Here is a 103,488-nt window from a genome sequence, read left to right as displayed (position 1 = left end):
TTCACCGCAGGGCAAAGTGCTGTGTCATTCCATTCCATAAAATAATAAAAACAGTGTTATAAGCATTTACTGTATGTACAGTATATGCCTTGGATAAAAGTTTAATTCAACAGCAAAAACTTTTTTGTGAGGAATAGTCTCATCAATATTTGTAAATGAATTGGACATAATTTTACGCTTACTTATTTTTCAAATGAAATAATATTTAAACACTCTTTTTTCCAGATAATTACCAGTTCAGAGACTACAATAAAAACAAACCAGCAAAAACAAAAAAACACGACTGGTTGGTCCTATTGAAGTCTACGAATGTAGCAAGTCATTCAGATTACTTTTATGATGCTCTGTGAAGCTTGACAGACACTATTAACATTTGTTAACAGAAAAGGCTACAAAACAACTCTTCAGAATATTCCTGTTGTGCTCAAAAGAAATAACAGCAGACACAACGACATGAGGTTGAGTAAATAATGGCAGAACTAAGGCATTCGCACATAATGACTTCAACCCATCAACGATCTGCAGAAAACAAGTCGAGAAACAGAAATGTTGCAGTTTTGTAAACAGAAGAGCTCGGGGAGTAGATAGCGGCGCTCGCTGTGCCCTCTGAACACCAACGACAGCGCTCATTAGAAAGAAATAATGACGCTCCTTACATGCATTGGCCTTTATTAATATGCCTTAGCTCTGGGATGTCACAGGCTAACTACTATTTAATTTCACCTTGGACGACCTCCAGCGAAACATACCTAATAACGCTGTCAGCTCCCCTGCTGACAATAGCAATTTAGCGCACCCGGGCTCACTGCGAGGATAGCCGTGATTTTAAAACACCTTGAGAGTTCTGCTGAAGTGACAAACACAATGACCCTCATCACACACTCGTGTGATCTATCGCCACATACTTTTCGGGGCTCTCCTGGGCCTGTGCCTGTGGGCTTTCGTCAACACCACAGGGGCTAGCAAGCGCAGCTAGCGACAAAGGCCGGAATTATTAAGATGACACCTAGTGCCTGAGATCAATACGAGGGCATGGGTGGGAAATTAAGACGGAAATAAAGCAGGAGCCCGGAGCAAAGAAGCACGTAATTGAGCTCTTTGTTTACGGCAGGAGGAATGCAGCCACAAAGGCAAATTAGACAAAAGAGACAAAAGAGCTGGAAGATAATTGCGAGATAAGATGAATCACGCAGGTTATCAGGGCTATAAGTTGCGCGTAATGGTGTACTGTATAGAGGAATAGTCCAGAGAGAATATACAGTATGTTGTTATTTAAAGCCTAGAGCTAATTTGCGTGATATAAAGGTGGACAGACCTTTAAGTGATGGTTTAAAACACATATTAGGCATATATATATCGCCATATTAGGATTTTTTTTATTTATGTTTGCAGATAAATATGTCCAAAGCAATTAAAAGTGCAATGGTAAGATTTTATCTTGAAGTCGAGGAAAAATTTAATAAAAAACAAAAAAATGTCCTAGTTGTTTCAAGTTTGTGAAAAGATTCATGCATTTATTTATTTTGTATTAAGCTTAACAAGTCATGATAATACAAAAGTGATAATGTATAATTAAAAAGGATAAAGGTTAAAGATTATTAATAAATAAAAAAAGGAGAACAAGTTTTTCACAAAGAAAAGCTTTTGAAGGTCATGCGGTGAGTAAATGGCAGAATTTTCATTTTTTGGTAACCCAAAAGCTTAAAAATATTTAAAGACATTAAAGAATTCTATTGTGTAGACATTACTCAAATTACAGTAAACAGACAGATGTAATATAAAAGCCTTTAGAGAGCAGATGAGATGATACAAAGAGTGTTAAAAAGACCATTTTAAAGAAAAATGTAATATGAACCCCCACTCTGGGTGGACCAAAGACGTTCTGATGAAGGTCATTGATTATAATTAAAATCCAAATGATTCAGAAATGACTCCTGGGATTGTGCGGGTCCAGTGGCACCTCAATACATGAAAATTGCATTACCAGTCAAAGGCACTGTCCTGGGACACACACCTTCAGCATTAGCACAGACAGCGTGTGCCCGCAAGCAATGGGCCATCAAAAGAACAATCAAATCTGACGTTAGGCAAGGCAGCACTGGCAGATAAATGAAACGAGGGCTTTCTTGTATTGCTGATATGAAATTTTGGCCATTTCGATATTTGATATATGATGTTGCCCTTGAGGTTGAAAAAGGTGGATTGATAATTAAGACCCAGGGTGATGTTTGGCGATGTAATTTCCCAAAGGACTGAGATGGTTAGAAGAGATTTTGCCTAGTTACAAACAACTGCACAGTTGTGAAATCTACCATATAGAAGGTGATATTAACATACACTTATGGCCACTGCAAGTGTTTCTTTACATCTAGTTGTCTTCACAACTGCCTTATTTCTTCATGTTTTGGATCTGACAAAAAAATCCTATTTTGATCCATATCACATCGCACAGTTGCTGCAGATTTGTCAGTTGCTCATTTATGATGGCGACCTCTCAACCCTCTACTTTACACTAAGGTGCTTAAAAGGTTCTTCACAGCAATGACATAGAAAAAATTTTTTGGTTCCACAAAGAACTATTCAGTCAAAGGTTGTTGAAATAACCATGTCTTTCTTACCTTTTTATAATATGAAGAAATGTTTTTTCCCCACAAAGAACATTTTGTGAAAAAAAGGTTCTTAGAATAATAAGAGACAGCGCTCTACATACCCACCACACCCCCCCAGGGCCAGGGCGGGGGTAGGGACAGCCGAGACGAGAGAGAAGGAGACGGAAGGACACGACACAGGCGAGAGAGGTGAGAGGAAAAAAAATCCTGGTCCGGTTCCCCAACACACTGTCACTCAGTCCTAGAAGCTCTTCCTTGCGGTGCCATGCAATGGTACTGGACGCTCGGTGGACGGCTCAATGATAGGTTACAGATAAGTAGCATATATGAATCTTTGGTGTAGGCCCCGTCCATGGCTCATATCCAGAGGCCTGCACTTCCTGTCTGGAGATTATGTCAGGGGCGCAAACAACCCCTGAGATGTAGAGGCTTGCCTCTGGTGCGGGGCCTACCCCCAAAGATTAGGCCACAATATTGAGACGGAGCCTCGATAGGCCACAGCCTTGAGACGGAGGCCTCGATAGGACACAACATTGATACGTAGGCCTCGATAGGCCACGACATTGAGACGGGGGCCACGATAGGCCGTACATGAAGACGGGGCTTCAATAGGACACAACAGGGTGATGAAAGCCTCGATAGGCCGCATGTGAACTATGATCCGTGATGTAACATCGAAGGCCTCGGTATGCCATAACAGTGAGAAAATTATAAAATGCGTCGGTGGCTGAAACATTGTGAAGAGGGCTCAATCTGCCGTTACGTGGGGATGAGGCCTCGATAGGACGTGTAGTGAGGTGAAATCCTTTATAAGCCATAAAAGTACTCAGGTGCGTGGCCGTGTGCTGAAAAGTATGGAAACAAGTTGTGAACGTAATCGAAGGGTATGAATTATAAGCGAAACACCAACACCAGTAAATGCACGAGAAATATACCTTGATTGAGATTTGATATAGCTTGCTGGGCGTCGAGGATGGTTTTGAGGTTTGAAAGAAATGCTATTCCAGTTATTTAATAAGTGAGTCGAGAAACTGAGATTGGACTGGCATCCTCTGTCTAGATGAACTGGATCTCTTAAATTGGGTAAGGAGTGAGCCAGTGTTAGGAGGCGAGAAATTATTGGTCTGCCTTGGGGAATTATGCCCGAGCAGAGAGAGCATGTCACATTTGGAAACGACTTTTCGCAAGATGAAATTTTCCATAAACGACAGAATTATGGCGAGCTTGTCGTTTGGGAGAGAAGCTTGCATGTTCACTTGTGTCGAGCCGGATGCCTAGCTATTTTAGCGAGGTAGAGGGACCCAGCCATTTCTTTCGAGAGAGGGGGACCCGATGTCGCTAAAAGTCCATTTAAGCGTGTCGAGAATTGAGGTTTGGGTCGATTTAGCAAGAAGCCGTCGGGTAAATGTAGAACGTGCGAGAGTTTACACACGTTCAGTAGGATCCAGCACATTGCTTCAGAAAGGCAATTGAAAATGTGCGGGCTGCTTCTGCAGCCAAACATGAGCCTCACTGTGAAAAATTTTACTCCGAAAAGGGCCCACTCTGAAGGGTGAAGCAGTATGTTTTTGAAAGCATCTGTGATGTCTGCCTTAGCTAACCAGGCGCCTTGGCCGGCTTGTTTGATTTGATTAATGAATGGCGTTATCTACAGATGCGTAGTACAGTGAGAAAGGTTCTAAAGGAATGTTTTCGTTAACGCTTCCTGTGGTATTTGAGTGGGGAGAAGACATGTCGAAAATTTGGCGTTTCTTACCTGAGTATTTGCGAGTTGTGACGGCAAGTGAATTGACCCGGAAAGGAAAAAAGGGAGGAGAGTCGAAGGGGCCGATAACATATCCTTTATTAACATCTTTTTCCAGCAGGGAAGACACTACCTCGGGTTCTGAGATGGCAGATTGTAATTTTTTTGCGATGAAAGAGGTAGTGAGATCGGACAGGACCCCGGCCCTAAACCCTTGAGACAGGCCGGTGATTAAATAATCCCCAAAAAGCAGATCGGGATGAGACGAAAGGTAATTTGAGAGCACTGGGACATTGATGGGTGTAGATGGTTGTGTAATTAGAATGTTTTCAAAGCTTTCTCTGTGGTTGTGGGTCCTTGCAAAAACTACAAATATGGGCGGATTTGCATTGAGGGAAAGAACACACAGATATGTAAAAATTGTTGCAAAATGAAACACCATTAAAATCCTTGATAGGGCGACCTCTAACGTTGAGTTGCTGTCTTACTTGTTCAGCTCCACGGGCATTGATCGGAACTTTGATATCGACTGCTTTAGGGCAGAACGAGGGCGAATGTCAGTGAGGGCTGCATAGAACGCAAGTCAAGATCTTTTGACCCCCGAAATGGCGGACGAGAAGTTCGGTATCGGTAACGGACCAGTCTAGTCTTGAATTGAAGAGAGTGATCAGAGAGGCGGATTTTGCTGAAAGTGATTTGTGGTACTCGTAGAGCAGTGTACCTCTGTAACGTTGATTGAAGTCTGCTATCATGGCTAGGTAGATATCTAACTCTTCCCTGAGTTCTGAGGCAGAACTTGTGCTGAAGCCTACATTTATATTCAAAACTTGCTAGTCTCAGGATTTGGCCAAGCTTTTCAATGTCAAAAGAATTGAGTTTAACTTGTCTGTTTAACTTATCAGAAGTCAATAAATTTGGCTGGAATACATCAATGGGCACATATTTTAAATTGAAAGCAATATTTAGTTTTTCAATGTTTTATTTTATATGTTTTTGATGAACTATTTAAATCAACAGCATTTTCTCATATTTGATATCAGCACCATACTGTCCAATGCACTATTACTTCGCAAAATAGAATAAATTATATAGGATATGTTCAAACTCATTTTTGTCTAGTAAGGGTATGATATAAAGCAGTTTGTAGGCAGTTAATTTACTATGTGATTTTAATAGTTATATTTTATAAAGTTTTATTTTGGTACGTTCTGTATACATTTTGTATGTACCTTGTGGAGTTTTTAAAATTGATGAAAGAAATAAAAATACACCTTGTCTTTCTTTTTGAACATTAATAAAAATTTTTGATAAACAGTAAGTAATATTCAAATAAATGACAACTAACCATTTAGAATGAGGAATGTGCTTATTCTTGCACAAAGTCACCTTTCACATTCAGCTAGGCTTTTTGTTTCACAGGTGAACTGTGTTAGAGATAATTAGTCATTCACTTAATCACATGAGCTGACTGAACTCCTTGCAACCTATAAAATACATCTACTTCAGCTGATATGTGTATGTGTATTTGTGGTTGTCTGGGTGTGAAGGAAAAGCTGACTAAAAAGATTGTTTGGTAACACACACACACAGTTTTCCTGTCATGGATCAAGGGCTGAAATGGTGAGTTATCATATTTGCTTTTAAATGGTTCACTATTTGTTTCTGCGATTGTTTAATGAATAATCCTAAGGTTTTGTTTTGCTTTTAGGCTCCCTTTACTAGCTGTTCTACTAATATTTTGGAGATGTGCTTTTGGGTTTCCAGGTACTATATTCTACATCTGATTTTGGCAAGTAGTTATAATTCTGTTTTAATAAAACGTTGTTATTTTTCAAGGTGGGCTGTACTCAAAAACCCATCTCCAGTGGGATCAGGCTTCAGGCCGTGCTTTTGCACCCCGTGCAGTCCATTCATCTCAGTCAGAATCTCCAGTGACCGGGATCTCTGACAAAAGCCAGAAAAGCAGGTTCAGGTTTTCTAATCTACGCCAATATGTCAAGGGTGGTATTTCCAGCAGCCATGAGACATCTCATACCCAAACTGCCTCTCTTTCTGGAGCTTTGGCAGTGCCCCAAGATGAACGCCAAACAAGCAGTTTGACATCTCTTCAACCCCAGGCTTCCTCCAGTTCAATTGTTCGAAATATGGCAAGCCAACTAGCTAGTGGACAGAGTTTGCAAAACCAGACTTCCTCATCTCAAAGCGGTTCTGGGCTACAGTCAGCAGGTGGTTTCAGCCAAATAGTTTATCACCAGCGTGAAGGCAGTACCAGTGGTCTTCTGTCATCTCCAGGTGTCCCTAGTCTAAATACTCAAGAGTCTTACGTCAAGCTCAGTTCTTCACCACTAATGGTTTCCATCCAGGCCACCACTGATCAAAGTTCCCCCAGCCTACATATTTCTAGCACTGTGGAGAGTCCTTTATTGGGAGTTTCAGGTTCTGCCTCTAGCTCTTCTGGTGACGTGTTGCTACTATCTCAAAGCACTTCTAGTCAGAAAGCCACCGGAGCCTCTACAGAGCATGTGTCCTCAACCTCTGCTGGTGACAAAGGATCAGGTAGCATCTATGCTTCAGGTAATGAGAGCAGCTTTCCCCTTCAGTCGTCAGGAGCTGCTGTACATGTGTACTCTCCAGAAAGTTTGTCTTCTCGTCCGTCTATTAAGAATAAAGGCTCAACTTTTACTTCAAAGGGCACCCCTATAACAGAACAAGTGATAAGCTCTGGGCCAGTAATCATAATCACACAGGAAGGGAGCAGCGGTTCCATTGGCTCCCCATCTCAAAGTGTATCTAGCCAGTATTCACCTGGTTCCCTGACACCAAGCAAGCGTGGTTCCTTGTCTCTGGGGGTTTCTAGCAAGTCCACAAGTGATCGAAGCCTGTATATGTCCAGCACTCCCACCAGGTCTGTTATGCCACTAGCAAGTTCTAGTCACTATGTCCCAATGCAGACAGGAAGCAGCTCTAGGAACCTCTCTTCTCCCAAGCCTCAAGGCACCTCAGCTCTGTATGTCCCTTCATCTCCCAAGTATCTAAATGTTGCCGCTTCATCACCCCAAAGGGTTTCTATCCAATCTGGAAGAAATCAGAATTTCCGTTGGCCGGTTGCACAGGTTGCGACTCAAGCAGGAGCATCCAGTCAGTTTATGTCTTCCCAGGGAGAAAGCAGCTCTTACATTGGTGCACTTTCCCAGCCTCAATCTAGCCCAAGTAAATATTCAACTGGAGCTCTTAAACCCACCTCAACACAAACTGTTTCCAGACCATTAACAAGTGTAGCAAGCTCGCGCAACAGTTCTGGTGCTCCTTTTGGTGCATCAAGCCAATCGGCCTCACAGGGAAGTGGCTCTGCTCCGGGTGTATTTAGTCAGCCGGCCCACAGTTCCCCTACATTTTCCAAGTTTAGTTCCTCACGCCAAGTATACAGTCAGTCAACAAGTGGTGTGGATTTGTATGGTAAACTGTCAGCGACCTCACAGTTTGGCTCTTGGCCTCAAAAGGGAACTTCACCACAACTTTCACAAGCAGCAAGTGGCTCATTACCCCAGTCTCAAGGATCTTTGGGTCAATATTACCCTGCATCCCCCTCCAAATATGTAAACGCTCCCCTGGCATCACAAGGTTTGGCCTCACAGGGAAGTGGTAGCAGTTTCAGAGGATCTTCTCAGGGTACATTTAGTCAGCCGGCTCACAGTTCACCTACATTTTCCAAGTTTGCTTCCTCACGGGAAGTAGACAGTCTGTCAACAAGTGATGCAGATTTGTATGGTAAACTGTCAGCGACCTCACAGTTTAGCTCTCGGCCTCAAAAGGGAACTTCACCACAACTTTCACAAGCAGCAAGTGGCTCACTACCCCAGTCTCAAGGATCTTTGGGTCAATATTACCCTGCATCCCCCTCCAAATATGTAAACGCTCCCCTGGCATCACAAGGTTTGGCCTCACAGGGAAGTGGTAGCAGTTTCAGAGGATCTTCTCAGGGTACATTTAGTCAGCCGGCTCACAGTTCACCTACATTTTCCAAGTTTGCTTCCTCACGAGAAGTAGACAGTCTGTCAACAAGTGATGCAGATTTGTATGGTAAACTGTCAGCGACCTCACAGTTTAGCTCTCGGCCTCAAAAGGGAACTTCACCACAACTTTCACAAGCAGCAAGTGGCTCATTACCCCAGTCTCAAGGATCTTTGGGTCAATATTTCCCTGCATCCCCCTCCAAATATGTAAACGCTCCCCTGGCATCACAAGGTTTGGCCTCACAGGGAAGTGGTAGCAGTTTCAGAGGATCTTCTCAGGGTACATTTAGTCAGCTGGCTCACAGTTCCCCTACATTTTCCAAGTTTGCTTCCTCACGAGAAGTAGACAGTCTGTCAACAAGTGATGCAGATTTGTATGGTAAACTGTCAGCGACCTCACAGTTTAGCTCTCGGCCTCAAAAGGGAACTTCACCACAACTTTCACAAGCAGCAAGTGGCTCACTACCCCAGTCTCAAGGATCTTTGGGTCAATATTACCCTGCATCCCCCTCCAAATATGTAAACGCTCCCCTGGCATCACAAGGTTTGGCCTCACAGGGAAGTGGTAGCAGTTTCAGAGGATCTTCTTGGGGTACATTTAGTCAGCCGGCTCACAGTTCACCTACATTTTCCAAGTTTGCTTCCTCACGGGAAGTAGACAGTCTGTCAACAAGTGATGCAGATTTGTATGGTAAACTGTCAGCGACCTCACAGTTTAGCTCTCGGCCTCAAAAGGGAACTTCACCACAACTTTCACAAGCAGCAAGTGGCTCACTACCCCAGTCTCAAGGATCTTTGGGTCAATATTACCCTTCATCCCCCTCCAAATATGTAAACGCTCCCCTGGCATCACAAGGTTTGGCCTCACAGGGAAGTGGTAGCAGTTTCAGAGGATCTTCTCAGGGTACATTTAGTCAGCCGGCTCACAGTTCACCTACATTTTCCAAGTTTGCTTCCTCACGAGAAGTAGACAGTCTGTCAACAAGTGATGCAGATTTGTATGGTAAACTGTCAGCGACCTCACAGTTTAGCTCTCGGCCTCAAAAGGGAACTTCACCACAACTTTCACAAGCAGCAAGTGGCTCATTACCCCAGTCTCAAGGATCTTTGGGTCAATATTTCCCTGCATCCCCCTCCAAATATGTAAACGCTCCCCTGGCATCACAAGGTTTGGCCTCACAGGGAAGTGGTAGCAGTTTCAGAGGATCTTCTCAGGGTACATTTAGTCAGCTGGCTCACAGTTCACCTACATTTTCCAAGTTTGCTTCCTCACGAGAAGTAGACAGTCTGTCAACAAGTGATGCAGATTTGTATGGTAAACTGTCAGCGACCTCACAGTTTAGCTCTCGGCCTCAAAAGGGAACTTCACCACAACTTTCACAAGCAGCAAGTGGCTCACTACCCCAGTCTCAAGGATCTTTGGGTCAATATTACCCTGCATCCCCCTCCAAATATGTAAACGCTCCCCTGGCATCACAAGGTTTGGCCTCACAGGGAAGTGGTAGCAGTTTCAGAGGATCTTCTCAGGGTACATTTAGTCAGCCGGCTCACAGTTCACCTACATTTTCCAAGTTTGCTTCCTCACGAGAAGTAGACAGTCTGTCAAAAAGTGATGCAGATTTGTATGGTAAACTGTCAGCGACCTCACAGTTTAGCTCTCGGCCTCAAAAGGGAACTTCACCACAACTTTCACAAGCAGCAAGTGGCTCATTACCCCCGTCTCAAGGATCTTTGGGTCAATATTTCCCTGCATCCCCCTCCAAATATGTAAACGCTCCCCTGGCATCACAAGGTTTGGCCTCACAGGGAAGTGGTAGCAGTTTCAGAGGATCTTCTCAGGGTACATTTAGTCAGCCGGCTCACAGTTCACCTACATTTTCCAAGTTTGCTTCCTCACGAGAAGTAGACAGTCTGTCAACAAGTGATGCAGATTTGTATAGTCAATTGTCAGCGACATCACAGTTTGGTTTTCGGCCTCAAAAGGGAACTTCACCACTACTTTCACAAGCGGCAAGTGACTTTAACAGTGGCTCATTACCCCAGTCTCAAGGATCTTTGGGTCAGTGTGACCCTGCATCCCCCTCCAAATATGTAAACGCACCGCTGGCATCACAAGGTTTAACTACCCAGTCTGCTGTGGAGAGTTCACGTAGAGGGCTTACTTCTACCCTCCTAGGTGTAAGTCAGTCAGGATCTTCACTCGCCTTGCAAGGAAGTGGCTACTCGTCCATGCCTCAAGGTGCTAGAAGTCAGTTTGTCTCTGGGTCTCCTTCCCAATATTCAAGCACGTCCTTGTCCTCAACCCAGAGCATGGCTGGCCAGTATAGCCCATCATCTCAAAAGGTGTTCTCCATGTCCCAGAGTCCACAAAGACTGGAACCATCAACATCTAGCTGGACCCAAGGAATTCAGTCCTCGGGTGCAGCTTTGTCACAGGGCAACTACCAATCTCAAAGCTCTCAGGTGCACAGCAGGTACTCGTCCCCATTGTCAGCCGGAGACTCTGCTTACCAAGGTAATCCTCAGGCACTTTCTGGAGGATCTGGCCGGTTGGTTTCATCACAGGGGGGCAGTGGCAGCTATAGTGGAATCTCTCTCCAGTCTCCAAGCACCTCAAGTCTGTATACCATGGGTTCCCCTGGATATGCCGGTCTCGGTTCCAGCCAGTCTGCCAAAGGTCAGAGCTCAAGCCTGTATGGCTCAACTCCCCAGACTGGGTCTGGTGCTCAACTTTCATCCAATCGTTATTCATCTCTGAAGGGAGGAAGCAGTGCTGTTGGTGGCTCAAGCCAACATACCTCTCTGGTTTCACCCCTGGATACAAAAGCTGCTTTGTATTCAAGCCGACTTTCTGCTGCTAGTTTGTCCCAAGGCATCCAGACTTCTGATACAGCTTCATTGCAGAGCCCCTCAAGTGCCCAGATGTCTACTGGGTTCTCTTCATCTCTGTCTGCCTTGAGCCAGATTGTAGCACCTGTTAGGCAGAGTGGTTCGACGTCTGAGGTTTGGCAAAGCCAGAGTCCTCTAGGTGGAGTCCGGAGACCGTCAAGGCTATCTTTTCAAGCTCCCTCTGACTCAACGATCAGTGGCCAAATGTCTGAACGCTTCACTTCACACCATGCTGCAGATTCCAGTTTGCCTTCCTCTTCAGGCTTGAGTGCCCATCTGTCTTCAATGGGTATGTTCTCTGGTTCATCTCTGACTCGAACTGCTCAGACCCTCCGTGAATATGGGTCCCAGTCACATAACCAAGAGAGCACTGCTTCAGTGGCTCATTATGCTCCTTTCCAGATGGTTTCTAGTAACTATGGCCAGGATGCTTCAGTTTCCAGTCAAAAAATCTACAGATCGTCTGGATGAGCTTATGGTCAAGGGCTGAAGGACATTGCAACAATTTAACATGTTTTCAGAAGAGCTAAATGTGTTTTTAAAATAAATATTTTTGCAACAATGCTGTTCTTGTGGGGTTTCCTTAAAAGATTTTCCTTCCCATTTATGTAACTCTTGCCTCCCTGAACATGGTCATTGTTTTATTTGAAGCATTTGTATTCAAAGTTGTTCCTTCTGAGACTAAATTCCAACATGGAATTTACATGCACTTTGGTGCCAATAGCATGGTTCAATGCTAAAGTTAAACTTAAAGCAGTGACAAGCTGGCACATGTGGTCACAACAGTTGTTTTAATACCAAAGCATTGGCAAAATAAGGTTCAATATGTGGTGACTGCCTGGCAATGTTTTCTCTGGAACATGTTTCTTTTGATTTGTTCATCTGAATTTTTGTGGTAAAATATTAATTCAGTGCTTTTTAACCGGTTTCTGTTGGGTGAGCAACACCATGGTTTGAGGCCCTAATCAAAAGACGAACTGTGATCCTAGTCTAATACAAAGTGTTTAATTCTGTTTTTACCACATGCTAAATGCTACCTTCTATAAAACTTATGTTTAGGTTCAACCAGAAAGCGGCAAGATTATGGAACCATGAATATTTTAGACTGCTGATTGGTGATGTTACAGATTAGTAGCATATATGAATCTTTGGTCATAAAATCCTGCACATCCTGCCTGGAGATGAAAGCAGGGGGCAGCAAACCCACCTGGTGTTAATAGACTGGGCCAAAGGGTGAAATCCTCAGGCTTCAACTGCGACACAGACAGAGGATAAGTGACGATCTTATATACTACATATATTTAAGTAATGATTGGTAAGGTCTCTGTGGCGTGATATTGAGTCTTCCTGGCAGACCTTGCGCTGAAGCTTATATTTCCTTTAGGGAAGGTTCTGCATTGGGCAGCCATGTTTGTAATGTCTCCAGGCAGCTGTCTCAATCACCCAAGACCGAGTCATATCTATATGAATAGGGGAAGACTGCAATAGATTATTGGCTCTTTTACTGAGCATTGCATTTTCCACTATTCAAAGTGACAACTGTGGCATTTTGTTAATATCTGTTATCCTTTGGATCCTAGTCTTCCTGACACTCACAACATTAAAGCGAGCTTATCTGCCAAGGTTTGATATTGTGCATTCAGATATGTTCTTCTGAACGTCTTGGTTGTAGCAAGGGATTGTTAGAGGTACTGTTTACTTCTATTAGCTTTTTCCCATGAAGTATACCATTCACAAGACTAGAGCTGGTGTTGGATTTTATTCCTCAAACCATTCCCTGTAAACATTTTAGATGGTTGCAAATGCAAAAATCTCTTACAACAACCAATTACAAGTCTCAAGTACAGTTTAAAAGCAACACTTAATTTCCCACAATGGCCTAATTCACCACAGGTCTTTAAAGGGATAGTTTCTGATTCTGTCATGAATTACTCACTCTCTAGTTGTTCCAAACCTGTATTTCTTTGTTTGGTTGAACACAGAGAAAGATATTTGGACGAATGCTTGTAATCAAACAGTTCTTGGACCCCATTGCCTACCATAGTAGGAAAAATTACAATGGTAGTCAAATGTACTACCTGTACTACATTCTAAAAAACATATTTTGTGTTCAACAGAACACAAAAGAACACTTTTTATTTTATCCTTTTGTAGTGCATCTCTCATGAACATTTCACAGATTTTGCCCAGCACTGTGTTACTCAACTAACTCACTTGTCTTTCCAAATTATAAAAAATATATACAATTTTATATATTACACTACAGAAGACATATGCACAATAAAACACACATAAGTAGAAGATACCACCAAGTATCACATATAAACTCCAAATTCTGTGCTTTCTACCAAATATATATTCGACCAGAATGTTGATTGTAAGATATTAATTTAACCGTAAATGCAGATACAATGTACTTTTAGTACACTGTCCATCAACACCATACATATTTGTCTTTTTCATTGTTGTAAATGTAAAATTCACAGATCCCAGGAATTTTACACCACAAACTATGTGTGGGTGACTCCCATTTAGTTTGGGACCTTTGGCCCGTTTTGTCACATGGCAGAGGGAAAATCCTGATCGGCTTTCCAGATGACCAGATGATGGTCCTGGACGTGCCGTGGAAGTTAGTTGATGCACTAATGCAATATTTTGACCATATAATTTGCCCCCATAGTGGTTTGTAGGCTGTTTTGTGGGACTGTAGGAGAGGTGGACTAATAATTGAACGACCAAATTATCAATTAGCAAAATTAGCAAAAAACATTTGTTAAGTTGTGCTTGACTTGAACCCCCTCTTAATTCATAAGCCCTCAAAATTGCACAAACCAGAAAATGGCTTCATTTTGGTTAAATGTGACATTTTTCTGAGTAAGTTAGAACTTTGTGTAACCACATTTTTACATTTTAGCTTCAAACTGTTTTGTGTTTGAGTAAAACTGGAAATTATGCAGAGTAAAAATATCAGGCAATCATCCTGATAATAGAGAGAACATGCTTACAAAACATTTCTGGACGTTTTTCTGGCTCAGATGATCAATGGTTATCAAGAAATATTACTATAATATATATATTGTAAATATTATTATATTATTATTATACGTTTTGAAAGCAGGATTGGTTGTAGAATCAGTCTACAGTAAGATATAATAAAACTTTTACATAATTTTATGAGATCAAATGAGGTAAAAACATGTATTGGTTTAAACTCACATTATACTTAACACAAAAAATATCAGCATATCAATAGTCCATAAGTAATCCAACAGGTACTATTTATCATTGCTGTGTGTTGAATTAAACAACAATATCAATAGCTGCTCATAACACAAGCTGTGACCACCATTATATAGGGATACAATATTTCACTCAGTATATTCATACAGGCTTGTGGCTTACACTAAACCTTTTTTTACACTTTACACTTAGTTCCAAATCAGTACAACAGAATACTAAATGTTTTCTGAATTTTCTATACTGCGTGTAACAAATCTATTTCCAAGTTATACATTATAGTTTTTGTTGTATATGTTTATCAAATGTTTAAAGTTTATTTACTGTATACACTAAGGGATGAGTCAAAATTATTGTGGTGACTGACATGCCACACATTCGTTACAAATAATTAGGTCGAAAAAATACTGTTTGTCACCATTATTTCTCAGAGTTATAGAGATTTTTGAATATTGATTTCATCATTTCTTATATTGTAATTTCTGATATACAATTTAGCCAACATGACAAGACATCTGCAACCCATTTTACTTTTGTAATGTGATTAAAAAGGAAATGTGAATTTTTTAAATCTTTTTCAATTTATTTATCAGAAATCTTGGACAGTAAAAAGTGCACATCTTAATCCAGAACTGAATGCATGTTAGCAGTGGATTGTGACTGATGCCCTCCTGAAACATAACATGCCCCACTTTTGAGGATTTTAAAAAACGTTTTTTAGAGATGGTGCAATTTAGTTCATACATTTTAAATAAAGATAGGGAAAATAGCACGACATGCACTAATAAACTGTGCACAATAAATAAACTGTATCTGTTTTTTTGACTGTTAACTTTACTACCCACCTAGTCTGTAATAAACTGTAAACAATTGCACAAGGCAAAATTATGGGTGTGAATGTGAATCAGAAATTCAGTATTAGTTCACACATGAATGGAAAAACACTGGTGTATATGCACACAGAGCAATGACGTATGTCTGGCTGAGATTTAATCGGAAGAACGTCATCCCCCTCTATGCTTATACCCCATTTTTCTACCTAACAAAGCACATAGTCAATATAAACATTTATTGACTGGACTGAATATACATAGTATGTTAGCCCACCCAGACACTAAATTATCAACCCCACATGAACATGGATGCATTGAGCTCCACTCTTTCTACGCAACTGTACACTATTTACAAAACATTAAAACAGTAAACTAAAATAAATCAGTGGTTCTGGAACATCACATTTTCAAATACAAACACATTTCCCCTGCTCTCCACAACAAGTTTGTGCAAAAGGAAAATTATCTTGTTCATTTCTTTGTCCTTTCAATGAAACCAGGAAGGAATTCCGATTAAAAGAAAATGAACATCAATCTTGAATGCTGCTATTGCTTTGTTAACACTGCCATTTGTTCCCTCATCGCGTGATATGAATTCCGTCGTACTGCATGAACATTGCCCCAGGCGAACTTGGTGTAAGAAAAACATCCACGAGCTAAAACTGACCGCAGAGTCTGGTGGCATTCTGGAGGTAATAATATTGTTGAATGAGGTCATGGAAAAATGCTATACATTCAGCCCAGAGACACCTGATCCCAGGTCAGTAGTCCTACCTGGAGATGTGCCACACTTTTCCAAGCGCCGACTCAACATTCATTCAAGGTCCTCCTCAAATAAGTCACTCTTAGTTTGGGAGCTTCGCGCCAATGAAACGGCAAACCGTTTGTCCTTCTAAATGATGGTTCAGTAGTTCCATTTAGTAGATAGGTGTCCATGGTAAAAAGTGCTGGCTAGTTCCTTAGAGCTGAGGCAGGCCTCAGATGGGTATAGTTGCGTTCATCATCTGGACGCGCATCTCTTGAATGCTGTTGAGGATCTTTTTCTGATGGCCGGCCAGACTGATTCCAACTCTCCTTAGATCTCTGCAAAAGAACGACAAATCAGGGATTTTTATATCTGGAAAAAACACTTAAGCAAACCGAGCTAATCTCTGTCCTCGTTGCGTGGGAATCTAACATCTTCTTGATGAATTTGTGTGATTTAACAATTAGCAGAAGTCAAATAAGCCAAATTACAGTTCTTTATTATCAACCTCCTAAACGTTGTGTAACTAACAGTCAACAATAAGAAAGTGCATCTAAAGACCCCGATCTAAACATGCAGTTTTTAAATTTGGGTCAAACTCTTCATACATTCCTCTCTACATTCTATAAACAGTAAACAGGCTCAATGACTTACTCCAAGGTCATCTGAGTGACTACTTCCAAAGAAGTGTATCCGCTTTCTATGAAAAGCTCTGTGTATCGACCCATTTTTATGGCCTCTAACCATTCCTCCACCGATCCAAATACACAGCCCTCAGGGCTCCCGTGCTCCACTAATAAATTGGACACCCTGTGGGAAAGACACATACAGTGGTGAGCATAAACGTGATCTTAAAGATCAACTGTATGTAGAGACTGGATTCAAAGAGCATTTATTGATCTGAGCTGACTCGAGCACAGTATTGTACTTTTAATGTGTATCTAATGGTCTACACAAAAAAAGGTATCAACAATGTATTTTTCTTCCTTTACGACTACAATAGCTGCACACCTAGTTACAAACGTCTAGGGCACATTGAAAACACAAATTGAAATTACAGAAGTGCACATAATGTTTGGCTGTGATTTAAATAGGATTTTGGATGAGTGATTTTAGATCACCAATATGTGGCGACGCTTAACTTTTTTGTACGAAAAGGTCAGATTTCTTAGCTTTCATTAAAGCATGCCAAGCTGCTGCTTGGAACGTTGTCAAATCATGCTGGGATAACATGGATCATCAGGTTTTGCAAAAAATGTGGGGGCAATACAAGTGGGAGGCCATGCTATCTTTTAGCAAAGCAAAACAGGAACATACTGTATCAAATCCCAAATAATTATGAAAATCATAAACGTGGTACATTTTAACCTTTTAAATTAAATTACAAAAGGAATACAAAATAACATAAAATGTAAAAATAACATATTTTCAGTAGGGGTCACAGACCAAAATGTGTATTTGAAACTGGTTATATAATCGTAGTGTCTATGTACACTGAGTACAAATAGCTTCACCCACCAATACGTGATTAGAATAGAGAAACTATAAGAACTGTTAAGAACAGTGACTCTAGTGGTGTAAAATGTAGAGTCTGAATAGCTTGGCATTGGAGACCTGGAATCTAATCCTCCTTTTGGTGAAAACGCTCTCTAACCTTTTCTATTCATTTTAAATGATTCAAGACTTAAAATTAAAAATAAGTTTAGATTTAGGGTAAGGTTAGGAGGTTAGGGGTAGGTGAAGAGCCTTAAATGTCAATATGTTGCCATCTTTTTATAAATATAATGATTTACACTCTGTTATCATTGCATAATGTTTAATTCACAAAAACACTAAAGTGCAAATAGTAATGTTATCTGCCACTATTTATAAGTAAATAGAATATAACTACTATTTATACAGCTATTCTACAGAAAATACAGCTATTTTCGGTTAGTGTAAATAGCATATCGCTAAGCAATGCTGCTATTTTCACTTAGTGTTAACAGAACCTACTGCTATTTAAACTTGCTATTACACTTTACACTTAGTTCCAAATATTTATGGCAGCGGCTAAGATTTTTATTAAGCCCTGTTCATAATTCTGTTTTAATGGCCTTGTTAAATTAAATCTTAAGACTATAAATATTGATGCAGTCATAGATTTTTTGTCCTGTTTTAAATATTACCATGCAAAGACAAATAAAGCAAATTACGGTGCAACAACATGGCTACCGAAACATTCCTAGTCTCCAAATCAATTTCATATTAAACCTGAGAATAATTGCATAACCCAATTACAGATAATAAATGATTCCACCACGTAGGAATACAGACCACTTCACATGCAGCAAATGTATTTGATACCGTATAATCACCGTAATTGGAAGTCATTTGCACACTGCCACTTCTGTTTAACTCAACATTAAATCATGAAATGTGAGTGCTTCTTTGTTACAAGTGTCATTAAATGTTGATTTCCTGTGACAACCGTGTACTGGGGTGGTTAACCCTCTCTTATCAACATTTCACAGATGTGACATCATTTGAGCGCATAGTCTGCCATAATCATATGCCATAAATAACAACATAATTAGAATATAAACGACTGGGAGAGAGAGAGAGAGAGAGAGAGAGAGATGCAGGATTTCTTATTTTAACATTCACAATTGTATATCTATTGTATATTTATGTATTTATCCCTAGTAGTGATCTTACAGAGAACAGATACTTTTCTTTATAGATTAATAATTTAAAATATGTTACACTCATATACAGTACATATACATTCACATACATAATCAACTATGCGTTTGACATGAATCGTACAGAAATTACCCACTGATCAAAGTAAACGATTATTAGTTCACCTGTTTGATGGGTTGACAAGACTCTTCAGGCTACTGGGATTGCGAATCAGTTTGTCCAGTAAACTGACGATTTCCTCAAATTTGGGTCGGCTGTTTCTGTCCTTCTGCCAGCAGTCCATCATGAGATGATAGAGGGCAGTTGGGCAGTCCATGGGACCTGGGAGTCTGTAGTTCTCTTCTACTGCCTTTATCACCTGAGACAACAACAAATGTTACAGTGTCCATATAGATATATATATATATATAGTTCCACTATAAATAAATGCCACGCATGCCATGTCTATTGAATCACAAATGGTTGGCTTGTTTTCATTCAGGTAGAGCCAATTGGTCCAGCTGTGTTTAAAAATAACATATATTACTCTAAGTACTGTTAAAGTTGCACTTTTTGTTTGAAATAATAAGCAAGTACATCAATAATCCATCTTCTTGTTTTCCCCCTTTTTGGCTATGGTAAGCGAGTAATAATAATATGTTTATATTTTGAAGTTGTATGGACCCCCGCCCCTAAAAAGTGTGCGGGCCCTAAGAATGATCATAACCACATAAACAATGAACAAGAAATTGACCATGGTTCATGACAATGGCAAATCTCATCATCTGTTGTAAAAAATCTAAATTTCTTCATTTTTGTCTTAAAAAGCCTAAATGTTTATATGAACTATACGTGCGTTCTCTGGTGGGCCTTTATTTGTAGTTTTACAAAAACTTTGAATGTAGCACATCCAATCAGAAATTAGAGTTACCACCATCTATTATTGTTAGTGTTACTATTAATTAAATAATGAATATACAATATATAACACCTTGGATAGCATTTATCGTGCTAATCATATGATAACTTCATTATCAATATCAATATACAATATATATTGGGATTTTCAGTCATACAACCCAATGTTTTCACAGAACAGTCCTAGCATAGCCTTTTATTGTATAGTATTTAATATACGTACTTATTATTAAACTATCCAGTTGTTCGCATCAACTGATGTAAGGCTGTTTACCGATTAGCACAGAGAAATTGTATTTACAGTAAATAGTGTTTTAACAGGGTTCATTTGAGAGGTATATTAGTGTAGTTCAACTTTTACGGGATCCTTTATAAGCCAAACCCGAAGCAAACAAAGATTCTGCTTCTCTCGAAGCTAAAATAAAACCTCTTCACTTCCACATGTGAAGACACACACAAAACAAAACCAAAAAAGCAACACAAGCTCAGAAAGCAATCCCTAATGGTACAGACTCACAGAGAGAAGAGAGAGATACGAGACAGACAGAGAGAGAGAGAGAGCATGTGTCTAGCTGAGCAGAGGAAGCCGAGATCTGAGGGGAACTTCTCAAGATTCTGTTAAATAAAACATCAAATAACTTTTCCTTCCCAAGTGTGTGTGGAACAGATTAATGATGGAGCAGAGAACGCCATGTGAGGAGCAGATGAAGCCATCACTGGTAAATTGAAAAGGAGGAAAAAAGGTCAGCTGTGCTTGATAAAACCATGACTGGGAAGTGCACCTCCCTCTGGGACACCCCGGGAAAACTTGAGCAGTGCCTTCTTTTATCGTTGCCTGCAAATATACTTGTCATCTCATGCTTTGACATATGACAAAAGACACAGAGGTGGCTGTTTAAACATGCACTTGAATTTTTCAATATCTAAAATACCAACAAAAGTACCCTCCATACCAAATAACAGTGAATCGATTTAGTCACGACAAGGCTCTGGAAGAATTTGAGCACGTTGGGGGTGATGTCATGTCATTGCCTTATGTCTTGGCATTGGTCTTTGAATGTGTGCGTTCAAAACATGATGTAACACATGTTAATTCTATGCAGAAAACCTTTTCGTATTTGATCTATTCTGGTCTGTATTTTGGTCTGTAGACAATACAGAAAATATAAAGAAAATACAGGAAATACGGAAAAATAGATGTAATGAGATCACATTTATATTTACGAGAAACCCATAGAGGAAAGCATGATGTAAGCTACTAATGTATTTTAACGAAACATTAACCCACAACCAAACTTCAATAAGCCAGGCATCTTTTTGTTAGAAGACAGATGATGCCCTTTTTGTGTAGTACAGCAAAGAGAGTGGATTGTGGTCAAAACCTGAAACTCTCGGTTTCAGCTAGAAGCCATTACCCAGCATCCCGTGTGTCCCTGTTCTGGAGTTTGTAAGCATGTGACCTTTGACTCGACCGCCGGAAGATTTACTGCAGTGGGAGAAAACGTTTTCTATCCCAGCAAATCGGCACAAATATCTCCCCCACTTATAGTACTCGCTGAAAATGTAGTCTACAGTTCAACCTTACGTCTATATATAAACATCAGCATTCTATCGCTCTCATTTCCCCTACAGCGATCTGATATCACATGCCAGTTTCTAAAATGGCCATGGGAGGCAATTATTGTGGTGTAGTGTTAAAAGACCGCAAGGTAAAATTCCAGTATGACCATAATGTATACTATTTCATAAAGAAAGTAATATAGAGAGTCATTTTATTATATGTAGTTAATAAAGCTTTGCTAGGTGGTTGTTTGGTGTTTCCTTACTGGCTTCGGTCAAAAAAGCCCATTCCAAGGTCTCTGTTATATCCCGGTTTCTATAAACTGTATGACCTTATTTAATATAATGGACGGGATGGGGGATTTTTTAGCACATTCTATGATCTGCAAGATAAAAAGCCTTTACACTAGAGGTAACAGCACATTGAATCTTATGTTAACTTACATCTTGATTGCTCATCTCCCAGTATGGCCTCTCGCCATACGACATCACTTCCCACATAAGAATGCCATAGCTCCATACATCACTGGCCGATGTGAATTTCCTGTAGGCAATGGCCTCAGGGGCCGTCCAACGGATTGGAATCTTACCACCCTGCAAGACAAACAGCACACTTGAATTCACGTCTCATATTCTCAGAATAGAAACATGTCACGTCAAACCATGCTAAAAGGTGATTAACACTGCTCTCAGGCTGTGAAAACAGTGACAGGAAGCATGAGATCTGTAGAAAGTTCTTACATGCTAATCGCTAATTGACTGTCCTAGCGTTGGCGGTCTCCATCTCTGTGAGTGTGTCTCACGCACAAGATGTCTTCATTTTACTCTGTTGACAGTTCACATACAGCCACACACAAACGCTCTCTTCAGTGCTCCTTTGACACGCTAAATTTAGAAATGGGGGAAACGCTATTCTAATTATGACCAAACTTCTAATTATCTTCTCTCAAACCAAAATTATGCAGCTCCATGTTCAGGGATCAGTCATAATTATTAGTTGTACAGTTTTTTTATTTCCCTCACAATATTTTCATAACCCTGAAAAAAATGAAATATAATTTCTTTAATCAACATACATTTTTATAAAAGATTATAAAAATTTGAGATATAAAACATTGCTATTTATATATTATATTTATTATTTAGACATTAAATCAATAACTTAGCTTGTTCACACCTTATTACGATCATAATACCAATAATAATAATAGATTTTTTTAAACGTGGCTTCGCGATACACAAACACAACTGCATCATTGTGTCTTTATTATGTGTACGCTAACATGTGTTATAATAAAAGTAATGTTTCTGGACTGTTTCATCAGCCGCACGTGCTGGGCCAAAGTTAACTTCCGGTCTGTGTTTGGTCAAAATATCACAATTTATTTACATTGAATTGATATTAATTACTAATACTAGTAATCTCATTCTAATTGTATTAAATTACATTAAAACTACTCAACAGTTATAGATTCTTCGTGGAGGTCTACTGGAAGTCTGTTATAATTTTGTTGAGTAAACAGGCCTTTAAACACAAAAAAATAACCACTTGACAGTCATTCGCAAATCATTCTGCCTTCAACAGTAGCGCTTTAAGATCATCATTCATATTGCGTATTATTAAATGGGTGGTGCAACAGTGTGTCATGCATTCTGACTTCTTCACATGTTAAGAGTCTCATGCTTAACATGGTCAAACGTAGTTGGACGTATGAAGTGGTATTTCTGTGCTCGATACACTCACCCAGTGTTCGTACAGGTTTCGGAAAGTTTTTTCTAACATGAAAAATCGCTACGCAACAAATTTTCTTCCCTTATTGGACAATTCTCCCAGAAAAGCATGCGGCACGCCCACGCATCAACCATGGAGAGTGGGAAAAGTCACTTTCACATTTGTGCAGGAGAGAGAGGACTATGTTCGCGAAGTTCAGCTGTGTTGTTTGTTAGCTGCATTTGGGTGATGAATGTTAGATAAACGGTGGATATAACGCTGGATTCGGAGATCGTTGGAAACTGAGAGATGGTGCAGCGGTCCCAGCCGTGTGATCAATAAATGCGTTAAATGTGATCAAACTAAAGACTCTGCAGATATTTGAAGGGTGTAATACTTGTCTGTAAGTACTCAAGATTAACATGAAATACTCAGAAACTGTGGGAGTTAGCGCCACTTTTATGCTTTTTTCCAAAAACTTTAAAGTTAATTTTACCACCTTCAGCTCCATACAATCATCAGAACGAGATTGAAAATTATTAAACATGAGGATGCTATAGGCACTGAGGTTGAATTGAAAGTTAAAACAGAGGCCTGCTAAGAGGAAGTTAATAGACATGAGGGCTAAGATGTTAGCCAGTTAGCGTGACTCATCATTTCATTGTGAAGTACATACACGAGTGGTGTAGGCCGCCTCCGGGTCGTCCTCTAGCACTCTTGACAAGCCAAAGTCGGACACCTTACACACCAGGTTGCTGTTGACCAGGATGTTGCGGGCAGCTAGGTCACGATGCACATATCCCATCTCAGATAGGTAGCGCATCCCTGAAGCCATGCCACGCAGCATGCCAACCAGTTGGATGACTGTGAACTGGCCATCGTTCTTCTGTTGGAGCAGAAAAGACATAAAACATCCACACATCTGAGTTTAATGGAAAATACGAACAAGAGCAGGAACATGAGCAGAGCTAATACTTGAGGAAAACTAACTACACAATACAACACAAAATGTATTTAGCCTGGTAATGTTTTTAAGAATACACTATCATTGTGTTATATTTTAATGACTGTATCTTCAAGAAGAGAAATGTACCTTCAAAAAGGTGTCGAGGGATCCATTTTCCATATATTCTGTTATTATCATCACTGGTTTGCCTTGCAGAAAGCAGAAGAAATAAATCATACGTGACTGGATGTATATAAACAGCCATTGTATTTTGAAATGGAACTGCGAGCAGATTGACAGCCCAAGCCCTCTAACTTGCATCATTTGATCACGGATAGTCACGGAAGTGCATTTTCAGATTTTTAATGAATATTATCAGGGTACATGCATTTTTAAAAGAGAATGACCCACATTAGTAAGCAACTTACAATAAACGCTGATTTTTGCCACTTGTCACCAGGCAAAGAAATAGCTAACCCAACTAAAGACCAGCTTCACCAGACTGGGACAACAGCCAAACCATCATTGATAAGAACATTGGGGTCCTATTTTTTATTAATATATTTTTTATTCATACATTTATTTTATTTAATTAATTGATCTGTTTAATTTAATCAGCAGAGTATTGGTCATTTTTATAGGGCCAGTCCTCATAAAGAACAATTACTGCTTTGTTAAGTGTTTCAGAACTGTGCATAACTAGTTAAATAACACTTTTCAAATGAAGCTGCTGTAATCATAAGCTTGTTTGCTGGATTTAGTAGGTCTCCCAACCTATTGTCAAGCCAATCTGTTTTGATGGTTTAAGAGAGATTAAGTGCACTTGTGATCTTGTTACCAGCATTCCAGCTTGGTCAGGCTTGGGGACCAGCTAGATTATGTTTTATGTTCAAGCTATTTTACCTTCATATATCCAGGTTAGGCCAAAAATGATGTTTCACACTTGAATAATGAATGATACAGGTGAATTCAAGGTGACAAATATACTTAATTATAAGACTAGAATTATATAAAAATATATTTGGGCACTCACTCTTGGTGACCACCCCATTCAGGTGGATGATATTGGGATGATCAAACTGGCCCATGATGCTTGCCTCGCCCAAGAAGTCCCTCCTCTGTTTCTCACTGTAACCAGCTTTCAGAGTTTTAATGGCCACTGGGATCTCTCTCTTCCCTGGCAGCCGCAGTAGACCGCTGCACACCTCACCGAACTCCCCTGCAACCGAGAGGCAGAGCCATCAATGACCCGCGGCAGGAAGGAGGCAGACAATGAAACGCCTCATTGTGTTCGGGCAGATTTCCCCCGTGAAGCGACAAAGTGCAAAGCTACTGAGGTATGAACTTGCTTCCTACTGAATGAATAAAGTCTTGCGGGGCACACCAGGTATTTATAGTGCAGCAGTTCCAGGGAAACATTTTAAACAAAATCCAACTTATATAAATCTGTTAGACACTAGTGTATGGAAATATTTGTTTTACTGTGGTTTTTGTTAAACGTTTTTAAAAATAAGTATACTACAACTATATCTAACTATAACGACTATGCTATATTAAAATCTAGTATAGTACATTCTAATGAATGAACTATGGTGCAAAAAAACTATATATTTTCTTAATATCGTTATTGCTTTTTTGGATAAAGCATTTAAACATCCTTAAAACACGATAACACAAGCCAAACTGTGAAGCACTGTATTTTACAGTCCTGTCTCCCATGTACACACTGTGTACTTATTACAGTAAATATAATAACTGGGTAATAACTAGGTAATAACCCTGAACCTACCCCTAAACATAAAACGTATATCATGTAGTTACCTTACACGTACCAGTAATTTCTTAGGTAAGTACACTGTAAGTACACATTAGGTACAAGTACTGTAAAATAAAGTGCGACCGATACTTTTGTCACTAAAGATCTCATGACTCATGAGTAAGACATTTCTATAGAAGTGACAATAGCATGGACAAAACAAATAAACCAAGAGTGTTTAAAAAACTATTTACATAGAGAATTGTGCATTCAATGTTATACAAATGAAGCTCATTGACTGCAATGTCTGAACAAATGTAAATTAATTAATTGCAATATGAAAATGCGATGACGCCAAAAGATCAAACTGGAAAATAAATCAGAATACTGTTGCAATGTAAACAAAGCCCAAGCCATTCCAAACCATTTCACTTTTCTGAAGCCTGTTTTGTTTTACTTGCGTGTAACTCACTCACCAGCTCCAATAACCCTCTCGATAGTGATACAGGAGACATCAATCTCCTTGGCGAACTCATGGACAGCCTGGTTGGGATCTTCATAGGTGTGGGGATCAATATACGTGCGGACAGCTGGGAATTTCACTGTGAAAAAGAAAGTGAGGGCAAGAAGCGAGAAAGCAATGAGAGATTGTTGTTTTCTCGTACTTCATGGTTATTGTAGGCATTGGGTTGTGTGATGTAATCTAAGATGCAGGGCCGGGTCGAGATGTTGTTTGTGATTTCCTCTCTTGAGACTTTTTGTTCTCTGCTGTGCTGAACAACATTGATATATTACTTTTGCAATACATAATAACAGAACTCTGACTCTAAAATAAGCCACATTTGTTTATGTCACTTTTATTCTATGGAAAATGCCAGGGTTGGTGTGTTTGTAGGTTTGTATGTGTCTACTAAACAAGACAGGTGACACAGATATTGCAGATATAAGCACATGTATTGATAGTTTACTGGATGATTACATTCTAGGCAAGAACTTCTCTGACAATAAAGCAGTCACATTGAATAAAGCGGTTGTTCACATATGAAAACAAATTCTGGCGTCATTTAATCGACCTCATGTCGTTCAAAATGTGTATATGTCTTTGTAGTCTGTAGAACACACAAAAATATATTTTCTGAGAAATGTCTCTGGGGTGTCATTGAGGTCGAATATTGGTTACCAATGTTCTTTTAAGTATCTTTTTGTGTTCTACAGAGAAAAGAAAGTCATATAGGTTTGAAATAATATGAGGGTGAGTCAAAAATGAAATTCTTTTTTGGGGTAAACTATATTACGGTTATTTAATATAGTATAGTTTGTTATTTTAGTTAAATTGTAAGCAATTGTGTTATATGCTTTTCATGTAGCTATTTAAGATTAATTTGATTTTATTTGAGCTTTATTTTAGTTTTTGATTATTATTATAATTTTAGTGCCTTTAACGTTAAAGTTCATTTTTGATGCAACATTTACATTGTTCGTTTATTCACATTTTTAGGACAACATTTAATTTGATTTAAATTTTAAAAAAGTAATAATTTTAGTAGATTAAAATAACCTTGAATGCCAGCAACTTTTTCACTTATCATTAATGAAATGTAATTAGTTACAAATGTATATCATTCCCATGATAAACAATTGTAATATGTTTGAAAAAAGCAAATGTTTTACCAATAAAATGATTAAAGTTAGACTATAATAATCCCAAAATACCAATCATATTGGATGTTGATTGAATAATCAGTAATTAAATACTTTATACATACTTTAAAGAAATCAAATTTAGAATTTTTATTTTGCATTAAATTTTTATTAAAAAACAGATTTTAAAATGTTGTAACTAACATTCATGACCTCATGTCAACTGGAGTTTATGATAATCTGACACTACCCTATTGAACTCTGGGTGAACCTGAGTGTGTCTGTCTGTGTTTCTTTTATACTTACGTGTACCATTGTGAAAGTGCATCTTCTCCTCATCTGGATCCTGCTTGGCTTTGCTGTACCCACAGCGTCTGTGAAAATAAGAAGACCTGTGTTAATCTTTACTTGTCACAGTTGCCTATAAAAAATATTTCTCCCCAATGCTAATTTTCTCACTTTTTAGAAGCAGTGTCATTAATTGAAAGCATAAAGATAGGGCAGGTAAACAGTGGAGACTTGAGCTGGTAATGTTTTTATCTGCTCTTAACACCAGTAAACTCTAGAGATTATCATCCAAACACACAAACAAGCAATATGACAGCAGTCTGAATTGAATCCTAAGCATTACTTTTTTATCTGTAAACAGACTGTGTTTGTGTGGATTGCACAAGTAAACATTCTGCCACAACACTTGCTCATGTGTGTTACACTTGAGTCTTCGAGTGAGTGTTCAGGCTCTGTAGGGATCAACAGCAGAAACAATTACTATTACACACTTTATTATATTTTGTTTATTGTTACATTTATTAACAAATTTGTGATGTGCTAAAGGATGTTTTATGAGAATTTATCTTTTTGTCTCCATGTCTTATTCCCAGTGACACCCAAATCCAACAGACCCCGCTCCAACCCACCCTGATGCTCATCCTTGCACTTCCTGGTACCCCTAAGGCCAACAGGCGCAACTCCTGTTCTCTTTTGCCATAAATACAAAATTACTTTAGTCATACAAAATTGTGAACTGCACTATAGAAATAATTTTGATTTTGCCTACATCGATCCTCACACCACCTGGTAATAGCAGGAATCCCATTTGGAGAGAACAGATTTGGTTTTTTTCTTGCTTGCATGGATTTGCATTGTTGTAGGCCTTGCTATGAGAGACTACTTTTTTGCTGAACTTTTTTAAAATTGAAAATTTGCACAAAGTACCCGAAATATTCTGTATTTATATTTAAACGCAAATTTAATTTGGTTGGTTTTGTTAAGATGAAAACGTACGCAATATTAATTTAGAATAGTAATGTACAATATTGACTATTCTGTGAATATGTATTCAATGTAAACTGTTGTTGTTTATCAATAAACTGTTTGCTTTGTATTTGGTTTTAGCTTTTCTGCTTACTAAAATATTGTGAATAGCAAATATAAACTGTGAAATGGTGCCTTGAAGCACCCAAGATAACATCAGTTTTTAGAATGTGTCAAACATCCAGTTGTTTTATTGTGCATTACAATTAATTTACATTACATTTATTCATTTGGCAGACGCTTTTATCCAAAGCGACTTACAAGTAGTTTTATACAGTGGCACATTACTGCAGAGCAATCAGGGGTAAGGTGCCTTGCTCAAGGGCCCTTCAGTCATGAACTGCTGGCACTGAGATTAGAACCGGCAACCTTCTGATCACAAGCCCAACGCTCTAACCATTGGTGACCCTTATATCAATCAAACTGCAGTTAGTTTGTTTTGATTTAAGCCATAATAACAAAAAATACAGAAAACACAATAAAACACAATAAAAACATTATTTTTGAAAAATGTATCTCACTTTGGAACCAAACTCTTCATATTATCAACTAATAAAATATTTAGTGCAGTCAGTATAGCATCATTATAATATTCCAATACGCATTATGTAGGATGCACAGTATGAAAATGCAGTAAACTGCATAGTGCACAGTATGAACCATACCTGTATTAACAAATGACCCACTACAAGTGCAGAACAAAATTTTATACTGAACATAGCTACTATTAATGTCTAGGCACAATATTTGATCCTCCAAACAAACCAGTGTGTTTTTAGAAGAGCCGCAGCTCTATTCGGGTGTAGAAAGACTGGACTTTTGTTGTCTATGTGTGTGTGTCTGTAATCCTGTGGGATTTGGCTGTATAGCTTCAGCCCCCGGGGGAGGTACACATGTCTCTCTCCACTAGAGCAGAGCTGATGAGTTAAAGTCTATCTGACTAGCACGCTAGCCCTGAAGCTCCACCTCTTCCTGTGTTCCAGTTTCCTCTGCAGCACGATTGGATCGCTATACTATCAATCAACCTGATTTATTAAAAGAAACATCTAATCCTAACCCAAACCTTTCTCTCCACTCCATATCGAGCATTGAAATGCTGGCTCCAAGTCCCGCTCTATGTAGGCCTACTTAACTAAACCATCAAAATATCAGTACGAAATGTCGACTTTTCCGTATCACAAAATGCACAAAATGTTTAAGGTATATATTGTCCATTTATTTGGACATTGCTGGTACAACATATATATTCAGTAAAGGAACCATTTGCCAAACAACTGATTTAATAATTTTAAATACAAATTTGACCAATGTTTTTATTTTATTGCCTGTGATAAAACTTCCGCATGTCTATTCAATTCTTATGTTAAATAAATCCACCATATACACAGTCATATTTTATGCCTTATATACTATAAACTTATATGTTATGTTTTGAGGCATGTCAAGCCAAACACACGTTACATTATGTGACAAACCACCCAAGTTTGCATTTATCATTTTTATTGTAAAACCGTTGGCCTTTCTATGCTTGCCTTCTCGCTTCTCGCTACACAGTCAAAGTCATTAGCGCCCACCTGCCGAGCTTCTTCTTCAATTTAATTGGCGTAACGTTCTGTCTTCTTTAGTTTTATTGGCTGAGCTGCTGCTTTGCCTCTTTAATTTCATTGGCTGGAATTACGTAAACCTTGTTTGATTTGTCAATCTGTTCAAATTCGGTAGCTCTGCACACTAGATGAATAACCTGAGATCTTTGGCCACAAAAGCGTAACGTCTAATGCTAACGCCATGGCTCTAGCAAATCACCCATACAATGATGCTTTGATTGGAGTGGCAAAGTACTGGCAACAGAAGAAAAAGTGAAGGTACGCTAAAGATTAAAATAGAAAAGTAACAGCGCGTACCGGCCCACTTCAAGCACAGATTTCACTATTAAAAACACACAGAAAAAGAAAAAACACAAGCATAATAAAGACAATATTGACTACATTCATGTTTCAATAAACTTTGCTTTTGCAAAGCCTCTTTAAACTCTTCTCAAAGCTTCGGTTTATGTTCCAATCACTAATGTACAAAACTTTCAATGAATCCATAATAATAATTGACTAAAGAGCTTAGACGGCCAATGTCCAAAGTTGGTCTTCACATTTGGCTACTACTATATTTTACAATGAAGTGTGTCAATTCAGGACGCAAAATCCAGTGTAATTCTTCAACTGATATCCTCACCTCAACCCATAATCTTCGCATCATCACCTTCAAATCACAGCAGCAGTATAGTCCCATGACAGCTACACTAACAGCCCTGTCTAGTAGTAGTGGGTTATCCAGTCAGCTTTCTGTAATAGCCTTCTGATGTTGACCTTGTAGCTCATACATGAATAAGTCTTGACCTTGTAAGGCCAAGAAGGCTATTAACAACTCTGATTGCTTCCTGCAAAAGAATGTGCTTCAAAACCACCCCACTGACATGTAAGGTGAGGGACGGGTTAGGCTTTGGCCCATATGATACACTGATATACACTTTAAGGGTAATTGCTTCAAACCATTTTGCCCTTGAGGGACTTCCTAACCCTTGCTTAAACAATTGAAACTGCTTTTTCGAGTGGCAATCGAGAGGGTGGTTAGAAATTCCTCCCGCTGATGTCTTTTTTTGAGGTCTTCACCTCGTGCCAATCGTTAATCTCAACATGGATTTGACAGCGTCAGATTAAAGGCTGTGCCTCTGGTCAAAGGTGAAGGTTATGGACAGTCTTTCTGAATTTACAGAACCAAGGATTCAACGTCTGGCTAGATGAGCCCCTTGCAGATGATGGTCGCCTGTGATGGGCGTTAGACCGCATACTGTATGTTCAGTATGTCATGACATAATTTCAGGGCTCCATAGCGGCTAACTACATAGCATTTGTGACTTGATGTGATTGGCTGAAAGGTGCCAATAAGCAGAAGATGACAGACTACAAGGTCACATACTCCTGAGGTTGCATGCCGAGTGACTCCCATTGAGATAAATGGGAATGTTAATAGATAGCTTTCTCCGTCTGGAGACCATCTGGGACAGCATGTTCCTCAGAGGTACAATGGAAACGATATTCTGTCACGTTCACGTCTTCATATTCACTTTATATTCCCCGGATAGAGAAAATCATTCTCCAGACAATCTGTCTTGTAATTTTGACCTAAATATGTCATCTATTTGGAATAAACTTTGCATTTCATAAGTAAACAAAAGATAAACACACTATCTACACCTATCACAAATTCCAAATAATTCCAAGTAATTTGCACAATGTTTATTATAGATACGTACTGTGGATCTCAGTGTGTTTCCTCTAATGGGAGAGGACAATAGCCTGCATTACTGTCTCATTTTAACATGTTTGTGTCTGAGATGCAAAATAGGACAGCGTGTATTAAACAGGATATTGTTGTTGGCTCCGTGTGTTCTGCTATTGTGTCCGTGAAAACAAATCTCCTGCCGTTGTTTACATTAATATGCAAGTAGGCCTGTATTATCCCACTGTGGAACTGTGAGCAATGAACAAAACTGTAGATATGCCTATAATTCCCTCTGTGAAGCACTTCAGCTATAGCTCAAAGACGAGAGATAATTTGATTTTTCTATCTCATATCTGATTTATACGTATGTAGTGCTGGTATTGTAAACAAAAAGATAATAACTTCATAAGAAATCATGAGGAAAGTATGTTTTCTGCAACTCTTGTGGTTACTTCAGAAAATCTGAAATTTCATTCAAATTATATGTATAAAGCTTTTACCATCTTTTTATTTATGCATATATTTGTATATATATATATATATATATATAATATATAAGCTTTAGAACTGGAATATCAAAAGTATAATAATATATTATAGCCAATACATTAAAAGTAGGCTAGTTATGGATCTAAATTGTATTTGCAGGAGCCAAATTAGCTATTCAACCAAACATTTACATTTTGTTTGACATTTACTTATAAAAGACATCAGATCTATCATTTAACATATGATGCTGTCAGTTTTTACCTGCCACTCATCAGGAAACCTGTGACCAGTGCAGTGAGGATTATGCCCACAGTAACAGCTACAGCGATGATTGGCACCTGACCTTGCTCACTGGATGCCGCTACTGCTAGAACATAAATGGAAGAAAGTCATGAAGAGTCACTTCAAACATTTGTCTACCATTTTATAAAAAATAGTTTTTGCCTAAATACATTCCTCTAGCAGACACTATATGGAAGTACAAGAATGCATGCAGATTGCATGTGGGTGCGACAGGACCCACCCACTTGTTTAGACCAATGATATTGGACCCACAATTTTTTTAAGCATCTCATTTAGCGCAGGCAGAGCACCGTCAGTCAAATCCATTCCACTTGAGGAATGCTTAATAAATGAAACTCCATTTCTTCCGATTCCTCGCTTCTGCGTCCTTATTATACATAAAATAATAATAGAGTGCAAATTATCAAATTAAAACTATTTTTATGAAAGAAGAAGACTGAGATTGGTGTCAATAATAGCGTCAAAACTATCCTTACAATCTTTTCTCCCTACACCACTGAAACTGCCCTCAAACCAGCATCGTTTTTACTCATGGTTTTTATGGGGGAGGACCCACCCACATTTTTTGTGCTTCCAACGCCCATGCATTTCAAATCAAACCACAATTGTATAACACACTGCAGGAGAATTTTGCCAATGTCGAACTAAGACCTTGTGTCTGAATGTTTTGTTTATTATTGTGTCTTTTATTTTTGTGTGGATTCTTTTTATTTTGTTCATGAATCATTACCATTGGTCCTCCTTTATGTTTGTCTGTGGGTTTTGCAAATATTTAACCAAAAAAATGCATTGAAAAGAGCTTTTTGGACAACACAGTGTTTAATTATTAAATTATTGTGGTTCAGTCTGAAAGCGACGACAAATTGTCGGCAGGAGATTTATTTAGTTATTTAAGACAAACTACCGTTATGGTGATGCAATTTTTTTTTTAAAGTCTAAGTCATTTAAAATTACTAGCATAATAATAATATAAATAATAATACAACAACACCATTCAACAACAAGAATAATAATAATAAACCCTTGTGACATGCTCGCAATGCTTTACCCAAACATTTGCATCAGTATTTGTGCATATTTTTGGCCTTATGCTGCTTATTGTAGTTGTAATTACTGTGGCATATTAATATAGAATTCATCTTATGTGCGCTCACATGGGATCAACGTGGCTCGTCCAATCACAACTCTGTTTTTAATGTGCATTAATATGTTTCACCATGTACTTACAGTAAGGGCTGGTTTCAAACTCAAAGCGACGACTGAATCCTCCGTAGCCTGCGGAAGTACGTGCTCTGATTTGAAAGATGTACACTGAAGATGGCTTGAGACCGTCCACCACAGCGCCTGTCTCCTTTGACTTGACAATGGTGTAGCTGGTTTCCTGATCCTGTTCGGCCACAGAAGGAAATGAAGGACAAAATTCTTCAGAAAGAATGAGAGATAAAGTCATCATACACCATGAGAGTGTTTTCAAAGTGTGTGTGAGTGTCTGTTGTGGCCAGAGGATTGGTTTCACATTCTTTAATGCTTTTGTTTTAAAGCACCGTGTTAAGTGGTCCGTCCATTAGCGTTCATATGAGCGGGTGTGTGTCATCATTGCTTTTCTGTTTCTAAGTGCCACATATCAGTGTTTCCCAGACCGGTCCTGAACACTGAGGTCATGAGGAGCTAAGGTTCATTTTCAGTGGTATTCTGTCTGTAAATGGCTCAACAAAGCAGCCCGGAAAATGCTGCAAGGTGAGGAGGAATCAGAAATGGAGATCAGAGAGGGGTTTGGTTTCAGGCTTTGTGAGGCTTGTCGCCAGTGGGGTGGTCTGCTGAGACGGCCCCCAAAGGCTCTGATGCTGGTAACGTCACTTAATTTGATATTCCTAAATGTTCTTTGTAATTGTACAACTATCTTATTTTACATTTTCAATATGGCACATACACTATAATATTTTATTATGAAATAGGCTATTAAAAACACATTAGCATTATTATTGTTGTCATCAATATATTACTACTACTTTAAAATATCGTGCATCTTTTTATTAGGCATGGTCATCTGCAGTACCTTCTCAAAATACTTGATCTCGTACTCCAATATAATGCCGTTAGGTCGGTCAGGTTCCTGCCAGGACACGGCGATGCTGTTCTTTGACGTTTTGCCTTTCTTTACCACGGTTATAGGAGACGGAGCTGGGAACACAACAGTTACATTTACTTTTCACTTTAAATCAAGCAGAAAATATACATTGTTGCGTGATGCGGCAAAGTCCTGATGCAATGTGCTGTAATCACCATTTGCAAGTTACCAAGTCTATGTGCTTGAGACAATATATAAGTCCATCCCCTTAGCTGTTCTTAATTAAATGAAGATATCACATTGTGCGGATTACTTTAATGTACTTTATTCCTTTCAGGGAGACGGAAGTTCATAAATGTGAAATAATCTAAGCTTCAGTGCTAGACACGATCACACAGAACAGGTCTTTTATCTTTGCTTTGAGAAATTGCGTTTGAACATGGATTCAGGCAATGCCATCGTTTAACATTTATGGAACCTAATTACTGCCAAAAAAGATTGTTGATGAAATAAATCTTGATTTACCTCATTCCCATAAAAGTCTAGACATTACACCGCTCTCAAACAAGATGAATTTTTTATGCAGCATATCATTTAGCCATAAAACATGTTGATTGATATTGACCTGGCCTTTGTTATACATTCAATTAAAATTTTGTTTTTTCTAGGAGGGATTGCAGTGGGTTTCAAATACTGTCCAGGAAAAATTAAAGATTCTGTAAACAATTTGAGTCGTAAAAATTAAATAGATTTATTACATATTTTGAAGGAACCATTCTTACACAGTGTAGTGTGGTGGCCGGTTGTCAAGCTATTGTAATACTGGATGCAAGGGCGATATTTAGTAATAGTTTCTGAGTGGTTTCAAGAATTCGCTGTTTCAAGAACACTTTATGATCACTTACCTTACACTGTGTCTACACGGGACCGTTGTTATAACCCACATCCAAAGCACAAACGGACAACTTTCACATGTTAAATGAAAAAAAAGTGTCGACACGACACACGGCTTGTTCTTGTGGAATTGTCGCACCGCTTCCAGTGTGGACAAAATTTTTAATTATAATGGGTTCTAATGCGTTCTCTTGTCTTTTGTTGCATCACGTCGCGCCATGCCACGTCCGGTATAGACACGGCGTACATATTTGCCCAATACTGTTCTTTATGAATTTCAAGGTTAAATCTAAACAGAAATATTTTTCCTTTTTAGAGCTCAAAACTTTTGTTTGAAGGAAAGGTTTGCTTCTTCTTTTTCCTCCAGTAAGGCTGTTTGGTGTCACCTATATGAGAGCCCATAAAAAGACCCTATCTCTCTATATGTGGAACGCTGAAATCAAACCCGGCTTTATATTCCTTGAACAGAAGTGTCAGACTGTGTCCATGAGATAAAGAGCATTTAAGTTCTCTGGACGATCCCTCAGGCACTGATCCAATAGCTCAATAGAAGCCCATGATAGAAAAGGAGAAAGTCTGTTTTTTCATCCTCTCTTTGCCAAACAAAGAGTAACTGTATCCTTTCTGCCCAAACAAAACTGTAATCGTTCCTATCTTAAAAGCCTGAAATGGTATACTAGGCAACCTGATCTGCAGGCCAACAGGAAAAGAGCGGTATTGTGGAGGGTGGATGGGCCACTTAAACGGTCTGGCAGCCTGTTTAATGTTTGACTTTCAGTCAAGTGGGAGACGCGGTGCTTTGAGTTATTGATTCTCAATAATCCTTAAGGTCAGCCTAGGGAATTTTGATCTATATTGGTAATAGCATGAAACAAAAACATGAGAATGAGGTCTTCTAACAAAACAGTCATGAAAAAGTGCTAATACAACAATACCCATATGGAATCAACGCCTACAGGTTTCAGAGTGTAACAAAACATGCGTTCAGGTAAAAACCATTTAAAGCCACGGTAAATATATGCACAAGAATACACAGTAGCTGCAATTTACGCCCAAAAGATACTATTCAGGTACAGGTAGACCTATGTGAATAAAAATGCTCCGTAGTGCTTTTCTGCATTACAGTATATGCCAGACTGCAATTTATAATGCAAAGCAACTTGTCGTTTCATTCTTAGTATTGCTTCAAGGGGTTCTAGAAAGGACATCAATTCAGCATTCATGAAAAAAAATTCATACTTATAAAGCATGTTTCTGGATACTCAGACCAATGATTTATTTTCATAGTATTTACTTAAAGTAGCACACTTTTGAGCACACTTCTAATTCATCTTGAGACCCCCTTGGAAGTTACCTTACAGTTTATTCTAATGAATATTATTAAAAAGTCTCACTGTATATTCCGGCAAATTACTGCATCTTTATATGTCACTGAAATCTAAACATCCTAGACCCCGGCACAAACCTGGAAGGTGTATTCACAGACACAGTGAGCTGGGTTTGACCACGAACAGGTTGTGCTTTAACACTGGCCACGTTTTATCTGGAGGACAGAGCTGTTGTTACGCACAGAAAATAAAGTTATCCACAAGTTCATGATTGTTTTTCTTTAATAAGGCAAATAAATTACCTCTGTAAGCGGGGGCTATATGGGACAGTTCACGTTGTGGCTTATAATCACTTAAACACACATCCTTGTTGCCAATTTCAAGCTGAAAAAATAATGAGAGTGTTCCAGATGCTCAACTGGAACAGCAGTGTGTTAGCAAAACACATATAATGGCTTCCATCTTCAGAGAACATGCACAACAATGTGTGAATTAACATGTCAGCCAAATGCGCAAATGTGAATGTATAGAGCTAAAAACAGAGCACAAAATTTCCTCTGTGTGAAATGTCACAGCCCTATTTTTAGGTTAAATAAGTCTTTTATAAACTGTGTACAAACCAATACTTGTGATCATTCCTGATGGTGTTTATTTTATAGCTCGTCCCTTCCAACAGCCATTATAAAAACATAACACTACTGCGAAAGTTACGTAACAAATACTGTCATAAATGTATAAAATGCAGTGGTAATAAAGTCCTCAACCGCCGGTGCAAAGGTCTCATCAAAGCGCCAGCTCTCAGTTCATTAACAGATGGAATTCCAGCTTTCTCCAGGAAACGTGTCAGAGGAAGTGTGATGATAGCACCCTGAGTAATGCCTCCAAACGGGAAGTGTTGCCTTCATCTAATGTGAGAACCTGCTAACTTTTGATATCTGTGCCAGCCATGGAACTGCAAACGCAGAACAGCTCCTTCCACACCGAACTTGTGTGAACGAACTATTTTGGTCTTTATCATGCAGTCTTTCGCCTACATAATCGCAGCTGTCGAGTTACCAGCTTAGCATGAGCAGTATAAAAAGGAACGTATCACTTCCTGTTGATGTGACAGCGACTGCAGGCAATATTAGGCAGGTTTTTGTCTCTGTGAAATCTACCATGCAATTATTTGCAAGTCATTTATTTGAAGTTAGCATGCCGGGCATGGTTTCATCTGGGAAAGAAAGGTCATCTCATTCGTGCCGGCCCCGAATGACAGCCAACATGAAGATCGCGAAAGGCTGCGTGTTTGTAAACAAGTGTTGTTTTGGGAGCCCTGCTGGGGAACAAGATGAAAAAGCCCTGGCAGAGCCGAGCGACCCATTGGCCAAATCTAAGCCTGAGATATAGCTCCTGCCAACAGAGGCCTGTGGCAGCCAGAGGTGTGGGCTTAGAAATAAGAGTTAGAAATACTCTATGTTCCAAACACATCTGCCCTTTTTTATATACAACATATGTCTCCATACAAGACCACAGATGCCGAGATTTACTCTTGCTCTTGTTTTTTGCTATTGCAGTACTGTACAGTACTGTTCTTTATTTTAAGAGAAAGAAATTAATCTTCATGTGTCCTGAACAGTGATAACCCTAAGGGAAATGTACCATAGTTATATTATAGTAAAACATGTAGAAACCATTGTTTTTTGGTAAATTGTATGTATGACCAAAGTTTTACTAAAAATGTCATGTTACTATGGTATGAAAAGACGACGGTAAATGTATACATGTTTTTTCCTACAAATACCATAGTAAAACAAATTTAATATTCTTATGAAGCTACAACCTTCTTGAACATGTTTCACATGCGAGTATATAACTAATGAAGAAATTCTGATAAGTGACTTATAAACATGACCGATCAGGTCACCATCTGCTAAGCCTCTTTCAAGTTAAATGATCCACTAACGGATGCACTGAGTTTAGTAAAGCACAAGTGTTCACAGCCGTTTGACAGAAGAGCTTTGCTAAGAGGGTTTGAGAATGCTTAGTGTCAAAATTCCTTTCAGACCGAATCGTCATACTTAGCTCTCAATGAGCAAATAGAGAAAGCTCACAACATAATTCCACAAAAACAGCCTCACAAATGCCTCCACTCGCAAGTCTGTCGACATTTATCAGAGAAAGCACTTCAGAGACATGCCAATGCAAAGCGCTAATCACATGCACCTGCAAACTATTCAGTTTGTTTGGAAATCCAGCATGCTGGAAAACGCTGGAAATTAGCAAGCATTTGATCAACCTCCGTAATCTTTCCCCGGTTCTAAAAATCGTACCACTTCTAAAGTAAAAACAGATTTTATATCATCCGCGTCTTCGTAGAGATGTGCGTTAGCATGCTTGCTTTCCGAACACAAGCTTTGTTGAGGCAGCCCATCGTGCACCGCAAAAATGATCATTTTGCTTGTCGTAATTAATAGTGTTTTAAAGAGCATAATTCCTCTGTTGATCTGAGGGTAACTTAATGAGCCGAGCAGATGTTGAAGTTATCTCTTCGAGGGGAAAATACTGTACCCTCACAGCCCCAGTGAAATAAATGAGCAACCTAAGACTGTTTCTGTACGCCTCTTAAACGCATCTGTGGTGCCATTGTGACTGAGACATATTGGTACGGAAATAGGTGCAAATATTATGTTAAATATTTCTCCCTAAATTAGAATGCGGCAATCGTTCTTGGAAGATAACGGATTGCGCAAATGGGAAAGTGGAAACAAATGTTTTGGCCTCAACAGCAGCTGTAACACCTGTGCTGGAAATTGCAGCACAGCAATGCTGGCCTCTAAGTGCAAAGTACTATACTTTTATATTTTTAGTTTGGTCTCTAGTCAACTGCTAATTACGTAAATGTTAATAGATTTAACCAATATCGTAGAACATGGATGATAAGGCCAAAAGTACTTCAGTATAGAAGGAATAACCCGTTGGTAATAGCATGATACAAAATCATGAGAAGGGGGTCTTTCAACAAAACATTCATGAAGCAGTGCTAATACAACCAGGATCACATGGATCAGAATCTCTGCAGGTTTCAGAGTCTAAAGAAACTTTCAAAACATGCGTTCAGGTAAAACAATATATAAAAGCGGAAGACAACTTTAAATTCTGTTCGGATAAACTGTGTTTAAAGCCATGGTAAATATATGCACAAAAATACACAGTCGCTTCAACTTTGTCAACCTAAAATCTACCGTATAGTCATGTCGTACATGAAGTGCACTTTTAACAAGAGAATATAAAAGTAAGACAATGGAAAAGTAATTTTCACTCATCCGACACAAGGGGATCTTTTATTTCACCTCAAAGTTATAATACTGATTCTAGTTCAGAAAGTCAAGCTCCTTCGCGACCACGCCTGGTCTCCGAGCTCCGGCCAAACTCCACGGTTAGCTTCCAACCATCCAGTTCACAGAAAACATGACCGCCACTTGACACATCGACCAAATGGATTATCATGGCCGTAGAGGCAAAGCGCTCAGAATTCTGGTGGAAAATCTCTCATTTCAAAAGTGCCTTATCAACACTAACATTTCCGTGATACACACTACAGACAGAGTTCCTCCCTGCAGTCTCTGGGCAATCCCAAGCAATTACAGACCCTCTCTAGATAAAGCAGATTACGCTTCAGTGTCCATTAAAGTCATTATTAGCTTAATGTAAAGTCAATAGCAGTCAGGAGAGGTGCCACTGTATTGGAAAGGCGATGTACATTTATGTGACTCACAGAGGTCACATGGGAACTATAAAACTGTAAAACAAAATGTATGCATAATTGCATTGCTGTGCAAATAAATAAGTATATTTATTTATTAAAAAAATTTAGTTAAAAAAAAAACATTTACCGGTAAAGCAAAACAGCACGTGTCACTTTCAGGTGCAAACTCTAGATCAAACCGGAGTTGACAGAGAACCTCAATACCAAGCGCCGTGCTACAGCTGAACCTGATCTAAACCAGGTTGGATTTGTCTGGTTTTGTCATCTCAAAACTTACTCTGCAACTCGTGAAACAGGCCACTGGTCGGTTATTGAATGTGTTTGAGTTGTGTTTTGTTCCTGTTATGACTCGCCATTTCTGATCATGTTGATTTTTTCGATATTGGATGTTACTTCATTTACACTATAAAATAACTTAAAAGCTGAACTTAGATCCAGCCAATTTAGATGACTCATGCTTGGACCGACTCGTTTCAGGATTATAAAAAGGAATCTGACCCCATTTGTTTTCATAATAAATGTATTCGGCTTTATTGTGTAAAGTCACATGGGAAAAAATAACCCATTATATTATTTGATAAGAAAATTTAAATAATATTAATTGTTTCTCTTAGATAGCAATTGGATTAAGACCAAGAAGGTCGATGCTTCTCAGAACAAAACCGTTCCGAATAGCTTGAACCATTCCAAGGCCAAATGGTCCGATTTATGATATCCATATGAATTTAGTAAATCTGTACTTGTATAGCAATTAACCTTTAGGAAATCATATATAAATCGCACATTGCCAATTTTATTGGTTTTTACAAATCCTGTCCTATGAAAAATCCCTTCCCAATGCAATAAATTTTACCATTTCATTCTGTCTGAAATTCTTTGTTTATCTTCATGAAATAAAAACGAAAAATCCGCTCACCTGCTTGGTTGGTGGTGACATTTAGCGAGACGAATTGGCGCAAAGGGGCAGTTAGTTCTGAAACCCCATTCGAAGCTTCCACCTCAAATGTGTAGTTAGTGTGAGCCAAAAGGTCCACAACCATGACAGAAGTATTCCTCAGGCCTGTACGTTGGGGGAGGTATCGCACATGACTGCTGCACGGCTCATAATGACCCAAGTCTGTGCTGATCTTCTTGCACAAGATGTTGTAGTTGACGTCCTTTCTCCCTCCCGTGTCCTCCGGAGCGCTCCACTCCAGGAAGACACTGGTCTCATTTACATTGGAAATGGCGTTGCGTGGGGCAGAAGGAGGTTCTGCAAAATTACATCATTTAAAAAGGTTTACAAAATTCATCCTATTTTCTTAATACTTTCATACTTTGTTTTCAGTCCACCTGGTATTTCTGTCCAATTTCAGACCACTTTTCCCTATTAGTTCTAATTTGAAAGGACCAAGTCTCATGCAAAACGTTTTTTGCGTTTAGGTTGTGAATAATGTTTCATAATAATGCTTTTGGGAATCTTGATAGAAATACAGAATAGAAGTTCTATATTTACTTGTGCAGGCCATGATGGCAGGGTCAGAGTTGGTCCTGTAGTATCCCTTTTCACACTGACAGGAAGTTGATGCCTCTACCGTGGTGAAACTTCTGGGGGGGCATTTACTGCAACTTTTGGTCTGAAGAGCTGATCGGTAAAAGCCCGGCTTACACACTGCAGAGGAAACAGCACAATGAAGCACAATGCATTACTAATACAATTGATCCGTGCTTTGGTACTTGTTCTGAGCTAATGAGAAAATCTAGTCATTAAAGTCTAACATTGAACAGATTCATTAAAAAGAGCAGGCGCTTGTATCAATAGATTACGCTTACACGTGCTTTCAACACTCAGTGCTTCCTGTTTTAATTCTTGCAATCGACTCAAAATGAGTGCACAACAAAAATTTCATTTTGACTACAGTATCAAGCAGATGCTTTACCCAAACCGTTATGACAATTAGCCTTTTTTTGTGCAGTGCAGTGTTTTTTGGTTCATGGGTTATTATTGGCCAAACCATGGTTTTAGTAACCATGTTTAACTAACTGTGTTTACCACTGTTTTAGGTAACCTTGTTTTTGTTTCAACTGTAGTAAAACAATGGTTTTGGGGTTTTAAACCATGGTTCATTTTCGTTAAGCCACACATTTACATGTGTGTTCAAGGAGAATCAAACCCATAACCTTTGTACTGCTTACACAATGCTCTATCGATTGCACTACAGGATCAGAGTACACATAACATGCAAATACATCTTTTGAAGTCTTCTAAGAAACGACCAAAGCCGTTATTCAACAATAAGCCTTCCCTTTACCTTAACAGGCACATCTGCATTTGTGTTTAAATCCCTTTTAGCTGTGTCTTGCTAGGTTTGTTATCAATAGCCAATAAATTGACGAAACCTCTGGAATGTCATGTATCACGAGTCGTATATCGTATATACTATTTTAGTTGTCATTTTTGGAGTTTGACTGCACTTGGGCACATGCTTTTATTGAGTTGGTACACATTACATTTTCTCCTAATTCCTCCATGTAAAAGGAAGATATACAACATTTACATTTAGGTATTTTAGCCAAAGTGACGTACAAGAGCGAATAAAGCACTAAAGTAGATAACGTCATAAAACTTGGAAGGACACAAGAGTAAATAATGACATTTTTGTGGGCTACTTTGTATATAATTTTAAAACATTTTTGTTTTTGGCATCATACTGTGAGTGAGAGTTGAAAAATCACTGTTAAAAGCATTAAAGAAAAGTGTTCCTAAAATGGAACGGTGTGGTTTGTATGTGTAACCACTTAAATGCTTCTCGATTCAGGACAGGTGCTTATGCACCGCAAACACGCTGTCAGCGTGAAATACATTTAGATAATGTATTGCCATGGAGAGAAAGAGAGAGATAGATTATCAATGGCCTCGGCAGTCCAAAGTGCACACAAAGACATTCATTACAGCCTCCCTGGTGTGCACTAAGAGGCAGACAGCAGAGGTGCAGTGTGAATTCAACCCACACTGAGAACAAGCCAAGCTTGTGAGTAGACAGGCGGTAATGTGCAATACTACTATGTTTATTTCACTCTGCCTTTAACTTGTTAAATTGAAGGCGTATTTTTGATTAATGTGGGCTTTCTCAAGTTTTGATGGCTTGTTAACATATAAGAGTTAAGAATAAGCCAACAAAATATCAGTTTAAAGTGTTTACCGGTAGACATCAGAGTAATACAAAATCTTACCCAGCTAAAGAAAACACTTGAAGGCTTCATACATCTATGAATATAAGAGAAAAAATCATAATTCAATTTGTCCGTTTCTCAATGTCAATTTCTTCCTCATCTGTTGCCAAATCACCTGACCTAAAAACACCACAAAAGTGGTTCATCACTCTCTTATCTGTATGACTTGCATGTCTGTTCTTCCAGGGTGGCCAAGCCGTGGCTTCAAGACGAGAATTGCTCAACCGAGCCGTCTGTTTGCAGCTGTAAATAGATCATTTTGACGCACAATGGTAGTACAATGATGTTCTATTTGCATGGCCAGGATTGCATGTTCACATGTTACAAGTACTATGTTAAGAATATAAGGATAGATTCATAGTGAAATATATTTCTAAGGTAGTGTAAATTGGATCTATTGATGTGAATAGTATTTTACATGAGCTAGAACATTGAAAATACATTTGTGTTATACATAACTCATGTTGCCTTAAATTGTTCATTTACTGCAAATGACCTGATGTATTTTCAGAGCTGTGTTTGATAATACAGATTCACTTCAAATTATACACAGCTCGGCTTGACCCTCCGTTTACTATTAACCTGTGTCCTGCTTTTAAAAGAATGCAAATCACTTTAATGTAAAGGGCCAGAGTATTGTGATTATCCAAATGGCTTTAAAATACAATCAATGGCAAAGTGGTCAAAGCTTTTCAATAGTGTATGTGTGTATGCATGTATAATATAGATCTATATCTGTAAGGTAAGGCAATACATATTTATTTGTAAACAAAATAGTTATTTTCCATGTGGCCAAAGGTTAAAGGTTCTTTTGCATACTTTTGCAGTCGCATTAGAACACAGATTCATCGGAAGTGTGCACGCCTAACCCCCAGTTAACTTTCGGTTTGTGTTTGGCTAGTGTCTAATGATATAACTTTTTATTTGTAATTGAATTTATGTTAATATTATTATTTTACTGTATAATAATTGTATTAAATAAACGATTTGTTGAATTTTGTTGCATGTTCCTTTTATTAAATAAAGAATGTGTTGAACGGGTCCTGCAGTTTGTTCGCAACAAACTGTATGGTATATTGACATCTAGTGCTTGAGCTTGGTCTTGCAGAATTCAAAATATTGGAGAGGTAAGTTTAGCCAAGTAACGGTTCTTCACGGATTCTTTTAGCTTGTTATCAGAAATAAACTACAGGCGCTCTATTGTTTGTGAATGTGTACTGGAAGTTACGTTTGTTTATATTGTTAAGAGGAACCCATCTGTACTACTTAAAGGGACACCCCCCCAAATTTTCTGTCAAACACAACGAAAGATTCCTTTAAAGGATAAATTAAGCAAAGAAAAGAAAATGCATCATTATTTAATCACCCTATTGTTGTTTGAAAAGAAATTACCGTGTAACACAACAAGTTTGTTTCTCACACAATGAACATAATTATACTGGGGTTGTTGGTGTACCAAAAATATCAGAAAATGCCAAACATGTTTTGTGTGCCCTTCCTGATCGATATTAAAAAAAGGCAAGGTTAGGGTGTATAATTCATGCATAGCTAGCAAAAGTATACACAAACTACAAGAGATTATGATCCACCAGATTTCAAGATTCCAAATTCATAGTATTGTTCCGAAGGTTGTGTCAGACAACAAAAAAAATGATAAAGAATGTAGTGTTTGCTAGACTGTACTGGTGACTTTGGATAAAAGCATCTGCCAAATGCATAAATGCAAATGTCAGGCTTTCTAAACACTCCCCTGCTTGTATTGGTTGGACAAACAGATAAATACAAGCGAAATACAACTATTTATGTAAGAGTGAACGAATGAACAAAAACACTTTTGTCTCATGCATGAACCCCAAAACATTGTTATATTAGAACATAACCAGAAAAACGTACCCAACTGATTAAGATTTTGAGGAAATTCTTTTTGATTTAGTTGATTTAGTGTGAAATGCCTCTTGTCAGCTCTTACGAAGCACTTTATTAAACAATTTGTCATCTGACCGCGATCAATTTAGAAGAGATGCCTACAAATACACGTGACAACATGGCAAAATACATCTTCACACTTCGCTCCACGCATCATAACCACCAATGACATGCAACTTTATGATATAAAAGCCCCATCTCGGCCAAACGGGTTTTGATTAAATAAAGGACTGAAGCTGGGTGGCACTAATGGGGCTTGTAGGAGCTGCTGATTGCATTACACTCGGGGCTGGTGTGTAATCGTTCGGCCATACAAGACTATTTTAAATGAACAGGCCTAAATGACAGGATTATTCAACAGTTTATCTACATAATGAAGTCACAAGACAAGTATGCATTTTTCTCCCAAGCTCGACTTGAAAATATCTTGAATTGCATATTTTATTAAATGATTTCATGAAATGGGCAAATGCTTCCTCAAAGATTGGAAAGAAATATGCATTTAGTTTACCGCTAAAACTTTTTAGTTTGGTTTAGTTTGCCTGGCCAATCGGGAGGATTATGGTTTTGTGCATATTTACTTGCAAATTCCTCTGTTCTGGTAACTCAACTGGTAGAGAAGCGCATTAACAATGTCAAGGCCATGGGTTCAACTCCAGGGAACACACAAACTGATCAAATGCATCACGAATGAGTGCACTCAATATAGTGTTTACAAAATGCAAAGATGTAAATGTAATCAACTCATTGTCTTGCATTGGCTGATTCACTTCCACAGAATCTTGTTATGCAATATTCTATCCTATATAACACCTTGTGTCATATAGCCCGAAAGCTTTTCGTTCAATTTCATTCTTCTCATTGACTTTGCATAGATGAATAGCTTTGGAAGCATTTTAGTGTCCTTCTATTGATTTCTGATTTCTGAAAAAATCTGCATGTTTTTATCACAGCATGCTTTTATTGATTTGTTTTCATCATTACAGGCCTTTAATAACAGTGGCAAAACAACAAAGCAGTGAGTTCCAGATGCAATTTAGGAAAATGACATGGTCAAGTAATATATTATATATTAACAGTTAAAATTGATTAATACAACATTTGTTGTTTTTATATAAGATACCACGTGTCCTTAATGTTCTAATTTCTTGTATTGTGGGTGGTCTCAGATTTGTGTTGAGCTTTCTTTTCACAACATTGTTAAAATACATGTTTCACTTTTATGCATTTTTAAGCGAACTAAAAAGGAGTGCAGAATAAAAAACACTTTATTGTGTAAAGCATGAGATACACTAGGGTTCCATTAACCGTGTTATAAAAGTACATTTTTTTTTATTAATATATATAAATATATATATTATCATGTTTTTATTAAATATATTATTATTTTAATTGATATTTGAAAAGAAATCATCTAGAGGCTAACTTTAGGAATATAATCTTGGTCGATTCTAAGAAAACAAGCACCTGCATGACTGAAAAGACATAGGACACACACACACACACACACACACACACACACACAGAGACCAGCTCCCCAGTGTGTTAACTCTCAATAGCTCAGCCTTCTCTGAGACCTGCTTACAAGCACGATTCATCACTGTCACCAACCTCCTTCAAATCTGACACATACACACACACTCTTATCGCTCTTCATCTGGGTGGTAACTCAGTCATCACCTGAGAGCCAATATGTCATTGCAAATCTGTGTGTAGCTAATATAAAACTAGAAACAGATTTCAGTAAGTTCATTTGTTCTCTTATACCTTGCATATGTGCCTTTTTTATACGTAAATATGATTTTGAACATTTGGGAATCATTCATATCTCTCCCTTATTCACAAGACTTAAAGTCAAAATGAAAATGTTTGGTTCTGAATCTGAACAAAGATTTTTATGATTGTTTTGTTAAATAAGTTACTGTAGGTTATCTAGGTAATGAATTTCAGTTGTATTGCAACTTTTCAAAAAAATGTAAAAGTTGACATGAATTATTGGCACTAGATGTCGTTGAAAAAAGATGCTTGAGGGATGCTTCAAATTACACAATAATGGATCAACATGCTGTTTCCGGAAAACAGAAATCTTTCAAAATCCACTGCAAACCCACATTAAGGTCCGGCTGCATTCTTTTATGACACGTCCACTTTTTGTGATCCATTCATCGCGGATAAAATCAAGTCTACATTAAATATCCTGTTATATTATCCTGTGAAACATCCCATTTTAGATGTACAAAGGGTTCCCAAAGATGTTTCATGTTGCCTTTAACGTCAAAGCATACTAGAAGAACTCTAGCAAGCCAGTTGAGATAAACACTCCTGCTAAATGACTTCTTACTTGCTGATCTAAGGTCAGACACTGCAATTTTAAATGTATACAGATACATCCAACCGCCCTACCAGTCAACCGTGTCAGGCCGATTGAGATCTGCTCCATTACATCTTAACTCCCTCAGGCATTAACCATCTCCAAACATTCACTTTACCCTGAATACTTTAGTCTCCGTCAATCAACCCCTAAAAACGCGGGACCAAACAATGACAGATGCTAAATATGATCTCACAATGCTTCAAAGTGAAACAGGCAGCATGAGATTTAAAATCAGATCACTCAAGTGCACTTTGGCCTTGCTGCGTCTCAAATGCATTCAATTTCGACATGCTTGACTGCGATGTCTCATTGTGGATGCAGAAATCATTACTGCTAACAGTGGTAGGGTGTCTATCCAAATTCTTAATGCTTGTGCAAAAGGCTAATGGGTAATTAATATGCAGCAAACAGTGGTGGGCCTGGCAATTACCCAGCCTGCAATGATCTTCATATACGGACCATTAACAGAGGGACATTTTAAGACAAGATGTGTTGATTAATAAACCTTCGTATTTACTAGAAAGTTGGAAAAGTTTTTGAAACCTTTATGCTTGGATAAATTGCAAGGCCGAGTAGGTTAACGAAAGCTAATTGGTTGATGAAAGAGTCCGATAAATACTCCGACAAATCCATTTGTAGCTAATTAGAAAAGGAAGCTTTGACATGCATTTAATAAAAGGACAAATCAAAACAAACATTAAAACAGGTCTCCCATTACTTGATGGCATGTGTTTTTGATATTAGCTTTGACTTATTTTAAAAAACTGGAAACAAATCATTTCCATGCCATTCGATGATGTTACATAAAAGATGCCGCATGAAATCAAATATCACTGTTACTGTCTCATACAAAGATCTGATAAACATGAAACATAATGTTTGCACATATACGTCTTATACAAATTGAATTTGCTAGAATTGTATCGTTTTTTTTATTAACACTGCATATAGGAATTTATTGCATAACCTTATATGTTTTGCTTACAGTCAATATGTTTTCTCGTACAGCTGCTTTGTAAGAATGAAAATTGTAAAAAGCACTATATAAATAAAGTTGACTTGACTTAGGAATGGATTTGACTTGGCAATGTGGTGCTTTTCATTGTCTAACATAATGGTTCTCAACCTTTTCTGCGCCCCCCTGGTTTAGAACCAGTAGTCTAACAAGTATGACACATTTGCTAAATTCACAAAAAAGGGTACAAAGTTCTTTTTCGCAGCGATGCTCCATGGCAGATAAGGACAATTTGCAAATGGTGCAGAATAATAATACATTTCACTATTAGGGAAGAGAAATCATTAAATAAAATTGGATCCAAAATCGCATTATCTCTATCTGCATTTAATTTAATATTATGCATAATAGAAGGAACAATCTTTCATACAAAACCCAATGTGAAAGTAAACATTGAGTTTCCATGAATTTCATTTCACAACAGAGGCAGACAGAATAATAAATCATAATAATGCTCCCCAGATCGCTTTTGACCATTGACGATAAACATCCTTTTCCTATGTTTAACCTCTATGGAGTAAGCGTGCACAGAAATGCATACAAACTATAATACACATACATGTGATTGACAGCATCTAATGTTGGTCTTTGTTTTTCTCGATGTGGCTCAGTCATTTCCGGTAACAGTGTTAAGCCTGCAGAGATCATGGTTGATAATAAAAATTTGTTGGGCAGTCACTTTAAAATAATAAATCCTGTTTGTGACTTTAACATACTTTTATGTAAGCATGTAATAAAGTCGATGTACATAGTGATGCTTGGAATATTTCTTCTTATGTTGCTGATAATGTATGTACTTAAAAATAAGTTTTCAAATAGTTTAGGTTTCATAGGCAGCAACAGCCCATATTATACTGTATAAGCGTTACGGTATGAGCCGTAACATTTCAAGTCGGAAGTACGTCACAAGGTTCCTAGCAAGTATAGTCCATTACTTGGTGGAAGGATATTGCCAATTTTTTTAAATGCAATAAGCCACAAAAACCACGTGTAACAATATTTTAAGCGCAAATAAAAGATTTTCGCTCCATAACACATTGTGCCAAAGAATCTATGTTGTGCTCAGCTTCTTTTGGCTTATTGCTTTATTAAACCATGGATCTGATAGAGACGTCTGAAGCATTACGCATGCCGTGGATCTCACTTAGTGTGGGAAAAGGAAATGCTGAAATAAACACAAGCTGTGTAATTTTCACTCGTGTGTCTGAAGGAGAGCTGTTTTTTTCTGCCAGCAGGGCCCACAGACCGGGTGAGAAGAGTTTCTCGATGAAGCTGTCATCTCCTCACTTTCAAGAATATCCAACGTACCGTTTTCTGAGCAACATTTCTGCACAGCAGTCTGCACCAGTGGGGAAATTGCAGAGCTCTAATGGCTTATAAATGAGTCGCATAAAAATTCCTATTAAAAGATAATACTGACGGCACAGAAAAATGCATTCAATCATTATAAAAGTGCCATCAGAGAAGTAAGCCGTTTATCAGCGGTATTGCCAAATAAATCAATAATTCTCTTCTGTTCTTGCATGGTTATATGTTGTAAAAGATTTAGAAAATGTCAGTTGGTACAATAAATGAATAGTTCACCAATAAATACAAATGTGGTCATCATTAGGTCTCTCATCCGTCGTTTCAAACCATTATGGCTTTGTAGCAGAATGTTTACACTGCTGTTGAATTACGCTTTTAACACTGTTGTGCTTTTTTGAACATTTGCCTGCTTGTCGCATGCTTTCGTTGTATAGAAAACTGTATGAACATTCTTCATCTTTATATCCATTTATTTTTCACAGAAGAATAGTCATGATGACATGATGAGTCAATGACGGGAAAATGTCAATATTAGGTGAATTAGTCCTTAAAAAGTTTCAGTATCTGTCATCATACTAAATGTATGAGAGATCTGACATTACCTGACAACACAGTAAAACACAAAACTGTCACTGCTAGCTGGATCGAATAGCAGTACAATAGTAACCAGAATAAGTTTGAAGCAGTACATTCTTATAAATAAAGGTTCCTAAAGGTTCTTTATCATGTTGTGCGGTTCTATAAAGAACTATTAACATCCAGAGGAATTACAGGAATGAAAATAATGGGAGATCAATGATCATCCTGCAGGGAGCTTCCCCTGGAGAGCCCGACATAATTCCACAGAGGACCAACTGCCATTCCACCCCCATTCATTTCAGCCCATCTTCTTCTGCATTTGTCTCTTTTTCACACACCTCCTCAGGCCTAGCGGGACGGTCTTTGCCAAAAACTGAGTAGAAAACAGACTGGTATTACATTTTGGTGCAAATGACATGGATGTGAAGGGATATGAGTACACACCTTTGTCACACAACCAAAGAGGATTTAGAGGACAGCCCACATTCAGGCTACAAGTGAGATACGAGTGATTTATGTCATGCATGTATTATATGTTATGACAGCACTAGATAAATCACATTCCCACAACATAATAAAGAACGGGGGTTGAGATAGTACCAGAAAAAGCTGCAATGTGGACCAGACATGCCGCAAGTCAAAAGTCTGGGAATGTGAGACTAGATGAAATGTGACCTACATTCATAAAGACACATGAAAGCATGCTTGACTAGAGACGATTCATGTGAGAATTACCATCATAGTCCAACTGAGAGTGCAAAGCTAAAGAAAGACGTCAAATGATGACAGCTTTGAAGGTGTTTTCCAGCAAGGGGCTTGGACAAAATTGAACACTTTTCACACCAAACAAGCTGTCACAATTTAGCTCAGAGTATCTATTGTTTTATAACGTGTTTAATTTTGTTCACAAAAAGCACAGATTCCCAGCTGAATTATCATCGTCTACATTATTTATTCGCTACTTTGTCGCAAACAATGTATTTAGTATCCCTAAAGAGTAGACAGACTGCCTCTTTCCTGTGTATCTCAGGTGACTGTCATGTTTACATTTATTTTGTAATTGCTTGCAAGAAACATTTGAATGAACACCCACAGCTCCATTGTGCCATTTTTCTCGCTGAATGGTGAACCTTCCCTCAGACAAAAGCACCAAAAGCATTTCCGACACTTTGTCTCCTGGTCTGCTGGGTAACCCGGCCAACTGCACAAACTCCCCCGCAAGCATACACTGCAGAGTCACCGGGTGTTCCCTTGGGATGGAGCGGTGGAAATTAATTCCTACAGAAATATCAAACCGCATTCAAAAACAACCCTTATCGCAAAGCGCCAACTCTGGAGGCACACAAAGGAAGCAATCTGAGGAGGAGGAGGATGAAGGGTCTGTTTCATTCACAGGACACACTGCCCTGTTCCACCACTGGACCGTGGACCCCTCAATCACTTGCTGTCGGTCCGATCCAAGCCATCATTATATCATCTGGGCTTCAGTGGTGTGGGTGGGGGTTGGGTGTTCAAAAATATTTACAATCGTCTCTTCTGTTAACTATGCAAGATGATCACATATCTTAACCTCCAAAACAGTTGTTGACTCGTGTCCTATTCAAAGTCTTCTATATTAAGGGAGTAAAGTTATCTTATGCTGCGTTGAGCACCAGTAATCTCTTTGACGCCCAAGGAGACATCTGAATTAGGGTGTTGAGTTCGCATAAAGAGTACAAGCCAATTCAGGACTAGAAAAATCACAGTTGGATGCGTGGCTGCTCTTCGAAACAATAGTTTCTGAGGTCATTCACGACGCCGTTGAGTAAGATCTTGTTCCCCCAGGTTAATGTCTCAAGGAACACAGTAAAGAAAAGTTCATGCGCGCCTCACAGGGCACGAAAACCAGCAGTACTTTCAAAATTGCTAACTGTTTGAACATTTAAAATGTAATATTGTTGACGGTCAAAGACTGACTGGCAGAATAAAGGATCCATGAAAGAGCCATTTAGACACTTTGCTAGATGATGGGAAGGAAAACACGAAACGGAAAGTTAAGATTTAGCAAGTACTTGTGAAGAACACAAGGATGTAGGGTAACTCATATGCATTGTTCCACACGTAGGGAAAAGAGCTGAGTAAGATGAAGATAACTAAAACAGTATCTAAAGAATTTCACAATATAAAATAATTTGTAAAGAAACAATAAACTCTGAACACGTAATGGATATTATTGTACTAGTTACGCTTATTTATTAAGTGATGTGACAGTTTACTTTGTGTTTTTGTAGTTTATGTAAATATGATAACAATATAGTTTTTCCGAAAACTTGCATTTTGAAACTTATTTAAACTGGATTTTTAAGCCCTCAAAAGGCTGTTGTCATCTACAGTCAATAAACAGACAAAATAAACGTTTTAAATTTTGAGCTGAAACTGCTGTTTTGTGTTAGTTGGTTAAATGTGCTCTGTCTGGTCTGTTTAAAGTCAGCCAGGTGGTCTCCCTGACCAACTGAAAGTGTCAACAACCTCTAAAAAGTGCCTACAATCTCAACAAAAGTGACCCTTAATGTCAAAAAAGTGACTGGACTTGTGCATTCTCATCAGAAAGATTTAGCCTTCTTAGTTTTTACATTATCGGCAACACATCACTAAAGTATAATAAAAAAAACTGAGCAGATGTTATCAAAGCTAAAGATTTGAACTGTATTTCAGTGTATTTACAATTCTTATGTTTATAGACAGGAAGTGCTTCTAGTGTTGTTTTAGGTTTTGCATAATGGTCTATTCAGAAAAACAATGTCTGAACGACTTTGCGATGGGACTAATAACTACATTTTAAAAATGCTTTTAAACAAACGGAACCCAAAACTTCATTGTTTGATTATTTTGTTTTCCTGGAACAAACTGAGCCTTAAGTCAAAAACTTCCCACGAAACATTGAAAATTTGAAATGTTTATGTTTATGAGACAAACATTTTGCATATATTCCGCATAGGTTTCATACTAAATGACAACATAAGTTTGCTACAGTATAAGTGAATTGTGCCATTTTAAACAATAGACGCTGCTTTATCAGTCACAAAGTGGGCTGCTATCAAGCTGGGTTCATTGTCATGTCATTGTCCACATCAATTAATCATCTGCCTATCGCTTTTACGCCTTCTGACAGCTGTTACACTAGCAACCCACTTCTTTCATTTCCTACATGGTTTACACCGTCTCTCAGCACTGAGTCACCGAAATGCTTCTAACCACCCATAGAAAGTATCTTAAATTCCTACAGAGTGCTCAAGATTTCCTAAATGTGCAGTAAACATGACCATAATGAACAATTGAAACAAACGGCAACGTAATAAAGATTTGCCTTACTACACAAAACTTAAACATAAAGTTACTAGAATGTGAATTAAATGCTACCGTCTACCCACATCATATAAAAGGGTCATGTTATCATCAGTGTCTCTGACATTCAGAGATGCAGTTCAAGGGGATGTGTCACACACGTGCTGCGTTTGCATTTGCATAATAATGAAGATGTTCACCAACCTTGACAGGAGCCATTAACTTCCTCATGGCCCGCCTGGCACATGCACCTCCCAATGGGCACCAGCCACTCCCCCTCTGCACTGCAGTGCATTCTGGGAAGTTCATCAGCCACTGAGTTGTTGACGCAGGTCCCTGACACCTCCAGAAGCTGTGAAGAATCTGCCCCAGTTATAGTATCTGGGAAGAGGGCCAAATTCCTGACAACAAAAGGACACTTTTTGTAGAAGACACGGACGGACACAAGAGCAATACATGAACCCAGGTCTTGAAAAGCCAAGTAGAAGCCTTTCTTGGTCAACGGACCAACATCCCTAACTTCCGTGTTTAGTTTCATGACTCTGTCTCCAAGATCAAGCTCAGTGAAACTCTCGTCAGCTGCGATGGTGTCGATCTTCATATATTGGCTTTCCCGAATATTCCTCGTCTCCTCGTCGCTGGTTTCATAGAAATAAACATTAAAAGTTTCCTTGCAGGTGCCCAGACCCCCCGGGAGACTGTTACAGTCCCGCAAAGTGAACTTCAGCTCCACAAATACTCTCTGGGCACCTTGGGTTAGTATCCAGTTAGTCTGCAGCCAGTTGTTCTGGTTGTGTTCCATCACTTTGCACACCTGGTAAGTGTGGATGGGCGCGTAGTTCTCATCCACCTCTCCAATTTCTTCCCACTAAAACAAGAAGTAGAGAAAAAATACAGATTAAATGATAGTTCTTTACCTTTTTCCCAATTCCACCCTCAGCCCTTGCAGACATGCACTTTTTTGTGATGTAATGCTATATACGGTAGATCATCGTGTGCAAAACGGGGAATAGAGGACACAAAGCATCTCAAAAGGGGGCATTCCTGAATCATGTTATGACAAATGGGACACCCTTGGCAAGGACACCTAAATTTCATAGTTTAGGGCCACTATTAGACCATGCGTGGTAGACTGTGACTTTATCATAGTTTATTATCAATTTAGTGGTAAAAGGTGAAGTAACCAACAATCAGAGTTATGTGCAAGACTTCATAAATTGTTACCACATCATTAAGCAAAACATTAAGTACTGGTTAGTTTACAACTCCCTTTCATTTTCAAGCTCAGCACAGTAAATTTGTATTAAAACTTTGTCATTAAGTTTATACACAAATATCACTTATAATAATTCATGTTTCAGCAAATATAAAGGCCATGTGATGCCATTATTCTGGCAAGTTTCATTAAAAGATAAAGGCCATTATAAATGTGTGCTTAACTGAATGGGTTTGAGAATGCTCTCAGTAGATTTGTTCTTTAACACTGTATAAAAATCCCATAAAAACCCGGGGCACCGAAACAATGCCTGTGTATAACAAAGTTTAGATGTACGTTTTGCTGTCCACAGAGATCCTCAATAACAATACATCATGTGGCAGAGAGATCGGAAAAAACAATATGGCAGCTATAATCTACGCAGTCAGGAGACTTGTAACATGGTAGTTAACAAAGCAAGACCTCAGAATGCACCCAGAGGGCCCGAACAGTCCTTCAGAGCTCTTCAAAAGCACAGTCAATGACCAGAGAGACCCTCCCGAGGCCTCGTATTACCTCTGCCTGACTCTCTCTCTGAATGAGAGAGATTGTGAACTGTGTAGACAGCAGAAGAGCTGTAGTCTAGACCACTGGGAGTCATATAGTGTGTGCGACTAGTCTCACAGTTCAGAAACTAAAAACAGTGGCTAAGATTTAAGGCGTACAACGTGTGGGATTTGCTGGCAATAATTTGTGCATAGGGGATCAGAGTCATCAAAACATATGTCTTGCCATGTTTGAAATGTCAAAGCTCATAACTTCTACGAAACCAAGCTTTTCAACGAGGCAGAGTATTTGCATTTGATATAAAGTCTTGGGCTGAATTCCAACTGACCTAAATAGTATGTGTTCCAAATATTAGTACATGGATATATGTACATAGACCTTTTTAAAGATGATTATCAATTGTCAACTTTCACTTCATATTTTTTGAGCATCATGACAAGCAATTGTCCGAACCAATAGTATATTTAATGCAGAACTAACTGTTTGACCAACTAAAAATGGTTGTTCAAACTTAGTTTGGTGCATTTCTTCTGTTGTACAATAACTACTGTGCGCAGATTGCTGTGTCACCAATGTATGGGCTCAAAAATCACTTCAATGTGGAAAATGTAGCTAGATGGTATACAACACTTACAATACATGCAAATTATAGGGATTTGTGATATAAAAGTCGTGTGTTTCCCAGCACAAAGGAATTGACTTTTCTCACCGGCATAGTTAAGCATACCATTAAATCTTGATATTTTTCTATTGGACGACACATGAAGATCACTAAGATATAGGCTGTAGGGTGCTGGCTATACTATGACCGTCATAAATTGCATGAATAGCAGAGGATACACGTGTGGACCAGACGACCAAGGATAGCAGGAGACAATTCTAAGCTTATATTATTGCAGCCAACTGACAACTGCTACACAATGTAAGTCTTAAACAAAGCTTCACGAATGCAAATCCCTGATGTTTAATCGACCAGAGTGCAGCAATTAAATGTTCATTTGGGTTTAACAAAGAAATCAGCGCGACATTTCCTGTGCCATGACCAAATGCATTCAATAATAAATTGAAATCCTTCAATCAATATCAATGAATAATCAATGCACATTTTCTGACATGAGCTGTATCTAATTTCCATGTCACCGTTAATCATCTCCTCCGATAACAACTTGGATGAAAGTCTGATTTATTGAACATTTTTCCTTTTTGTTCTCTTTCTAGAAAATCATATGCATTCGTGCATCCACATTACAGGCCCTGATATTCACTCAGCCAGAGTTGATCACATTCAGCTTAGAGTCCGATTATGCTCCAGGAATACAATGATACAGACGAGTGTCACGGGAAATGTGATTCTGTCATTCTGTTTCTCTAATGTGAGCCAGTGTGGCCATGATCTGGTTTATGGCATAGGCAACGCTGCAATTTAGAGAAAGCCACCACTGGAATGAAAACGTACCAGTACATATTTGGATCGTTTACATTTCCAACCTCGCATGTGAAAAGCACTAATACCAAGCACCGCTGGATGACACAATTTCTGACACATTGATAAAGATGAATGGAAAATACTAAAAGCCTTTATTAAAACACACGCACGCACACACACATTGCAAAAGAGATTGAAGAAGGATGTGATTCATGTCACAGCTGTGTGTAGTTGATAACGTAAATCATATCGGGATAAACATTGAAGTGCCACACCTGGCCAGCAGCCTGGCAAGGACATAGTAGCAACACGCTTTATTTACTAAAAAGATAACAAAAAATCAACAGCGGCTGTATTTCGAAAATGAAAATTCTAGGTTCATTTTGGTTAAACCGCACCAGTTTGTGCCGTGGCAGCTGAATATGATCCAAATGTATACCAGTGATAGTATAACACACATATTATTTATTTTTCTGTTACAGAACCACTGGGACTAGTTGTCAGGCATTTCAGCATAAACATTTCTTTGAACTATTATCATTCAGGCTCTTTTTCCCACAGTGATCCAGTCCCCCACTGACTTTCTCGCTTTTCTCTCTAAATCCTTCCCTCCGATGGCCCAGCACACTTATTTACCACTGCTTTCTGCCCCTAAAACCTTCAATTCTCCCAGTGTGAGTTAGTTTGCGCTGTAAGCATGCATTTACCCATAAACCTCAACTCCCACAGCACTCTCTCCTCTCATTACTGATTCTACACCACAGAGATCGAGAGAGAAAGTACGGCCACTGCCTTTCAGGCAATAGCCCGTCATTACCCACCATTTCCCAACCATCAGACACCCCTGTTGTTGCGGCCTTGGGTGTGTGGTGGGAGGAGCCAAACATGACTGACAGGCACAATCGAAAACAAGTTCACGCTATGATTTTGGCAAAAATGTCTTTGCGTGAGAGGGTGGCGGGATGAGTGAATGTGACTTTTCATGGCGGATAGAGAGATTCCTTTGTTGAGCATCACATAAATGTGTTTTGTCCCTTCAGTAAGAAAGAGGAAACAGTACAGCGGAGCCAGAGGTGCCCTAGGCCTGCACAAAGCCCAGATTTAGCTGAGCTCCTGTAAATCGCTTCGTTGAGTTGGCAAAGCTGGCCTGCTCTGACAGCAGTTTAAGCGGCATGAAGCCAGGATTGAAAACAAACAAACCGGGGCGAAAAAAAGATCTCTCTTGTGATCTAGCTGCCAGTACAAATTGCTGATTGTAGCGGACACCAAAACGTTTGAAAGTTACAGATGTGGAGTGTTTACTTCGTGTACAATGGTCTCGTGACCATTTCAAAGGAAGGGTCCTTGATTTTTGATTATGTCATAGTGTGTTATTCCAAAAACGTACAAAGAAAAAAGCATAAACGTCATAAAAATAACTCCAGTAAGTTAAATGTTTTCTGAAAGGAAATGATCTGTGAATGAAAAAATTACATTTAAAGCCTCTTTTGGTTTATTGGCAAATTTACATAAAAACACCTTCATCATCTATGTTTTTTACAGTGTATAAATGCCTCGCAGGTCACTTTTGAAATGGAGAGCAATCTGACAGACTCAGGAGATGTTTTTGAGAAGCCTACAAGATCAAACGTAAATCTGTTGTTCAGGCTATTGGAAAGAAATGTTTCTCAAGCCATTTCACGTCTAACATAGTTACGAAAAGTGTGTTCTAAATTAAATTTAATTGTTATTATTAAATGTTCTCAAATGCTCCACTAACAACGTTAGAATAATAATTTTATAACAGAAATTTCTAAACGTTTCTCAATGATGTTTTACAATGTACAGTTAGTGACGTGGTTTACTGAGTCTTCTGAAACTGCTGAGCTGATTTTAGGCTCATTCACACTCTTGATGCTCTGTTGAATTAATATAATTGTGAGAAGACTGTATAATAATCCTCCCAAACCTCCTGAACACAACGCCTTTCCTCACTAACGCCCACAACCAATCTAAAATTGACCAACCCCTACTCCCACCTATAAGCCCAAATCTGCAAACTGCCGAAATACTTGGTCAGAAAAGCTACATTGATTACATAACTATATTAAATTTCACGTGGGATCATTGTTTCTAAATCCAATGCTTTTATTAACATAATCACACATTATGTGTTCGTTATGTGTTTGTTATGTGTATGTGTTTACGCACATACTCCTTGAACAATCACTAACAAAAATACAGGGGCAGTTACACCAGGGAGGCGGTGGATGTCAAAATTGTTCAACCGGATCTTATGGGCAAAGCACTTATTTCACAAAGAGGTGATTGTGCATAAATCTGTGCAATGTGAATTGTACCTTTAAAAAAGCCCCCCAAGGTCCACCCCAAACCCCATCATTAAACTCAACCATGAAATAAATGAGATGCGAATTAGCCACACATTGCCAAGATTGTGCTGAACTAAAATCCATTTATAAAATACCGCAACTAGTCTGCATGATTTCTTTATTTTTCTAAAATAATTGATTTCACATTGACGAACACAACTTTATGGTAAAAAAACTTTGCAACACGTAATGCTAGCACAATTTGATCTTTGCTTGATAAAATTAAGTCATTATGTGTTTGTACTATCTTTCGCTGAATGGTTATTTTCCTTTTTCATTAAAATAAAATTGAGGAAGAAAAATCTATTTATAAATGGCTGAACCACACATACCCTAGTAAATCAGCTGTAAGGATTTTCCATCAAAATTACAACTATGTGATCAACATTCAATATGTCCTCCATAATTCTGGCTAACATCCCAGGCCTGCTCACATAATCCTAGGTTGCAAGTGTCGCACTGAGGTAATTTTAACATCTAATAATAGAGCAAAAACCACTTAATCTCAATAGCCATTGAGAGGTATGTGAATAGCCCTCTTCTGTATTGACATTGATTTATCGCTCCCCAGATTACGTGCCATATTCAGGATATCATGAAAGGATGTTTGTATTTCCATCTGAAAAGACGAATAATCGTCTCCCATAACAAGTGTTATTCAGCGTGCCTGGAGAATTTTGGATCTATTGTCGGTCTGTATTGTTGGATTGGAGGGCAGGTGCAGGTAAGCACAATGCAAGTGCTCTTTTTCCGTCCTCGCAACAGGAAACTGAATTAAGCTGTAACTGCGCACTGTCAACACTCTACCAAGCCCGCGCGAGATGATAACAAAGGCTTTTAAACACCAGCTGGGGCGAGTACCGTTAGAGCAAGCAGCTATCGAAAATGAAGAAATTACAATACTTGTACACTCATAAAGCTAATATATTGTTCTAATCAGATTCTTAAAATCCATGCGGCGACCCAGCAGGGGCTTAAATGTAGCAGTTTTAGCAGTTGCCTTCTATATTCCTGGTTTATATAGATTTATGTTTAAGTAGACGCCAATTTAATCTGACAGCGCTGAAAATGAGGCAAACCTGATGTAAGGCTGGGACATTCATTTTCATGTTTTGTTCTAGTTTGCAGCTACTTACTTCCTTGACAGCCTGTCGAAAACAGATGGGATTTCATTCCTGTTGACAAACCATTTCATCTGTTTTCATCGTTCTTCAGTTTGATATTCTAAATGTCTTATATGGAAAACAGAAAAGTGCTACAAATACGAAGTTGTCCATTTGTCATTAAAATTCATCACTTTGGTCACTGGGTTTTCCAATCAGCTGGCGGAAATACATTACATTCAGATGGTCACAAAGAAATTGGAACAGCAGGTTAAGTGTGTCTTTGTGCTTCTTTTAGAAAAAAGGGGCTTTCCCTTGTTCTCTGTTCATCTCTGACCTGTTCTCTCTCTCTCTTTCACTCTCTCCGATGGTTTATCCATGTTCTATTATTTTTCACTTTGAAACTGTCTTTTGGCGTCAAGGGAATTGGAAACCTTGAGATGTTCTACTAAGCCAGCTCTTAACTCAGAGACAGGAAGATATGTGGAACTCACCCCATTCTTTGGGTAGGCAACCCACCCCAGGTCACCAATTACTGAGCGAGAGTCCAGCAAGTTCACTGCAAGAGAGAACAAAATGGGGACAAATCAATGACCAAGAGTAGCAAAGATATACAAACCATTTGTCTTTGGCAAATGTTCATTAAATGTAACGTGTGTACATAGAATATAAATGACTTTATTTTTATCAAGATAATGCTATGACCACATTTCAATGCCTGGAAATACAACTGAGCTCGCATTCTGACATCCTAAGCTGTCATTTAAAAACATTATTTATAAGAAGAATTTTAGAAAAGTGCACTTGTATAATCTTTGCCCTTGGTTAAGATTTAAAGGAAATGTTCTATGTGAGATGCCTCTTAAATAAGGCTGTCTTTCTCTGGATTATGCTGTAAGTATTTGATACACAGGACAGGTCACTCTGGGTCTTTTTTATCTGCTGGAACCTTTTACGAATGGGTTCCGCCACAGCTAATTAGATGACCTTTACATTCACAGTCCGATCAGGGCTGAATTTTAATTTGACATTGTGTTGTGATCAAAGGTTGTGTCGCGAGACTATTTAGCATGTGTGAGACGCCTCACGGTGGTGATATCATTTTTCTCCAATAAAACAAAAACAAGCTAAAGTCTGGGAAGAAAACCTTTTCTGGCAGATATAAGGGGCAGTAAGTTCATCTTAACTTTTTAACTTTTACTAATTCAGAATTGGATTTGCTCTTTACACCTCAATGAATAAGACAGACAGCTGAGTGAGAAGTGATGATTATGGATTGTACATGTTATGTAAACCCAAGTTTAAAACATACTGATCTGTAAACAATATAACAAAACCAACCATGTCTAGTAAACCATGATTTGCTTCATAATACAGTTATATTTAAAACTGATTAGCCCCTTTTAATGGCTTTAATTTAGGTCTATATGTGTTTCATTTGAATGACAGACATTGATGTGCATTGTCCTACTTAAATTAGAAAAAAATATCCTGGGGAGAATCATATAAATCGAATTAGAACAAAGACGTACAGTTATGAAGATAAAGAAGATATTATGTCCATACTTAAAGGAGAAGGTACGAATTGATCTTGATATTTGTTCTTTTGAATTATTGGTCTGTCAAGTGCCACATAACTTTGGAGGGGGGAGAAAATGTAGCATAAAACTAAAATGTATATTTCTTAATTTTAAGTTATTTTAGTTTGAAGTTAAACTAAAATGAATAACCTTTCCACAGAAAAAAAATCCCAAGATTGTTTTCCCAAGATATGCTGCTTTGTCTTTGCTTGTATTGGAATACCCAAGGTTAAAGTTCAGGTTAAATGTAGGTATTTTGGGAGAACCGTGCTCTGATAGTCTGGCAGTTTTTAATGTAATGTTCATTTTTCGAATCGACAGGTTTGTTTGAATTTTGCCAGACCATTGTGATTTTCGAGGAGTGGTTGTCCTTTTCACATCTGCTAGCCATTATGCCAGTCTGTGTAGGCACCGATGCGCCCTGCCCCCCATACTGTTCCCGTTTTTATTGTGCCATCATCAGCGTGCAATCTATCAATTCATCCCCACACATGTCACCCCAGTGTCCATATGCTGACTTCAACTGCTCATTTTAATATTTACATATTCTATAGGCCGAGAACTTCAGCCAAGTGATAAATTAGAGCACATCAATTACAGTTACGGATAATGTGTTGACTTATCCCATGGTGACAGTGAATAAAATAATTTTGTATGCCAGTAAAACAGTCAAATAGTTTGAAAGGTTTTTATACAAGTACTATATACATATACCTAACACAAATTGTTGTAGCAAGGGAAAAAGAAAAGTAATAAAATCTAATTTTCAGTACATGTTGTTATTTTTGTACACTACAAAGCATATTTAGGGAACTTTGATGCATGGCACTTTGTTTCTTTTGTCTCTGTGTGAAATGCAAATGTGTCTTCCCACATGTTTTCAACTATTACAAAAACAAGCCCGCTTTTTACCAAATGTCATTTTATTCTAATGCAACAGACAATTATAAGAGATTGTTTATAGTAACTTCTGAGAGTATATTTAAAACCTTGAATAGTCAGTGACTTGATTTTAGTCTTTATTCTCGCACCGTTGTATTTTGACATAAATATAGTCCATTAATAAAATGTCAAATTACAATTGCAAAAAATGTAAAACAACAACACATAATTTGATCTAAATCACATCTTGGTGGTCAAGCTTCATAACCTTTGTTGAATGCATACTACTTTTTGAGCATAGTAAGCTAATATCTGAACTCTCTGTCCATAGATGTTCTGTATAATAAAAATAAACATCAGATTCGTTGCAGGGTCTGATAAGCATGTTTAAATCGATGAGAAAATGAAGCCATTGTACAGGTCATGCACTATGTGTTTTTAGTGAATGTGGATAAGATCTTGAATTAAGATGTTTTAAAATCTGTCTGGAGCTGTTATGAGGGATGTTTTGAAACCTCTGCTCCATTAGATACTGACTGGGGTAAAATCATTGCTCGCTTTAAGATTACATTTGACTTGATATGTCACATATGGTGTTTAATTTTGTAAAAAACATTTTGAAGTTCAGACAGATTACCATTCTACAACCATAAATAAACAAATAATAATAACGAAATAAATCTATGGGTCTTTGGAACAGATTATAATACTACATTATGATAAAAATTACAATTGCCATTTCGTTAAAACAATGGGGTTTAACAGTCTAATGCCATTAAAAGTTACACCAAAACCAGTTTGTTCTGGTGCTTTGATAAACCCAAAGAACAACTTGTCGATGTAACTAAAATAACCCAATGGAAATCTCAAAATAACAACATAGCAGTTTAAGACCCCAAACAGTGAAATGGTTCATGATAGGCTACTATACGGTTCTTCGTTGCTTCTTTATGCGACTCCAACGACTATCAAATCGACCTTCGTATTCCTACAATCAATCTTTCCCGAACAGACCCCATGTCTTACCTTCATTATCGGGAATTCCGAAAGTCCTGAAAGCGCCGAGACCGAAGACGCAAATCCAGGCATGAATGTAACTCCACCGCGCACGCATACTGAAGAAATGTCAACTGAATAAACGTACTGAAATCACATCAGTACTTAAACGATCCCAGGACAGTTAGAGGACATGAGGGCAACTTATTACAGATACGCAGGAGATAACATTGACATTTGAAGGTAGAGAAGCGACGCGCACGTTGCGCTGCGTGTTGAAGCGCGCACCGGTTTGAGAGCAGCGGAGCTGTCGGACACCACCGACACAGCAGACAGCATGAGGAGGAGGAGACCAATGATTGCACATGACACTAGACTGAGCTACACTAATGATGTGTGGATTATGAATAATATCCCAAAATGACAGATGTGTAGTGTCTATAGATGTGTGTATGTCTGCCCTGGTGAAATAAAATATAAACATGAAGTAGAAATGACATTTTCTTTACAAATGATATTATGAACGATAAGCTGTTTTGAAAACCTTACAGAATTCCCATATGTGTGCCTATTCCAATAATGTAATGGTGTTATATTGATTCCCATCTACCAGATAACATCCCACCAATAGAACCTAACACATTATCAGTATTGTTAGCATTAAACACAATTTCCATTAAAACCATTAAATCCATTCAAATTGATGTGATTTCTTTTGTTTCACTTTTTACCTGTATGTGAGAACGGGTATATATCTGTTCATTGTGTATAGATATTGTCTATGTGTTACCAACAGCATAATAAGTCATGTAAATGTCTTACGCAAATAAACAGGGAAGCAACAAACTACACATTGATATATTTCCAAATGTGTTGTTCTTTATTTACTGAACAAGTGTAATTTCAGCTCGCATCGGTTCATTCCTGTAGCCTCATTTTCACTGCATTCCCAAAATCCAAATTTAAGCCGTAAAGGCGCTTCCACCCACAAGATAAGTGTGGCGGTGTCTGCATCTCTTTCATCTGCATGATTATACATATTCCCGTGCCGTGCCCTGCCGACACATCCCACGCTCCTCATTCACCAGACACTGACAGAGAAACTCGGCAGACAGCAGGAACCATCAGAACCATTTCAGCTCCTGACTTTCAAAATGACAAATGAAAGAACCACAGCAACGGCTTTGTCTTGAAATGACAACAGAAGCAGGGGAGGTGATGGGCTCTGCTAAGTTATCGCTTGTCTCTGTTGCATGAGACATCAGAAAACTATATACAACCCCAATGAAGAACAGAACACAATAGAGGTAATCCCCAAATACCATCTTAACCCCAGAAAGGCACTGTCAATAAAGGATTAAGGCACTTAAAGAGTTAAGTCCAGGTCACGTGAGAAATGCTTGATATTTTACATATATCTAGACAAACAGGAATTCTGCACACTCTCTGTGCTTGGGTTCTGAGTCGGTTTTACGTGCTTTTATGTGTTTGCTGCAATGTTTCACGGTTGCTAGGCTGTTCTGATTGGTTTGTAAACTGTTAGCAGTTGCTAACCTGCTGATTTGTGGTTGCAAATGTAACTTTTTAGCATGCTGCAATGTTTAGGCATCATTCATATTGTTACCCTCTTAAAAATAAAGGTGCATTTGTGAAAACACAATTTATTAGTCATATAAAATAAAATAATAAATGGCAAGCATAGCTTACATAAAATAAAATAAAATAAACAGCTTAAAAAGAATTGACGTGAAATTCTATCGCATTCAGCATTACTTCTTTATTAAGTTTTGATAACCATATATACTCATCACTTTTGTAAGCATGTCTAATAGTGCTGAAGTGTCAAATTGTGCATTTCACTGCCTTTGGCCCCTTTTATGCAAACATAAAGCAAACTGAGCCACTGGACGTTGCCAGATTTGTTCTCTTTTCAGAAAGTTTGACAGTGTCATGGTAAAGAATGGCAGAGATTGATCATCTCATTGTCTTTTCATTAACAATGATAACAAAAGCAGTTTGAAGGCTTGCAAAACCTTTCTTTCAATGAAAATCTTTCCTTCAATGAAACAGTGAACATTCGATAGAATGCGAGCATTTTCTTAATGAGAGTCACATTTTCTGAAAACAATGTTTGTCTAACTGCCAACATGATGCTTAAAGGGATACTCCACCTCAAAATTTATATTCCATTTTCATTCACTCGCCGTCAAGTTGTTCCAAACCTGAAAAATGTCTTTGTTCTGTTAAACACAAGAAAGATATTTCGAGGAATGTTAGCAACTGAGATTTCTGGGACATTATTGATGACCATAGTAGAAAAAAGAATTGTGTACTGCATATACAGTATAAATATATATATATATATATATATATATATATATATATATGTGTTGTCATACCATATTTCAAAACAATCTTTAAAGAGAGCATTCTGTAGGATCATGTGTTTAAGATGGTTCTTGAGCATGTTCTGGTGGCTCCCGAGGTAACACTGTGAAACTCAAGCATATGGTGAGTGTGTGAGCTGCATACGAGCTGCTACCGGAGAAGGAACAGACCAGACGTCTGCTTTACTGCATTTCTCTTTGACACCACTGCCAGCTGCAATTTATTTATATAGAAAGACCTTCATTTCTACCTCAAATGCAAATTTAGAATGCAATATTTAATCTATTCATTATTTCATTATTGCATTACTTGTGTTATGATCCTTTGTGGGTCAAGTCGGCCCCCACATTCCCTTAAATCATAAGCAATTTGTAAAATCCCACTTGCTGCCTGGATTGTGGGTGAAAGGCTTAACCACCCATGGTGAGGTTCAGCTGAGATGTCGCTTTAATGTCATACAACACCAATGCTAGCACTAGCTAAGCCACTTGACATCAGAGTATTGGTTCATTAATGCTGTTAGATTTATTGTATTTTGTTAACTATTATGGAGTCTTCAAATATTTTTAGAGTAAGACCCCTGACAAACACAACAAATCTAGGAAGCAGTGTTGCTTATTTGCAGTTTGAGTGCTGTTGTCCTGTTAAGCCTTGTGTGAGAAAAAGGTTCAATGTGTAAATCATTATTTGATGAAAAATATAAGTGGTTTGATGTCGTGACGTGACACGCTGGATTGACACGACACATTAGTGGACAGGTTTTAGTTTTGAGAGAAACAGTAAAAAGTTTGGTCCGAAAGTCTATTTACACAAAACTTAATTATTCTGTATATACTGAATACAGAGACATATTCGGTAGATTTTTTCAATAAACCTTTAATGATTTTTTTGTGGTCCTTTCTGAAGTTTAACTGTTTCATACAAATTCCCATTTAATTTTTGGATGAAGTTTGACACAACTCATACATTTGTATAATGTGAATTACACAAAAAGCAAAGAAGCAAGAAGGTCCACCCCTAAACACAACTGTCACGAGGTGAAAGCAGATCATAGGGAAATGTACGGATGAGATATACAAATTCACGAATAGGACACCGGTTCCCAATAAATGAGTAATTAATTAACATAAGATTGGGTTTGATTTTCAATAATTATACATGAAACCAACATACATTTGATCATAAAGGTCACTGCACCATCTCTTTTATTCCTATTAGAATTTCTAAATAGAGCTATGCATGTAATTCATCTTGGATTTGAGCAATTATCTGCATAATATTGCAATGTATCAACTGATAATTACTCAGAAATGCATGTGGGGTTGCTGTTTAATGCTTAGGATGGGTTGGATTGGGCCATGAACTGCTAGGCCCAGCTGTCTGAACCACAAATCTTCTTAGTCCAAAAGGAGGGGGAAAGGGGGTTGTTAAAATGGCAAGCCCGTCTGTTACTGTGCATGTGTGAGTCTCATGAAGAAACGCCCCTATACAGAACATTCAAAACCTTTTCCTACTCTAATCCTTTGTCACAAATAATGTAACATCAAACCTTGAGTTTGGATTGCAAAGAGAAACTTGAAAATATGAATTCTGAACGAAACGCACAGATTTGTGAATCTTACTTTTGTGACTTTCTTTTTGTTGATCATTGCTTTGCATTAAGAAAGACTCGAAAACTCAAAATATGTATTTGATAAAGCATTTCCAGGGTGTTCACAACAACTAAAAAAATTCTGCGTCATGACATGTGCTCTGAATCACTGTGCTTTTCTAAATTGATGCAACTCATTGCACGGTACTTTCTCAGAGCGGTTGGGAGTTTACATATGTTTTAGGTAGGAAGTAGTCTCAGCTTCAGACGTCACGCCCATGGACCGTTGGCTGAACGTCTCATGCATAAGACACACTTTCTTGATAACACTTCAGCAAGTTTCAAACCTTCGTCTGATTGGTTGAATTCTACAGTTTTTCCAGGAGAAAACAACACGAATATGTCTGATTGAAGAAGTACGATGTCATGTGAATACAGGTTGCAATACGATTTCATCATGATCAACTTAAAAGTATGCCAGGTTCACGACATAAATTGATAACTTTGTTGTTGCTGTTAACAATTGACATGTTCGTGAATGTACACCGGTCTGTTACTGGGCTCTAAACAAAACATGATTGGTTTCTTTACCTGTCAGTCATGTGGCCTCTTGGGCGGGCTTTTGCCAATGAATTCGGCCAAAGTCCCAGATCGTTAATATGACTAGGTAGGAAGTTGCTAATGGGTTTTGAGTTGCTAGGGGGCTTCTAGGCAATAATTTAAGAAATCGTATATTTGTTGCAAGATTAATGATATCAAGCATTTTATAGGCAATGGCACAGCAAGTTTATTGTGGGTGGTTGCTAAAGGGCATTTCTCTGCAGTAACCATATTGAGAGAAAGAGGAAATTGAGGCTATTTAGCATACTTGAGTATACATTATTTAAGGGATATACGTATAAATGCAGTTGTTATCGAAAAGTAAACCCAGCTAAGAGTGATAAGGATTTTGGATCACTCTGAAGTGGTTTATTTTGCTGGATGTACATTACCCTGCTTGTTACATGGCTACTTAGCACATCAGTTAGCAATTGGTTACGAAATATATTTTATTACCTCACTGCTATCTGTTGTCTCATGGCAGGTTTGATTTCTTTATGAATCAGGTAATAAAATATTTGTTGTACTAAGTAGTACCGGTCAAGATAACTCTCAGAACCCGGATGAGTCATGTGTTGTTATCAGGGGATAGAAGACAGTGTAACGCTGCAACTACTGGTCTACTCTTTCTGGTATAATTCGAAGTGTGAATCCATGGACACTTAACCCCTGATTTTACTCACAGTGAGAGGGCGGAGTTTAGTGATGCTTCACTGCATTAACAAAGTGAAAGAAAATATGCTTCACTTAATTAATAGATGTAAGTATTCAGTAAATATAACATTAAATGATGAATGAATAGATACTTAAATGCAAAGAAGATATGTATTTTTACGTTCCGTTTTGCGTTAGTATGCCCCAGTCCATGCATACAGTTTTGCATATATTTTACCCTAAAAAACAGCACATACTTTTAGGTTATAATATAAGTAGGCGAATTGGGACCCAGCAATGGAGATGATAGTGCCGTTTGGACCTTTTTCATTTTTTCCGGGTTTCTCAGCAGCGGAGGTCGTCATAGGTGATATAATTATATTGGCGAATGGGAGAATACCACAAATATATATATATATATTGCTCAAATTGCAAAAGTCAATAGTAGTGTTTTTAAAATGAGAGAGTCTTATAATTGCAGTCAAAAGAAAGAATAATGCGAATTTTAACGTGACTTCCATAGACGCTGTATAAGAAACACCTTCGCAATAGCGCAAACAATTTTTTGGGTAATTTTATGCAAATGCATATAATAATATAGTTTAATAAACGTACGTGAATTTTTAAAAGAAAGTATTTACGATGCTGATGACGTAAAACTCGTCACCACAGGCTTTTGAAAAAAAAAACATTCAAAAACGTTCACTTTGAAACGTGTAAATAAGTAAATAAGCTGCCAAATCACAGAAAAAGTTTTCTGTTTTTAGTTGAAAATGTTGTCATGTAAATGTCCAAAATACTGTTTGAAAACATTACATCAATAATGTCAGAGTGTTATCAGTAGTTTGATGACACTGTCAAAAGATATTACAACACTTGATCGAGGGCGTAGATCGAGGGCACTTAACATTAACAATTAACAACAAAAGGACAGAGATGTGGTTATTAAAACTTAAAAGGGCAGAGTGAACATCACATCTTTGTCAGGTTTGTTTCCTTCGACAATTCAGTTCATTATTGCAAGTATTTACGAAATGGAGTGAAAGCTACGTAGTTCTTAAAAAACAATGATTCTCAGACTATAACAATGCTCAGCCTCATCTCCATAATCCTCCTCATCCAGATCTCAGCAAGAGAGAGAGAAAGGTGGCACACGTGCACACTCAGAACCCGCCTGACTGTGTCATCGTTGACAGCTTTATTAAAAGCGAAAGGGTGAATTGCTGTGTGCTCACCAGCTTTGCCGCTTGCCGTTTGTGCAGAATTGTGGAAGTGCGATGCCAATTGACCCCAATGCACACACGGAAGATCAAAGGCGGTTCTCCCCTCATGCGACCGCTGGGTTTCACAGTGAAGTGATTATCCAAGTGGATGCAGACAGAATCCTGTTACAGGGATCTGAAGTTCAGCTAGAGGGCTCGGAAAATTAGACAGACTTTATTGCCCGTGGAATGAGTCATTTGGTGCAGAAAATTAAACAATGTACATGCATATATACAGTATATATGCTTAAATAAAGTTTTTTTTGGCGGGGGGTTTGTTAAGTGGACTGTAGAGGAAAAAATAAGAATAAAAAAACAATTAATGTTGAATAAATAATTAATTAATAACCAATATTATACCCTCGCTTCTTAAAATGGTGTAATTGCTTTTATGTTTTATTATAGTTGTTCATGAGCCCCTTGTTTGTCTTAAGATTTTAAACTGCCCACCGTTCTTCTGAAAAATCCCCCAGGTCTTGTACATTTTCAGCTTTTTAATCCCTTTCTGCGTACTTTGTGTCGGTATGTAGTTGAGATCCATAAATTCCACAATTTCATAATCATGGATGTAAACCTTTAAACAGCATGATCGAGGTTAATTGTTATTTTATTAAATTTTTTCATTTGGTCATGCCTTTTAAAAGCTACATGGAATACTTAACTGTCTTCCGGAAGACAAAACACAGATCCTTTACTTTATATACATCAATGGCATTATGTATTAACACTTTTCATTTTCTGATCTGTCATATTGGCTGCCCCGTTTGAGGATTCCCTAACTCCTTTGTAGTAAATTAAAATGTGGTAAAATCCCCACTTGAAGGCCAATTGCAAAAGATACTAACTCTCAGCACTTTAACAGTCCCTCCACAATGAGTTCAGTTGACCATCTGTCTGTCATCACAGGTGATTGCATCATGCTCCATTGCTTTACATATGTCCTCCGCTCCTTGCACTAATGAAGCTGCAGGCTCCTTGCGCAGAAAAGCGAATGAAACCTTTGATAGAGATTTCCTGGATTCAAATCATCCATTGCCTCACTGTCATCATTGGGGAGGAATATGTTTTCTTTTTGAAGGCCTCGTTGACCTCTGAAGCTGATATGGTGATGAATGGGGCTTTAGGAAAAAGCCTCTGAACTTGTTCTTGTGCAGAAAAACAAACATTCCAAAGATGAGAAGTCTATTCTTTCTAATAATGTACAATTATAAATATATAATTTAGTAATAAGGTAGATAGCCCATTACAGAAATGAGCTATCCACTTTGCTATGTGACCATATCCATTTCAATAGGACTAATTTGTTTATGAAAGCAATTATTCTTCACAATTGTTTCATCATACAATATACTTTGGACCATCAGACTGTCTGAGTGCACGTCAATTTGGAGACGATTGTTATCATCCTCTAACTGCTATAAAAGTAACCTGATCATGATAAACTGATACTTCCAACAGGCTTTATGGGATCATATTCTCTGGCTTCCTACAAAGCTGATGTACCATTCAAGCTATAATATTTTTGTGTAGTGCAAGGCAGGCACTTTTAAGGTAAACTGTTGTTTGTTAAGTAGCTGTTGTTAGCACCTAGCCATCTAGCTTGAGTTATTATCCACCTAGCACTTTTAGTCACTTTGAAGCCTTGAGCTGTAATTGAGTAGCTGGGAGTAGCCTAGCTAGCTGTACAGCTGTAGTGAACTTGCAGTGTTAGCTTGAACTAGACTAGCTGTTTGTTAGCAAAGGACTATTGAACTCCCTGGGGCCCGTTTCAATAAGGAGGTTCAACCAGCACCGTGTTAAAATATAAACTCTTGACTTGATGTTTTTGGTTTCAGATCAGCTGATTTGAGTTAGTTCTATCAACTCTGGGTAGGCTTAACTTGAGTTAAGCGCTTGCGCCTCAACTACGACAAGCCATGATCAATGGAGCTTTGATATTACGATTCACCAGGGCAACCGCAACAAAAAACTCTTACATGGTGGCAGAGAGCGCTTTAGAGAGAGGCACACTTTCCTTACCGCTCAGTATACAGTGGAGTAATGTGCTGAAAATTACGTAAATTTGAATTAATAAATAGTTAAATGTACCAATAAACAAACAAATTAATCAGTAAATGAATTAATAAATGGATGAAACAACAGAAGTAAAACATAAATAATAAAAGAAATGATCATGTTCACACTTTGCATCAGTGCTCTAGGGATGGGCATTATATGTCATTGTGTATAGGACACTTGTAGGGTGTCAGTCTCTCGCGTCAAAATAAGACTGATCAGTGGTTTGAATCCTGCTCGGAGCAGATGAATGCATGTCCAATTAATTATTTTACCTTTATCGCTTAATTTTCGGCATTTGTCTGTATATATTAATTTCTTTATTTAATTTCTTGCACTTTATTTATACACTTTATAGAAAGAATATGCTCTGATGTAATACACAGCCACGATGGCTGATGTTATCTATGTAAGGATGGATGAGATATATATTGATATAACTAATTCACTGTAAAGAAAAATGGTACAGTTTTAATGAAAATGCACAGGAAAATGACAAAATTCCACTTGGATCCTAAATTGCTGTCCTGAAATCAAAGTACATAGGCCGGCCTACCTATGAATTAATGCAGCCTCTTCACATACTTGATCCTCTGTAAAAGCACATATGACTTAGTTTAGTCACTGAGATGGTCTCTGTGTGATCATAATGTGTGGCATGAATGACTGTATTAATGAATGAATGAATGAATGAGGTGCACCACTTGCACTTGAAAAGAGGGAGAAGATCGAAAGAAACTCGTGCTTTACCAAAGAAAACGTGCTCCTGACCAGGTTAGGCTCACAGAGCAAGTTACTATGGTTACTGACTCTGAGTATACGTTACCTTTCTTTTAGAAAAGGGCTTGAGTAACCCAGCTTTCTCGGGTTTGACACACCTCACATTCTGAAACAGAAAACCCAGAGTTTCCCTCCTGTCAGGGTTAATATACTCAGAGTATTTACTAAACCTCCTTTCTGAAACGGGCCCCTGCACTGCTTGTAGGTGAACTGTTGTTTGTTAAATAGTTGTTGTTAGCGCCTAGCCATCTAGCTTAAGTTACTTTTCACCAAGCACTTTTTGTCACTTTGAAGCCTTTGGCTATTGATTGAGTAGTGGGCTCAGAGCTGTGAAGCAATCACCCATTAAGCAATCAGGGAGCCTCTATTATATAAGCACTGATTCCTGATGCGGCAACGCAAGAGGTAGCCCTCGCATGCAGTTCCTGTAGCTCAGTGGTAAGATCATTGCGTTAATAAGAGCATTGCGTATATGAATGGGATTCCACATACCTATGTATAAATGTATAGGATAATACAATGCAATGTCGCTGTGGTGAGGAAGGCGGGACGAGAGCCGTGACGCGGGGCCGGTGGCGTGAGTGATAATTGCAAGCAGCTGTTCGCGCACCTGTCCCGCATCTTATCACGGAGGAGATTTGGAGCTTAAAAGGACGGTGGCTGCCCGAGGTGGTGGTGCTGGAGCAAGAAGAATCGGCTGGGACGGAGAGCCCGCTGCCGTGCTCCTGGGCCGAGGTGGGATGGCGGCCTTAAGGAGGGAGCGGAGGGGTCGTCGCCATTGGCCGTGGGCCGGAATCCTGTGTCCAACAACCATGAGGGTGAGGAACAGGAAACGGGGGACCTCACGCCGAGGGCCATCGCCAACCGCCAGGAGGAGGAGGAGGATCGGGCCGCCCCCCCCGACATCCAGCACTAACGCATTGCACCGCGAGGAAGAGCCTCTTTGCTGGGCTGAGGACCGAGCGACAGCGTGTCAGGGAACCGGATAATTTTTTTTCTTTTCCTCTCTCCCCTCTGTTGTCCCTGTCGCTCCGGGGGCTCCCGTCTCCGTTCTTTCGTCTCGCCGGTGCATACCCCCAGGCGCCGCCGATTCGGTGGTGCCCCCCGGCCTGTAAGGGTGATGGGGGTATGTGGTGAGGAAGGCGGGACGAGAGCCGTGACGCGGGGCCGGTGGCGTGAGTGATAAGTGCAAGCAGCTGTGCGGGCACCGGTCCCGCATCTTATCACGGAGGAGATTGGGAGCTTTAAAGGACGATCGGCAGGACTGTTGACGAGAGAGGACCGGGCCCGGACATATGTTTAGTTTGTGTATGTTTTATGGCCGGCAGTCTACCGTGAGGTGGCTGCCGGTTACTTCCGTGTTTATTGTTTATTTAATTAAAGTTTTAGTGTTTGAATGTTCGCCGGTTCCCGCCTCCTTCCTTCCCTTATAACGAACTTTATTACAGTCGCTTTGGATAAAAGCGTATGCCAAATGTACAATGTAGGACGGACGAGGTTAATATCAGCAAACCAAACCAGAAGGGCACACCACTCTAAATTTGTATTACATTTTTCTTTCCCTTACTTTCCTACTATACATTTTTTTTGCTATTAACTTTTGTTTCCAGTACATTCAGACTCTCCATCATAGACACCTTTACAAACGTTCTCAGCAGAGACCTCAAAACCATCTTCGGTCACTCTGCACTGGGCCTCCACCTTTTTCTTGTCTGGTTGTAGGGCTCTGGAACTGCCAGTCATCTGTCAACAAGGCAGACTACATCCCGGCCTTCGCCAGTCAGTCTAATCTCAATCTTCTGGCCCTGACTGAAACATGGATCTGTAAAGAGAACACTACTACTCCATCGGCCCTCTTCACCCACACTCCTCATCCTTCTGGGCGAGGAGATGGAACAGGTTTGCTTGTTTCCGAAACCTGGAAATTGACTCCTCTTTCTTTTCACCTCATTTGAATGCCATGCAATCACCATCCCTTATACATCAAAAATACATTGTGTTGTCATTTTTCGCCCTCCAGGTCAACTGGGAAACTTGACACGCTGCTGTCCTCTATCCGTGAAGACGGCACTCCACTGGTAATGCTAGGCGACTTCAACATCCACCTAAACTAACCACAAGCAGCTGACTTCATAGCTGCCCTGTCCTCATTTGTCCTTCACAGGGCCAACAGCCCTCCCACCCACAGGGGAGGACACAGCTAGATCTTGTCCTGACTCATAACTGCACCGCTAATAATATTCTAGTTACTCCCCTGCATGTCTCTGAGCATTTCTTTATAAAGTTCACTGTAACACTGCCTGTATCTCACCTCCCACCCTTAACCCTGTTTCTTTGGTTGTAATCTTCGTTTCCTCTCTCCTACCTGCTTTTCGTCCTTGGTGTCTTCCTCCCTACCCGCACTTCCCTTAACTCATCTCTCAATGTTGAGGAAGCTACTGATAGTCTCTGTACAACCATAACACCACGTCTTGACAGTGTTTGCCCTCTTTCCTCTGGGTCTGCACGTGCTACACACTCTTGCCCCTGGCTTTCTGAGGCTCTTTGCGACCATAGACCAAGCTAAGGGCTGCAGAAAGTAAGTGGCTCAAGTCTTGAGACCCTGCTGATCTCTCAAAGTATCAACATCTTCTTAAGAATTCTCCTTTGCTACTGATATATCTGCAGCCCAAACCGAGTACCTTCAAAACAAAATCCAAACTGCATCTATCCAGCGTAAACTTTCCTCAACCATCTCCTCTATTCTGTGTCCCCCTCCATCTCCCGCCAATATTTCGCTGACTGCTGATGACTTTATCAACTTCACCATTGCAGGCAATTCTCTGCTCAACAAATCCATGATTTCTCTCTTAACCCTTGATATCCTCAACTCCTTTTTTGAAAATGAGTGAGGCACAAAATCGCTTGCAAACACCTTTGCTCATTCAGTCCCCCTGTGGTGGAATGAACTGCCAGCCTCCCCCCGAACTGCAGCATCCTTCACAACTTTCAAAAACAGCTCAAAGCACCTGTTCCGCAATCTTGTTCATTTTCTCACTTGCTTACTCCAGCTTTGATCCTCCTAGTAGCATGGCCTTGTAAACTAAAGGTACTGTTTAGCGTGTTGACAAAATGTTTATATGCTCTCCTACCTGAAGTTGCTTTGGATAAAAGTGTCTGCAAAATTAATAAATGTAATAAAGAGTGCTAAATAAGCTATTGCCTCTATGGCAACAAAAAATAAAATGAGAAATGAAACAGTGTACAGAAAGGTAAATAAGATCACAGTGAATCGACCTCCATCTGATATATGATCATATAGTAATAATTATTATTATAATCTATAACACTATTTTAATATCTGTTAAAAGTGTTGCAATTTTGTTCTCTTTTTCTAGAAACATAAAATAACATAAACCCATTAACCAGCCACAGGACATTTTATGACCTACTGTATAGACAAAATGCAATGTAATACTGTGCAAAGGTTTCACTTTGTTTGATCCGCAATGCCGGTACATGCAATATAGATATGACCAAAAGCAAACTCCGCCATTAATGACATGAGAGATGACAAAACCACACAGTATAAAATCTCAGAGAACAAAGTCCAAGTATGCTGACAATAGACCACAATATACAAAACATCAATGCTGTTTAAAAAAAACATTGTGTCCCGACAATCAAGCAGGTTGTTTTTTTAGCTGTAAAGCAGTAAAATGCTTTTTCTTGCTACAATTGGTGGAAAGGTTGTATCTAAGGGCATTTCATGTAGACTCTGGGCCTCTGGGAACACCGGCACTCCGCAGATTGTTTGTCAGAAAGTGGGAGAGAGATGGCAAACTCACCATTAGCGCATACAAGGTCAGAACGTCCTTCTGACCTTTTACTCGAAATGGACCACTACAACATTACCATCCGTTACTATACAGCTGAACAGCTTAAATTATTCATTTCAGTTCACATGTTATAAATAAGCTGAAGTTGCAAACAATACAATCTAAACTGATTATATACTAAATGTTTGAGCCTTTGAGTTGCTGACAATACTAACGCTTCTCACTTATATTTCACTGTCAATATCCCATTTGTTTTTCTATCCTTTTCATGCAGAAATATAGAAAGTTAAACTAAGAGTAATCTTATATATCCAGACTTCGACAGTTTGGCCCAGTCTGGTGCTAGTCAGGCCAAGAACTGCCCACTTAGACAGAAAGAAGCCTCTCCACTGAAACCGAAAGTGACTAGTACCAGTTGATGTAGAAAATTCTATATTCACTCATTCTATTTCTTCAAGTTGGCCTTGAATCTGCAAACATATTTTTTCTGTTGTATTTAAACTCTCTACAATAAATGCAATCCAACCTGCAATAAAATAGTGCCCGAGGTCAGTTTTATTGTTTCCGAGGTTGCTCTATCAGGAGCTTGCTGAGGTGATTTGATGGAGTTGTCACTTGTGTTTCACTTAAGCATCAACTCCATCTCAGATGTCTCTTTTAAGATTTCATAGGAGAAATAATAAAAAGTTAAAATACATTTGTATTATGGAACTGTAAAATCAATGAAGATTGTATTTAAATTTACATTTATTCATTTGGCAGACGCTTTTATCCAAAGCGACTTACAATTAGTTTTATTTACAGTGGCACATGAATGCAGAGCAATCGGGGGTAAGGTGCCTTGTTCAAGGAAACAGAAACAGAAATCTCCATTTGCTCTCCACTAAATCTAATTTCCGTCTCGTCTCATAAATTCAAAAATCCCGTAAAAGGCTTAAAGGTTTAGGGTCTAGTCCAAGACTAATTTAAATGTTTGAAGTGTCTTGATAGAAAACAACTTACTGTACACTGACATATCTCAAAATATATCAGGTTTTGTCTCAAAGTTTTTTTGTAAAGTATGTTTTTAAAAAACGGCTGAAATGTCCTAATTTAATTAAGGTCTAGTTCTGTTTTGAGATAATCCCTGTCCCGGGTTTAACGTTCATGATTTCACTACACTATATATACAGTTACGACACTAGAGCAAACAGGATTCTGCTCATCTTAAAGCTAAAGTCTAAATAACTTTTAAAGATTTTATTTCATGACACTTATTATTTGCATAAGCAATATTTAGTGATCTGATTGGAATTGGAGTTATCAATATGCGGATATAAATCCAGGAACAGCCTTTGAAGCTCTAAGGGCATCCTGTCTGTGCTCCACCATAACCAAGTAAATTTATAACAATAGGCACATGGTGATTTTAATCCAGTCTATTGTTGATAGACAATTGTATTATCCATAATGCCAAGACAAAACAATGTGATTAGAATATATAATCTTCTTATTTTATATAGGAGACTCAAATTAGGCAGTGTAATATTTCCTACAGCCATTGTTTATCGGACTTTATAAAAAAATCTCGCACCAGACATCTCTGTATCGGCCTCAACTATAAAACCAGATGGGTTCTGACACTTGTAAAAGCTCAAAAACATCACATCCTACGATTCTCTTTCACACACGCATCGTGCACGCACGCACCTACCGTTACCTTCCAGAACACACACTGCCCTTGAGCTAACAACAGCAACAAAAACTGCTGCCTGAACATTTATTTAACACCCGAGATGTCTTCATTCCACACTCAATCCAAAGCTCAGGCTGTACCGCAAATGTAGGCCACCGAGGTGCTCCAATCAACCTGCTCGGGCAAACTCTCTAATTTAGACATCTCTGAGCATTTCCCATCCCCCCGATTGAAGCCTGCGAGGTTCCTGTGATACTCTCATCTTTATGCTAGCAGCGCAATCTCACTCACTCTGTGTGTCCTACTTTCAGCAGCCCAGCATGAATAATGTGAAGCAAGTCTCATGAAAGAATCATTCCCGGCGATGAATTATTGATCCGACAGAGAAATGTAAGTGTAGGTTACAAAGTGTGTTTACCCACACAAAGTTAAGCACTCTGCTTTATTAATCAACACTAGTTGCAAATCCGAATCTGTGTCTTTGATCCATTGTCGCTTCATTCATCCTGTGTAGCATTACATATGAAACTCACATGTCTTTGAGGACTATACTTTAAACATTAGAATGGCTTTATTGAGTTAAAAACTGCAAAAAATGAAAAGAAATAAAGAACAAAGGATTCTAAAACTACCCACAATGAGTCCATTCCATATAGTGTCTTAAAGACATTTAACGTGGTTGTTTACTTTTTAAGAATATTACTCTTACATTTTTCATTAGCACATAGCAAATCGTTTCTTCTGGCTTTATTTGAAACAATTCATAGCGTTTGTTTTACAGACAATAAATCAACACAGAGGAATATAATCCATCCTGTGAATGCTAGTTTATTTCTTTCCATTTGTCTGAAAGAGAGCTACCAGTGAAACTTTGAAACATTATCTTAAGTTCATTTGTTTTTAAAGAGCTCATCTGCTCATCTGGTTTTGAATAAATTTGATGAAACATGTATGAGTTCATATTAATATCTTCACTAATATTGACACTTGCACAAGAGATTGGGACCGGGATTGTCTAGAAATCTCCACCTGAATCTGTAGTGAAGACCTATGAAAAACATGGTGTTCTGAGAGAAATATCTGTAACACAGGAGACCTAAGAAAAAGTTTCCATTTGCTCACCATTTGATCTTATTGCTGTCTTACTGTGCGTTCACACCGTCAAAGTGGTCGGCGGTCATCCATTTTCAATGTGAGCCGGCAGCAAGCAGTGGCACGGCGGCGCATCTTGGCCGGGGAGGGCATCGAGGAGAGTTGAAATCAGGGCTGCATTCAGCCCCCGACAAAACGTTGCAAAACTTTTTTTAACGGAAACAGTGGTGTGGTTGAACACCCTGTTGTGAAGACATAAGTATTGAACTATGGCAGCTGAGAAGGCCATTTCTGTGTGTTCTTTTTGAAGAATTTTTTAAACCTGATCGAATATCTTCAGTTGTTGCGTATACCGAGCTGCAGCGGACACATATAAATGAATTAGCTTGGACCCATTGTGCGAGCTGTCTCTTTAATACCGCATGGGTTATATACATGTTGCTGCTGATTGGGCTGAGATTCTTGACACACCCACCAAACAAGAGAAAACGTATCTCAAACCCTGATGCACACCGTTGCAAAACGTTCAACTTTATGGTAATGAGCTATGACACGGTTTGGCGGCAACCAACCTGTCTACCGCATGAGAGGATTCCAGAGAACGCAGCCCTGATAACTTTGGTCTACGTCAGAGCGTTTATAAATCTTTCTACAGCGTTGTTGGTTGGGCGGCCAGAGCGATTTTTGACGCACTCGACGGTGGCTGTCTGAACCCACAGTAAGAGGAACAATTGAGGTTTTAAAGATATATTATATAGTTGCTGTCCGTCTGAAACCTTTTATCTCCATAAATTATTATTATTAGGCACCTTTTACGTTTGTCACTGGGTTTTGCAAATATCTAACAAATATAAATGCTTGTCAACTTTGACAACAGTCTTTAATCTTTTAAAGAGAACTGTGTTTTTTTCCATTTCCTGAAAAACAGCGAAATTGGACATCCGAGGTTTCAGAAGGACTGTGACGACATGTGATGGGTTGTTCTGTGGGTGGTCCAAACCCCACTGAGGTGAGGTTTTAAGATCAATGTATTTCTCGGTTTTGTAGGCCTGGCATCTTGCATGCTACTCACCTGTTTTAAGAACAAGCAGGACCTTGTCTGGTTGTAGGTTGTTTTGGTAATCTTTTTTATCAGCTAGGTTGGATTCGATATCCACTGCAAAATCTGCGACCTGATGCACAACCAAATGAGTCTACCGTTTTAAGTGTGGTTACAACTATAGATTCAAAATTGAGCTACCATCCCAGCAGTGTCTTCTTTAGGCCATAAAGACATCCTGTAATAAAATTATAAGTTTTAAACAAGGAATTCTGCCAGTGGGCACAACTTTTTCTCAGGTTTTGTGGTTGGGAGATAATTATAGATCTGAAGAATGTAAATCTACATGATCTACGTAGATAATAAAGAGCTACAGAAGTGCTGATTCGGTCTAGAGAAACATTTTAATACAACTGGCATGTAAATGAAATGTAAATTTGCAGAAGCCTTACAGAACTTGTTTAGTTGTCGATTTTAATGTTTAACACTATGGTGTTTAAGGGCATGTTCAACGAAAATCTTCAATAAATGCATAATAGATTCTATGATTGCCTCATACACATCCACAAAGCTTTAAAGTTACAATTATAGTTTAAATAAAATACACTAAATGCTATAGAAGAAGAAAATATTAAATATAGTTCCATCTTTAATGGAATGTAATGCAGTTTGCTGTCTGCAGTATAAAGCAACAAGGCTTACTTACTGAATGTCATGTAGATATAAGACTCCTTTTGTAAGTTAAAGGCAGTGGTTTGTTCAATAGCATTTCTGGCTGTAGAAAATCTCAATATAACCCCCCCCCCAAAAAAAAACTGAAATGACTTGCTATAGACTGAATTATAATGAGTCAACCGAATGGAGAAATTATGTTGTATAGAGTGCTATAGTTCCCATCTTCCAACTTCCTGGCAGCGCTACATGCTGGCCTGGCATGGCTCCATTACACCACAGCGTCCAATGAAAGGCTTCAGGCTCCTTTCAGAGCATGTCAGATGTGGGAACGTATGCAGACTGTTGAGACCATAGCATCATCAGTATTGTGTGTCTCCATCCTCCTCTGCTTTCCACAAGGCGGTCTGTGTAGTACTGGGTCTGTGGGGCTGCTTTCCTCCATATAGGCCTGACCATCTGCCTGTGGCTTTTGATTGACATGACTAGCCAGGGAAACACAATTGTGCCAATGGCTCAGGGCACGGGATACTGACTGCAAGCTCAAGAGACGTGACCATAAAGAATATCGCCTGCTATTCATAAATGCCACTTCTAATAGGAGACTCAGAGGTGGGACAAGGTGGAAGATCCGCAGCCAGTAATAACAGTTTAAATACACAGAATATTAATAGTAATACAGAATATTTATATCATAAATCAAATGTCAAATATCAGACACAGTATAAATTCCTATATGGAGTGTCAATTAAATAAGACTTTAAATTTTATTCAGAGATGGTTCTATTCTAATGTATACAGAGATATTCATAAAATTGTAATTCCAGATCATTTTTTTATTTATCAACTTTTTGGTTGATTTTAGTTGTACTTATCAACCAGAGATGGTTGTAGTGCAGGGTATTGAAGTGTAATAAAGAAGTCCTTTAGTATCCAGGAGGGAACAGTTTCATGAATTCAAGTAGGCTGACTGGTGAATGTGTCAAACCAATATTTGTGCTTGTGTTTTACGTGTTTTATTGTGTTGCTTTAAGCTTGAATAACTGTTTCCTTACTCCTTTGGAAAAAAGCAAAAATACGTATGGGCTACATTAAGTTATGACGGAATGATAGATAAACATACATCCTCAGCCGCAGAAAAAATTATGAGACCATACAAATTGTAATTTCAAATCAGAATTTCTAGATGTATCATTGCTATTCCAGGCCAGTGTTTGCTGAATTTGAACAAAATACGACCTCAGGAGTGACATAAAGTCATCCAACAGTAAATGTAAAAGACTGACAGAATGACAAGGCACATGAAAACTGTGATACAAATGGAAGTCATCACATAAAAAATACACATTTTGAACTTTTTATTTGTGAATATAAACTTGTTTTCTTTACAGTATTTGAGGTCTGAAAAAATAAAGAACATATTTTCTGTTATTTTGACCTGTTTCTCCAGTTTTAATTTTCTGCAAATAAATGCAAAACAAAATAATATTTTTATTTGAAATTTGGGAGAAATATTGTTATTAGTTCACAGAATGAAAATTTTAAGTCAGAAAAACAGTCTCTAAAATGGTCTCTTAATTCTTTCCGCGGCTGTATATTTTTAATACTCTGTATCGATAAAATGCCATTATTCTGGTCTAATATTACAATTTCTTATATACCATTTCAGATTTTTAAAAAGTATGTATACATTGCATTTACAGGATGCAATAAAGTTGTCTTTTGAATTTCTACTTCACTAAACAGATTTATTTCTTGCCCAAATAATAGACAGCAATAAGATTAAAAACTGTGTTTTGGGGGGATTTGTCAGTATAACCTGCTTCCCTGGAAAACTGATATTGTTTTGAAATATTATATTGTTTTAAGATCGCCAGATGAATGTTGCATCATTCTTTTGATGTATTTGAGGAAGTGTTCCATAAACATGCCCCCTTTGGCTGAGCTTTCATACCTTCAACAGACAGCAGTCTTTAAAATTTCATAACCTCTTACAGTGAATATTTCATAGTGTTGTATAGAAAATGACTGTCAGGGCAATTCAGAAACATCAAACACAAATGTTTATTAAGACAAAATCATTTTGTCAAAAAAGTGTGAAGAATATATGTAACTTGTTGAAGTATTTAACAAGAATAAATTGAGGGGCAGCATAAGATGAGCATTTCAAGTACGTGATTGTTACCAGCGTCTTTGCAAAAGTGGCACAACGTTAAAAATGCCTATTATATATAACATCTGATCTTATCAACTGTATTTGACTGGATTTTTCCTTATTAGGAATCCCTTGAACCCATAGATATTTGTCTGTGGCGAATGAAAAAGCCTCAAGGTTAGTCATAAATGCTGATAGAGATCAGACCAAGCATGCAGAATTCACTTCGGAAAACAAACTCTCACAGTCAGCATTTTTCTCCCCTTTCCAAATCCTTATCAGGCTTGAAAGCATCTCATTTCATTAAAAAGAATACTAACAATTATCTTATGATTTATCATTTTCCATGACTTGTGTATCTCCCCTGGAGTCTGACTTACTGCTAGCAAGGGTTTAACACTGTAAGAGATGATGTGGAGATGTTTGTTGGTGACTATAAGGATTATGAATGATACATTGTAGATTCCAAAAAATGCTGGGTCAAAGATGGACAAGCCCAGTAATTGGGTTAAATTAACCCAGAACAACAACAAGTAACCCAGGTTAAATTAGAACCCAACGGTTGGGTTTGTCCCTTTTTTACCCCTAAACAAGAGAAATATTAAAAGGAGTCAAAATTGTGACTAGTAGCCCTGAGCACCCTGATAAAGAAACCAGGTTGGTACAGTATAAAGATAGATTGTATGATTGTAACTTATTATTCACAGTGTTATGCAGAAACTACAGTTTTTTTATTGGTGTATTCAAGTAAATCCTTCTATTTGCAGCCTGGGTTAATAAAAGATAGCCAGGCACTAGAGGGATGTCTCAGTGCGCATGTCATGTCTGCAAGCTAAGTCTGTTTTCATTGCTTTGCTTCACCAACAGAAATCTAGCGCTGTACCAACAATCCATTCCTATCACATCTCCTGCCCATTCCCCCTTCAGTGAGAATGACAGGCTCGCCTTGCTCTGGGAACAGGGGTATAAAAGGACGATCGCACCTCATTAAAAAAACATGCAGCGCGGTCGAATCAGATTCTGCGTTAATCGCCAGAGACATGGCGTAATGTTTAATTTTGTCGATGATGGAGGCACTTTCGCCTGAGGTAACTCCAGCCAGAGCCATGTTTGCGTGCAAACCTTCACTTAGAGCTCGGCTGAGCGTCGGAGTCATTCACATGAGCTTAATGTTACAGGGAGAGGCAGGGCTCGCTGGAGATGCACGCAGCTTTTCGGCGAAGGAGGTTGCGTGATGTTTTATTGAAGCAGAGTCCTCTGAGAGGCACTAAAAAAATACTCAACGCCTTCGCAAACCTGTCTGTTTTGGCTGTCGAGAATGGCTCCCAATCACGGAAGAATAAAAACATCAAAATAAGCTAATCGAGATAGGGCTTGAAGTTCTCTGCCCAGGAGGATGCTGGGACTGTGAATGTGGAGGACATGGCAGCCTATCTTAACACGCACACACACAGGCCGGCGTAGAACCAACCCGGGCCCGTATACGTTAGCCTAAACTGCTTGCTGCTTATTTTACAACACATAAAAGATAGATTTTTCACTGTCTTTTCTGACACAGCCACAAGCATTTAAAAACAAATCACCATGTGCAGCTACAATGTAAGACCTGGGCATAAACTAAATTCTATCAAAACAAAAAAAGTCAAGAAATTTAATAAGAGGAATGACTGGTACTGTATATGGTGATTCAGATTTGGTTTCTATATTTTAAATCATAGTGATGTGCATAGCACAATCGTTTGGCTATTTATCCTGCATGACGATATTGTTTGTTCCCATAATGTGAGTTCACAATGAAGGCAGCAGATTGAAATTAAGTGTGACTCAGATTAATATGCAAGTACATTAACTATTATACCTTTTCCATCTGGTAAGAACAAGAGGATCTGCGTCCCTCGGCAGCTAAAAACACTCTTCACTTTTACTACAACAATGTAATTATATGCAGACAGCGTATTGAGTTAAAAGACAGACAAGAACAAGTAGACAGCTTTTTATTTTTATGGTGAAATGTGACTGTAACAGGGTTTAACAAATGGAAGGAAGGAGGCGGGAACCGGCGAACATAAAACAACTTTTAATATAATAAACAAAAAATAAAACAATCGACTGCCGGCTACATAAAGTCCAGGCCTGGTCCTCTCTCGTCGTTTCCTCCCTGTCAGTCATCCTTTTATGCTCCCGGAGCTCCACCGTGAGAGATGCCAGACCGGCCGTTCCCTCACGGCTCTCGTCCCACCTTGCTTGTTACAGTGACCCTGACATTTTCTTGGCACATTTTGCGATTTATATCAATTTGCACATTCAATGAATGAATGCTGTATTATATAATGTATAACACCGTACATTAGAGTGTGGGGACCTAATGTCCTAACAAAGATAGTAATACCAGTCATTTCTGACCTTATATGATGCTAATAATTGTAATAAATTGTTAATTTGAAAATGTAAAAATGCAGTTTTGTAGGGTTAGGGTTAGTTAACAAGAAAATACAACTAACTGTTAAATATGCTAAACAGCTGAATCGTTTGCTCAATCTCCTGTCATTTAGCAGTTTTTTCCTGTTTGAAAATGCAATTAAAGGTGCACTGAAAACCTTGAAACGCGCAGCATTATAGTTGATATTATCTTCCCATAATATCAACTGAAAAAGGCAGAGAGTGGCCACTCCCCCTTTTAAAATAACCTATAGCATTTCATTTACATGGAAGATAGAACCAGCCGAATTTAAATAAATGAATTAAACGATGAAAATGAAAACCAGATTTACAATTTAATTATACACAACTGCCTTATACAATTAAATTATTTTTATTACATTTTTACACTGGTCCCTGTCAAATTGAAAAATAAAATGCAATTGGTGATTTGACATTTCATTTTCACATTTTTTTACAAAGGTTTTTATTAGTGCTCACGCAATAATACTGAGACAATTTAAATAAAATTGTAAAATTTGATTTTCATTTTTCAAAGTCATGTAAATTACATACTAATCAGTGGGTGTGGAGGGGCGTCTGCATTACTGGGAACGCCCACAAAAAACATCATACCTGTTTAATCGAATGAACATGTGTAGACATTGTTAGGTGCTTGGTCTTAGCAAATGATTACGATTGACTGTATCTGGTCCAATACCGGAAAATTGCGGTGTGGTGTAATTTCATTTTATTTTGCCACATATTGTGTGCTCAGTTGTGTATAATGTGTCCGTGTGTCTTTTGTTAATTTGTTTTTCTGTTTATAATTTAACAAAGAGGAGTGAGAAAATGGCGCCATTTTTCGTTCCTCCAAAAAAATGAAAGAATGAGAATTCAGCTTGAAACTAATGTTGATTTAGATGTGCTAATATGCAGCAGTCATAACTTTTATTTTAGACAACACATTCAGTTTCAGGCAAGGAAAAACTTGATTTGAGAAAATTAAGTATTATTTCGTCTAATCATGATGTTGAAACTGGACAGTGCGCAGCGAAAGCATATACAGTGCAGTGATGTAGTCAAAGTGAAAGTGAGCCATTTGTCATGATATGGTGACCAAGGCTCAGTCATTGTTTAGATTCCACAGAACATATCAGTTAGTTGTAAGTTTTTTTATCGTTTTTACTGTAATATTTACCTGCGGCTGATGACAATGAGAAAAATACAAATTAATTAGCTGACAAAAATACAAATTAATTAAGATATCACGGTTATAATTTTTATTTAGACATGGCTTTTTATCATTTATTTTTCTAATAAATGCAGAACAACAAGCATTAATGTGCAGTTAGAAGGTGTTTCCTTTATGAAAAAGAAGCCATCTTAAGCTTAATATAAATGATCAAGAAATATATATGCTAATTCTTTAGACTGTTTAGTGCGAACATATGGAGCCTCAAAACATATTACAATGGAACACAGCTAATAAATGACTTTGTATTCGCACCTATTGTACTATTGCTCTTCGTATGACAAATCGCTTATTTCTCCCCGAACTCTTTGTAAGTCGCTTTGGATAAAAGCGTCTGCTATATGACTAAATGTAAATGTAATTTTGAATAAAATAAAATAAGTATATAAATCCGCTTCATGCTGTCCAGTGTCTCGCGTAGATTTAACCCTGGAGAAGTAGAAAGATGCGGATTCGAAATACATTCATATTTGTGATATAAATATTCATATGAAATGCGTTAGGTTGCATGTGGAAACTCCAATCTACAATCTGCCCTGTACAGTTTGTGGATGTTTTTTTAACGAGAGGACAATTTATTCAGAACAGAGGGACTACCGTCTCTCCTTCGCTTACTGTTCTTTGGTTGGCAAATCAATGGGAGGGGCGTTTCATATCACCCGCGTGTGGAAATCGATTTTCAAGTTGTGTGGGTTTTTTTACCACTGAAGTTAAAAAGGAAAAATCAAGCCGAAGTCTCGTTTTTTAGATGAACGAAACGCGATCAATTTCAAATTCAAAAACAAATGACCAAAAGATACACGGACCATAATGCTATTGGTAATCTGGTTTTCATTCTCATCGTTTAATTTATTTACATAAATTTGGCAAGCTTTACCTTCCATAAGTCTCAGTCTGGCAAAGCTGCATTTAACAGCGTGAACAGTTGTGTAAAAGTCTATTGAAAAGATTAGGAAACATCAGTGATAGCCTACCAGTGATGTGTCATTTGAAGCTTGTTATTTACATTGGTGAGTGACACTGGCATTTGTCTTCTCCTTTATTCATCAAGGCTGCGATTTCCGATCTCTTTGTTTGATTGACGGATATGATCAGCTCTGCTTTCGTGTCTCTCAGTCAGAGGACACTCACGTGCAACCACTCGGTTGATACTAACGCAAAATCAAGACTTTAATGTTAAAGGGGTCATATGGCGCAAAGTCTTTTGTGTGTTGTAAGTAGCCCATGCATGTTTTAGACACATTAAATTGCACTTAAAGGGTTGGAAGAAAAGATTAATTCTATCTAAAAGTGAATGCTCAGCCCCACAAATCTACGTCAGTTTGTGGTATAATTTGACTAACATCACCAAAATGTATACGCCCATAAGGTGTGCATACCTGTCAGTACAATTGCTTCGGAACCTGATGTTTCAAATATGGTAAGAGGTGTTACATTTCCATCACACGCTTGCAGTGTTCGACCAATCACAATGCACTGGTAACTGACTGGCCAATCATAGCACACCTCGCTTTTCAGAGAGGCGGAGCAAAAAGGAGATACAAACATGCATGGTATGTGGAAAATACAACGTTTTTGAACCTTAAATCGTGTATACACATTGCATTACATCAAAACAAACGATAATATTTGTTTTAGCAATGTCATATGAGCCCTTTAATGTTTACACTGTCTGGATCATCCTCTATCTCCCATCTAGTGCATTATGCGTCATTCACCATGTAGGACAAAATAAATGTGCAAACAAGTGGCTGATTTGAGGCGCCACATCCGCAGCTCTCATGGTGAAGGGGGTGAGACTCTTCAGATTCTAAAGCGGATTTGATTAGATGAGAACTTTAACGAGAGGCTGAAGAGAAGCATGATGTAATGGAATTCTTTTTTGAGCGCACATGCCAGACTGTCAGTTTTGAACGCTTATATCTTCTTAATGGGAATTCTGTCAGCCCGTAAGCATATCAGTTTATTGACGTTATGGCTTACTTGTTTTTAATAAAAGGAAAAAATAACACAGAACTCAAATTAGAACGACGAGCGCGTTCGAGTGATTCAGAGTCGACTCCTTTTTTCCCGAGCCTATAACTTTGTTATTCGTCCACTTTCAGCTTTACAAAAAGAAATATGAACAACAGAGGACTCGTTCGTGTGATTCAGAGTCAACACTTTTTTACCAAGCCAATACCATTGTTATTCATTCTCTTTTATCTTAACAAAAATAAATAAGAATGACAGACGACTCGTTCGTGTGATTCAGAGTCGACTCCTTTTTTCCCGAGCCTATAACTTTGTTATTCGTCCACTTTCAGCTTTACAAAAAGAAATATGAACAACAGACGACTCGTTCATGTGATTCAGAGTCGTGTGCTTTTTTCCCGGGCCAATAACAATGTTATTCATTCACTTTCAGCTTTACATCTGGGCAGACTGCTTACATTCACACATAGCAACATTACACACTACATGAAATGTAATTAGAAGTACATTGTAATAGTTACTCTTTAAACATGACTTTATGGTTGAGGACTTCCTTAAAGTGATAGTTCACCCAAAAGTCATCATTTACTCACCCCCTTGTCATGTCATATGACATCGTATGACTTTCTTTCTTGAGAAGAACACAATAGAAGATATTTAGAAACATTTTGATAACTGGCCTCCAGTCACTTGAATTGGTTTTGTGTACATGCAATAAAAGTGAATGAGGTCCAGTGCCATTCGGTTACATACTTTCTTCAAAATTTCTTCTTTTGTGTTCTGCGGAAGAAAGTCCTTATGATTTAAAAAGACAAAAGGGTGAGTTAATGATGACAGAATGTTCATTTTCGGGTGAACTATCACTTGAAACTGACTATTTGAAGTAGAATGTCATGTGGTCCATATTTCATGAATATGAACAGCAAAATATGGGAAAAATAACATAATATGAGCCACCGAGAGTAGACAGGTGTTTGAGATTGTATTTGACAAATTTAGTAAGATATAGACCAGAATTTAAAATGAAAATATAAAAACTCATCATTGTATCTCATTTTCATTGCGATGCATCACAATGTCTACGTCAAATGTCAAGAGAACAATTTCATTGAAATTTTATGGGCCCCTGTGATCTGTTTAACCTTCATCCCGGCAATCCAGGAATGAGATTAACCAATCACATTCTCTATCAGCACGTCCTCTTGTAACTGTCTTGTCATAAATCCTAGCCAATGGATTCCTGCCGGTGATTTGAAACCAAGTACTGATGGCAGATGGCATAATGGGGCACCCGGGGAAAGATTTCAGGATACATTTGTTGAATTGGGAAGGAGGGGTTATAAAAAGGCAAGCCAACCTTTGTCAAAAAGTCATGATATTAACTAAAATGGCAGTATGGTGATTATTCTCCGTTGTATATTCATCTGGACCCGAGTAGAAACCGTTGTGACCCCACTCTTGAGCAGACATCTCTAAGGCCATTAATCAATGGGGGTCTGCCTTTGTCTGCCCGCTGCTCTCCTCTGACGGCCTACCGCTGTGACGCGGATGAATGAGGCGTGAAGCGGAGCGGTGTGCTAAAGCAAAGGCCTGACATCTCATTATTCAGAAATGAGGGACAGGCGTGCCATCCGGCTGCCCTGCATCTTAGGAACCGGGCCACATCGTTGTTGTTGCTGTGGATACAAAATAAGAGCAAAATGCATCCGCTGTTCAGCTAATTTTTTCATAGTTAAATTAACACCAGTTTTTTTTGTTGTTGGCCTTCAGAAATGTTAAGTGACTGTAAGAATTAGAATTGAATACTAATAGTTAAAAAATATACGAATAGGCTGCTCCTAGTTAAATGTGCTAACCCCCTGAAAGTAACTGTGAGATTCCTGAGGGAACATTTCATATGAGACTCTCAACTGCAAAGTTGACATCCTGTAAATAAGTCTCACCGTTTTAGTAAACATCCTCTCCTTTGTTCAATTAGATTACACACTAATTGAACAAAGCCGAATAAAAAATTCATCAGGCAGCTTTGAAAGTGTGTTCTTTTAGCTTGAGAAAGTGATCTGCGCTTGACCTAACACTTGAGCTGTCTCTGAGCATGTGTGAAAGGTCAACCAATACTGTTGCCTGGTTGCCAAGGTATGCTTAATTATTGATGCAAATAAAAGTGCTTGGGTTAGGGTTGCAACACTGCAAAAAACCTGAGTGCGTGTTTGAAACACGGAAAATAAGCAACATACAAAAAGTGATGGATAATCACAGGTGTGATAAAATAAACAAAGCTTACTATACATATATATACTGTATATATAATGTATATACTTTATAAGAGATAAGATATACAGTATACTCTTAATATTCAGCATAAACAATCTTCTGCAAGACTAATAATATATATATATTTTTTTGCAGAAGATTGTTTATCCTGAATATTAAGCCAGAGTGGAGCATGAGAAATTATTATATTATTATTTTTAATGACACATTTTTATCCTTCTTAAATACACCTTCAAAGTTCAAACAACCTAAACCCATTTAACATAAGCAATGGTATGAAACACTTTTTAATCTTTAATCTTTTACTTACTTTTAGCATCTGTTTCACAATGTTGGTTCATTGTATCTAAGACAGTACTTTCTTGGATGAACCACAAACACAAAAAATGACAGTATGACAGTAAGATAATAATTCATGTGCTTTATGATGTGTGACCCTGGCTACAGTTGCTGTATAGATCAGTGAGCTTTTGTTACAGGTATGGCCCATTTCTCTCTGACACACCATTTGCAGGTTATGAATTAGACTGTCGTATATACTTCCTCTAATTTCTTTGTGAACATAGAACCCTTTTCAAAGATTCGGTACATCACTGCCATTTATTAAAAAACCAAGCAGCAAGTTGGTAATAAAAAGACATTTATTAGAGGAGCTACTAGTTTAAAAGCCACTGAATTTATTGATTGTGGTTGTAAAAAATGGTCTTGACGTGATATTCTTTCTGGTTTAAAGGGTTGATTGCCTGTTTCTTCCTGACTGATCGCTTTGACATTGACCTTCAACTCTTGTTAGTGGTGAAGCTGGAGAAAGTGTGCCAATTGAACCTGTCAAGCACAAATAAAATACAGTACAATAAAACTCACACACACAAAGTCGTGTGCAAAAACAGTGAGTCAAAAAATCACCTTTCACCAAAGCGAAACATTTGTTATTATTTTACATTACTGGCACATCGATTTTGCAAACTTTGAATTTTCATAACTATTTTATTGTCCTTTAACACAATAACACTTTAAAATGTTTGTTTTTATTCACTACAAAAACAAAAGCAACAAAAAGAGGTTTAAAAACCTTAGACCAAGATAACTCCCCCAAAAATGTATCTTTGTACACAGCATGGTATCATGAAGTGTTTTTTTATTAGGACCAAGATCTCTTTCAATAATTTAATTAAGCGGGCTTAATATAACAGAATGCACTACCAGGATCAAAAAGAATACATTTACGACAAAAATACTGAAAACAAATACCCAAATACTACTTCAGCAGATCAAGCATTAGCTGTAAACTGGATTTTACAGAATCTACCGGTTGATGATCCAACATAAATGGAAAACCTGAAAAGGCATGGCAGACTTCTAGTGGAGTGATAACAAAATGCTTTTTGGGATAGGAATTCTTTCTATTGCACTCATATAGCCAATCGTGCTGTTTTGCCTTTGGTAGTTCTACGTCCGCTATGGCATTGGGTATTGGCCCTTTAATTGTCTGCCGGGTGAAACATCATCACTTAACAGTCTTCAAACCGGGCTTGTTAATTAAGATTAGCAATAGTAGCAGTAATGCTTGGGTCAAACCTATCAATTATATTTTGGGGATAAATGAACAGGAAACAGGTTTTCTTCATTGTTCTAACACTACCATGGCTTTCACACAAAATAATGTGTTAAGTTGAACACTTTATTTTTAACTACTATCCCAATAGCATATTTATGCTTTTGGTTTGCTTCATTCTTGAAAGACTATTGCCTCTGACCAGTATTAGTTTGGCGGGGTTATAAACGTATCTCACATGCATATAAAATCCAACTGACATCCATCACCTAGGGTGAAACAAACCGTCAATGCTTTTGGGCTATTTGGCTGCTCATCATTGAGGCTCTGAAAAGATCGATGGCATAACGAATTTCAATAAGCACCAGGATATTTTAGTCTAAAACACAGTTACTTTTGCCAATAGGTTACAATGCCCATGGAAGGACCTTTCAACCAGACAGTGACCCTAAACATACCTCATTATCAATGCAGGTCTCTGGAAACACAAAATCAATGTTTAAGAAGGGCCGAAGCAATTAAAGATATCATAATGAGAAGCCTATGTTTTTTGTGTGTGTTTTAGAATATGTACTGTATACATACTGTATGTATGTATTTTTTTTGCATTGTTGTGCATTGCTTATTTACAATAAAAACACTTGTTTTAATGAATGTTGCTCAAAATGGCAAAAGTGTGTTGGATTTATATAGTTATATTTAATCGTATAATCCCATGAGCCTTAAAGAGCATTTTATCTCTGTTTGCTTTTTAAAAAGTTGGCATAACTGTGGTTTTCATTTCTTATTTCTTCAAGACACATCAGCCCTCCAGTTTTCACCTGAAACACACAAAACCATCTGTTGTGCCATTTGGGATTTCCCCCCTCTCCCTCCTCTCATGCGTTTCATTGAACCACTGTGAATCCTTCTTCAACCTTGCTGTAGTACGCAAGGAAATAATTCACAGTGGCAACACTGGTAATGATTGGTATTCTAAGCATATACTGAAAACCAGACAAGTAGCTTTGATCCATGACATTGGAACAAGAGAAGAAGAAAAATATTGGCCAATCTGTTAGTGTAAGAATGATCGGCTATGCTAATAAATGGTCAGGGCCCTATTTATCAAGCTTCTTAAAGGGATAGTTCACTCAAAAGTGAAAATTCCGTCATTTATTGTTTCAAACCTATATACATTTCTATGTTCTGTTAAACACAATGAAAGATATTTGGGAGAATGTTTGCAATTTTCAGTTCTGTGACATCATCCACTACCATAGTAGATATTGTATAGTTTTTTGTTCTGTTGAACACAAAGTGAGATATTTTGAAGAATTTCAGAACATAAACAGTTCAGGGGCACCTTTGACTAACCTTTAATTTTTCCCTTCTATGGTAGTCATTGATGTCACAGAATTGAAAATTGCTAACATTCTTACAAATATCTTACTCTATGTTCATCAGAACTATGAAATGACATGAACAAATGATAACAGAATTTTAATTTTTGGGCGAACTATCACTTTAAGTGCTGAGAATTAATTCAATTTACTCCTACTTCCAAACTAAAGTATAAGAGCAAGTTATCAAATTTCTTAAAGCTAAGAATCACTTTTACTCCCCCAATTATTTAAGACAGCTCGAGAGGACCTCAAGTGCTAAGGAGTTGCCACTAGGGTCTTGTGATAGCGCTGAGGAGACAGAGACATGGGGTGGACAGAGGGATTGGCCAATGGAAACGTAGATTCTATGTTATACACACATAAATTCGGTACTCCCCTGCATAGGCTTAATTGCGAGTGGGACACTCACTACGAAAAGCCAATGGTTCTTTCAATTTAGATTTCTCAAACAAAAGTAACAGTACATATCAAAACAAAATAGCAGTGGAGTATTATTCTCCCAAGATGGCAGCGCAACTGCAACATGCAACATAGGAAGTGATGTCAGCTTCACATTCTCCATACAACGCCAAACTTAACTACACTACCTAAAGAAACAAAAATACAAAGGTTAGACTTAGAAACAAGGTTGTACAAAACTTAAAACAACAAGCACTAATAACAAAAACTCACAGCCCCCATGATATGCATCCATGGCGTTGAACTTGACTTGGTGAAATCTGGAGCTAGCACATATTTCACAAGCTTTTATCCAGCATAGCATGGGTTTACAATCAATGGGTCGACATATTCTCAAGGCATCACAACTCAAAGATCAATTGCCCTTTAAAAAGAGCGTGGGTATGAAGGTTATCCGTATTTGGCATGCTGTCGGGGGAGCGGGCTCAGAGCTCGCCGGATTTATCCGAACCCGGAGCACTCTACCCCGGTGCGCAGAGCTCTGAAACGGCCTGAACTATTAACTGATTCCGGTTCTGTGTGATTTCTGCTGCCAACTCGTTTAGAATAAACAAGACTTTAAACTCTTAAAATTAATAACATTTCTGCAATCACTTTACAATTCCTTATATTGTAATCTTTGCTTTGTTTGCCATGAAAGGCATTTTCTCTAACTCTACTGCGTTCTACTGTGACTGACATTAGAACCATAAAATACACAGAAAACGCAAAATAATTACAAAAGGAATAAATTGTATTCGTCGGATGTAATCCATATCTTCAGAATCCATTTGACTGCGAGGAACAGAATGAAATTCAAGCCAATCCAATTCTGGGCAGCAGCTGTTAGCAGCAACAACGCTGACACGCTCGTTGCAAAATTCAATAGCTTTACGACAGGTTAAACGCTTATTGGCCCTCGCCTGCTTCTTAATGAGATACAAGCTTTGTAAATATTTGACGTTTTTGTAGCAAAATATGAAGCGTTTTTTACGTTTTATACTTTTTACATTTCAGCATAAATTAAAATGTATGTTTTGTGCTTGCAAACTTAACTTACAAATACCTACGTATATCAGACTGGATCATCAGTACTTTTGCGTGTTCTTTTTAAACTGTATTGCTATGGATCGTCATTTTGTTATGCTCTATTGCAATGGATTTGCATTTTTTTTTGGCCTTCTCGTTGTACTATTGTAACACTCCCGTCCGTTTCCCTACCTTTTTTTCCCCATGGACTTCATTTCTCACGATCCCGCACCTGTTCATCATCCGTAATCACCTCGTTTCTCGCACCTGTCAGCCATCATTGCCGTCACCAAAGACTTTTTATACTCTGTGTTTCTGTTAGTCCCGGGTCGGTTATTGATTGTCGTGTAAAGTCTTGCGTTACGTGTACCAGTTTTTGTTTATTAAAAGATTACCTGTTTTTGGATACCTGGCTTCTCGTCTGTCTCGTCCGGCACGTGAGCCGTGACAACTATATTGTTCTCAAGGGTACGTGTGATTTGCTTTAACATGCAAGGAAAGATTCCTACCAAAAATAACATTGTATTTTTTAAAGCAAAACTACTCGACTAAAGCCCGATAAAAACAAATTTCGGCACAGTTTAAAAAGGGTAATTAAGAAATGGTGTCAACTTGTTTATCTTTCATTTCCAATATATATATACCATAATGTATGTGTGGCGAGCAGGGTGGGACGAGAGCCGTGAGGGTCTCGCATCTCTCACGAGGGAGCTCCTGAAGCATAAGAGGAGCGACAACAGAGAAGTGTGAGAGAGGAACAGGGGCCTCATTTATAAAACTTTGCGTAGGATTTGCGTCAGAAGTGGAGTACGGATGAAACATAGGACGTGCGTGCGCAGAGAAATATTCGGATTTATAAAACCGTGCGCATGCACATCCTAAGCAGTTTTCCCTTAATAAATCACAATCAATTATAAATGTAGCGCAGCTTTTGAGGCTTCATGTCACACCCATAGTTGCCCATAAATAGTCTGTGAAACGCCCACAAGTTAATATTCATCGATTACGAAATCATGGCAAACACAGAGAGGAAATCACAAATTTTTTACATCACTCAATGTGAAGTAGAAGTTATCGTTGGTGAGGTGGAAAAGAGGAGAAAAATGTTGTTTGGAGGGCACAGTGTGGGCATTACTAAGGCACTTGAGTGGCAAAAGTTTGCCGAAGTGGTAAATGCTGTAGCCTCACAACCATTTTTTACTATGAAAACAACTTTCCCCAGTGGACAATTAATACATCTATCTATCTATTTATCTATCTGTCTATCTAATTGCATCTGTATGCTCCGCCAGACGGACACATATCAGTTTTGTACATTATTTCGTTCTGTTTACCATATTATTTATGAGGATGAATTGCATAACATGCCAAGATTCTTGCAGAACATATCTCGCTTTTCTTTCTGCAAATATGTGTTAATTTGCATTTCTGTTGTAATTTTTGTTAGATTTTGTTTGTTTTACACTGCAGATCGATCAAACGGGTGTTCATGTAAGCTATTAATTGTAAGACTTGCTTTGTGAAGTCTTCATGTTATTTATGAGAGGCAGTATTGCCATTTCTTTTACACAACTGTCTACAGTTTCAAACATCTACAGTTTCACACATGGCATATGCCTTCTTTTGTGCGTATGCAAATGAGGCCCCAGGTCTGAACTTTATGTTGTTTTATTACATTTGTGTGGCCGGCACTCGACCGTGAGGGAGCTGCCGGCATTTTAAGTTTGTTTTGTTGTCTATTTGTTTTATTAAAAGTTGGTTTATGTTTGCCAGTTCCCGGCTCCTTTCTTCCATTCTTGAACTTTTTGTTACATTGGTGCCAAAACCCGGGAGGAAGGAAAGACATGCTGTCGGAGATCCCTCGCTGCTGAGGGGGATCGTGGTGCTGAGGAGACCGGGCAGCAACTCGCGGACTTCCCTCACGGCTCTCGTTGAGCCCTGCTCACCACAGTATTCATTTGAAAAGTCTTTATTGTCTTATTTGTGTTGATCATAATTTCCTTTTGAGTTTCACAGTTCAAGGTGAATATATCAGTGAATATATCTTAAATAAAGAAATCCATTCAGTTATTGATCCAACCATCCAAAATCCTGTTTGTGGCACAGCATAGTGTCGTAAATCATCTCTAAGCCTGACACTTATGATTTAGTCCTACACTTCACTTAAATGCGACTGAGCTGCTTTATAACTAACGTTTAAGCGCAGCTTTGAGCCAAGAATTGTTTTACTCTTAAGTCAATTCTTAGCAGTGTTCTTGTGAGTGATTGTCTGAAGATTGATAAATACAGGTTGCTAATTAGTTTTTATTTGCTTTAGTCGAGTAGTTTTGCTTTAAATACAATGTTATTTTCGGTATAAATATTTTCTTGCCGGTGAACTCACATATACCATTGAGAACTAAAACTGTCTTAAATAATTGGGAGAGTTATTCTTAGCTTTAAGAAATTTGACAACTTGCTTTTTTACATCAGTTTGGAAGTAGGAGTACATTACATGAATTCTTAGCACTTAAAACTTTGAGTAGCTTGATAAATATGGGCCCTTCTCAGAAATGCTCTTAAGAATAGTCTTAAACTTTGTTATAAGTGACAAAAAAATTATAGCAAGAGTTTTAGTAGGACACATAGTTTTATGTTTTATAAAGAACCTAAAAGCAACGTTCAGTAAAGTTTAAGACTATACAACTGCAATCCATAACTTATTTGGGTAAAATAAACCAAAATTTACAACAGTAAGCTTATGATGGTGATTGATAAAATGAGCTGTACGATTTTGTTAGAAATGTAACACCAGTTGACTTCAACCCATATTAAGATAAATGCATAAAGTAACCTGCAATTTCATTTTAAAACAGAGATGGCGACGGAGATGCAAGAGTTAAAAATTGAAGTTTTAAAAATGTATTCTGCATTAGGCAATATTTAGTTTTAACAGTTAATTTAAATAATTAACCTGCTCAATCCCATCCTTCGATATCGCACTTACTGTTGTATATAAAAGAAAAGACCAAAGCTGCAAACCCTTAACAAAACACATTCCAACACATTGTTTCTTTGTTGTAAATACCAGGGTATCTGCCTATGTACTGCCATATTGTTACTCTTCACTAGGTTTGGAGACCTCTTCAGCTCTCTTAAATAATTTTGGAGCTTAGACCTGTTCTTAACACTTATGAACCATTATGGATCACTCTTATTCTTAAGTGTAAGAATAAGAGTAAAATTACGTAATTCTTAGAATTTTGACACACTTAAAAGAAAGAGTAGTGAAGAGGACTCCTAAGTCACTAAGACCAACTCGCAACCATCCTAAAATGGCTGTAACACACCTTGACATAAACATTTTAGAAAGATTTCATGACCAGGAGCTTAACCATAAAGACTACTAATATCTGCTAACTGTTTATGAGACAAAATGCTTACAATTAGCTGAACAAATACTTTAAATGAATATATAGTTTATTTGCAAAAGATAACTCATCATGTTGTTTATTGTGTTTTATTGTATTGGTTAGTTATTGTTACTTAAATAAAAACAAACTGTTTGTTTGATATTAATTGGAATGCACAATGAAAACTTGAATTTTGAAAAAAATGAGTTATCTGTTTTTGGAAAACAACTCTTGGCTTGTTGAATAACTAACTAGTGTATATGTCATGAACTTATTTTATTATTATAATCATTATATATAGAAATATTTTATTTGAATATAACTACATTTTTATTTTAATATCTTAATTTAAATATGTCAGCATGACCTCTATTTTAAAATATGTCTATGATTAAATGATACAATAGGTGCTATAATACAACGTTATTAGTTTCAACAAAAGCCAGACCAATACCTGTGGAGAGAAAGGGATAGTGTTATTTTTTCATTTGTCTGTCAAGTATTCACAGAAGAGTGGTTTTAAGTAGTTTTTTGAATGTTGTGAGAGATGTGGTTGACCGACTGAGTTAGGAAGAATGTTCCACCAGGAAGGAGTGTGCTGCTGCATTCTGGAGTGGTTTGATAGCCTTTGCAGGAAGACCATCAAGGAGATCCTTGCAGTCGTCCAACCTTGAGATCACCATGGCCTTTACAAGGAGTTAGGCAGCATGTTCAGAGAGATAGAGTCTAACACTTCTTATATTGAATAAAGCATATCGGCATTACTGCGTTGTCTTTGCTATGCGATGATTCAAGGACAGCTGTTCATCAAATTTGACTCTGAGGTTCCTGGCTGTTTTGGAAGGAGTGATTGTGGGATGTTGGATGCCAAGTCGGATGGTTAGATCGTCAAATCAAGTCAACTTCCTTTATATAGCGCTTTTTACAATTTTCTTTGTAACAAAGCTCAACAAAAAAAACATATTGACAATAAGCAAAACATATAAAGTTATACAAGTAAAAAAAAGGTGAACACACAGAAGACAGACACACACACACAAATATTCAGACACACACAAAACACTTCACACAACACAATCACACACCAACACACACATACACACGCGCACACGGACAGACACACACAACACACACACATCGTGTCGCATCGTGGGGTGTGCCGGAAACACGAGTAGTTCTGTCAGGGTTCAACTGGAGTGATACTCTTTCATCCTAGCTGAGATGTCTTCAGGCTGGGATGCGAGCTGCTACAGTGGTATCGTCTGGGTGAAACGAGATATAAATCTGAATTTCGTCAGCATAGCAGTGATAGGTGAAGCCATGTGCATAACAAAACATGGATACATAATAACATGACAGGACTAACTACACTTAAACAAGACTAAAATTTACTTTAAACATGAACTACATTAGACTAACTAGACTAGACTTACACCACACAGGAACTCCCCCAACAACCACAATGAACCAGCACAAGACAGAAGACACAAGGGCATTAAATAAGGGACCAAATCAAGAGGGGAACAGGTGAAGGGCATTAATCAATAACGCGGTAACGAGAGGATGGGAACAGAGACGAGACAGGAGAGAGAGTATGGAAGGCCATAAGTGCCTCTCTCCACACAAAACATGAGGCTCTGCCATGATCCTGCCACTAAACCAAAGGAAACATCACATGATGCGGCAGAATCATGACACTTACAGCTTATCAATCTGTCTGCTTGACTGAATTCGATACTCAGTTGCTCTTTAAAGTATTTAAATGTAAGGTCAATAAATCTGTTTTCTTTGCATATTCAGAGACACGTATGAATAAATAAGATCATATTTTGTTGATTCATCCAAAATTCTCGTCAGACAAACAAGCATAACCCTGTCCCTAACTTTGACACTAAATAACATCTGACTCTATCTGTTATCGCAGTCCCACCCCATATGAATCTTCTTTAAAAATAATTTTGTGAAAACTTCTACTGAACATGTAAGCCTAAGCCTAAACCTTAACCCAATGCCCCATCGACCTGCTATGTAAGACCTTGTACTTGCTGACATCCATATAATTAGATAAAACATTGCACAGTAATTTGTTAAACTATAATTGAAACAAAGATATCAATAGATGCTGTTTCCAATCGTTATAAACCAAGTCAAACAATGTTTTATATTACACGCACAAAGACATCAGGTCCGTAGCCAGCCAGTTGAAAGAGGAGGGGTTTTTTTTCAAAAAGTGGACCTTTTTGCAGTTTTTCTCCTCCTTTTGTATTTAATTATTTACTTAATTTTGGTGACCTTTTATGCACTAATTTCTGCTTGATAAGCTTGTCTGCTGGTATCTTAACCAGCACGCTTTTTGATGCACCTAAAATATTTATTGCATTGATGTCAAATTGCTTCCTCATGTAACACTTTTGTCAGTCCATACACAGTTCATAAGTTTAAAGACCACACTAACAACAGAATAGATTTAATGAACTTTACTGAAATATTAATAATAATTTTTCTCATCATAATTTCTTGACTCTCTGTCAATGCCTCTTTGCTATGTTTTATTATTATAATTACGCTAAGTTTACATGGCTATTATATTGTAGACCAGGGGTCCCCAAACCTTTTTCTGCAAGGGCCACATAATTATCCCTGTCTTTAATGGGGGGCCCAGTTGGTTTGTAACAGAATATTACATGGGCCGAAGGTACTACTTGAATTATTGTGGAGATGATTTGAATTATGATTTGAAATGTATTTATTATGCCTCCTAATGGTATAATAGTTTATTAATAGTTAATAGTTTAGTGCTACTCAAATTCGAAACATTTTCTTATACATATTAATTAACCTTTCTCTTTCCCAACCGCTTGGCCATTTTGTCGTCTCTTTGAACTTTTCCGATGGTTCGCGTCACGCGTGTCAGTTCTATCGCAGTGGTACGTTATGAATTTAACAAATTATTAGGCTATGTGAGTAACTTAGAGAAATTTGGGTTTGAAAGCCAATATTCTGACGCTCACTCACGGCCCTACTAGAGCAAGCTCCTGATTGTTTAACGCTGCGCGAATTTTCGCCAAAGTTCAGATTTTTCAACTCGCGCGAATCACGCGAACGCTCAATTCGCGTGAATCGCGCCGCAAGTAGGTCATTGCATCTTTGCATTGACTTAACATCGAAATCACTCGCGCTTAACACTTCATTCGCGTTTGGTGTGAACACACTATAAGTCATTGTTCAGAGGGCCGGTCCAAATCTGTGGGCGGGCCACATTCACATTCTATATATATATATATAACACCTCCCCCCGCATCATTCAGAGGCGATGCTTCTTCACGATGCTTTGAAAAGTGTATTGCGAGAACTCTCTCTGTCTGCGCACGCACACACACGCGTCCTGCAATAATAATCATATTAATTTGAAACAGCAACCCAGAAATTTGTCACAAGCATTGA

The 103,488-nt window shown here is 38.2% G+C and overlaps 2 protein-coding genes across 3 annotated transcripts; one reads left to right on the top strand and one right to left on the bottom strand.

Moving 5' to 3' along the window:
- Positions 1-5,868: 5,868 nt before the first annotated feature.
- On the top strand, positions 5,869-11,840 carry LOC306889935 (uncharacterized protein). Its single transcript, XM_079449336.1, has 3 exons — positions 5,869-5,973; positions 6,062-6,117; positions 6,190-11,840. Exons 1-3 carry the CDS (start codon positions 5,954-5,956, stop codon positions 11,724-11,726), a joined length of 5,613 nt encoding a protein of 1,870 aa, XP_079305462.1. The 5' UTR covers positions 5,869-5,953; the 3' UTR covers positions 11,727-11,840.
- A 2,680-nt stretch (positions 11,841-14,520) lies between these two features.
- epha5 (EPH receptor A5) lies at positions 14,521-64,888 on the bottom strand. 2 transcript variants are annotated; one of them, XM_079447988.1, is made up of 17 exons: positions 64,574-64,888; positions 61,580-61,644; positions 54,630-55,293; positions 42,182-42,337; positions 41,603-41,938; positions 34,705-34,829; positions 33,876-34,035; positions 32,607-32,709; positions 27,573-27,640; positions 26,102-26,227; positions 24,903-25,088; positions 24,017-24,078; positions 23,600-23,809; positions 21,657-21,806; positions 18,920-19,113; positions 16,725-16,880; positions 14,521-16,408 (listed from the first exon to the last, which is right to left on the bottom strand). In XM_079447988.1, the coding sequence occupies exons 1-17, from the start codon at positions 64,659-64,661 to the stop codon at positions 16,303-16,305; spliced, it is 2,955 nt and encodes a 984-aa protein (XP_079304114.1). In that variant the 5' UTR covers positions 64,662-64,888; the 3' UTR covers positions 14,521-16,302. The 2 variants fall into 2 exon arrangements, with proteins under 2 accessions (XP_079304114.1, XP_079304113.1); XM_079447987.1 differs by having other exon boundaries at positions 15,061-16,408; positions 32,607-32,712; positions 64,574-64,846.
- Between the last annotated feature and the right edge of the window lie 38,600 nt (positions 64,889-103,488).

The sequence above is a fragment of the Barbatula barbatula genome (assembly GCF_947034865.1).
Source record: "Barbatula barbatula genome assembly, chromosome: 24".
Lineage (NCBI taxonomy): Eukaryota > Metazoa > Chordata > Actinopteri > Cypriniformes > Nemacheilidae > Barbatula > Barbatula barbatula.
Note: the sequence above shows the minus strand (reverse complement) of the source record. Positions and strands in the feature narration are given on the sequence as shown.

Excerpts from the sequence above, each read along its gene's own strand:
- LOC306889935 (XM_079449336.1), top strand. The coding sequence starts at position 5,954 with ATGGATCAAGGGCTGAAATG. Across the intron at positions 5,974-6,061 it reads ATGGATCAAGGGCTGAAATG|GCTCCCTTTACTAGCTGTTC; the intron begins GTGAGTTATCAT and ends TTTTGCTTTTAG. Across the intron at positions 6,118-6,189 it reads ATGTGCTTTTGGGTTTCCAG|GTGGGCTGTACTCAAAAACC; the intron begins GTACTATATTCT and ends TTATTTTTCAAG.
- epha5 (XM_079447987.1), bottom strand. The coding sequence starts at position 64,661 with ATGCGTGCGCGGTGGAGTTACATTCATGCCTGGATTTGCGTCTTCGGT. Across the intron at positions 41,939-42,181 it reads TGCCATCATGGCCTGCACAA|AACCTCCTTCTGCCCCACGC; the intron begins GTAAATATAGAA and ends GTAATTTTGCAG. Across the intron at positions 34,830-41,602 it reads TGTCACCACCAACCAAGCAG|CTCCGTCTCCTATAACCGTG; the intron begins GTGAGCGGATTT and ends TTGTGTTCCCAG.